Raw genomic sequence first — 124,150 nt, 5'->3', positions numbered from 1 at the left:
TTACAGACGAGCAGGTCTTAAAATCGTTCTCTGGTTTGAAACAAGTTTTCTTAAGATTTTCACTGGAAAATCTTCCAGACTTTAAGGGTTCCTTTTCCGACCGCGAGGTAAGTAGCATCCATTTAATTTTCAGTAACTTTCATCCCCAAGTTGCTTGCAAAGCATGGGGATTGTAATTATATCCAAGAATCCAACTCGCACTGATGAGGAATACCTTTATCCATATTTTATTACCCTACACTACACATTATATATTTTTTTCCTTATAAAGGGTAATAATACGAACATTCAAATAATCCCTTTGGAAAAACTATAAACCATAGGATAACCAACAGAAAAATAACTCATTTTTGCATTGTTTCATTTTGTAACGATATTTAGCTTTACCTACACTTATTTAGGCTTATTTAATAACAATCGATAATTGGTTTCAGGAAAACCTTGTTAATATATTTTAAAGTTTGAAGGCCAATACAGCAAAGAAACACGACATTATACGAACAAAACAATTAATAACATAAGTTAAGTAATCTTGCCTTGTATATAAAACATAAAATAAGCCAAAAAGTGCATTAATTAATTAAAACTGCATTCTAGACGCATTTTCTCTTGGCACTGTGTTTTAAAATGTTTGGAAACACTTTATATGGGCTACTTTCTCAATTTCATAGTGTTTTAGTGTCTACTGCTAATGCAGGCTATGATAGTTACTTGGGAAATTGGTGCATAATGTTACCTCTAGGGAAAAAATTGCTGTAACAGCGAAAATCACACATCGTCAACTTCTGATATTTATTAGCTAGCTTTTTTTTATGGTATAAGCCAGTAAACGAGCAGACGGATCACCTGGTGGTAAGCAATCGCCACCGCCCATGGACACCCGAAACACCAGAGGCGTTACAAATGTGTTGCTGGCCTTTAAGTGGTTAGGAATTTAAGGGTTTTTTGAGGATCGGGGATTGGGAAGATTGGGAAGGGAGGTAATTGGGTCTCCGGTAACCTCACTCACACAACGAAACGCAATGCAACCCAACGTGGTTCCATTCCACATCAAAATTCAAAATTCTTTCTGCCTCGCACAGCAAAACTGTGGAATGAGCTGTCGTCGGTGGTATTTCCGAACCGATACGAAATTCAAACCTTCAAGAAAAGAGCATACTCCTTTTTAAAAAGGCCGGCAACGCACCTGAGATTCCTCTGGTGTTGCGGATGTCCATGGGCGGCGCTGATCGCTTACCATCAGGTGACTCGTTTGCTCGTTTGCCTCCTATTCCATAAAAAAAACATCGGTTTTCAGTGAGGCCCTGGTATCACACCGGTTGATCACGCGCATTCGTGCCGAAGCATGACTCTCCCACACATAGAACCTAGTTTAATATGTAGGGACATATAACTTCATACAAGTTCACATGCACATGACACCCTGACCCGAAACAACGATTTGTGGATCACACAAAGAGTTGCTGCGTGCGGGAAACGAACCCGCTACACGTTGTACGGCAGCCAGTTGCCCAGCCACTGCGCCAACCGTGCAGTCGATCAATTACACTGGATTCTTGACATTCCTTAATGAATGGACAATTGAATAAGTTAAAAAATAACACTCGAAGATCACTTCTCTTTCCATATTGTTATGATTTAAGTGTTAAGTATTATATGTTCATTGTTTGTCAAACATGACTCAGGTGAAACAGGAAAACAGATCGTATACTCAAGGTAAGATCACTTAGGGAAAAACTTGTTCACACGATTTGACCTGACTCGTTCTTTATATGTTGAGAAGCAATTGGATTGTGTACTTACTTATATTAGATCATAATTCTACTTGTAAACAAGAACTTTGTAAATGTTGTTAGTTTCTACGTTTGTAACTCAAAAACGTCTGTACTAAAATTGATGATACTCACATTCTTATATCTTTTTTTTTTTTTTTTGAGGGGGAAAATCATCCAATGACTTTTCTCGCCTTGGGCGACTAGAGGGAGTGTCAGACTTGACTAAAAACCATTCCTTCTCCTGCCTTTCGAGCCGGAGCCCCGGTAAACTAGGTTGTCACATTCTTATATCTAGGTATACTATGTCTCTAGTATGTCCACAGTTGCATGAATTACTTAATGAAATCTTAAAATGCGACAGTTTGTGAGTGTATCTGTATGTCTGTTTTTCAATCACGTCAAAAAGTCTGATGGGATGGAGATGAAATTTGGAACAGGGGTAGATTATGATCTGAAATAACATATAGGATACTTTTTATCCTAAGTGAACGCAGGCGAAGCCGCGAATAGAAGGTAGTAGGGAAATATTGCATAAAAACCAGCCTAACGCCCGAATAAACGCCCTGAAATGTTACGGGACTCAATTTTAAGTTGTACTTAAATATCGTACTGTGGCGACACCTGACAAGTGACAGATGACAGAAGTCGCACATAGACTATCGACGAGTAAATCAACGGATGACGTCATAAAAATAATCTGCATCATACATGTGAAGTTTACATGCGAATAAACATAGAAAATCCCAACGAACAACAGTTGGGCAGAAAGCCCACCAGGTGCCACCAGGCATGATCACCGGAGTCACTAGTCGGAGGATCCTCCTTTTCTTAGAGATCTCTGTAATTTTATAAAGAATTGATAGGGATAGAACTAGTTTTGAGAGCGTTTTAAAATTGAGTAGCGTTTGAGTATTCGGATATAACGTAGATAATCGGTCTATTTCTAATTTTAGCTACTTGCAATGTATGAGTATATGTATGCATACTTTCATGTTTATCAGTCAGTTAACGATAGAAATGAAGCAAACCAGTAGCTTTCTTACTTCGGATTGTTTATTATTACATAATCTAAAACAGGGATGGCGAACCATCACATAACAATGTGCCATTTTTTTTAACTAATGGATATTATGGTGCTTACATGTGCCATCAAAACTATAATTACTTTTTTTAGTAGTTCGTTAAGCAAAATAGGGATGATGATGGGGTATAGAGAATTAAACATCTATTTAGTCCGTCAGTTAGGTAATAAAAATGTTAAACATGTATTTTTTTATTATGTCATATACGATAAACAATACTTAGATAAAACGAACCAAAGTTTAGGAGTGGGAGCAAATACGACATTTCTACACATAAAATGAACCTATAGAAGTGACGTCACGCGGTATTTCAAATCGATATATCTTCGAAAGTATTTGTTTCCGAAAGAAAATAAACAATACGTGTCTAAAATTTTAAAATAATCTACAAAACGGACATTAAAATACCAATTAGCCATCTAACCTACTCATGCTGAAATGAAGTCATAGTTATCTACTTCATTCATTCTGAACTGGAGTCACTTGTGTAACTTAGAATCTCTAATTTTATTTATATCTGAAGATAGTGACAGGCAAAGGAAGGTTTTGTAATCAATGACGTACCCAAAATATTGTGCTGCGTGTCATATGGCACGCGTGCCAATGGTTCGCCAACCCTGACCTAGGATGCCTAGTGATTGATCTACCGTTTTTCCCAAAAACTTGTTTTTGTATATCGAATAGACTACTTCTTTGCAGATGCAGCGGATAGTATTTAAAGACGTAGTTAGTACAGATGTACAGATTATCTAGGTAATCGTCTGATCAAAATGTGAGTTCTTGTTTCAAGTTCTATCCTATAGTGAGATAATTACGTCTTTAAATTTTCGTAAGTAATTTATTCTGTACATCCATACATTAACAGCCTATTAGTGTCCACTGCTGATCAAAGCCTCTTCAAAAATGAAGGAGGTTTGAGCATTAATCACCACGCTTGCTGAATGCGGGTTGGTGATTTCGAACTTATAATTAGAAATTATAAGTCCAGGTTTCCTCACGAAGTTTTCCTTCACCGTTTGTCAGTGGTGCCTAAATAATCTTAGAAAGTACAATATATAAGTAATAACTAGGAAAGAGTCAAATTGGTATTTGCCGTGAAGTGGGAAGAACCAATATGACTTTAGAAAGAGGAGGTTTTAAGAAGCGGGCGTGTTAAACCTCTAGACCACCATAACATGACGACACTTCTTTACATATTATGGAAATAGATTCACCTTATACATGGAACTTAAAACATTGTAACAACTATAAAGATAATTTTCTAAACGCCTACTTTATCGGCCTACTTATCTGGGGGCACGGCAGTGCCCCCGCCAAGTCGAGCAAAAAAAAAGCGGCACGGCCGTACCATCCTTTTCTCGAAGCAATTCGGGCCTTTTTCGACCCCCTGTAATTCGGTTGTGGATAAAGCAAGAAACCTGAATCTTCAGTAACTAATCCGGCATTGTATAAACACGGAATATTTAAAATTTCAGTCAATTTGAACCAGTAGTTTAAGAATGACAACTTGTTAAAGTTTCTAAATTTTGTCACTCACTGACTCACCGATCATCAAAAGTCCAAGGCACTTCTAGCAGACTTAGAAGCTTCATATTTGGAATACATATAGAGTTTAGTGTCTTAATCATGGGAAAACTTAAATATTTTGTAATTTCGGTCCAGTTTTCCAAATACACCAACTGCATCAATAACTTTGTAATCCCATATAAATATATGGGATTACAAAGTTATTTATGCAGTTGGTGGTTGGTGGTTTAAATTTAATTTGAGAAAAACTGTGGCTGAAGCTCAAGAAGTAGTACCGGAAAAGAAAAAGAGGAAGACTACATATAAAAATAAGAAAATATCATAAGACCTTTAACAAAATTCGTTAGAAGTAGATGGTATCAAAAAGAAAGGCTCTACAAAAGGAAGTGAGATCCCATCAAAAACATCCTGTAAAAAACCCAAGTCTCGCAGCCTAGTCTTTCTACCGTCAAAAGTTATGAGATCCATGTAATACCAAGTCGGTTAATCTATTTAGTGTCTACTTGAAGGACCTTCTGTTTTAAGTTATTACATAAGTTATTATCATGCCAATATTAAAAATATTTAACGTTTTAAACAAATAGATCGACTTGGACATCGCATGAAAACAAAATGAATATTACAATATTATATTAGATTCTTTAGTCTCTCGCGCCTCACGCGATTGAAACTCTCGTTCCTGTTGGTCGCTGGCCCGTCGTGCTGTGTAGTGTGATACATACTAATAATCAAATCAAGCGATGTCCAAGTCGATCTATTTGTTTAAAACGTTAAATATTTTTAATATTGGCATGATAATAACTTATGTAATAACTTAAGACAGAAGGTCCTTCAAGTAGACACTAAATAGATTAACCGACTTGGTATTACATGGATCTCATAACTTTTGACGGTAGAAAGACTAGGCTGCGAGACTTGGGTTTTTTACAGGATGTTTTTGATGGGATGCTTACCTTTTCGAGAAATAACCGGTGTGATGTCAGGTTCCCATATTGTATTCTATAATCATACATCTGCAGCTCATGAGAGTTCTCTCCCTCTATATCAGAGCTAAAGAGATCGATCAACCATGTTTCTGTCAAATATGTAGGACATATGTATGTTACGTAATATGTGTGCAGGGAGAATCATTGAGTGACTCCTCCCTTTCTCGGGTGACGCAAGAGGTAGTATCAGACTCTTACTTACTAAAAACCCCTATTTCTACACCTGCTACGAAACGAAGCCCATTTTTTTAAAGGGGGAAATCATCATATGACTTCTCCCGCCTTGGGTGAGGCAAGAAAGAGTGTCAGACTCTTACTGACTAAAACCCCCCATTTCTACTTCTGCTTTGAACCGAAGCCCTATAGTGTAATGTATAGTATTTTAATCGGCACAGATGACAACCGCGGAAAGAGTAATATAATTCAACAAATGCATTCAATAGCTCTGCTGTCATCATGCACTGTTAATCTACCTTATATTCTATACATACTTTTAAATTGACCAGTCACAATTGATATTCTCTCTATGTGGTCATCAACACCATTGAATGCCATTCCGTGACGCTAACCGGCATGCTATGTATGGACCATTGAATTAGGGATGTGAGTGTATTTCGGATCTAGATACGGTTAAAGAAATACTGTAGGTAAGCCTATGTAGACCTAAAATAGAATTATTGTTAGGTATCCGGAGCAGCTCCCATTAGAGGACCCGGTGCTCCTTACAGGTGCTTAGGGTTGCCACCAGGGTGGTTTTAGTGAGGTAAAAATTCCATCCTCCCTAGTCTTTTATCCTTAGAAAGCTAAGTGACTTTGGTAGGTCCCTACATCCCTGATTAAGGGTTTGAAATTACTTATGAGTTTTCCAAATTATTCTTAAGTTTTAAAATGTGAAATACTAATAATTAGATATAGCAATAAACACCTTAAGTAATAACAAATTTTATTCAGATTTCTCCCATAATATGTTGTGACATTTTACCATCGGATTTAGTTACAATTATGGAATTCCATAATACCTACCTATTTGTACTATAATAATACAAGTAGTATGCTCATAACAAATTCCATGAAGGTTTTGTTTCGTCATTGTTACGTGACCTGTCATTGAGTTTGTCATGTCAATCATATCCATTGTATAGGTGCTTTATATCTCTGGAGCTGCGGACTACCTAGCGGGTTACCGGGGCTCCGGCTCGAAAAGCAGAAGTAGGAACAGAGTGGTTTTTAGTCAATAAGAGTCCTGCTTCACCCAAGGTAGGAGACGTCATAGGATGATTTCCCCTTTCCCCCTCAAAAATAAAGGGCTTCGGTTCGAAGCAGAAGTAGAAATAGGGGTTTTTAGTCAGTAAGAGTCTTACACTCCCTATCGCCTCACCCACGCGGAAGTAAAGAGGACGTTGGATAATTTTCCCCTTTTAAAAAGGCATCTAAAGCATACCTATAGGTAGATAATACAACTTGGGTCATGGTCTTGCTTAGTCATACTGTCTTCAAGTCCCGAGTGAACAGGTTGCTCATAAGTAGGCGTGCTGCATCGTCGACCACATAATCGCTTACCACCAGGCAAAATAGTGGCCAAATGCCATCCTATTAAGTATGATAAACTAAAAAAAAAAACTTATTTAATATCTTTTATTAAATAAGTAAGGTAAGAGACATAATAATCTTTCACGTAAAAGCAACTAAACGGATCTGGATAAAGATCGACTTAGATGTAGATTATAGTGCGGTGTTACACAAGACGGGGTATTTTTATTATATGCCATACTTATCAATAAAGTATTTATTCACGTTATTTCTATTTTTAGGTATCATATCACTATGCTCTACACAATTGAAGCCTGTCGGAAAAGGCCGAAAGTATTAAGTAATATTCGTTATTAAAAAATAATATTTTTAGTATCAGTGGTATATAATCTAGTCAGAGTAAGGTCAAGTTTTCTTGTATACTGCTGACACCTTCCTTGAAAATAAGCGTGATGTTATGCCATATAGGAAAAGGTCACCGACAGCGCACCTCGCCTTCTTAGTGACGTAATTCAAATGACAAATACGCCATTTTGTCTTGTTTGACGGTCGCATGGACTCACTAATTTACTACACAACGTTGGCCACAGATGATGTCATTTCAAACAAATACTGCTCTTGGGAGATCTTTGAATACACGCAATTTTTAACTTTAATTAGTAGATGGGAAGGTTTAATTACATTTGTGCTAAGTAGGTTGTTTGAATAGACTTAAATTTATTGGTACTTAGAGATATTGTGTGTTCGTTATTATGTCATAGTGCGAAGCCCTTTTTGCTACAGGCCTAAAGATTTAAGGAAAAAAACAACAGATGTGACGAACACTGGTGATGTCATAGTAAGTTGCTCAAGACGAAGTCTTCTTCTATTGAGATTGTAAAAGATATTTTGATCACGTAGAAACATACTGCACAAGTCAAAAAGTTGGGAAAGGCTTCCTAACATATTATATTATATCTAGAGCTGCGGACTAGCTAGCGGGTTTACCTTGGGCTCCAGCTCGAAAATAAGCGTGATGTAGGCCATATAGGAAAAGGTCACCGACAGCGCACCTTTTTAGTCACTAATTCTACAAATACGCCATTTTGTCTTGTTTGACGGTCGCATGGACTCACTAATTTACTACACAACGTTGGCCACAGATGATGTCATTTCAAACAAATACTGCTCTTGGGAGATCTTTGAATACACGCAATTTTTAACTTTAATTAGTTGATGGGAAGGTTTAATTACATTTGTGCTAAGTAGGTTGTTTGAATAGACTTAAATTTATGGGTACTTAGATATATTGTGTGTTCGTTATTAAGTCATAGTGCGTAGCCCTTTTTGCTACAGGCCTAAAGATTTAAGAAAAAAAAACAACAGATGTGACGAACACTGGTGATGTCATAGTAAGTTGCTCAAGACGAAACGCCCCGAGTCTTCTTCTATTGAGATTGTAAAAGATATTTTGATCACGTAGAAACATACTGCACAAGTCAAAAAGTTGGGAAAGGCTTCCTAACAGGTTAGTATTTTCGACATTACGTTGATTTGAAATATCATGTGACGTCACGATTTACTACATTTTATAGGGTAACGTGATGTAATGACCCCACTCTTAAACTTATCTAAGTTATGACTAAAGTAAAAAAATACGTGTCTAATATTTTTTAATCATCTAGCTTACGGACTAATTACATTTTTAATTTCCATATCCTGTCTATAACCCTATGTCTGAAATCCTGTATCTGGTCATCTTTATCCATAGAAGCTTACATTATATGAAAAGATTCTAGACGCGTGAAATATTTTTGTTTTTGCCTATTTCTATGGGACAAGTATGAATTTATGTAGTTACAAAGGTACATAAGGGTTATATTTTTATAAGATATTTGTATGTATATTTGTCACCACAGTTTTTTAAATACACCACTGGTATTTAAGGAGGCGAGCGACTTCATCGAAACCAATTCGTCACAATTGCAGCGTCATTATATCTAAAACAATTCTTCTCAGTAATTTAATAATAATTACTTTTAAATAATAGGAATTCTACAATAAATAAAAATACTTATGACACAATATGACTAAGTTACCGGTGATTTATTAAATTCCTGTTAATTGTTATTATTGTATTGTTACCAATAATAAAGGTAATTGTGGTCATATTATGGTCAATAGGCGTACTTTCCGTACACAATACGATTGCCTGTGTACAAATTATTAATTGGTTCTATGTTATGGAAATTAATAAACAAACAATTAAATCTTCCCTGTCCCCAATATTCTCTCAATTGCACCTTTGAATCAGGTCTGTGGGATGTGTGGGAGAGCCATGCTTCGTCACGAATGGGCCAGCTCGACCGGAGTGATACCACGACCTCTCAGAAAACCGACGTGAAACTACGCTTGCGTTGTGTGAGTGAGTTTACCAGAGGCTCATTGACCCTACTTCCCAATTTTCCCAATCCTCGGTTCCAAAACCACCCTTAAATTCCTTACTCCCAAAAGGCCCGAAACGCACTTGTAATACGTCTAGTGTTTCGGGTGTCCATGGGCGGTGGCGACTGCTTACCATCAAATAATCCGTCTGCTCGTTTACCAGCTTATACCATAAAAAGGACTATTAGACACAGGTGTTATAAAGAGACATAGCGTTTTTCTTTATAAATTATTTCTATTCATTTAATCAATTCTGTGAGCTGCGGATGACCTAACGGTTGGCCGGGCTCCGTCTCGAAGCAGGAGTAGGAACGGGCTAGCTTTTAGTCAGTAACGCACTCTTGTCTCACTCAAGGCGGGAGAACCTGGAAGATTTAGCCCTCTTAGAAAAAAAGTATTCGTTCTGTAGATAACCTCAATTATGTAGTAAATAATTACATAATATGTCAGTTATTTCTTATACGGTAGTCGTATTAGTGACCATTAGACAGACGAAACATCAGCAACTACTTACTGTTTTGCATAAAACTAGTGCTAGCCAATGTCTATGGCATAATAACTTTTTATAAGCAACTCTCCCACAGATTTATATGTGGCCCAAGAATTATTTATGGTTTTGTTATTCGTTTTTTCCACTTGGGCCCAGACAATGTGACGTCATCACTCGGGACGCGAACTTTGACCTCTTTAAACGCCCCCTTGGGTAAAAATAACAGGATGATTAATTGGCTACCTGATACACGTTCGAGAATGACAGGCGGACATATTTCAGTGTAATAATTAATTGTAAGATTCATTTTCAGAGAATTTTGGTTTCATCGTTAAATAGACTTTTCTGTGGTTTCGGAAATCTATTTCTTACGTACTTTGTGGTCTCTTCAATGGGTTCTTGGGGAGCTGTTGGGAAGGAGGGAATTGGGCGTCCGTACCACTCACGCAGAAACACAATGCAAATTTCACGTTTAGTAGGACTCTCAATGATAGCAGTGTGCTGTACCCGCAGTAGATTCTTTACACATAAATTACACGATTTATACTCCCAGTACTTATGTAAATCATATACAACAATGAACAGTCATTTGTGGAGAACAAAACAAATACATATTTTTAACAAAAGACGTCGATTTAGGACCTACTTATGATTACGAGGCGCGGTCACCTTCATAATCTCTACATCATTTTGTAAAACAATGGAAAGCAAACAAAAGTGATAATACTTGGGTAGATGCACCTTTGATAGATAGATAGATAAAACATTTATTCAGTACAAACAATAACAGACACAAAGAAATTGACAGACACAAAAAAAAATAGAATAAAAAATAAGTGGGTACACAATACAATTTGCCACGATATTATCAACAAAAAAAATGGATATTATAAAATTACATATTAGACGGTAGTACGGTAGGAGCAACACAAAGAAAAAGGAGAAAAAAAAATAACGGCGCGGTTCAGTGTGTCTTAGTTTGCACCGAATGGGAGTCCAGCTCAGCATGTGTCAGGTACAATACCTGACGCTGGTATTCTGCTGGATCCCTGCGATGACGTACGGACGACGACCTTCACCATGCTAAAGCTATGCTTCACCATGAATAGGCCGGTTCGAACCGAGAGATACTACGGTCTCACAGAAAGCTGGCTCACACTGACAATACCTGTGTTGTCTTACAGAAACACTCTTGTAACTCCTCAGGTGTTGCTGTTATAGTCGTTGCTGATCACCAATCATTAGATGATCAATCTTCGTCTAAAAAAGGTAGTTTTGGGGTGCTTTTCCAGCAGAGATGTGCTATTCTACTACGTTTCTGTGGATCCGTTTGGCTTCCACCAGTCATATTCATTGTTACACATAGCTTAGCACTAGTGCTAAGCTAAGCTATGTTTTTATATGGAAAGATGCGTGCTATGGATGGCTTTCCGACTATCGATACATCGCATACTCGAGCTGCGCATCTTCCTCGCACAGCTACATAGTACAGCTTAGTATCAGTGGAAACGGTCACATAGTTTCAGAGCTTAGCTATTATTCTGCATTTAGAGTCTCAGCGCTGACTCTAGACTAATTGGGTTTAACAAGGCTGACCCCAGTTATGCACCTTTCTCACTATTCTCCAGATTAATGACTAACTCTACAATATACTATCGTATACATATTTTTATCAATAACTGGATGTTTATGTGACAAAACAGAAGAATCACCTGATATATACACGGTGTAACAAAAAGGGAGAGTTTACATATTAAGTGCACGGTTTTTAGACAATATAAAAAAACGATACGGGAAGGGTTTTTTTAACTCATGTTTTCATGGAACGAAGTTATGAACTTTTCCAATACATAAAATTCCAGAAACCGAACAGCAAACCTTACGTAGACGAGGCTCTTAAGTCCTACAGGCAGTGGATTGTCACGGACTACTGTTTATTGTATTGTAACAAACTATAAACTTAATACCTCTGAGTCACCAATGACTCCACTACTTACTAGATACTCACTACTATGAAGTTTTTATTGCGTAAGTTCATTTGTTATTGTTCCACAGTTACCTACTAAGTTAAAAGACCGGTTCCAATCACGAGTCACCGTCATTATTTCCAATAACTAGAGAAAAAATATGAGCACATAATATAGCTGTGTTTTTTTTTTTTCGTTTTAACATCTAAAACACTATCCGAAGCTGCGGACTACCTAGCGGGTCACCGGGGCTCCGGCTCGAAAAGCAGGAGTAGGAATGTGGTGATTTTTAGTCAGTAAGTCTGACACTCGCTCTCGCCTCGCCCAAGGCGAGAGACGTCAAAAAGATCTTCTAAACCACTGGACTGATTGTGATGAATTTTAGCACAAAAATATTGTTGTGTGTGTTATGTTGACTAATGAATTTATGATTCGAATCGCAGACAATTTTAGTTAACTTAATTCGGCAAGGTTCATAGGTCCTAATGAGTACCTAATATTTAGGTGCTTTCCTACTACAGAACATGAAATCCTTCTGAATACAATTACAATGCGACATTCTATCAAGTTGTCATCAATATTATAATACTAGTTGAATAAACCATCAGCAACTTCGCTAGCAGTCTTACTGAACATCTTATCTCTTTACTATACGCTACTGTTTACATGTGAACATAAGCTTAAGCCACACGATAAAAGATATCTGACAACTAAAGTTCTGATTACACACACGCGACACACGGTAATCTTACGAATTATGTCGATCGATGTTAGGAATGGACCCCACTTCCTACTTGAGGAAAACGCAACATTGACTTTAACTGCACGGTTGGTGCGGTGTCAAATAGGTAACGTGTAACGGGTTTGATTTCCGCACGAAGCAACTCTTTGTGTGATTCATAAATTTTATTGTTGTTTTGGGTCTGGGTGTCATGTGTATGTGAATTTGTATGTTTGTAAACACACCCACGGCACAGGAGAAAAACCTAGTGTGGGGTAAGGTTTTGAAAAAAAGTACAATCGTCCATTATTACAATTTGCAAGGCTTTTTATGCTTTGAGGTACCCTATGTAGTGTGCATTCTAGTTTTGTGATAGTGATGGTATTTACTTTACAAAGTAACTGACAACGACTCGTTGTGAAGAACTGATGTTTGAGTTAGTAGCATGTTTTTACAGAGCCCTGGTCCACCAGTCATTTAAAAAGTGGCTGATGATCAAGAAAAAACTAAGTTACAGCTGTAATTGAACCAACGACATTAAGATATACAGCACTCAGCAGCTGCAATTCAACTCAACAACTGCGTCAACCCAGCAGCAGTCATACATCTCGGAGCAATAAGATACGATTCCATTTCCAATCGTAGAACACAATAGACTACGTGCTAGGACTGAAGATTTCGAAGCCTGGGTACCAGCTAATGATTTCACAATAAAATTGTGAATCAATGAAATGATATCTTAGACAGTTGGCGAAGTGACTGGACAAACGACTGTTGTGCAGTGTGACCGTGGTGGAATGATCAAGAATGTTGTTTAAAATAAGATGATTAAGTATACATAAGTATCCTACTAGTATTACAAATGAGAAAGTTTGTTTGTTAGTTACTCCTTCGCGTCAAAACCGCTGAAGGGAGAGAGATGGAATTTGGGGCAATGGTAGGTTATGGTCTGGAACGACACATAGCCCACTATTTATCACGCGGGTACGCGGGCGAAGCCGCTGGCCGAAGCTAGCATATGAATTGTATTTATTTCAATTGGTTATGTTTACACACAGGACGAAACACAACACATGTCTATGGTGTTTAAAAACAAGGCAAGAGAAAATAAGAGATTTGCTTACTAGAAACACAGGTAGATACATAGTCAACTTCATTTCACCTATTTTCGACTGACAATGCAAAGTCATAGGTACTCAGACGCACGTCACAACAGGAATAGGAAGGGAGGCGCCTCGGATCCTATCTAAGTGGGTCAATGGCTTGTTTATTAAATTCCACCCTGTTCGACCCCCCCCCCTTCGAAACAAGTCACGACAGGTCATGATACTGGCTACTTCAAACTTGAAATGTCAGATTTTCCAGATACAGGGGGGTATAATTATTGCTGTTTCGATTGTTTTGCTTACTCTACACTTTTCTTTTGTTTTTTTTTTTATAGTTGTGATGGTAAGATTGGTTTTTTCGTGTTCTGTTGTCACAAGGATCAAGATTAGTTTTTTTTATGGTATATGTTGGTAAACGGGAAAAGGGATCACCTGATGGTAAGCAATCGCCGCTGTCCATGGATACTGTACCAGGAACATCCGGCTTTTTGAGAGTTAGGAAGTTTGGACAGTGATGGAATAGTTGTAGTATAGTTTTGTTAAGTGTTATTTTTAATCGACTTCAAAATGAAGGAGTTTCTCAGTTTTACCTGTATGTTTGTACGCGATTGTCTGGCGTTTGGCAGAACCGATTTTGATGTCGTTTTTAGCATAGGCATTAGGCTTAAAAAATATGGAGGCGGTAAAGAAAAGTATCCTGTTTAAAAAAAGAACGCGTTCAAACTGAATTGAGCCGTGATTACACTGATTTTCATATTTGTAGCATATATGTATGTAGGCGCAATGATCAATTTTGATGCCTAATGACATGTTATCGATCACGCACCATATTGCGATCATAAAACTTTAACTCTTTAAAACCAGTTACTATTTGTTTTCCCACACAACTTCAATGAAATGTTGGTTATGTTAGCTCATACAAACAGGCACTAAGTAAATCTTAACCGGAGCAGTATTACCACACTTCCACGATATAACTGTCGAAGTTCCCTCATTCGTTACAAGTTTGTCCATACTTTTATCTGTTTACTTCATGATAACACCCTATTTAATACGTAGGTTTATTCCTTGTTTGGTTAGTATTAGGAGTTTAGAATGTTCCTAAGTACCTAAGACATGTTTATTCAGTATTTGAAGATCGTGAGTAATGTAGTAGTAGCGGTGGTTCTGAATTTGATTTCCAGTATGTTACTTTAAGTGTGGGAAAGTCATGCATGAGTACGAAGGAACCGGCTCGACCGGAGTGATATTACGGCCTCACCGAAAACCGACGTGAAACGTTTGCGTTGTTTGAGTGAGGTTACCAGAGGCCCAATTACCTACCTTCCCAATCTTCTCAAACCCCGATTCCCCAACAACCCTTAAATTCCTAACCCCCAAAAGTCCGGTAATGCAATTGTAAGGTTTTTGATGTTTCTGGTGTCCATAGCAGGCGGCGATTGCTTACCATCAACTGATCCATCGGGTCGTTTAGCAGAATTTATAAAAATATTCTTAAAAGAAAACATTTTTCTTTTTCTTGACGCAAAAATAATAAAAACATGAAGAAAACAAGGGAAATATTAGTTTCATAGTAAAATAAATGTCGCTATAAACTCAGATATAATCTAGGATAACAAAATTGCATACAATTCTCAATCTTATCTTGTTACGTCAGAGTTTAATATCGTGTGCTATGTATAAAGTCAAAGCAAATTTTTGCAAAGTTCTTAATTCATTTTCTTAGCTTTACTTTTTGTGTTTAAACTAGATTTATGAATTGTACTAAATGCGTTATATATTTTGAAAACTTAAACCCTAATTAAAAACTGTTTGTATATTTGCAAAAGTGGAAAGTTTTGTGTTGGCTTAATATTATACATTTACTTGTTATTTATGAGCTTTTGCCCGCAACTGCACCCGCATACAAAATTCATAATAATATGGCTAGTGATTCCGGCGCGGTTACACCCGCTTTGCTCGGCTCCTATAGATCCTAACATGATATTATATAGCCTATAATCTTTCTCGCCAATAATTTGACTATCCAACACAAAAATAGTTATTCAAGTCGGACCAGTAGTTCCGGAGATCAGCAGCGTTCAAATAAACAAACTCTTCTAGCTTCAGCTTTATATAATAAAGTATACGTAACGAAATAAAAAAAGACAAACAAAAGTAGAAATGCAACTTGCCGGTCTCTGGCTATTGTATAGCTCTCATACTCTCTACTCTTAAAGCAGCCGCGAGAAGAATAAGGGTCCAGACAAATTATATAACTTCACAGGTACTAGATAATAATTTAATTGAAATAAATGCTTGATACTAGACAGTAACGATAGTTCTACATACATATAAGGCACGATGATATCTATTTCACTGAGTATAAACTGTCCACGCATACTGATGACAGTATTAGAATTGAAGGTCAGTCATCATACTCAGTACGTCATCAGTTTAGTTCGTTTCGGGGACTGTGGAAGATTACTTAAGTGCTTCTTAGGTGAAGTGACTAAAGTGTCTGAGGAAATATTCGTTTTAGAGTCGGGAATCACACATCTGGAATGTTTTGCCAAATTATGAGGGGCTAATCAAATAAAACAGATAGGTATATTTAGGCCAAATCCTCAGATTGCATCAAATTATATGAGACTGTGATGTGCTATTGTGCAATTTTTTTATGGAATAGGGTGCAAACGAGCGGGTGGTCACCTGATGGTAAGCGATCAGCGACACCCATGGACACCAGCGACACCAGAAGAGTCACAAGTGCGTTGCCGGCCTTATAAAATAAATACGCTCTTTTCTTGAAGGTAGCCGTTAAGAGGAAAGACATTCTTTCTATTCATTAATCATCTAGAATAAAAAATCTGATGACCGAATCGTATCGTACAGGTTAAAATTATTGTAATTGCATTTTAACTTTGATGTGCAAAGAGTTGCTCACTGGTTTCGTTTTATACAAATTTAATCTTGATGAAAGAGACAAAATGCAAATCATATTTGCTTTTGTTTGGGCCTAACTCAATCCAACCTCCCAAACCGTTGCGACTCCTGTAAGCCAGGATCTACAGTAGATATAACCACGAAATAACCATGAAAACACCTGGACACTAAAGTCCGGCCCGTCTTAGGGACATGAATAATGAATTAAATCAGAAGAAATAATTAGAGGAGAAGAAAAACAAAAATCATATTCCTTATTGCATAATAACATTGCAATTTGAAAAGTCCCCCGGGTATTTCCGTTTTTACCCCTATGAGTTTTAAAGTACCTATACTTGAATGATGAATAGCTAAAATATCACAAGATCACTTTCACTAGTACATAAGCTATTCATAATGAAACAGCTATGTACTTGAAGTATATAAGGGGAAAAACTGTCAAGAATCAAGTAGGTACTATAAGGCATTTATTAGCAAAGATCTAAGATGCAAACAATTCTACACCTTATGTCAATAAAAGATGGGTTAAATTACATTATTTCCTGATTACTCCTCACCTACACCGCAGCTCTATGAATCAATGGTGATTTATTATTAAAAAAGTACCAGTTTCTAGGAAAATTGTGAAACCGCACTACTATTGTTTGTTCGTGGTTTAATCCTGCTTACGTATTGTTTACCAGAACTTTACGTTTGTAATGTCCGAATACTCAAACGCTACTCAATTTTAAGACGCTCTCAAATATAGTTCTGTCCCTATCAATTCTTTATAAAATGACAGAGATAGCACGATATTTAAGTACAACTTAAAATTGAGTAGCATTTCAGTATTCGGGCGTAAGGCAGTTGTTCCACCGGCAACGATGAACGAGTAACGAGTAGAGCTAGAACTAGAAACGAGTTAAGCGAGACGTGGCGAGCGAGTGTGTAGTTCTGATATTTGTGTAGCTCGGCTATAAGCGAGTGTGCGAGTGAGGCGGGCGATTACTCGCACTACGATACGCACTGTAGAGAAATGACCACTGGTTGCTCGCTCGGCGTAAGTTTTAATCGCTTTGTCGCCGAGCGAGTGTTATCTTTCATAGCTCTTGTCGCTCAGCGACAAACTAGTAAAGCGAGCACTCGCCGGCAGTGTGAACAGTCAGCGATCAACTATTTGTATATGCATCTCTTTTGTTTACACGGAAAGTATATCTATTGTAGGTACGTTTCTTGAGCGAGAAAATAGCCGATAGTTAGTCGTTCACTCGCCGTTGGTGGGACAACTGCCTAAGTCAGATAGAATATTTATACAGTGTTGACATTCGGCCACCCGCTTTTTGCTGGTTGGTTCATGGTTCTGTTGTTTTCGTATTATGTAGGTTATTTTTTATGACGTGTTATTGTATTTTTAATTTAAAAAATAGGAACTTAATTAATGCACATAATCGTGTTTTTAACTGACTTCAAAAAAAAATGGAGGTTCTCTGTTTGACCTGTATGTACGTATGTTTGTGCGTGATTATCTCGCTTTGCGAGTGGTCGAGCCAATTTTGATGTGTTTTTAGAAAAGCGTTAGTTACACCTACGAGCAGGTTGTAGTGTATTAACCGACTTAAAAAAGAGGAGGTCGTAGTTGGTTTTTTCTCTGAAAATAATTTCTTTCGTTATTTACATCTTTATCAAATAAATACTTCTTTCTTTCTTTCTCGTTCTTTCTAGCTAACAAGAGGAGTACAGATTTAGCCCTCAAATTTGCAACGCCTGAAAAAGGCAGTTAAGATGTACCTAACATTTAAATTAAGACCTGTAATACCTACCTTAACGTGCAAATAAATATTTTGAGTTTGAGTTTGAGTTTGAGATTTAATAATAGGTTTACAAGAAACCTATAAGTATCTAAAATAATGCTTTACTTGATGTTTGCTAACCTTTACCGAGCTACTGAGCTGTTATAAGATTTTCCATATTGAACATACCTAACCTACATAAGTGTGTAAGTAGATAGGTAGGTACCAAGAATCAAAACAAACTTTTCCTCATCTAAAATGACATAGGTATCATTATTATATAGGTACATGTCTGTAATTACCTACATGACGGATATAATAAATTGGCTTCTACCAGCAGCTTCCAGATCATAAGATTATGATTGGTCATTGTAAGATTGTGATTTGGAGCAGAGATAGAGGGTTTGTTTCAAACTTCATCTCGATCTCTTCAGCCGTTTGAAGTGAAGGAGTAACAAATGAACACAAACTTTTGTATTTCTAATATTAGTAGGATGGTGGTGAACACATACATCATAAGGTTCTGTTCTACCTAGATTATCCTTAGGTAGGAATCTACTTACCGGTACTGCATGTACTTTGGTACATTTTTTTGTGGTATGTTTGTGGCCGGTAAACGAGCAGACGGAACACCTGATGGTAAGCAATCGCCGCCGCCCATGGACACTCGTAACACCAGAAGCGTTACAAGTGCGTTGCCGGCCTTTTGAGGGTTAGTAATTTAAGGGTTGTTGGGGAATCGGCGATTGGGAAGATTGAGAAGAGGGTTAATTGGGTCTATGGCCTCTGGTAACCTGCTCACACAGTAAAACACAATGCAAGCGTTGCCGCGGTATTACTCCGGTCGAGCCGACCCATTCCTGTCGAAGCATGTCCTGACACTTAAATGAATAATACTTATATCTACTTTGATACATTAGTATCTAAGTACTCATAAGTATCTAAGTAAGTACTTGCAATTATAGCGATCAGAATGACACAATTAAATGTAACTACACAAACAACTAAAGGCATGACTAATGAAGTCAATGTTATGGCCCTATGTACCCACCTACCCACCCATATATTCATCCCACCTAAGCAAGGTACGATCTACCATGAAGGCCAAATTGTTTCAACTTTCAAAAGTTAGTCTCTACTACTAGCGCCATCTAGTAATCAGTTCTAGTAACTTTCGTATAACGCGTGCATCGGTTCAGCTAAAGTGCCACTACAGTGCCATGTGTTATTTTAGTTCATGTCGCATAACATAGATGGTGTTAAAGTTTAAAACTCTTGCTGAATTTGCTTGAGAAAATAAAGTTATGTATTCTTCTGAAAATAATTATAAAAGTATATGTTTTCAATATACAGAGTACCAGACTGTTGATTGGGAAACGAATCGCCTTGTTTAATAATTACGATTATGACCGACTAGCTTCGGTTAGGGGCTTCGCCCAAAGTCCCGATGGATAAAAAGTAGCCTATAATTTTATTCCAGACCATAATCTACACCTGCTTCAAATTTCACGTCGATTCCTTCAGCCGTTTTAATTGAAGTGATTGAGACACACAAAATTCCGCCTTTTGCATTCATAAGGATCAATGAACTAAACAAAGTAGGTACCTATTATAAATAAAATTAATTAATTGTTATTCTTTTTTTAATGTAAGTAGTTTTAAGGTCTGTCAGTTCTTTGTGCTGTGAAAATGTCAGCACGCGTTTAAATCACACTTGGTTAACGCATTGCTATGGCTCAATGCGTCGTCTAAGTAAATGTCACCACTGCTGTAGGGTGACCATCATAAAACTTAATCCAATTGTTTTGAGCAGCCTTTTGCAATTATTTATGGCTAAGCCAAAATTATTTCTTTCAAATAGACCGGGAAGGCACTTTTGAACGTCAAAGCAAATATTATAATACAAATATTAAAAAATGGCTGTGTCGGTCAGTCTTCTAGGGAGGCTACTATGTAGGTATTTATTTATTGCTAAGGTACATCTTAGAGTTTACATAAAATAAACTATATGTATTAGAAATGTTATAATTTCCATACCGTCTCGAAAAATTCTGCGAAAATTATAGCTCAATGCAACAGCTGTTTTGGACACCCAAAACTTACACATACCTTGTAGCAACATCACGCCTTTTATCCCCGAAGGGGTAGGCAGAGGTGCACATTACGGCACGTAATGTCGCTATACAATGTTGACCCTACTTTTCCCCATTTGTGTCATAAATCCCATGAAATAGAGGGTGAGGAGATTACACATAGGTTATCTGTCCATAATCAGCTCAGATCATGGTGACAATACAGCGTGACATTTCATCAATCCAAACACTTGGTACGGAAATGGTAAGTGTAAAGGACAAGTCTGATTGATCATTTCACTTACTTCCTGCTGTGCAGCCCGAGGCCAGTCATTGTTGGACGAGAAAAGTCAAAAACTAATTACCCATGATAGTGTAACGGTAAATAGTTCATTACTGTGTGTGATAGAGAACTTTACGTGTAAATTAAATTGACTGACTCGAGTTTGTATGGGGAAGTTACCCTTTGCCCGTGCCTTGGAATCATGTTAAGCCAGCAATTCTGCTGTTGTCAGTAAGAGGCTGATACTCCCTCACGTCTCACCCCAGACAAAAGAAGTGTTTGTATGACTTTCCCCCACTAAAAAATATATTCCCAATTGATTTAATCCTCCTGAATTGAGAAAGGCTCAAAATTTTGAAAATAGGACGAAAGTTGGTCAAGACTTAGTGCTAACTCCTGATTAAGAAATAACATTTCTACTGGAGAAAGACTTCTAACTCGAATTAGTTCTAGGTTTATACCTAGTACTTCGAGTCTTTAAAGACTCAAGTATTCAAAACACTAATTATATTAAATACGGTTTTATATTTCAACTAGAGCGATCAAGAGATCTCCCGATCTTTCATTGTTACTTGATATGAAAGTTCACAGTATGCGTTGTGCGGAATTCCGTTTTGTGACCTTTTGGCAATGAGGCGCCATGTTACCTCCCGTCGGCGGCATTCCTTCCATTCCTTTCCATCTTCCAAAATCTAAATAACAAAACAAATACCTAACATAGTTTTCATGTCAAATTCTAATTCAAATTCTTTATTGCTTTCCTTAAAGTTAAGGAGTGGGAGCAAATACGTCATTTTTACGCATAAAATGTACTTATAGGGGCGTCACGCGATATTTAAATAAAAAAATTTAAAAAACTAAAAAACCCGACTGCGTTTCTTTATAATATTAAAATGAAAAAACCCTAAAACAAGAAACTCATCGTAAAATCAGTCGGGACCCATTCTAAATATAAAGACTTTGTGAGGGCACATACGGCTGGCTTTCTAGAATGGGTCCCGACTGCTTAAATTTTACGATGAGTTTCTTGTTTTAGGGTTTTTTCATTTTAATATTATAAAGAAACGCAGTCGGGTTTTTTAGTTTTTTAAATTACCCTTTTTTATTTAATTTTTTTTTAGTTTTATTATTTTTGTATTTTGATATATCTAGTGTCACTCTCACAGTAAATACGAATCTAACGACACCTCTCAATTCAAAATCCATCAAGTCGTTTAGGCTAGCGAGTGAGAAATATTCGAATTTGGCGCCAAAAATCCGCCATTTAGTTTTTTTATTATTTTGATATACCTAGTGTCACTCTCACAGTAAATACGAATCTAACGACACCTCTCAAGTCAAAATCCATCAAGCCGTTTAGGCTAGAGTGTGAGAAATATTCGAATTTGGCGCCAAAAATCCGCCATTTTGTTTTTTTATTATTTTGATATACCCAGTGTCACTCTCACAGTAAATACGAATCTAACGACACCTCTCAAGTCAAAATCCATCAAGCCGTTTAGGCTGTAGAGCGTGCCAAACAATTATACATACATACATACATACATACATACATACATACATACACTCGAAAAACATAACCCTCCTTCTGGCGCAGTCGGGTAAAAAATACGTGTTCAATATTTTAAAATTATCTACAAGACGGAAAATAAAAAATAGTCTTCTACCCTATTACAACGACTCTAAAACCGTATTAGACTAGATATCTCATTCACCCTTTATTGCATATTTTCCTTTCAACCAAAAATGCAGTTATTTCAGTATTCTAGTTACAAAAAATATAGGAAGTGCAACGTCATTGCCTCTCAGGAATGTTCAATGTGGCCCTGAATGTTATAACAGATTTTTGCCAAGCATTGTAGGTATTCTGAGAATAAGTACCCAGTGCCGAATTATAATGTCATGGAGTGAAAGGATTCGGCTAAATGCCTGGAATGTCGGTGTCTAGGTATTGTCTGAATATAATGCTAGATTTACTTAAATATATTTTAGTGCAAGTGAACATGGTGAACCTATGTGGTTTCTATGGAATATTCTAAGTAGAGAACGAGACCAGAGGCACGTTGCGTTCCACCCGCGTCTCTACGATCCGTCAGACCACCACAGATGGTGCCCAGTAGGGCTGATGTCCGATACGGACCCGCGAAAAACCTAAGAGGTTGCCGGGGTTCCAGTTAGTACTGCAGGAGTAGGTTTTATTGGCTCTGTTGCAATTACACGACAAACTAGCGATATTGTAGTGATTAAAATTAAACCTTTTTGTTTACATTTTTTTTGTCAGCAATAAAGCCATGTTAGCTAATCAAATACCGGAGTTGCGGACTACCCAGCAGGTTACCGGGGCTCCGGCTCGAAAAGCAAGCTTCTCCTGCTTTTCGAACGGAGTGATTTTTAGTCAGTAAGAGTCTGACACTCCTTCTCGCCTCACTCAAAGCGGGAGAAGTAATTGGATGATTTTCCCCCTTCAAAAAAAAAACCGATTAGTAACAATAGAGAGATTACGTAAGTGACGTCAATGAATCTGAAGCGACCCGTTCTTGATAGACCGGTCCAACAACTCCTCATTTCATGGAAGTAGTTTCCTGTGTTCTCAACAATAAAATTGCAATTAATACAATTTACACGTCACAGTGACACGCACTCAACTATCACATTGTAGTTATGAAACTAGTTTACTTGTATGGGGTTTTTCTTGATGGGATTTGCGTTGGTCCTGTGTATAAAAAGAAGTCCAAGAAATGATTCTGTGAAGAGATAAAAAAAAATTGGTTAGTCTTCTTTAGAGTTATATTCTATTGTTGTCAACTGTTGATCAGATCAATGGTATAAGTCTAGCCCATTTATACTATACTACTTAATAATATTAGATCGATTTGTGATCAGAAAGGTCGCAAAATTTCTATTTGTTACAAAATTTGATCGACACAAACAAAATGACACGCTAAATAAAAACGTTTTATAAAAACTGTGAACTGTGTAAGTACCTATGTTGCTATATTTATATTTCTTTCCGGACCAGAGAGGAATATTTGCACCTTTCAACTCGATTAGACTAAGGTCATAGGTAAGATTACAATCTTAACATAACCACGAACTGAAACCATATCGCATCGTGACGCTGTTTTGTATTCCAGACCATTTAATTATGCAATTGGTTCGGCCAGTGACAAATGCACTGGGTGCCTTTGCCAAGTCATAGTGTTCCGTCTTAAGATCTCAGCTAAAGGGCCGATCACACCATCAGCTAGCGAGCGACGTGGATATATGTTGGTTAAGCTTTTTCATTTTGACGATTCGACGAGCGTCTTTCAAAGGATTCATTAATGAAGATAAAGTCAATGAAGTATGTTGGATGGAATGTATTCTGAGAATTAAACGCCTCTGTCTTTATTTTATCTCTAGAAGAAAACTCATGGAGCCCCTTAATTTATGAAAGTCATGGAGATTGTCAAGCCTGGCGTTGCTTCGAGTTACTTTCGAACGTCTATAGGCGGCAGCGATTGCTTACCATCGGGTGATCCAAGTGATCGTTTACCGGCTTATACTTTAAAAAACATGGACACGGACATTTTGGAGATCATATTTTGTAAGTAATATCTAATCATTAACGAAAAAAAACTAAGTAACTAAAATTACTGACCCCAATGCAATAAACAGAGCTATAAGGAGCTGTTTCTTTCGCACCTTCATATCTGCGCTAGCAGTGTGCACCAACCCTTTATGAATAACAAATGTAATCTAATATTTATATCAACACGCTAACAAAACTATTTTGATCCGGTAGCCGATTGATCGGAATACGTCCAGGCCTATTGTGCGTGAGCACATTCTTTGTAACATTTCATAGACTAGAGGTGGGGTTCATTAAATAGCCTTCACATGTTACTTGATTTGCGTCCGGCTTATGATTTAGTTTGATTATTATTCTTCTTTTAGATTTTTTTTAAACGTTGCCCCACATAAGGATTTTCTCTTGTGTCGTGAGTGCGTTTACAAACATACAATTTCACATGCACATGACACCCAGACCCGAAACAACAATTTGTGGAGTTGCTCCGTGCGGAAATCGAATCCGCTACACGTTGCACGGCAGCCAGTTGCCCAACCATCGCGCCAACCGTGCAGTCTTACAAATTGTGGTCAAGTAGTGGAACACCCACTGTCACTGTCTAGTGTCCTAGCAAGCGTTTTCAGATTCGTACTACGTTCTATATCAATAAATTAAGAAGGTCCTTACGTAATAGGTTTATCCAAATTCTCAGTAGTGTATCTACATAGGTAGGTACACACAAATATAGTTTGAAAAAAAAATCTAGACGTACTAGTAGACGGAACGTTACGACATGTACCTAACTAAATGGCATTGCTCATTAGGTTATAAATGTTTATTTATTTGTTTAACTTTTTACAACTTTAATTTACAAGGGTGGGCTTGATGCTAATCGCATTCTTGCTAGCCTTTAGATGATGCTATGAGAGTGCAATAAAATGAAAGAGAAAAAAAAACTATAAAGTTCTTGCTCTCAAATTCTCATCACATTCCTTTAATACATACGAAATTGTTCTTACGTAAATATTTAAAAAGCGTGCCAAGTTTTTGTATGTGAAAACCTGAACGAGTATACATTCAGAGTTACTCAATAAGGTAGCAACAGAATTCAGTTCGTGTCACCTTTCGAATCAGGTGTCAGTCGGCAGGTGACCGCGCTAAAATGCCTTGTAATTGTTACTTTATCTTAATCTCAACATTATTTATTGGTTCATTTCACGTGCGGTTTAGGGTTGGCTATTGTTTCTGGTAGGTTCCTATATTTGGAGATCTCGATCGCGAAGTATTCGAGGAAAGCTCTATTAGTTTCTAGCCACATCGAGGCTCATAGTCAGGAGTAGCGTGCATAACGCAGTGATGTCGTTTAGCATATATATGTATAGGCTTTAGTCTGTAGTGTGTAGTGATCTATGAAATAAATTATTGAAGTTACTGTATATTCTTGTATTATTTTTTTAATTCAATGTCTTGGTATATTCAAGTAGTTTTATTGTTCCTTTATTTATATTTTAGGGAAGTTTTATTGTTATTTTATTCTTAAAAAGAAGCGAGGTTATACTTATAGGGAAAAAGAGCGAAGCCAACAAATAATACGATTATACAAAAACTATTGACATCCGACATTTTACTGTCAACGTCAACATGAACACTATCACCTGGCTTAAAATGCTATGTTACAGTTACAACCTCATTTTATTATTCCACATCTATTAAATTAATACTGCAGCAGGACTTTCATCATTATTCATCTACTTTTTGCTCTTGTGCCTTCGGTTCGCTTTTCAACACACTATTTAACCATCACCTAAATGTTAATTAGGTATTATGTTATCGGCTTACTCACGTAACTGTTTGACGTGCTGCTACTGTCACGCTGCGACAATCGCCGCGTCGTGTGTCGCGGAATGCTGCTCATGAATATGAGCCTCTAGCATGGCTCAAAACTAATCGAGTTCCTCGTCAAACAGTTACGTGAGTAAGCCGATAATATAATAATTAATTTAGTATGTTTCACGAAAGTTATAATTAAATCACCTAAATGTTCAATAATATAATATCTAATACTAATTCACGCCATAAAAGCAGCCCTAAATTGCTCCCGTTTACAACAATACAGTCATGAACTCACGACATTTGGTCGACGTTAATTATGACAGATAGTAGCTGCATTCACTGACTATTACTAATTCTGTACTCATTATGTATGGCTACGCATTTTACTTGGATACTCAGAATCTTGTAGGACAAGATGATGACTAAGTCTTCAGCCAATCACTTTACATTTAACAATGAGAACTGGAGGTCGTACTTAGAAAGTTTTTTTTAATGATAGTGTTTTAACTGAACAGTTTTTTGTTATCAGAGTGTTAGAAGGGAAGACGAAGATATCTACTGATGTGTCCAAGTCAAGTTAGATTTCAAGAATCAAATCTGACTTGACTGCACAGTTGGTGCAGTAGCTAGGCTACTGGCTTTTCCATACATACAACGTGCTTTTCCACCAGAGATGTGCTATGTAGCTATGCTACGAACATGTAATAGGTAACTAAGCTGAGAAACTATGTGACCGTTTCCACTGATACTAAGCTATGTCGCTGTGCGAGGAAGATGCGCAGTTCGATCGATATGTGATGTATCGATAGTATGGAAGCCATCCATAGCACGCACCTTTCCATATCAAAAACATAGCTTAGTTGAATCCGCTTCGACTAGCTCTAAGCTATGTGTACCAATGATTATGATTGGTGGAAGCCAAACGCATCCACAGCAACGTAGCATAGCACATCTCTGCTGGAATAGCGCCCTAAGGAATGCTAAACTAATTACTTACATTAATATTCTGCAACTACAAATGCATTGTTAAGTACATGTGTATGTCTTAATTATGTCTGCGTTGAAAGGCATGCGCACTCAATCAAACGCAAATTGCATACAATGAACGTTTTAGCAAACCGGTAGAGAAAATACTATATATATCATCATGCTTTTTATCCCCGGAGGTGTTGGCAGAGGTGCACATTATGACACGTAATGCCATTGTGCAATGTCCACCTACTTTTCACCATTTGTTAGTCCCATGTAATAGGGGGTGAGCCTATTGCCATATACTGGATACAATCCAGACTTAAAAAAGCCCAGTAAAACCGAGAAAAGCCCAGTAATACTTTGCCCAACCCAGAATCCAACCCGAGATCCCTTATCCAGCAGTCACACTTACGACCACTCGGCCAATGAGCTGCCTCATTGGCCGAGTAGTCAGCTGAAAATACTCTTATGTATAATTAATTAATTACGATTTAAATTGGCATACCACTGTGACTGATATTAAAGGTTATAATACTGTTAACAAACAGACATACAGACAATAATAAAATCGTGACTTTAACATTTAATTTTATTCGTTGGTAAACTTCGAAAAGACCGGTCAATGTTAATTAAAGTATTTAATCACTTTTAATTTTATGTAGACTAGTACGGAACTAGTATAATATGATACGATAATATAATTACGCCTAGTATTTATTGTAAATACCTTTCTATATAAAAATCAATTGCCGTTCGTTAGTCACGCTAAAACTCGAGAGCCGACGGACCGATGTAGCAAATGTTGATCTTGAATTATTTGTGGAAGTCCAGAAAAGTATTGAAAGCTGAGAAAAAATTGTTGAGGCGGTACGAAATTTGGCGAGCCAGGTAGTATGTAATAATTATATGGTATTTTATATCCCGAATAACTGCCTAATTAGTTTCCCCGACCCAAAAATCGAAATTAGTATTTACACTTCCACGCTCTACAAATCGGCTCAACAGTCCAGTTCTTTTAATTTATTTTATGTAAATGAAATGACAATACGTTTAGTGGCCGCAGCTATACCGGTAGTGTACATTTAGGTAGTTGTGTACATTCCAAGTGACATAGGCGGGCGAATGTGCGGTGAACGTGCCCCGCCCTCACAATAAAGCTACCGACTTCTATTAAGGCGCAGTTGCTTAAAATTCGCTGCAAACTTAGCCTTTTTTTGAGGTGGGAAAATTATCGAAATTCTTCGTGCTCTGGGTTAGGCGAGAGCGAATGCTCTTACGTACTAAATTTACCCCGTTCCATCTTCTTGCGTTTCTCTGCAGCGTTCTAACCTAACCAGTGATGTTTTTTGATTAATTTTGTTGTGTGAATGGTTAGAAATTCGGCTTTTTGTAAACTTCGTAAATCAATCGCTTACCATCAGGTGAACCGTCTGCAGGAATAGGGATTCCATAAAAAAAACAATGCATAGAACTTTGGCCTTATTGTTTGAGCGTTTTTATTTCTGAGTTTCAGCAAGAAAGTTTATAGTTACAGCGTGTGGAAAACCGAAATCTTCATATCTTCATCATCAGCCGAGAGACGTACACTGTCGAACAAAGTCCCCCTGAGTCCTCTATACATATAGAACGACAAGCAAAATAAAAAAAAAGGTAATTTAAAAAAAAAAATAACCCGACTGTTTACCGACGTTTCTTTATAATATGAAAATTAAAAATAACTCTAAAACAAGAAAGTCGCCGTAAAATTGAAGCAATCGGGACCTATTCTAGAAAGCCAACCGTATTTGCCTTCACTAAGTCTTCATATTTAGAATGGGTAAAGTAGTAAACCCGGGGTTTAGGGTTTTTTTAATTTTCATATTATAAAGAAACGCAGTCGGGAGTTAGGTTGTGGGCGAAGGCAAAAGGGTTTTTAAAAACAATATTTAGATGTGATCCGCTTGAAGAGCAGAGCAAGACTGATCTTTATTAATTCTACATATTACATGAAGACTTATCTAAGTAATAAAGGAATATAAAACTAACAATGGCTTCCTGTTACAAGTACCAGGAAGCGATACGTGATGTAATCATATTGCCTAATTACGTCTAAGTGACAATGGGTGGTCCTTGTGGAGTGACCTTGTTACTGGGACGTAACTCCTCCCCCCTTAAGATGGAGGCGTAACGACGGCTGTGACCGAAGCTGGACTGCTTCAGGATCAGGTTCAGGATCAGCTGTGATTTGCGCCGATCTACGTTGCCACCAGAGTTTGTAGACTGCAACTCCTACTCCGGTGAGGAATACTAGAACATACATGGTGATGGATGGCCAGCTGGGTGTTGCAGGGATGATAATTGCATCTTCTTCAGGGTCGCTGATGTCTTCTGAACGGCGTAGGGCATCTTTCAGGTTGTCCAGGTTTATGCTGTCTAGTTTCAATTTAATGGGGGTTACATTTGGTGTTTGATATGCACGGGGTAGTGGTATGGTTTCCCTAATATTGATGTATTTTTGATGGGTGGATAGGGTTCTATCGCGTATCTGTATTTTGCAACTACTGTCTGTCGTTATTAGGAAAACGCCTTTACTGCGTTGATATTGCACATCCTGGTTACAGATTGTTTTTATTACTTCGTCTTGTTTCATGATTACTATCCAACTATTGTCTTTTATTTGTTGGATTATGTTATTGTCGTACTTTGCTTTGGCATAAGTACAGTTATGCGGTTCTTGGTGTTGGATTAATTGGGCTATGCAATCGTTGGAATGTAGGAGAGTTTTCCATTCGAGGTGTTTGCAAATTACTTCATTGTCTGTTATGGTGTCACAGGGCTCGTGGGGGTATGCGAATTCGTTATTTCCCAAGATGAGGTAAGGGTTCTTTGGTATAAGGATGGTGTCGTTGTTGTTAGGGATGGAGTATAGATGTAGGAGGTTATAGGGTTGTTTGGCAACTATAGGTAGGTCTAGAATGAAGTTCAATGTTTCATTGGTACTATAGGCTTTTACTTTGATAGTTTTTTCCCATAAGTGGATGTTGTTTATGTTTGGGGCGAATGCTAGGTTGTCATTAATTTCGTTTTGTATTTGATTGAGTTCCTCTATAAGGTAAGACGCGTCTAGTATACTGGGGTGCATCTTTTCTAGATGAGAGAATGTTATTGCATTTTCTAGGGTTTCTAATCTATCATAAAGCTGCTGAAGTGAATTTTCTATTTGACTGAAAATAGTTGCTGTTAAGAAGTTTGTTTCGACTTCGTTCCTACTTGTGGTATATCTATCTATTGCCCTGTAAATTTTTATTTGATTGTTTTTAATTACGTTTAAGTTATTTTCATAATCTCTCATGAAGTTTTGCATAATGGAAATGCTTTTATGCTGATTTATTTTATTATTGTTTGATGATGCTTTTAATGATTTTATTTCGTTATCTATTTTCATTGCATCTTCTTGATCTAGGTTACCTGTTATTGATTTTATTATTGAACCTAAGCCGTTTATTAGGCCGCGCTTTTGGCGATAACTTGTTTTAAAACCTAAGGTATCGAATCCTAAATAGAGTAGCTTACTTTCTATGTTATCTATAAGATAATCTATTTGCTTAAATGTAGTGGTTAGATCTAATGAACTATTTTGTTTTAATTTTAGAGTATAATAATTACTACATATATCTACGTATATATCCCTAATTTTAGTAGTGTTGTAGATAACCGCCAGGTGGTAGGTATCTGTCTGGTATTGGGCGTTTGCTTCGGTTAATACCAGAATGCCATTGTGGTTATCTATTGGCTGAACGATTGCTGTTGCTGCGACGAGCTGGAGCATTGCGCAGCAGGCGATGGCGTTCCTGAAACATGTTCCGGGCGCCTTAATAAGCGGAAGTGAACTCTGATTGTTTTGGCGTTCACATGTTTTCCTACGATTTCAGCAATTTGTTCTGGGTGTATGCGTATGATTGTATAGGGTCCTAGATATTTTGGTTCTAGTTTATTGTTTCTTGCTGTCTTTGCTACTTGTTTATATACTACGTCGCCTACTTTAAATTGTGCCGTTTCTTTATTTTTGTTAAATTTTTCTATTACTTGTTGTTTTTCGCTTGTTAATTTGTTGTTTATTAATTGGTGAGTACATTCCATAATTTGTTTATGCTTGGTTGCATATTCTTGGTAGAATTCCTTGGGACAGTGAAGTTCCATAGGATTTCTACTTTCTGTATGTCCGTATAGTAATTCAAACGGAGTGAAGCCTGTTGCGGAATGAATGGTGTTGTTATACGCTATTATTGCGTACTTCATGAGGTTAATTGTTTCGTCTTTGTCTGTTAAACGCTTTATTCTGACGATTTCTGCTAACGTGGAATGTAGTCTTTCTATTGGTGAGTTAGAGTTAGGATTATAGGGTGTTGTGAAGTGTATGTGTATATTATGTAGCGCGCATATATCTGTTATTGTTTCGTTATCGAATTTTGAATCGGAGTCTGTTGTAATTTTTGTAGGTACTCCAATTACTGCGAATATGCTAAGTAAGGCTTCAGCTATGTGGACACTTGTGGAAGCTGCTAGTGGTACTGCCTGGGCGTATTTCGTGAAATTGTCTATGATCGTTAAGAATGTTGTACCTCCACTACTATATAGGTCCATAAACATATGTTCCATTGGTTTATGGGGTGTGTCTGTTAAAGATAAGGGTAGTTTTAGCGGATTTCGTTCGTATTTACTTTTTAAACAACTGTCACATTGATTAATAAATTTTTGGATTGAGGTTAGCATATTAGGCCAGTGGTAGTTTCTGTGAACATGTTTATATGTCTCTTGGATACCTCTGTGTATTGTTTTACCTTCGTGATATTTTCTAATTAATTCTATTTGTTCAGAAGGGTTTTCTATTAATGTAACTCTATTCATGCATCTAACTAATTTTGGTCCGCGATTGCTGAAAATCGTTTTGAAGACTTCACAGAATAATTTGAAGTGTTCTTCGTTGTGGAAGTAACAATGAAAAATTCTATCCGGAATTGTATGCTCTTTTAGGAATTGTATGATTTGTTCCTTTGTATTGTTTATTGGAATCCATACATCTTTTATAATTGTTTTTCCTTTTGATCTATCGTCTACTCTATATGTATTTCCTGGTGTTTTTCTGATGTGAAATTGTTTTAACTGTCTGTCTATTGCATCGTCTATTTTGGGTATACTATCAGTGGTTGTACTTGTGTTTTTTGATTGAGATGATTGTGTTTGTTTTTGTTGTGATATTTCTATGTCGGGCTGTGCTCCGGTGTTATCGGGGGTAATGGGCATATCTAGTAATGTTCTGATATCTATATTTGCTAGGTCTATGTCGTCTGTTGACGTGCTAGGTTGAGGATTATTTGTTTGTGTTTCTACCTCATTATGATGTACTATTTGTACTCTAGATAGAGCGTCTGCGTTTGTATTGGCTTTACCTTTTTTATATTGTACGTCATAATTGTATTCTGCTAATCTTAGACGCCAGCGTGTGAGTTTTGAGTTAGGGTCTATTATGGACATGATCCATGTGAGAGGTCGGTGATCTGTGTAGATGGTGAACTTTTTGCCGTATAGATAAGGACGAAAGTATTTTATTGCCCAGACTATACTTAGTAGTTCTTTTTCTATTGTTGAGTATCGTTGTTCTGTATCTGATAGCGTACGTGAAGCGTATGCGACTGGTTTGTCTGCTCCTATTGTTCCTTGTGAAAGTACTGCGCCTATTGCTACGTCTGATGCGTCTGTAGTAAGTATGAAGGGTTTGTCAAAGTCTGGGTATTGTAAGATAGGTGCATTAATTAGTACTTCTTTGCATTTTTCAAATGCTTGGATGTATTCCGGGGTTAAGTTGATTTTGCTACCCTTTTTTAAGCATTTGGTTAATGGTTTAGTAAGTTTCGCGAAATCTTGTATGAATTTTCTGTAGTATCCTACTAGTCCTAGGAATGATTTTATTTCTTTCTGTGTTTTAGGTATTGGAAATTTTTTTACTGCGGCTATTTTATCTTCATTAGGCTGAAGGCCTTTATCAGTTAAGGTGTGTCCTAGGAATTTCACTTGTTTCTGTAAGAATTCTGATTTATTTAATTGTATTTTTAAGTTGTGAGTTCTGAATCTATCGAAAACTTGTTTACATTTGTCAAGATGCTCTTGCAAAGACGTTGAGTATATTATTACGTCGTCAAGATATGTTAGTACGTTATCTATGCCTCTTAACACTGAGTCCATTAGTCTTTGGAATGTGCTAGGGGCGTTTTTTAGGCCAAACGGCATCCTGAGGAATTCGTAATGTCCTCTATCTATCGTGAATGCCGTTTTTTCTACGTCGTCCGGGTGCATCTCTACTTGGTGATAGCCGGATGCTAAATCTAAGGTGGTAAAGTATTGGGCTCGACCTAGTTTGTCTAATATGTCATCTATATTTGGTAGTGGATATTTATCTTCTATGGTTTTATCATTTAGTTTTCTGTAATCTATTACAAGTCTGTATTTTTGTTCACCTGTTGCATCTAACTTTTTCGGAACTATGTGCACGGGACAGGACCATGGTGAGTTACTTTCTTGAATTATATTCTGTTCTAGGAGTTTGTTTATTTGTTTTTTTATCTCCTCTTTTTGTTTTGGTGCTTGTCTATAGTTACGTACATATATTGGTTTGTTATCTGACAATCTTAGTTGGTGTTTTATCTCATGAGTGAATGTTAGTGGGATTTCCTCACAATGGAATATATCTCTATAGTTATAGCATAGTTTTTTGATTTCGCGGTATTCTTCTTGGTTCATATGGGTCGTTCTAAGTCTTTCTAGGTTTTTTTTCAAGAATTCGTCTATGTTTTTGTTATTTTGTAAGTTTTCGACGCTTGTGTTTTTTTGTTTACTTTTAATACGTTGTAGGTTTAAATGATGGCTGTTTTTGAGTATACGATCGTTTTCCGATGTGTTTATTACTGTTGTTAATACGTTTCCGTTTTTTACCGTTACTAGAGCTGGTGGAAAAATTAGGCCGCTTTTTGTGGTTTTGCCTTGTGAATAGTATTCGCCTTCTTTGTAATTGCATAGCAGGTTAACTACTTGTTCACTTTTAGGTGTTATTTTACTGTAAGATTTTATGTCGTCTCTAATAGGTATTTCGGTTTTGTCAGTGAGCAGTTTCATGTTTTTTATATCTATTTTGCAATTTAACGGGACTAATAAGTCTAATCCTAAAAGTCCTATAAAATCTGAGTCGAAGTTAAAAATAAGAAACTTATGGGTTATCTTTTCTTTGAAAAGTCTTTCAGGTAGTGTGATGTACACCACTTTGTTATGTTTAGATGTTGCGTGTGCTGTTTTTATAAAATGTGTTTCTTTTTTTATTTCGTAATCTAAGTCTGTATTATTTTGTAGTGCTTTTGGGTTAATTAGTGACTGTGAAGCGCCAGTATCTAATAGGAATCTACCGCCTAATTCGTTTATATATATGTATGGTAGTTTACTGTAACTTTTAATGTTATTCATGAATACTATATCTTTAGTTGTTTTAGAAGATCTAGTTGAAAATTTTCGTCACTATCTTCGGATTCGCTATCCTCATTATCCTGCTCTTCTTCTTCATCCTCCTCGTCTTCTTCTTCCATTTCGCTTTGGAAGTGAATTTTCTTTTTGTTTTCGGAGTTTACCTGTGTATTTTTATTTTTGTTCAGGTTCTCCTTGTCTTTTTTAATAAAAGAATTTCCCGATTTATTGTTAAATTTATTTTTGGGTGTTATTTTAGTGGGGTTAGATTTGTTTTGTTGTAATCGTCTAGCTCTGAGGTCTACTTCCTCTTGTTTGGCTAGTATGATTGCCTGATCTAGATTATCTACGTGTTTGATTTTAATTGAAAGGGCTGTTATTGGGTTTAGGTTTTTTAGGAATGTCTCTAGTGCTATTTGCTCGTACTGAGTTTGATTATTCGGTTCAGCTGTGATTAGTGCGGACATTAGTACCCTAATCCTATCACCGAATGCTTCTAAAGACGTGTTGTCTCTTGTCACGTGAGTCAACGCGTGTACTAGTTGTGTTCCTGTCCTAAACTCGCCAAACTTTCTTAACAGCACCTGTTTAATTTCAGTCCAGGTTCTTGCACCTGGGTTTTCGGAAAGTGCTTCAGCAGCTTTCCCTTTTAACTTATTCCTAATAAGACACGAGATGGCTAAATCCTCATTATTGTGGATTAACTCTAATGCATTCTCTACGTTTTCTAAATAAAACGCTAGAGTTCTCCTGTTCCCGTCATATGTGGGTAGGAGTTTTGCGAAAGCAGAATACTCAGTTTCAACTTTCTTTTCTTCAAAGATTATGGATTTATCGTCAACCATATTCTTTCCTTGGGCCATGGTAATCCCTTAGATTGAATGATGGATTGTCGGTAAATCAGCGATAAGATGTGTTATTATGAAACACTGTTAAACTTTTCACCCTAGATACACCTTGGAGTGTTTTTTGGGGTGGGAAAGTGATTAAGGATCTCGGGAATAAACAAATTGTATGCTTACCCCACGAGCATTGCCAATTGGTAGGCTTGAGTCTGCTGTTCTCCCAGCTGCTGCTGCTGCTGCTGCCTTTGTTGTTGCTGCCGCTGCTGTTGCTGCCGCTGCTGCTCAGTGCTGATGCTGGTGTTGCTTTTACCGTTTCGCTCACTGTAGGTTCTTTTTCGCGTTGCGGATACTTGCTTTAATTCGATGTTTAAAGCTTTCTACCGCTTATAACACGACGTACCGACTGCGCCAGTTAGGTTGTGGGCGAAGGCAAAAAGGGTTTTTAAAAACAATATTTAGATGTGATCCGCTTGAAGAGCAGAGCAAGACTGATCTTTATTAATTCTACATATTACATGAAGACTTATCTAAGTAATAAAGGAATATAAAACTAACAATGGCTTCCTGTTACAAGTACCAGGAAGCGATACGTGATGTAATCATATTGCCTAATTACGTCTAAGTGACAATGGGTGGTCCTTGTGGAGTGACCTTGTTACTGGGACGTAACTCGGGTTATTATATTTTTTTTAATTACCTTTTTTATTTTATTTTCTTTTAGTTTTATTATTTTTATATTTTGATATATCTAGTGTCACTTTCACAGTAAATACGAATCAAACGACCCCCATCAAGCTGAAATCCATCGAGTCGTTCAGGTTAGAGAGTGAGCAATATTCGAATTTGGCGCCAAAAATCCGCCATTTTGTTTTTTTATTATTTTGATATACCCAGTGTCACTCTCACAGTAAATACAAATCTAACGACACCTCTCAAGCCAAAATCCATCAAGCCGTTTAGGTTGCAGAGCGTGCCAACAATTATATATACATACATACATACACTCAAAAAAAGTGTCGGATAAATAGAATAAAGTTGAATCTCAATATAAGTAAAATTTTTTTTTCACCGAAGTGCAGCGCCTTAACACCAGCCGGCCGATAATACAGGCGACAACCGTGACATATTGCCGTTACTAAGTTTTATTGAGCTCTTATTATAAACCAATAATAAATTAATTACCATAATCACAGCCGGATACACATTGTCGTGGATACAAGATTAAAGTAATTATTTAAAAAGTTTTATCGCTTACAATGTGACAGGCGCCTGCGTAGCTTTCAATAGTTTTTTGTTATGCATTGAGTTGGTAATAGATAGACTAGGTGGATTAATAGGTGCTTATAGTAAGCTGAGGTTAGTTCTTAGTTCTGTATTGAATCAAGATATTGTTTCTGATAACAATAGTAGATGCAAAATTTTATAAATATATCGCGTAAAACAAAAAGCTTATTTCGTTGAGGTTCCCGGAACCCCACAAACCTGGTGGCAACGTACTTGTAAATACTGGGATGGCTATGGATGATTCTCATTTCCCTCATCATCATATCAACCAAAAGACGTCCACTGCTGAAAAGAGGCCTCCTCCAATGACTTCTTTTTAGATATACCTATGAATAATATAGATATCAATATCGTGCGTATGAGTTATGCATATCATTAATGCTTGGTACTCGATATAAATAACAAGCCTACACTCCTTTTATATATTTAGGTTCCGCGTGGAAATACCTCTATAACAATTTATTACTTGCATTATCTTCGGGTTTTATTGTGTCTCCTCTTATCTGTCACTGCCACATCGATCATATACCTACAATTAGACTTTGACTGCACGGTTGGCGCGGTGGCTGGGCAACTGGCTGCCGTGTAACGTGTAGCGAGATCGATTCCCGCACGGAGCAACTCTTTGTGTAAACCACAAATTGTTGTTTCGGGTCTGGGTGTCATATGCACGTGAAATTGTATGTTTGTAAATGCACCGCACACAGGAGAAAATCCTAATGGGGGCAACGTTTTTAAAAAAAAAGAAAAAAGAAAGAAAATTAGTAATCTATTGTATAAAAATAATTAGGGTTTTCTTTCCTGACGCTATAACTCCAGTAGCCTTAGTACGAATTTGCTTTACGTTGAACAAAAACGAAACGAGAGCGCGTTCGGTGCCCTGATTGGTTGGTTTATTCGAGTCGGCCAGTTACAGCGCCGAACGCGCTATCGTTTATATTACTTTTAACGTAAATCAAACTCATACTAAGGGTACAGTTTGCATTCGTTGGAAAGGTTTCGGGCTCCGTGAGGTTTATAGCAAAGAAAATTTCAGGAAAAATTCAAGGAAAAGCAGGAAAACAGGGAAAATCATTGGTGGCGAAACGGAGTTCGCAGAGTTTGCTAATCTAGTATATTAATAAGTAATTTACTTTATTTTTTGTAGAACACTTTTTTAGTTAATATCTTAATGTACCTAGAATTATGTACGTCACCCGGAAATTGAACGGTAAATGTCACAATCCGGACCAACTTTGAGGGTGCTTTTCCACCAGAGATGTGCTATGTAGCTATGCTACGAAGATGTAATAGCTAAGCTGTGAAACAATGTGACCGTTTTCACTGATACTAAACGAGGAAGATGCGCAGCTCGAGTATGCAACGTATCGATAGTAGAGAAGCCATCCATAGCACGCATCTAAAGTACGCATCCATAGCAAACCTTTTTTCATGTAAATATCATAGTTTAGCTGAGTCTGTTCCCACCGGTGTAAAACTATTTGTGCTAATGAATATGATTGGTGGAAGCCAAACGCATCCACAGCAACGTATCATAGCACATCTCTGGTGGAAAAGCACCCAAAATCCAAATAAGACAGGTCAGGTCCGATTACCGAAATTAAAAAGAAATAATGCAACATCAATAAAAACCGAATATTGAATCCGGATACATAAAAGTCATAATAATGGAATGAGTAATCGATAATATGGAGAGAAAACCCTCATAGACGGAAGTAATGGGATTTCCAGTTACAAATAAGTACACTGTATTAATTATTATTGATGTTAACAATGTCTTTTTTTGTCGTAGAAAAAGTATGGAAAGGCAATTATTAATTTAGTTTTTACTTTATTGCACACATACAAAAAATACGTTTCCATTATAATAGTAATTTGAGTACAATGGGCGGTCTTATCATACACGGCGATTTCTTATAAATAACCTATGGATGGATTTTTTTAATGTTTTGGGAATGGGTAGTGGTTGCATAATAATGCAAAGGAAAAAAAAAAGTGAATAAATAGCAAAGAAACTATATGTATCAAAATTGTTTGGCATTTATCTGAACGTGTAGTGGTTAGACTTACTGCAAATCTATGTACACTTAGGAGTAAAAAAACGGAGCTACTCGTACTAGCGTTTATTGCCATTCTAAAGAACTATCTATAACTTAAAAAAATATATTCGTTTTACAACAATATATTCTTATTTTAAACTGCAATCTCCAATCCGCTTGGCAGGCACAGGCCTGCCAAGCGGATTGGAGATTGCAGTTTTTATGCAGTTATTATTATCATTCAACCTACAGAGGTTGACCCGGAGCTGCGGATTACCTAGCGACTTACCGGGGCTCCAGCTCGAAAAGCAGGAGTAGGAACGGAGTGATTTTTAGTCAGTAAGAGTCTGACACTCCCTCGCCGCGCCCAAGGCGGAAAAAGAAATTGGGTGAAGTCCCCCCTTCAAAAAGAAACGGCGTAGATGTTATGGTAGACTCTCCTAACGTAAAGGAAGCCTATATGTACTTATAGTCCAGCTGTGGGATATGTGACGTCACGGGTTTTTGATATTGGTTTATTACAATACAAAGTTTTACTGCGTTCTTTACGATGCCTTGTTGTAACAAGGCTGTAGTGGTGTCCCACTGAGTGAGTGAGTCAGGTTGTTACTCAACAATTTGAAATGAAAAGAAATGCTTATGTCAAATACAATGAAGGTTGGTTAATGAATCATTTGCTCTTGAAACGTTGCTCAAGTAGGCACTTACTTATTTAAATACAAATTACCGAATCTGACCTAAATGACCAACTACTTTTATGATTGAGACAGTTGTAGTTTTAGGGTGCATTTTTCCACCACAGATGTGCTATATAGCTATGCTAAGAAGACTTAATAGTTAAGCTGTGAAACTATGTGACCCGCTTCCACTGATACTAAGCTGTGTAGCTGTGCAAAGAAGATGCGCAGAAGCAATCCATAGCATGCATCTTCCATATAATAAACATAGCTTAATTGAGGATATACACCAGTGCTTAACATAATATCTTCATACTATTATTTAATGGCAACTCTTACCTTAACCAGAGTTTGTAATGTCAACTATGAAAGGAATGAACCAGCGAAACCTGATACAAATCAAAAACAACGGATTAGTTAAATCGAATTTGTATTCTATATCTATCGAAATAAAGATGAAATTGAGAGTATATCATATATTATGTTTATCACACAAAAAATGCTACTACACGATTTTGCATTCATAAATGCATTCCGACTTATTCAACAATGCAGTACCGACCTCTATATTGACATGTAAATATTTCTATACTTAATCCAGTTATACTGAAATAGATTACATAAATGAATGATTAATTTAATCGCATGTCTTGTACGAGACGCGAACAATGAATTTTATTTAGATGTTGGTTTTTCCAAAGCCGGGCGCTACACTTTACGGATATTATGAGTACAAGAGGACAGTTCGACAGGGCTGACACTGTTCTGTTATTTTAAAATTTTATTTGTAATGTAAGTAAGTTGTAGTTGTGTATGTTTGTAAGTTGTACTTTTTTGCTTATATTATACATTTACATTATTATTGTATATTACTGAAATAATTTTTTACATTTATTATATTACGACAAGATAATAAAATTTTCCAAGAAAAGTGTGGGACGAATGGGCCGGCTCGACCGGAGTGATACCACGGCCTCATAGAAAACCGACGTAATACAATGTAAACAAACGTTGTGTTTCGTTATGGGTGTGCGAGGTATACCCAAGCCCAATAACCCTTTTCCCAATCTTCCTAATCCCTGTTTTTCCAACAACCTTTAAATTCTTATCCCTAAAAGTCCGACAACACATTTGCAACGTCTCTGGTGTTTCAGGTGTCTATAGGCGGTGGCGATTGCTTCTTACCTGGTGATCCGTCTGTTCGTTTACCGGCCTATACCATAAAAAAAGAAAACTTTTATATAAGTTTACAAGTAGGAACACGAATAATTATTAAATTAATTAATAGATTTGTTTCACAAACAATACGAGTTGCCTTTCATAGTTCCATACAGTCATAATAATATCGTATCCTTATTCCATAATTATGCAAATAAACATACAAATATACCATTCATTATCACGATAGTGTAAAGAGCATAATAAGTAATATCAGTATGTGACATAATCTTTACATGAGTGACGCATCTATTTTAAATATTCGTGAATCATTTCATCTATTTCTGATATCTATAAAATTTTGCATAGTGACACTATTTATACCATAGTAGTTGTTGCCCTCGACTTAATTTGTGAATTTTTATTTTTTAATATGCGTTCGAGTTCCACCATTTGACATGGCCTTGGCCCATAAATTGTGTTTTAACAAGATATAAGTAAACATAAAAAATGTATTGTCAAGTGAAACCAATAGCTGGAGAACGAATCCAAGAAAACAGTATTTTTGGGTATGTAAATTTTCTATATCCTTAAAGACAAAAAACTGTATCAATTTTACATTATACATTATATTTATAAGTCTGTTAATATATGTTAATATGTGTGGTTAAGTGAGAAAGAACTATTCATTTAAGTAATTTATATTTTTTACAAAAAGGAAAAAAAGCTTGTTTCACTTTGTGACCTTTAATCAGTGGAATTCGAAGTATTTTTATTACATACCTACTAAAAGTAAATCTCAAATAACAAAAAAAAAAAACATTTTATCTTGCATTTTCTTTAAAGAAAGAAACATTTCCCCGCACTAGGATTGTCTCCTGTGTAGTGATTGTGTTTACAAACATACAAATACACATGACACCCATATTTTGCAAAACGTGAACTGTGTGACAACCCTAATGAAACGCCAAAGGATTCAAATGAAATGAATTGGCGTGGCTAAGTTCATTACACGGTCTACTTTTTCTTTTCCTGTCTATACAAACAATCACTGCATCTGTGGCTAAAATTAAACATCAACCTTCTTTTTTTCAGCAATTTCGACTTCTTATCACATCCAGCCATGATTCGGCACGAATGGGCCGGCTCGACCGGAGTGATACCACGGCCTCAGAGAAAACCGACGTGAAGCCACGCTAGCGTTGAGTGAGTGAGGTTACCGGGGTTATTATATCCTTCGTCATAGAAAACTAACTTGGTGCAAATTGCTAGATCAAAAGGTTTTTTTAGAGCCTTGGGTCCTGAAAAGGCAGGTGTAAATGACGATTATTAATAGCTATCAAAATAAATCTGTTTGAGAGAACTTAAATGACTAACTACTCTCAAAACCAAATTTTGAGCTGTAATCCTACTTCACTTTATCCAACAGGTATTCAGTTTTAACCGTAGTTCAAGTAACATTACCTATTTAAGATGGCTTTCAAATACCTATCTAGCTTATTTTTATTTTACACTATCCGCCATACTCAGAGTCATTTAATGTTTACTTAACCCAGTCCTTAGCAATAATTATTTTCGTAATACTATTATATTCGTCGTTACTGAGGAATAGTTTATGTAATAATTAAATATGTCTGAGTACGGAAGTTACACACAAATCACTCTATACACAGTAAAACACCTAAAAGCTTCATTAAAATCAACAGTAAAAGCAAACCAAACTACATCATTTAAATAAAAAATTGTTGCTTAAAAAAACAATTTGACATTACCATTTTGCTCAAACATGTGAAGTAGCCAGCAGGCCTTTAGTTATTACTATAAACGATTCACCGTTTATACAAATGTCAGAGAATGCCAGAAGGCTTACATGGTATGTCACAATTCTGAAATTGCGATTAAATTTCGTTTAAACTTATTGCTATCCCGCTCTGATAATGCAAAATCTGCCAATCCGTAATTCTTTAAAAGCTTGACATATAAAAAACATAGCTTAGCAGAGTCCGTTTCCACCAGTGCTAAGCTATGTGTACCAATGAATATGATTGGTGGTAACCAAATGTACGTAGCATAGCACATTTCAGATAGAAAAGCTCCATTATTCAAAAAATCATGTACCTATTGTTCTGAAGTGGAAACCACGCCTCATATACTAGGCTTATACAGCGTAGGATGTACTCAAGCTTGGTGACGATATTCCCAAAGTGACCGGTAGTAAATGGCTACGAAAGCTGAATACTAAGCTTCATTGCACAATATTGGAGGAGCATATAAGGAGACATGGGACGACCGAGGATCATGGCAAGTCATGTAGGTAAGTTAACTTATCTCAGAAAATAGCATTCCATACAATACTGGCACTGTTAAAAATTGTGTTAGAAATTATTTTAGACTCAGTGAGAAAAATATTTATTTTTTTACACTATGGGACTTCGGCATTAAACCTCACCATTTACAATTAACAATTATACCATAAACATGCACGGAAACTCAATTAGCTCACTTTAGCAATATAACAACGCATCCAAGTATGTTTTAAACACACTAATGATTCATAATCTTCTTCTTAATGGGAAGATTTATATCTATTTGAGGGTTTATTCAATATTCTACGTGTGCTACCGAATATAGCATAGAAGTCTATAAAATGTATACCTATTTTAATTCTTAATAACAGCTTCCATTAGATACTTTTAGTATACCAGATAATATATCCAATGTACTTTTGTAGTCTGATCCGATTTCTTTTCTTCATTTAGCAATATTTCAACATCAAGTTCAACTAGTTTCGAGTCACAGAAGGACTCTTCGTAATGAGCAGTGTGCGCAGACGCGGCGACGTCGCGCAGCCCACTGTTTTTTTTTTTGTTAAGTTAATACAAATTAGATACAACATTCTTACGTAACCTGTTTCATTACTTTTTGGTTGATAAGCAAAAAGCGTCATTGCATCCTCTTGGTTACGATAAGCCAGATTCTTATCTACAACATCAAAAGCTTTGACGTATTTCTTGACTAATATGGTTCTATTCTAGTGGGGGTTACCAGTATCCTTAACAAACCGCACGATTCCTAAAAAACAGGGACATTTCACGACAGAAATTCCATATCCTATTACAAATGGATCGCGACTAATCACAAATCCCAACCGGAACATGAATACATCATCGGAAGTCAAACGCTGATCTATTCCACTGACCAGTGTCACTGCAGACAGAGGTCTTGAAGTAAAAGGAAAGGAGGTTCGATCAGTGCCCGCGAGATCGCCCGCGCAACCGCACGCTTGACGTCCGCGCCATCTTGCACAACGCCCGCCAAAACTTACACTTTTCAAAGTGCGTTCTGTATTTGAAAAATCGAACGTGACAGTTGTTTATTAGTGGACTTGTTTTTTTTTTAGTTTTTTTTTACGTGACCACCAAGGAGGCTTTGGACAATCAAGGTAATGCTTATCAAATTGGATTATCAGCTAACTTCAACTTTGTATAAGCACCTACTTACTTAGTATTTTTATTTCGTAATGCCTTCTATGAATAAATTGTATTGTCACTGTTTTAACGCGTGTTCGACCCATAATTTAATGTAATTTAATATCTGTTTACAAACACAGCATACTATATACAGTTCTTGTCTGTCAATGACTTGAAGTGTGTCCTAAAACAAGAAGAAACCTGTCAACATTTTTGAGCATTTTTGGACTTTATAACGCGTGTGTTAAAGTGGAAATTTGGACGAATCTTACTCGATTGGTTTCATAATTATCGATACTGTTACTTAATACAAATAATGGTTATATGGATAGCATTAAAATTAATGCACTTTTTTGTGTATACCAGTCTTATTACATGTGTGAAAAATGTCCTAAGAGGGCTTAAAAATAGCGTTCTTCCATTCGGGCAATCGCGTACAAAAGTTCATGGGTACGATTGGCTAATATAATTATCATTACGAACCTACGGACTTAATGAACCGTTCATTATTATTTGAGTTCGTGTAATGATTATTTTAAGCATTTTATTTTTAGTCCGGCCTGGGCCATAGCTTAATTGGAACAACCTTGAATCTGTCGCCAATATTTACGCAAACGCTTCGTCTCTTCGATTGGGTTAAAATGTTAACTAATGACATAACGCAACTTATTGGATAATATTAAATACTAATAAATGGAAAAAAGTTTTTATGCAAACTTTTTTATGCTTTTTTTTCTACTAAAATGAGAATGCTAGAATTTCGTAGTGGGTACTTATGTACCTATTACATTTTTTATGTGTTACATGGTCAGAAAGTGAATATGTTTACATTTTTGTTAGGTAATTTTACTTTTTTCATCATGCTTTCGGTCACATGGTTTCTCCAATATGCAATGCAATTTGGAAATTTTGTTAACTCAGAAGGTAATTTAATTTTGTTAATGTGGGTAAGTGGATTATGCTTTGGTTTAAGGATTTTAAAGTTCATTTTAGCATGTTTTTGAATAAATAAAACAGTACATAGGTACAAAACTGTTTTAAAATAACCTTTTGTCAATGAAATTTCGTAATATCGGATCAGTTACCTATAGTAATTGCAACAGATTAAGCACGTGGCGTGGATCCTGGGTTCGACATTTTATCACATGACTTATAGATAGATTAAACTATGGACAGCAAAATCCTGGCATAAAGATCCAGATGTCATTTTTTGGAACTACCTATATGCAACTTTAAATAAATATTATAACTTAAAAAAAAACCAATAAAAACATAAAATGCTGCCTCATCGGCCGAATGGTCGCAAGTGCGAGTGCCAGGCATGAGGTGTCGGTTTTGATTCCCGGGTTAGACAAAGTATTACTAGGTTTCAATATTTCGAAATATTCTGAGTAGTAACACGGAATCTGGAACTGTGCTCTATATGTATATGGCAATAAGATTAGCTCACCCCCTATTACATGGGACTTATGTCATAAATTGCGAAAAGTGGGTGTACAATGTAGATTGTACAGTGGCATTAATTACGTTCCATAATGTGCACCTCAGCTCACCCCATCGGGGATAAAAAGCACGACGATATCTATGTACGTATGTTACACAAAACCTATTCTTAAAACCTTAAACCATGTACTAATTAGTGCAATGTCAATACACCGCGCGCCGGTACAACAAAAAAAAAATATTTCCTTTAAAATTTCTACGAACACAGAACGTCATATCACAAGGCCTTTACACGAAGCCGGAATAAATAAAAATGTATTATTTATCTCATTATTGATGCATGTATACCTTACTTACTCATTAAAACACGTTTTAATTGCTTACGGACTTTCGATTTGAGGTCGTTGATAAGAAAAAATAATAAGGACAATGGCTGGTCGAACTCAGACAACTAGTTCCGTAGAAGAATCAAAAATGTTTACTATGTACTTATATCGGAACTGACTATGCCATACACATAATTATGTATAATTAAGGCGAAGTACTTAGTACTCGACTAAGGGAGAGGCCTTTGTTCAGCAGTGGACGTCTCTCGGCTGATGATGATGATGAAGACGAAATATGCTAAGGGGTTTACTTCTTCCGGAGCTGCGGACTACCTAGCGGGTTTACCGGGGCTCCGGCTCGACAAGCAGGATTAGGAACAGGGTGGTTTTTAGTCAGTAAGAGTCTGACACTCCCTCTCACCTCGCCCAGGGCGGCAGAAGTCATTGGATAAAAAGGGGGGGTTTAGTTCTCATGAAATCGATGCAAAAATAGTTTTTGTGCGTGTCAGTAGCATTCTTCAGTTATAACCTCGTAACTTAAATAAAGTCAATTTAAATAATTAATTTACTTAGCCAAATATTTTTTTTTTTTCATTTTATGAACAATGCCTTTCTTTGTGAATTCCTTCTTCAATTGGTAGCTTTCCTTAGGTTAGTTAAAAGTTTCGTTTTTTTTTTGCACACAAGAGTTTAAGTAATGTGGATAAATATCAGCACGAATTCAAGATAAGACCTTAGTAGACAGCTAAGTAACTAATGGTAACTGCAAGAGTAGAGGAGTCCGCGTTTCTTGATAGGTATAACCTGAGTGAGCCCGAGCATGCTCCAGCGAAGGCCGCATTTTATACTTTTATTACTTCTCATCAGGTCTTTTATTACTTCTCATCAGGAAAGTAGCGGAAGGTAGCGGCCAAACGTCGACCCATCAAACGTAAAAAAGCATTTCCTTTGTGATGTATTTTTTTAAGGGGGGATAATTATCCAATGACTTCTCTCGCTCGTTTTTGGTGTATGGAACCCTAAACAATGTGTATTATTTCCGTGTTGATACAAAAACAGCAACGAACGTGTCACATAGGCTATATAATATGTTTGTATGTTGGCTCACTACTCACAAGTAGGCAGTCAAGTCAAAATAGCCTGTGGCAATATTATATTATGGTGATTAGATACGAAATAATTGTGATTAAATCTTGCGTGTAATTGTAATTATCGTTATTATTGATTTAAGAGATAATATGGCGGTGTAATGCCATTTTTATTAGTTTATATTTGCATATTTATTAGAATGGTTTATTTCAACAGTTTTTGCTTTCCAGAACTGGATTTTATTATGACATTATTAAAAAGAAAACGGCAACATTAGATAATATATTATTACTTAGGTTCAATAATAATTGAGAAGAGAAGAGCTCAGTAGCAGTACAACAAACGCCGCGTCGTGTGTCGCGGAATGCTACTCATAAAATTAAATATGAGCTTCTAGCATGGCTTGAAACTAATCGAGTTAATCGTCAAATAATTATGTTAATAAGCTGAAAAACATATCTAATAATTCAATGAGAATATCGAAAGTACAAATTGATGCGAAAAGTAGTTTATTGTCCAGACTAAATCACAATAAACATTGAAATAACTGAATAGGGATGATGACGGGGTATGAAAATTAAAAATCTAATTAGTCCGTCAGTTAGGTAATGAAAAAATATTAGACACGTATTTTTTTATTTTGTCATATAAGAAAACAATACTTAGATAACACGAATCAAAGTTTAGGAGTGGGAGCTAACTACGTCACTATAGAGTATAAAACGTACTCTAAAGTGACGTCACGCGATATTTCAAATCGATATATCTTCGAAAGTATTTGTTTCCGTAAGAGAATAAAAAATACGTGTCTAATATTTTACAATAATCTACAAGACGGACATTAAAATAAAAATTAGTCATCTACCCTATTGATTAGGCATATTTTTGCAATGCATTGCATAGTCAAAATAAACACCTTTACATAGTAATGACATCGACATAATATGACCTTGTCATAAAAGTACTATCTATAATTAAAGCCTAACTTCAAAACGAGTGGAATTGTTATACGCTCATTAATAAAAACCATTAACAATGATGCAACGTTGATTGATGGAATCGGGCCAAGTCGGATCCCAGCCTCTTTGCTGCATGAGCATTAACTCTGCTAAGTAGCCCATTCACTTGAGTCAAGTAAGAAATAATGGGAAAACATAATTGTGCTTTAGGTAATGCCCTATAACTGAACTATTAGATGTAATTTTTCCATATATCTGTATGTATGTATTAGCGATGTCGCGAATATTCATACATTTTTTAATATTCGCAATTTTTTTATGTGAAGATTATTTTTTTACTTGCTGTCTTCATTTTTCAAAGTAAATTAATATCCCTAAAACTTTCTCCTGAGTCTAAAAAATATTATGCTCAAAACCGCATCAAAATCGGTTCAGTCAAACGGGTGACAATCACGCACAATTAATATACATACTTAAATACAGGTCAAACTAAGAACCTCCTTTTTTGAAGTCGGTTAAAAAGGAAGTAACGTATAAAATAGGTAGCACTTCATACAATGCAAATATATGTAAATTGTTCGATATTATTATGACATGTAATAAAACTGATAAGTACCTACAAATAGCCTGACTGCTGACTTATTCTGGAAATGGAAGGTTAACAGCGACAAATATCTCTTTTATTGAATATCAGATCATTATCGAAGAGTCGAAATGATGTTGATATGAAATCTCTTGAAAGATATTTTTGTTTATTGAAAATGTAAATGTGATGTGTAGCTTCCTGATTCATGTTGAGCCTTTTCAAAAGATAAAGTAAAGATACGAAAGGGCTTTTCTCTTCCTGGTTTAGTTCAAAATTAAGTTGATTTCGGCGCTAAGTTTGGTAAATTAAAAACAAGTTAATAGGAGGTCAATCCAGGAGCGAAGTGTTGTGGAATGTTGCAGTATTTATATCAATAAGACCATTGAATTATTTTAAAAAGATCAATAGGATACCTACTAAATATATTTTAACGTCTTCATAAATATAATGAAGTATGTCACTTTTTGCCTTTCCATAGTGTCTAGATCAAATAGATACGAATGATTTGATTATTTTCCCCGTACATACTAAAGATACTAGAGACTTCAAAGCAGTTTCACTCGTTCTGCACGGCTCCTATTGATCAAAACGTGATGTTTTATAGAAATGGACTATCCAAAATAATTATTCAAATCAGACCACTAGTTCAGGACATTAAGGCGTTCAAACCAACAAACAAATAAACTCTTCAGCTTTATATAATAAAAAAAATATTCTTTCAATCTTCCAATACGAGTAGTCTCAGACCATACGTTTTTAAATCACTTACATAAGACGTAAAGGCTCAGGACAGATTTCACATTAAAGTTGAACGAACGACGACGACCAACCTTGGCCTTTCTATGTTTTATGAAAGGGAGGTCCATGAAAGACAAACGTAACTTTATTTAAAAGTCAGGAGATTACCACGAATGTCATGATGTGTTTCTGTATTACACATCTGAATAAATAATGTTATGTTGCCATAGCATTTAGTACTCACATAATCTGTGTAGGGTATGAACATTAAAAATGTATTTAATCCATCGGTTAGGTAATGCAAAAATATTGGACATGTGTTTTTTTGTCTTTTAATATAACAATACTTAGATAAAACGCATCAAAGTTTAGAAGTTGGAGCAAATACGTCATTTCTATGCATAAAATATAACTAGAAGTGACGTCACGCGAAATTTCAAATCCTCAGCAATGCTTCAAATATAAATTTTTTTGCCTTAAAAGTAAGGCATGCATATTAATGTGTAGGTAACAAGATGTAAGTATAAGTCAAACAGTCTTACACATAGATTCGATTTTAGGAGTGACCAGCGAGGGATTGTTGCTCTTTTACCAAACTACCAAAACCTTATTCCGAGTTCTTCCAACCAAGAACGCTAAAACTATATCAATATTGATTTATTACTAAACACTTTTAAATGTCCTACTTAAACAAGACTCTCGAAAATATTTAAAGTTCAGATCTCATAAAATATTAAAATCGAAGCTGTGCGTAGGTAGACATTTTAATTTATCGATACCTTGTGTTTAAATATACCTATTATCTTCTAAATCTATGAAAAAACTATTTTGTGATTTATCTAGATTATAAAGAGGTTTGGTATTAAAAACGAGGATGTTTTTTGATTGTATCCTTATTTAAAGGCTTGCTTGTTTCTCTCGAGATATCGAAATAACGAATGATAAACTTTAGTTTCAATTATTGAGTCAAACAGGGAGTTGTTCTAGCGGTTTACCGGAGCTCCGGCTCGAAAGGCAGGAGTAGGAACGGGGTGGTTTTTAGTCAGTAAGAGTTTGACCCTCCCTTTTGCCTCGCCTACGGCGAGAGAAGACATTGGATGATTATCACCTCTTAAAAAAAAGAGTCTGACACTCCCTCTCGCCTCGTCCAAGGCGGGAGAAGTCATTGGAAAATTTTCCCCTGAAAAAAAAACCAGGTAGGTATCATTTTTTTTAATAGGTACTTTAAATCAGCTGTTTCAGTATTTTCTATATAATTCATTAACAATGTCTCATACAGGTCCAAATAATACCAGAATTGTGGCAAGAAGCTAAATCAGCCAGTCCTTTCAAAGAAAAGCAGTCTTCCGAACCAAAAATTACAATCAAGATCTCGCGTTCATCGATTGCACTTAAAACATCAATGAGATTAAAACTAAGGTCACAAATAAACAACCTTTTCACGCTGATCTTAAAATACATTTTTTGTTGTATCCTTCACGGCTACAAGTACCTACCTACGTTAAGTACTACCATCTTCAACTTGCTAAGTATTGACTTAAATGTCAGTGTTAACTGTCAACATGTCAATGGGTTAGTTAATTTACCTTAATAATAACTACGTACTAAATATCTCATATAATTTTATCTGTACATAAAATCCCAGTTATTCCACAGTACCTACTGTTCTTAAAAAAAACAAACTCTTCACATTCTCCACGTCTTTTTTTCTGAACTCTTTGTATCCGCTTTCTACCACCACAGTTTCAACTATGTGTAATTTTATTATCTGACAAAAATTCCTTTGATGAACCATAAGACGTCCACTGCTGAACATAGGCCTCCCCCAATGACTTCCAGATAGGTCGGTCTGAAAACCGACAGGCGCTGGGGCAGAAAGGTACTTGAGTGAAGACCGCGTACTGCCAAGCGTAACTTAGAACCTACAAGGCCTATCTGGAACCGCATACTAGCAAACGCAGCGTAGAACGTTTACGTCGAGCCGCTGAACGCAGGATAAAAGATCAATCCGCATAAATATTTAAGGAACAAGATTACTAAACAAAAGAATACGAATTTGCAATATAATAATATGCAAGTCACCAGTGGGCTATGTGTGGTTAGCAGAGTTCATCGAAAACGACTACATTACAATCATTAAGAATAGAGCAAAAGCTAACAAATCCGATCTAGTCTACACTAGACAACCTATTTGTATCCTAAACTATATAAAATCATATGTTTGTGCTAATTCTAATTCGGTAACAATCTGCGACCTTGCTGCTGTAATTCGAACAGACCATTGGAATGCAAGTGACCCTGAATGTGTATCAGTCAGAGAGTCAGATCATTTTTTTCTGATCAGTACCTACTGGCGTTTCGGCGACAGTATTTGCAATTCATGCTTCACATAGGTACTCACGTTGTTGGTAATTGGAAAAAGATATGTACATACATACGACACTACCTCACCAGTTGATTTTATCTTTTTCTTCTTGAGTCTCATATGGTTTTTGATTTTCATTTTCTCAGTGGTGAAAGTATAGTTCAGTAGTAGAGGTATCAAATATCACGGTCTCAGCATTACTATTATTATGGTCTTCTTCCTATTTGTTTTGCATAGATCCCTTGATTCGATCATCTTAAGCATCATCAACTTGTGTGCCAACAGTTGCTTAATTAACCAGACCTTTTTGTCCCAAAGTTCTTTTTTACTTATCTTTATGTCACCATATTTTTGTTTCGTAATTGTCTGATCGAACTGCAAACTTGAGTCATTTTTTTATAAAATCATAAATGTGTAAGTGCAATTATAAATATTAGTTCTTTCTTTCTATATTCGTGTGATCTTATTCTACATGTGCTTACAACTAGCCTGTACTGTTTTAGATTGCGTATAATTATACACTAATTATGCACTGAGAATCGTGTCCAGATGTAAAACTAAGTACTGTCGTATTACTTACAACTAACTCTGGCGAACTGTAAGTTCAGGTACTGTCAATGTACCTTTCCGCCCTTCATCAAATAACACGCAGAATACCATATCGTGCAGTACGTCCATCACGTCCGATCAGCCACACTCCAAGGCAAATTCGCCACACTGCTTCCTTCTATTGTTTTATAGTACCTACACCTCGCATAGTAGCCAAACACCCACATATAACCAGTCCTGCCAGGAAGTGGCCCATATTTTATTAATCTGTAACGATTTGCGTCGTTGTTCAATCGTTTTGTACGTTCTTTATTGTCACATTTATTATGAATAGATTATAATTAATTGTTTATTGGCCATTCGTCTGTTAGCTGTTACGGATGTTGACCTTCGTTGTAATTTGATTTTCTCGGCAAAAAGTATGAATAACTTTTTTTTTGAAAGGTGTTGGTTATAGCCGCTTTGTATGGAAGCACGTCGTATTGCATTTACTCTTCTTTCTTTATTATTTAAGTTGTTTTTGTGTTTAAATGTTATGTATTTTCTGTGTATTAATATTTTTTGTATTGAAAAGCTAGGTGTGTCTTCGGTTTTATTCAAAATGATTTCTTACAAGATTCAGTTTTCATCTATAATAGCACTTCTGATACACTCACTCTTTCTTACGATTTCTCATTAGTACTTTCTTTATTATTGCTTTCAAATTTAAGGTGTCTGTCTACCCCATGGGGGACAGGCGTGAAGTTATGTATGTGTTATGTTATGCTTTTACATGATAGACTTAGCTCAAGATGTCTTGACAATTTCACTCCATCACTAACAAAGCATGCGTGCAATATGCATTTTCAATAGTAATATTGTTAGAGTAATAATAAATAATAATTCAACTGTGATCTCATCTAATATTCTGGGGTCCAATGCCGCCTCTCATCAATGTCAACGAGGCACTATTTTTTTTTATATATCATTATAAAGCAATTAGGCACTAAGTGTGTTAACTGAATGCCTATTTACATAGACTATGTAATTTGAGGCGATAAAATACATATAAATAGCTAATTATGTTTACTTTGGCTCGTGGATTACTCTGTGTATTCAGTTTGTATGAGTTAGAGAGGAATCTTCATAAAATTGACAGAAGACCAGGAAATACAATACATAATCTTAAGGATTATCATACTATTAAATAGGGGTGATGACGGGGTATGAAAATTAAAAATCTTATTGGTTCGTCAGTTAGGTATTGGAAAAATATTAGACTCGTATTTTTTTGCTTTGTCATATGACATAACAATACCTAGTTAAAAAAAAGTTTAGGAGAGGGAGCAAAATCGACATTTCTACGTATAAAACGTACTTAGAAGTGACGTCACGCGATATCGAAAGCGTTTGTTTCCGTAAGAAAAATATACGTGTCCTCTCTCTTTTACATTAAAAAAAGCATATAAAGTATACTTAGTGCTCGATAACTCTGCAATTACTGAACAGAAGCCGATGAAAGAAATGAATAATATAGACAAAACGTATCTTACCTAGATGATAAACTTTATAATAAGTACTTAAAACAGGTACAAAAAACTTAGCTACCAATAAATCCAGGTTACAATACTGCAGCATTACACACAGTTATATAACAGCTTTATAACAAAACATTAATTAGTACGATTGTAGAATGTTTCCCATATTACGCAGATGTGTTTCCCACGGTGCCTGTGCCTGCGCAGGCGTGATCTAGATGCTCTTCGGCGATAGCAGTTAGTGTCAAACGTGCTTAGGTCACGCCAAATTTGTAGTGAGGTACTTGTAATGTAAGTGAACTTCAAAATTCGCGAAGTAACTACTTTTGGTATTGAAAAATGTCAAGTACTATTTTGTCACGATGTTGTTCAGTGATGTTTCTGTTGTTGTTTGTCGTGTGTTCTGTTTTTTCGATTTGTTTTTTGTACCTTTGGTGTCTTTAATTTATCGACTTCAAAAATATGTGTTTGTGCGTTATATCTCGTGTTTATCTGAATTGATTTTGATGATGTTTTCAGTATAGTATTTTTCAGACTTAAGAGAAGGGTTCAGGTATATTATGTTATATTACCGGACTTAAAGTATGTACAAAAACAGATTTTATAATTTAACGGTCATATAACAAATTTTGCTTAACGCACGTCTCAAATAACGATATGTTTGCTACCATAAAAGAAACGACGAGATAATAAAATGCAGTAGATATTTACTTTTGACCACCATCTCGCCTGGTGGTAAGTGATAATGCGGCTTACGACGGAGCATGTCCACCCATAAGCAACCTATTCACTCTGGCCCTAAAGACACCCAGATTATACCCATCAGGAAACATAGACAGCAAAGAATTCTACTCCCTAGCAGTTCGCACAAGGAAACTTGAAGCTTCGTGCGAGTGGGTGGGATATCTAACCCAGGTATCTAGCAATCCGCCGTGGGATCTGGAGGCGAAAGTGCTCGCGGACGTATATAGGTTACGTGCGGAGGCGCATCGCCGGGGCGAAACTCCGCTGCCGCGTCAGATCAGTGCGTGGCGGGATGAGCTCCGGCGGGATCTCATGGCGGAATGGAAGCAACGACTGTATAACCGAGGGCTGGGCTCGCTGTTATAGCAGCGGTTCCCCTCTTTGAGGAGTGGCTAGATGGCGTCACGGCGTCCTCACCTACCGCCTGCGCAGGTGCTTACCGGACACGGAAGTTTCGGTAGGTACCTGTTTCGGATTCGGCGGGATAAACGCCCGGGTGTCAAATTGCGTGGATCACCCGGAGGACACGGTGGAGCATACAGTAGCGGTGTGCCCTGCATGGGCTGAGCACCGCCGTGTCCTCAGGGATGTGATCAGCGACGGTGACCTCTCGCGTCACGATTTGGTTCAGGCCATGGTGCGGAGCGAGGGGGAATGGGACGCCGTCTCCTCCTTCTGCGAAGCATTGTTGTATGCTAGCTAAGGAAGGCGGACGCGTGAGGGAACGATCCTCCTCAGCCCCACCGCCGCAGAAGACACTCCGGGCGTCGGGGATCGCGTGACGATCTCCGGCCACCGAATGCGGGTCTGTAGACGGCGAGCAAGTGTAGCTCGCCGCCCGACTGGAACCAGACCCGTGCGTACGGCGCGTCGCGTTCCGCGCCTCAAATACGCAGACCACCACAGATGGGGCCCAGTTGGGTTGATGCCTGATCCGGAGCTGCGGACAACGTAACAGGTTACCGGGGCTCTGGCTCAAAGCAAGAGAAGGAACTTGAAGCGAAGCGCTTCCCGTGCCCAAGTGGGTGGGATATCTAACCCAGGTATCTAGCAAACAGTAGACAAAGCTCAAACTTTTTAACTACCGACTTTATTACACATAGAAACTTAACTGCAGCACCCATTCAATTAGGAGCTAACTAATTTGCCGCTTGACAGTCGTTCAATCACTCTACTACATAAAATAATTTATACGAACCAGCCAAGGTTTGTTACTTTGTTCCCTTACTTTACATTTTCTCAAACACACGTGTTACGGTGCCAAGGTTCCGTCGACAACTTTTAAGATTATGGTCAAGATCTGAACTAGATTTAGAAACTGATCGAATTACATAAAATTATGGGCGAATATTGCGTAGGTACTTACGTAGGCAATGCAATTTGTTTTAAGCGTTGCCCCACACTAGGATTTTTTCCGTGTCGTGGGTGCGTTTACAAACATACAAGTTCACATACACATGACACTCAGACTCGAGACAATAATTTGTGGATAATACAAAGATTTGCTATGTGCGGGAATAGAACCCGCTACAAGTTGCACGGTAGTCGTTTACCAGGCACCGCATTAAGCGTGCAATCTGTAGAGTTTACTCTAGTCATTAACGTAGAATTGTACAGGTTTGTTGATGAGGTAATGGTTTCTCTAGCATGTTTTATGTAACATTAGAAATAGCAAGAAGTATGTGATTTAAGAGTCCCGGTGTGACTTGAAACTAATCGGACATCTTTAAATAGTTTACGCGAGTAAGCTGTAAATAATCCTTCAAAAGAGAATTAGTTTCTTCTCTCATTATTTGATTTGTCATTGTGTATGTCTGTTACAAAGAAATATTGGTACCTACATTGTTCCTCTTATTTCGTCTATAAATACTACATCGTAATGCAATTGTTGTTAGTAATTGATAGGTATATAAGATTGTAAAACGAGTTTGTTTTACCTAGACAATGAGTAAGTAATAGCATTAAATTATATAGGTAGGTACAATGAGTCATAAAAAACAAGTAGGTAGATAAACAATAATTTCTAAGTAAATAATCATTTCTAGACCCTAGACTGAAATACGTACATGCAACATAAAATAAAGTATAATTTTATTATATCTTTCGTGAGACATACTAAATTAATTATTATGTTATCGGCTTACTCACGTAACTGTTTGACGAGGAACTCGACTAGTTTCAAGCTATGCTAGAAGCTTATATTCATGAGCAGCATTCCGCGACACACGACGTAGCGATTGTCGAGTTCCTCGTCAAACAGTTACGTGAATAAGCTGATGACATAATAATTAACAAAATAAAGTAGACTAATCAAGAACTGAACTTTATCGAAGGCCTTACTAAAGTCAGAGAAGAGGTTGAGAGTTTTACAAAAAAATATTTATCAAACTGATGACCTAAGATAGCACCGAGATCTACAGATGATAATTAAATATTAAATGTAGATCAACAGATGCGCATTTCAATTAAAATATTCAAAAATATGTAACTAGATTACTAGCATAAAAACATTTAGATTGATTTATACTTAATATTTGTAAATTCGCTTCGATCAACATCGTTTCTGACATTTAATTGATTTCGTTATTCACTTAAGTATCGATTAGATCTGAACATTAAGCGAAACCATTAAGATTGAATAGTTTTCTCACGTTTTTGTACCTATTTAGAAATCTTTTTATTGAGAGACAGCTTTTGGAATCAGTGTTACGATTTGTTCATTAATTAATACGTGAGTAGAGTTACCACTGTCTTTGATTCCTACAGACAGATCTTTTTTCTTCAGTTTATGTCTATAGTTCTGTATCAGAACATCATCGTCATCAGCATTATCATATCAGCCACAAAAAGTCTGTTACAATCATAATCTACCGAATGAAGTCCAAATCGGTCAGTTGGAAGTGACCTGTTAGGCTATTCTTTAATTGTCAAATTGAACGAACATTTTAAGTGATCGATCGAGATTATTTTCATAACCAATGCCATGGTAGACCGCGATTGAGCTCATTTCAAATGTTACGAATTGACGATTACAGAATAATTTACTCGTAGCTATATACAGAAGCTCACAGTGACCAAATTCAACTTCATACTTTCAAAAATGTTAAGATGAAATTAATCATAGATACCGTCTAGACTTCTAACACAATAAATCTTAAAAAACGTAGTCGGCATGTAGGTACATGACTGTAATAAATGAGAGATAAAAATAGTCTATAATTTATTCATAGTATGTATAAAATTTGGTTTAATTTTTACAAATTATACCACCCTTTCATAATAAATCACTTTAGATAAATAGGAATCAGCAATATCTTCGTATTTTATTTACTCTTTTATTTCAGTTTTGCTTTATGTTACACAAATGGACAATACTGCACCTGTTTCAAGTTCAAATCCACCTTCATCTCATTATCTGCCACGACCACACACAGAATCAGTATCAAAAACGTTTTACTGAACATTATTATGAGACACAATAAATAAAATGTTAACTTTATTAGCCAAATTTGCAATTCTGTAATGATTTGAGTCATCTACCTCGCCTTATACGTTCGATATTATAGCAACATTCTTTTGTACTGACGGTGCATGGCTTTTATTATAATAAAATACGGAACTATTATTGGTCTTTTGAATTCGATTCTCAGCTGTAGTCACGTCTGAATACATTGCTATAATTATTATAGTAATATCACTCACTATTTGCCTTCCAATACAGAAAGAGAATTCTTTCAAAAAGCTTTAAGAGATTCTCTTTCTAGACTTTCTAGAGTAAAAAGTTAGGAATTCCTAAAACTATACCCTAACCCCCACTATAATCACCCCAATGATCACCATCAGCTCTCAATGTGACCATCTCCAGGGAGACCTACTCATCACTTGAACTTGAATGCTGAATGACTGCATGCACATCATTACCTACTTTATCGTCTATTTCCTTAACTTGAATAAGACAACACGAATTTAACTCTTTATAAACATGGACAGATTCCAAATCCATAATTATGATACGACAATCTCAAGCTCTAAATCTGTCAATAACTTCAATATTTGCTTACCATCCGTCAATTAAATTTGATTAAAAGCAAACAATGGTGGACGCAAAGGAATCCATTGTTGTTAAACATAAATTTGCAGTAAACTGTATATCATTATAAATGTTCTATTTAGTCCCTCCAAATGTTAAGTGAAGGGACGACTAATCCCTAAATCACTAATGTCCTTAGCATTGCGTTATTTTGCTACCACAAAATATACATAATTTCCAATAGGATAAGGTTGATTGTTGGTTTTAATTGCGATCGGTGCAAAGTCAATAAAATTTGTGATTTAATGGTATTTGTTCATCTGTTGTTGTAATAAATTATATAAACATTTAATGTATGACAATCATTCAGAGTTACAAAATGAATATTGAACACAAAATACTGAAGAAATAAATTTAGTTAAAGAACGGCAAAATTAAAAGTACCTTTAACCGACGAGCATGCATGAAATTAATGATGACTGTTGATGAAACGAAAATGGTGCATACCTCTTATAAGAATCGTAGCAACTGGCGTTCCATAGTCTCTGACTACGCCCATGCTAGACAGCTATGAAGTTATGTATTAATATATATTTAGTTCTCTCCCCATTTTTTGTATTAGGTACCAAGGACATCAACAACACGTCTCTCTCTTTTATATAGATTAACCATATCTTCTCATCTACAACTAACCAACATCGTAATAGGTCTTTAAAGGTCTTTTCAAGATAATGCTAATTCTTAGAATCCAAGAAACGTTTCAAGTATAACAAAGCCTAGTAAAGTTACTTCTAAATTTATCCGATCATGAGCAATTATAAATTGTTGCATGATCTCGAAATGTTTGGGTTTCCCCAGTTTCAATTCGAAAATCGTCTCCATCAGACAGAATCACGATTCGCCTTTCAAATCGATGACATTTGTAAAGTGGCAAGGATATCACGAATATAGGGGGAAATCCAGTCGTAAAATATAACGACAATGCACGATATATGGTACAGTTTCGCCATACAAATCGACGGTTTTATGTCTGTCCAATTAGTCAGAAAACAGATTATGCCTACCAACTCTTTATTTGTTTGATCGTGTTAAAAGGAGTTGGATTTAAGTTCAGGGGATTTTATTTATAAATGTCTCATAAAGTTTTCGCAAGTGTTCGCAAGTTGTGAGAAAGGGAAAGAAAATAATTACTGAAAAGTTTGAAATCTAAGAGACTTTATTTGTTAAGCTTTGTTCAAGTTTTGATGAAATTAAGTACTTAGACAATTACTCAATATTATATCTACTAGACTATTAACCGTCATTTTACATATATATTTATGTATAAACAAACAACAGCTACGGAGTAAAATAAATATAGCAATAACAAAAACATTTTTTGTTTCAGATAAACAGTGGACGGTGGAAGAGTTACGGCAGTGAATTATGTCAGTGTGTTGTTTCTACAATGACCAGATAACAGTGTTACCGATCAAATCGTTCACGTGATGCCAACACGTTAGTTACGACCGGGACTGTTGGCTTAGTGAGTTGACATTTCGCGTCAATGCCGCGTGTGTAGGCAATGGCTTTGACAAATTTCACGCTCACGGGCGTCGGCGCGGCAACGCCGGCGTTCGTATCCACCACCGCATCAACACCCCTGCGAGTCGGACTCGACGACTTATTATATTCACCTGATGAGTACCAACAAGACGTCCCAGCACAGCCATCAGAAAATGAACCATTCATTCCACCAAATCAGCGTCGGCCAAAAGTCAGAAAACGGGCCGGCACTGCCTACCTACCACCTGCCAATCAGTATATGCATTACCAGAATGAGGCTCAACAAAATCCTTACGCAGCACCCCTGCATACCCAAGTATATCCACAAAACTCAAGACTAAACGTGCAGATAGAAAATCAGCGCGTAAAAGAAGTGAATACACCATATGACGTATCAGGGCAATATGATAACACAGGGCAGTATGTCCATGATCCTACGGGTGACTATGATTATGAGCAGAAAAGAATGAATCAGCGCCCGTCTGGGCAACCGTACAACCCTGGGTACGCGGATGCGCCATATCCACCGGCAATGAAGCCAAACCCCCCATCTAGTCGGAGGTTCGATGAAAATTCGAATCAAAATGTGAATAACTTCAATTTTAACAGGCCGCTTAGTAGTACGCCAGCCCCAACTAGGCCGCCCAGTAATCAGGGTAGCAAGACTGGTGGTAGTGAGACTGGACAAAATCCTCCGGAGAGACCGCGAGGGTTTACTAAAGTGGAAACTGGTGGTTCAGGTGGCAAGACACAGCTACATGCAGTTCTTGATTACGATGACGAGGATTACTATGATGATCCTGATCCAGGTAAGACAAATTTATTTTTAACTAATTTTAATTTCTGCCAGATCTTTAAAGGAAACTTTGAAACTAGAAATCTCATCGTAAGTAGAGCTTTGATTAAAGACGTATTGGTATTGTCCAAACTTAATTTTCTCATTGTTCATCTGCTATTAAACTTTGAGAAAATTAACATAAATGTACTTGTAATCTACATAACTCAACCTTCATTTCGGTTGAATCCTTAACCTTGATTCAACTCTAGCTTTTGTTTAATCGACGATGTCGGAAATCCTTGCGGTTCTATATTGTCAACAAGCAATTGTCAAACAAATAAATGTCCGTTTGTTGAAGACCGCTTCTTTTGCCACCTTCATGTTTGTCAGCAATCATTTAATCAAGAATAGGCTTGGAATAAAATGCAAATTTTGTTTGAAAAATCGAGACATTACAATCTTGACCTTCGTAAAATTAGTCTACTGCTATGTCTGTTGTTGTAGTTTTGAGTATCAAACATTGTATAGGTTATAGTTCAAAATGTCTATACGAGTAGTATCCCATTTATTTAATATTTTCCATTGGTCATGCATGAATGAAATCATAATTTCTATAGATCATAGGAACACATAGGATTAATGTAATTGATAATAATGCCTCGTTGGTCGAGTGGTCGCAAGTGCGACTGCTGAACAAGGGGTCTCGGGTTCGATTCCCGGGTCGGGCAAAGTATTACTGGGCTTTTTTCGGATTTTCGAAAAATTTCTCAGTGGTAGCACGGAGTCTGGAATTGTGTCCAGGATATGGCAATAGGCTCACCCCCTATTACATGGGACTTTAACACAAAATGGTGAAAAGTGGGTGTACATTGTATAGCGGCATTACGTGCCGTAATGTGCACCTCTGCCTACCCCTTCGGGGATAAAAGGCGTGACGTATAATAATGCCCACAGTTTAAGTAGTGCTGAAAATCACAACCACGGTTTAAATTCCAAATCAGATAATGAAATTATCATCTACTTTTAAGTTCCGAAATAATTATCTAACAATGGCAAAATTAGGTAGTAATCTGAATAGAAAAGTATCGTAATACACAATTGATAATATTATTCATGTAACTAACAAAAGGTTACCCATTCCAACGAAGCCTATGACAGCAGTAGACAACGTTGACCAATCCAATACACACTTATCTACACATCTACAATTGTCTGACAAGTATGTATGTATAGGTCGAAGTAATTGGAGTATCTACGTACTAGCTAACACGTTTCACTTATCTAAGTCAAAGACCTTCGATCGTTTAACCGGTCCCCAATGCCATGCATACAATGGACAGGCGACTGCAGTACAATGCTTACCATTGTCGGCTTCAGGCTATTTCATTTCCTTATTATCAAGTGAATGTGGTTGTTTAACAATCTATTTACAAGTATTTATTTGTTTGATTGGTTTAATGTTAGAAGATTTTGCAGTTTCTTTAGATTTATTTCTTTTCTACTTCTTGTTCTTGAATGAAACGTCAGGCCTTTTATCCCCGAAAGGGTCTGCAGAGGTGCACATTACGACACGTAATGCCGCTATACAATGTACACCCACTTTTCACTATTTGTGTCATAAGTCCCATGTAATAGGGGGTGAGCCTATTACCATATACTGGGTACAATTCCAGGCTCCTTAACCTCACGTTTTCCTTTATCGGTTTTCATTGGTGTTTACGTAATATTAGAAAGTACACAAAACTTGGAAAACGTCACTTAGGTACTCGCCGTTGGTAGATTTTGAACCCACACCCTCAAGCATATGAACCACCATGGGAACTTAATGAAAAACTGCTTAGCTGTTTTATAACGTAAATTATTTAGCTATAATAATGCTTCATTATCGACATGGAGTCTATTATAAAAATTGAGCCTACCTTTTAAGTCTTTCAACGACAAGTTTCCATAAAAGCTACGTAAAATGGATCATAATATTACCCATTTTCGTAGAAAACGTGATCTGATGTAATACGAGCAATAAAGATAATCTTAGTTTACGATACATTACAATGTCAAGGTAATCAAACAATAAGATTACTGAATAGCACAAAACTATTACGTATGAGATTTTGATATTTAGTTTTATCGCTATAGATATGTAAAGAAAACCTAATTAAGAATATTGAAAATCTAAATATATTTATCTCAAAGGTGACTGACTGACTCACTGACTGATTGACATAGTGGTCTATCAACACGCACAGCCCAAACCACTAGACGGATCGGGCAGATAGATGTTATGACGTTTTTGAGGGGGCGGGAATCATCTAATGACTTCTCTCGACTTGGGCTAGGCGAGTTCACCCCGTTCCTGCTCCTGCTTTTCGAGCCGGAGTCTCGGTAAATCCGCTGGGTAGTTCACTAGTAGTGGACTAAGATTTAAATTATATACATACAGTAGAAGCTCCTTATTCGCGCTTCCTTCATTCGCGGTTTCACTATTCGCGGATTGAAAAAATGCGATCCAATTCCTGTATTCGCGGTCTAAGATTTCTTTATTCGCGGATCGAATCGAAATATCGGTGCATAACCTAAAAAAATAAATTCGCTATCCTTTGTCAACGCGTCAGTAGAAGGATAAAAAAATAAAATAAACCTTATTAGAACTACGTCTACATTGTGACTTCTGCCTAAACCTAGTGTGACCTAAACCTGATAATAATAATATTATCATCAGGCAATCTGTATGATCAGAAAGTTCAATTAAACATTTTTTTATCTACTATTTGCTTCTTGATTTCGTCATCTAGGAACGTATCCCCTATAACCCCATACAAATTACCATTCCATATTCACGGTTTCTGTATTCGCGGCATATTTACGGAACGCATACCCCGCGAATAAAGAGCTTCTACTGTACTTAATTATCCAATAGCTCTTTTCGTATTAACGCCGTATTAGTAAGAATACTGGATCACATAACATACATCAATATATAAGTTAAATAAAACAAAAAAAAATGATTAATGCAAAATGAATATAATAAAAGGTCATGGTTATGTTATGGTTACACATATACACATTTAAATTATGCAAAAGCAGAATAACTTACTTCTATTCAAGTTATAAGTTAATAATACATTAAATAAGATCTTATACTAATAAGATTAGATACATTATTTCACTTGCAGTATTTTCTCTTGATGGTTAGAGCGCCGTCAGTCATTTGTTTAAAGCCAGCACCAGTTGTTTGTTCACTATTATACATTGTGTAGCACTAAAATTTTATAAAATTTTGTCCGCACCACACAATGGCAATTACTGATGCTGTCTAGCGCCGGCATAAAACAAGATGACTAAGGGTGCTTTTCTTCCAGAGATGTGCTATGCTACGTTGCTGTGGATGCGTTTGATTTCCACCAATCATTATTCTTTGGTACACATAGCTTAGCACTGGTGGAAACAGACTCAGCTAAGCTATGTTTTTTATATGGAAAGATGCTTGCTATCGATGTGTGCTATGAATGGCTTCACTACTATCAATGCATCGCATACTCGAGCTACGCATCTTCCTTGCTCAGTTACTTTGCGGCGCAACATCTTCATAGCACATCTTACTCGCACATCTACATAGCTTAGTATCGGTGAAAACGGTCACATAGTTTCACAACGTATCTACTACATCTTCGTAGCATAGCTACATAGCACATATCTGGCGGAAAAGCACCCTTCAGCTCTTAGAACATCTTTCTCACCAGCGTCCATCTTCCCATTCGGGAGCGGTCTCGGTGATGTCAAAGTTCGTTGCATTCGGGTTGCCCACGAGGTGTGAGGGCGCCCTAAATATACGCTTATTGTTGACCACGTAGTGTGCACCAGTCGACGCATCGATGAACTCCCAAGGGTGTGTCAAGTACGATTCTACGTCGTAGGAAGCGCCTGGCCCCAACCGCTGGTAGAATACTTTCTTTCCCTCAAAGTTCCGCCACCACACGTTCACCTCATGTGGTGTACGATTTGTGAAGCGTAGCAGCACTTTGTGATCTCCGTTTAATGATTTAACGAGGACATTCACCCCGTTGTCATTTTTTTCGTATACAAATTCCTCGTGTACCCCATCACAACTCGGCATTGTTGTTATCACGCAGAAAATTCAGTATTAATTAATTTTAATTGAAAAAGCAGAGTGTGCTTCAAAATTCACGAGAATGGCGAGAACTGTCAATGTACAGTTACAGTCTGAAGAACACTGGGCAGTACTAGAGGGTCGCTGATACGTAGTCCATTTTATAGCAAAAAAAAACAACGAAACGCAACCGTTTCAACCGCTTGGCTATTTCTAGAAACGGTTATCGTTACAATTGGTTTAGGTATGTTTATCTATTTAGGTTAAAAAAAATATGTATAGGAGTATCTATGACCTTGACTATGACCTTATCTTAGATAAGGTATACCTAAGTACTTATAGTACTTCATTACGTGTGGTTTATGTTTAGATAGTGTATCAAGTACAGGAAACCACATAACCAGAAATTGATAAGTAATTGTATCTATCACAGTTTGCACTCGCTTCAAAACAATTAGGTATTTATCCCAAAATATAATAATATAATATGGAAGGAAGTGCCTTAAATACTTAAATCCTCAATTTAACCGAAAAAAGACTTCATTTTGTAAGACTTCATGTAATAACTCCAGTTCTTGAAATCACGCGTGATATTTATGCTAGCACGGCAATTTTGTTTGACTTATTCCTTTCACTTTTTATTTTCCTTAAGATATTACAAGGAAAATGTTGATAAAGATCGTATAATTTACACACTAAAGAAGTAGGCTGAGAAGTTTTCTTGTTTACATTATTTTGTATACAACGTGTAACAAAATACCTATATACATCAAGAAGCCCTGATGATTACAGGTTGAATAGAACCTCTACACAAAGTTTCAGCTTAAAATATGTTTAAAAAAAATTAGTACCAAATACTTGGTATCGTATAGTTCTTGATTTCAAATCATACAAATGTGTCAAAACACTACATTTCTTCTGTCAATCCGATCGCCTAGTATACCGGTCTACCTAATTTTGATTCGCGCGGCGGCACGATCGGAAAAATTCATAACTTGGTACCACGAAAATATGAGTTTGAAAAACCCTTCCTGTATCGTTTGTTATGTTGTCTAGAAGCCGTGCACTTGATATGTATACCCCCTTTTTGTTACACGTTGTCTATAGGTAAATAAGTTCCATCCTAAAAAGTTTTTTTTTTTTTAATACATATAAGACGTTACCCCACACTAGGATTTTCTCCTGTGTACATACTTAACACCCAGACCCGAAACAACAATTTGTGGATCACACAATGGGGCACCAAGTCCTCTTACTAGACCTAGTAGGTCTAGTAACAACAGGCATTGCAGCATAGGTGCTGCAATGCCTGTTGCGGCACATCCCTAGAGAATCCATCTATGTCCTATTTTAAGTGCTTGTAGCTTTAATAAATAAATACAATTTTATTATAAAGCTCAGAGCTTCGTGATTCTTATCAGCACCATATTCTTATTTAATCCTCGGCAGACTAGAGCTAGAATAAAAAACCAGACGCCAAACCCTCGTTCATAATATTACTTAAAATAGAATTACATCATCTGCAGCTGGTATTTTCATTAACAGTCTATAAAGACTTTGTTCTCGTTACTTTCAAAAGTATTCTGGTATAGGTCAAGCGCCTATTAATCAAAATTATTATTTGTTATGAATATTTGCCATATTGACTGCCTCGTTGGCCGAGTTGTCGCTAGTGGGACTGCCAGGCAAGGGGTTTCGAGTTCGATTCCCGGATCGGGCAAAAGTATTACTGAGTTATTTTCGGTTTTACGAAAATTTCTCAGTAGTAGCACGAAGTCTGGAATTGTGCCCAGTATATGGCAATAGGCTCACTCTCTATTACATGGGACTCATGACACAAATGGTGAAACCCCTACGGGGATAAAAGGCGTGACGTTGTATGACTTGTGAATATTTGAATATTATTATGCATCGTTTATCACATCTGACATAGTTCCATCAAAACAATGAAAAAAGTGTAACTTAACTAGTTACGTCTTTATTTCAAGATCATAATAAAAATACGGCCCTGAGGAATTTCCAAGTTCAACAACAATAGTATAATTCGCTCTGTGTATCAGTTAAACACTGAGATATAATCTCTATATTAAATACAAAGAGAACTCTTGAAACCAATCTTAATGTCAATGCAATGAAGTCTCAATAATTATTTAATTTCAATCTATACAACTCCAATTGTAGCTATTAAAATAGCATTTAGAGTTACTAAATATAAAGCCAAATTCAAAACCATTTAGTTCATACAATATCCACTTAATACGGATGCAATGGGCGCTAGTGTTACAACTCAAGGGAACGAATTTTTACAATTAAATATCCATCGATCGGAATTGGATAAAAGAGTAACTAGTGCACTCAGAGACATTTAATGATTACTTAAACTATTCCTTAGTAACGATTTTGTATATAAAACAATTGCTAAAGACTCAGTTAAGTAACTATTTAATTTAAATGATTCTGAGTACGTCGGTAAGCCCCCTGATTTAAATGCTCTTACAACGATTGCTACTTAAAATCTCTCTTTATAATCTTCCAGCAAAATTAATATCAGTTTCCATGTTATTATAAAACTCTTCCAAAAAATACTCGTTAAAAAATATCAACTCATTCATTAAAAACATATTCCACGGTCCCACTTAATCACGTCAGCGACGTTACGTGATGATCGAAACCGATGTAATATCTGGATTAAAATATTTTATAATGTTACCTAACTTTGAAGAACATTTCCGTATGTCGGCTATACATATTATATGTTGGACGTACGCAGACAAGTCTGCGGTAGACGTAAGAGTAACATACAAAACTCTGAATCGACCTTGGTTTCACTTTCGAACTTGTAACATCATCTCAAGAGGTCGGAGCACTCGGCTCATCGGAATTAAGCGAATAACCTCACTTCTCAATGTTCACGTTATATTTCACACGCGGAACTGCGCTTGCGACTTACTTATAGTTATAAAGTTTACAAACAGTATTTTTTGATATTCTATTTTGACAGAACGTGCCTATGTATTAAAACAATCGATGGCATTAGATATGGACTAGGTATGATGTCATCTGTATCTAAATGATATTTTATAATGTCGATTTATTTGTTTTATGGTTATAAAAGGTAATAAAGAGGTAGGTATTAATGGTCTATGTCATGTGTTTTATAGATCGTGTGATTCAATATGTCAAACTGCCGTACTCAGAGTCATTTAATGGTTCCTTAACCTAGTCCTTAGCAATTGTTTTCGTTACTAAGGAATAGTTTAAGTAATCATTAAATGCGGCAGTAAGTATTTGTTGTTATTATAGGAATAGTAAGGTAAATTCATTTCTATGTTTGGTTAAAATGCTTTGAAATAGGTACATTATGTTTTTAGCACCGATTCATTGACATTGTTTATGTAAGTGTATGGTTTCGCGTGTCGTAATGAAGAGTAGCGTCTCGTAACCCACTAGAGGGGCGCGTGAATGGCAACATTTTCGTACAGTAACATGCATGATTTACTGTTTTGTTCTTCAAACATTTTGTACGAAAACACTACAAGTAAACACGTTATTTTATCCCAGTAACATATGTGGCCTTTGCGTTAAACAACAGCTAGTTATTAGGGACGTGAAAAACTCTTTGTGTAACAGTTTCTGATACCGGTTTTTGGAATTATGACATCTCTAAATTGTTGTGAGTACTTTTAAGATTTTTGTATGTATTAATGTTTTTTTTTTGTGTGTGTTTATTCCACCATTTTGTTTAGAATGCTTTGGGTGTGTTGGAAAGATTTAGTGGGATCATTTACGCATTGTATATCAATGGCTTTTTGCCATATTTTGAGCTCTGTAGTAACTGTAGTAGCCTCATTGACTATCATTGGACATTTCGCAATAGTTGAATCTCCTCTTCCCTCAAAAAAGCAACTGCTACATACATGTGTGTTCTTTATCTCTCCTCTGGTCTTACGGGTGTCCGTAAACAACCCTTGTCAATTCCATTAGGTGTTCCATCTGCTCGTTTAACCCCTATCTCAGAAAAAAGTTTATAATATATGAACCTAGTTAAAGGCAAGCTTTGAATAAAACTCATTGGTGACTTACATTTCATACTGAAACAATGCAAGCTCGTAAAACAGACTTCACAAAAGCAACACCAAATAATACTTTATCAGTACCAATTGTACCCACCTAATTTACAGCAAATAAATCAGTGTTACACCTAGACATTGCCAAAGGCTAGCCCACTGACTGTGAGCTATGACTCGTCCATTTTATCTCGACCAAAAGTCTACTACCAGTTAACGAAAATTAAACGCATAAATAATCCAGGCAGCCCTTTCAAATACCGACCTTACGTTTGTATCAGCAGGTCAAGCTACACCTTTCTGTCAGTACCATTTATTACATTTTCAACTTTACAGTTTTGTTATAAAGTCGAAACTTCAATGAAAAAAAATGGTAGATTAGAGCATATTGATCTGCTGGTGACTGCTATGTACCAGTGCTGGACCAGTTTCTTTGTGCCCTGACTTTGTATTGAATATTGAATTAAGTCTAGCTATGAGTAATACTATTTTATGTGATAAGAGTTTTTATCAGGTGTTGGAGTGGGTTTGGCTCAGTTGCACGGTTGCACTATTTTGCGGGGAAGCAAATAAATTAAATTACCGACACACCTACATTAATTCTTCAATTCATATCAATTTTATATAAATTACGGTTTGATTATTTGACAAAACGCAGGAACAAATTATGAATACTGAAAAAATAGATATAGCAGACGATAATCTGGTGGGGCGCGATCGGCGTCACCCATGGACATTCGCAGCACTATAGAATATAAAAATTATTCTATTATTAAACCGTTGACTGCCAACAGAAAACTGTTGAAGGTAAATTCTCACCTAAACTTAGTTACCCATGACACATAAGACGTTTAACTTGTTAAAAAAAATCACGTTACGTTAAAACCATTAAATAAAACCATTCATTTTAAAATGTACTTTAGGTTTGAATGCACTACAAATTCACAAACAAATGAATAATAAAAAAACTGTAAGGCTACTTTTCCACCAGAGACATGCTATGCTACGTTGCTGTGGATGCATTTGGCTTCCACCAATCATATTCATTGGAACACATAGTTTAGCACTGGTGGAAACGGACTCTGCTTAGCTATATTTTTTATCTGGAAAGATGCGTGCTATGGATGCGTGCTGTAGATGCGTGCTAATGATGTATGCTATGGGTGGCTACCCTACTATCAATAGATCGCATACTCGACCTGCATCCTTCTCGCATTGCTACACAGTTCAGTAATCGGTGGAAACGATCACATAGTTTCACAGCTTAGCTATTACATCTTCGTTGCATAGCTACATATCCATAGCACACCTGTGTTGCAAAAGCACCCTTATAATCCGTTTCGTCATCGACGAATGTTCCATATATAAACATGACTTATTTCCTAGCATTTAGACATACGGAACTAATAAATCACACGTATATACAAATAGATATATTATTTAATTCATTTATTATCGGTTGATGACCTAATTTGTTAACAAAAAGTTCAGGCACTATCAAACCTATCTTATTATTTAAACGTTAAACAATCTTCTGTGCTTAGGCATTTAATTTAAATTGACTAGAATGACACACATTTATAACAAGCTGACCCGGCGAACTTTGTAGCGTCATAAAATCAATAGACGCTTCGTCAACTTCTACTAAATGCATGGAAATGTCTTTTTTATATTCGTGAATTGAGGCAGGCAGACAAAGGCACACATTAAAGGTACGCGTCTACAGGTCCACATCGTACGCATCGCACGCAACGGATTTTAATTTATCTTGTATAAAAACTCATACTCATAATTGTGTCCACTGATCCGCATCGTACGGACCGCATCATCAGCAATGCCTACATGCGATGCGTACTGATGACGCCATACGGAATGCGTACGATGCGGGCCTGTGGAAGCTTACCTTTATTAATTTGCAATGTAGGTAATACCCATTTTTCAATAAATCAAATTCCATGCTATTACTGACAAAATAAACTGGGAATCCGAAAAACTCCGATATGCCTGCGCTCCACCGGCCCCACACAGGAGCCCTCCTACTTGGCAAATGCAATTGTGACGACTCAACCATTAAAACAGTCAAAAGTGGCAAACTAGCAAACAGAGCGGTGTTACTTCTATACAGCATAGGTACAATAGGTACTCACAATGCATCTTTAACTGTTCCTCCAAAAGCGTGATATTACAATTTATTATGAAACGAGCAGTTGTCTGACTGACATGAGTTATGTGAACCACTTCTATCATTTCCGATCGTGCGTTAGCAATCTTTTAAATGTAAATTTGTATACGTTTGGAAATTATATGACATTGAGAGTCGGATCGTTAACTGAAGCAAGGTTAATATGTCTACGATTGATTCGAACCTCGATATCTATTCGGAAATTGTAATTTTCCATTAGAGAGTTTTGTCATACCAGCAAACGCAATACAGGATGTCCACCCACAAGGTGGACACTTGATGTAGGTTGCTTCTGTCAGATATATTTTTGCATGAAGACTATCAAGACATCTAAGACATCTGTTGCCTTGGGTGAAGCTAAAGGGAGTGTCAGTCTCTTATTGACTAAAAATCACCCCATTCCTACATCTGCTTTGAGCTGGAACCCCGGTAACCCATTAGGTAGTCCGCAGCTCTGGACCAACCGTGGATCTGGAAGTCATTGGGGAGGTTCAGATCATTGGTAGATGCGTGGATGTCTTGTGGCTGATATGATGATAATGATGACAGAAAATTGCTAAAGATTGTGTGCCTCGCTCTAAGCAAACTTAAGACCTCATATTCAACTAATCAATCTTAAATTAATATTACGCAATCTCGAATTCAAGTTCCTAATTGATCGATCATTAGGAAGAAAAACGTAAGTCGGAAGTTATTTGATAGGTTGTTATATTTTTTTTTATTTGTAGCCGTTGTTGTGTCTAGTATTAAAATAGCCCTTCTTATGCTCAAGTTCAATACGAAGGTCATATCACATTATTGCATATAATTTTATATGTTATGAATGTTATGATAATTCTGTGTTGCGTGACATTTGTCTGTAACGATAGTTTGTTTGTGATTTGGTTGATGAAATACCTAATACGTAGTATATTTGTAGCTATTTTTCATCTACCATTAAATATTGAATTTGGAACTGAGTTTGAATTAGCTTTGTTTTCCACTAAAGGCATAAGGTCTAGTCTGATTTCTTCTGATTGGTCTTATTCATCTAATTTGAATTTTGAACTCTCGGTTTCAAAAATAACTTTTCAAGGAAGTAAATTTGACCTCAGATAGACATTGATAATTTTAATTATAGGTAACTTGTCAACGAAAATCTCAATAAATTAATTGGGCATAATTAAATTGAAACGTGAGCGGAACCACAAACGGCGGTTAGTGCAGCGACAGTCACGACAGCGCACGCGCACACAATAAATAAGTTCAATGGTACTAAACATTCTAATGTCCTGTTCGGTTCTTTGTTCTCTACCGATGGATTGTTTGGTGTTACTGTAAATTGGTACTGCATATCCAATGAGTTATCAAACACTCGATTAATGAAATCTAGTATTTTGATTGCTAGAAAATGAAATTGTTAACCATGTTGTTCTTACCTCAAGCTACAAATAAAATTAGTCTAACAAAATTGTCTTACTCCACTTACCTTATGCTGCTTGAAGTGAGTTTTAATGTCTTCATTATCCTGCCTCTTACAAGGAACTTATATACACGTTAAAGTAGTCTAGGTGACATACATTTCAAGTTTTCAACACACGATAAGACCGCCTATTAAAATTTAGGACGATTCTTAATTTCCATCAATATCAGAGTGTACACTGAAGTCCTTTATCACATTCAGTGCTACCGACTCGCCCAGAAAGTCCATGTAACAGATTTCTATTGGCAGTCAAAGACTTAAATAAACTTAGCATTAGTTACAGACCATAATTACCTGATAGATGATAATGAAGACGATAAGTAATAATTATAATAAGATTATGTAAAAGGTGAGGACAATACTCCACATAGTAAAAGCAACTCAGTTAATAAGACAGAAGCAGTTTTAAATATTTTTTTAAGTTAAATTTACGATCCGCGAAATTCATATTAGACCAGTTCATTGTACGGGATTGACATTGAAGATAATTAATATAAATAATAATTATTTACATATATATATTCCAAGTGTTTTATTTACTTACTTTTATTTAAAGTTATTCTACATTTTTAGTGCATTTAGTAGGTAATTGGTAACATTTGACATGCGTACAAGCTCGTTAAATTTTATTTGATTAACACTTACAACGATGCACGTTTCAGAAATATTCTTGTTAACCTCTTTAAATAAACTTAGTTGCAGTTATTGGGAACATGATTTCAACCTATGATCTTCCAATTAGTAGTGTCTATTTATTTATTACACATAAGTTCACGCTATGATTTACTTGTTAAAAGAGATTACCACAATCCGTAATTAAAATTCCTGTGAACACAAAAGTATTGTTTCGACTTCTCAAAGGCATTTGACAATGTTGACCATCAAACCTTTGTCCATAAACTGCATTATTATTACATTTATGCGATACCGGTAAACAGGTTTGCACCGTATCTAGTTTACAAGTCGTGAGTAAACTGTAGTCGTTAATGGGAATGAATTTAAGAAATATGTATTCTGATTTGAGTACATTGATTGAATTGAGAATAAACTGCTTAATTAACCTAATGTATGCAATAGTAGCAGTTGTGAATAGATTAGTATGACCAAATCGAGATACGTAGAGGAAATTAAAATTAGAAGCGATTTTATTTCTTCAAACCTTTGAGAAATATAGCCTTTATCATGGAGTTCCACAGGGCTTTATTCTTGGACCTATAGAATTTTATGCAAGTTGACAATAATTTATGTAATCAATAGATTTAGTTAAATAATGGTTCGATTTAGACTTTTTTGAATAACCGACTACTAATATGTATAAATAATTCAACGTATCAATCGTGCTTAGTAACGACTGATGATTAAAAACGGAAAGCTTATTTATTTTAATCTCATACATAAGTAGTAGCGATGGGTTTACATAATTGCGTGGTCTTGCGGTTTTAAAGAAAGTTTGATCATTACCTAAATGCAAGATCTTACTGCGTCACGTATGACAAATTTAATAAGGAAGAAGTTACGTATACTTTGGTAAAATATGCAATGCACCTGTCATTTATCTGAGGCTGAACTTACACGATTATTTGTCTTTTGTCATTACAAAACAAGCCTATTATTTATGATTAAACTTAATCACAGACTTCCTACCTCCGGTGACTATATTGTCAAAGAAAAAGAGCGAATTAAAATCCCAACTTCTAAACCCACATACACTTGTAGACAATTTCTTCATCCGTGTCTTGGTACGTTGTATTGTCTACGTGACTTCAAATAATGTCATGATGCACAGGAGTTCTACAAGCTACCTAACAACACTTACTCATATCCACTAGGCCATTGAAGCATGGCCTTAACTTGTGGAAGATTAGTCGTTTCGTAACATGACCTGGATCTGGTGACGCACCTCCGAGACAGCGAGTGATGAAATTATGTTGTTTTACAACTAATAGTATGCGCATGAACATCGATGTGTTGGCGTTTCTCGAACGATGCGATTCAAATTGCTCTATAATTTCTTAATTTCTCATTTCGACTTTGTAATTGCATGTCATAATTTGATGTCTACATTTTTGTTGATGTCGATTGTGTGAGTGCATTTCGGATGATATTTTGAGTGTAAGAAACACAATTTTGGTTTTGTAAAGTATTTTCAAATACTGTATACCTACAGTATAAAGAGATACCTCTCTTTCTTTGTTTATGCAAATATTGTAAATTACAAGACCTAAGATTAGTAGACTCAGTGCCCCTTTATAGGTGCTGAGGTGGCCAACGTGTTGGTTTAGTGAAAATCCTACACTCCCCAGTTTTTATTCCCAGAAAGCTAGGCGTCCTTTAAAGGTTTCGCCCTGTCATCAAAAAAAAAAGGTATTTACAGGACCTAAATGAGGTTTTGTGTCAGAGTTCTGGAGATTTCAGAAGAGTTCTGATGGAAATAGACGAAAATTTAAATAATTCTCACTCACCCGTCATCTAAACGTCCAAACTCAACTTTAATTAAAACTGTAATCACACTCTAATTACAATGTTCTTTAAGTTCATTTTCATCATATTCCTCATTGTGTTTTCCAGATTCGGGTCAGCCATCAGTAACGCCTCTTCAGGGTCCAATCCTCCTCCGCAACGGGTCTGTTCCAGTGGTGCCCCTGACATCATACCGGACGATCAACAATGGTTCCTTCTACCAAATACCTGTAAGAATTTCTTTCTTCATTCTTATATCTGCTTTTTTAATGTTAACTGTATGTAATGTAGGAAAACTAAAAAATCATCGGTTTATTCACGTACATTAATGGAGAAAAGATCAACGTCGCGTCGTTGACGTTGCGCAGCGTACAGTCGCGTTGCCGCGTCTGCGCTCGCTGCTCACGATGAAGAGTTCCCCTGTGACTCGAAGCTTGTAGAGCTTTTCTCCATAAATGTACGTGAATAAACCATAATTTTTAGTAACCAGTTTAAAATTTAGCGTATATTCATCATCATCAAATATGGCGAAAATAAATTTAATCTTATGGCTAAATTTTACTAGGCTACTATGAGCATTTACCGTAAGGACTCGTAGAAATAGGTGTATATAAAACTCCACTCATAAACTAATACAAAAATAATAATAAATCAATCTGTTCGCTCTTTAAAATTTTATGAAAATCTACAATAAGTAAATAGTTTGCACAGTGCGTTCACACAAAGGAGTAATTACCGCGTATTTTATGGCATACGCAAATAGATATTAAAGGTGATTACACACAACACTGCACGATTGAAAAACATAGCTTATAAACGTTAGACATGCAAACTTCCTTTTTTTATGCTATCGTGATCTAATACAAATATCAAGTAGACTGGATAACACAAGCGATCAAATCACATTATGGTGTTTTCCAAAGGTCTTGAGTTTAAGTTTTTTTTAGAACTTTATGCCTGGTCCAAGGATCTAATCTTAAAACTAATGCTAATCCACCGCGCTTGTGACGACAAGACTAATAAGGTAGAAAAAATGAAATTTTTCATTAATTTTCGAGCTCATAGTTAGTACATGTGCAACCGCCCTAAGAACAAAGCAACGTCTTTGAATGATTTGAGCAAATGAAAATTGTCATAGCTGGGTTAAACAAACTTGCATTATTTGAGTTAAGACAAAACAAATGATTGTTTGTCGCGTTTCTGAAGGCTTGAGTTAAACAAAATATTGCCTAATGCATAATGTACTGGAGTGGGCGAGGATTTGTACCTAACGGTATATTTAAACGACGTAGGAGGTATGTTTCCTGGGTTTTCATTTACGTTTAATGTCCACTTTAATTGTATTTAAGCGTACTTAACTATATTTGGTTCTTTTTAATTCGAATTCTTGTAGTTTGGTCACTCGTCTTCCTATAAAATAGACAAATCGATAGTATCTATCTACTTTAATTGCTTTAACTTTACGTTATCAGCTTACTCACGTAACTGTTTGACGAGTAACTGGAGAAGGAGGAGCGTTGTGTGTCGCGGAATGCTGCTCATGAATATGAGCCTCTAGCATGGCTTGAATTGCCTGATCCTGAGCTGCGGACTACCTAGCGGGTTTATCGGGGATCCGGCTCGAAGGGCAGAAGTAGGGACGGGGTGGTTTTTAGTCAGTAAGAGTCTGACACTCCCTCCCGCCGCACCCAAGGCGGGAGAAGTCATTGGTTGATTTTACCGCCTCAAAAAAAAAGCATGGCTTCAAAGTAGTCGAGTTTCTCGTCAAACAGTTACGTGGGTAAGCCGATAACATAATAATTAATTTAGTATGTCTCACGAAAGTTATAATAAAATTACCTATCTACTTAGCTATAGATAACTTATTTGTATATACTTATAGGTAGGTTAAGATCAATAAGCACCTTCTTAAGCCAGTCATGACCTACATAATTATCGATGAAATCACAACTATGTGTATCGATAAAAACAAAGGCAAACTGCAAATACCGAACTACATAGTAATCCTTTATTGATTGAGACAACATTGTCAAGTAATTCTAAAGCGCAATACACACTGAGCCCGCCGGGCCGCCGACTAAGCCCGGCGACACAACCCGGCGGCCTGTATGAAAAGAATCATGTCGGCAACATGCGTCTGCGCGTGTTACCCGCCGACATGTTGGCGGCTTGGTTACGCCTGCGCTCAGTTGTGACGTCGTCAACCTGTAGTGACGTGCTTGTGATTTTTTACGACATGGAGTGGGACGACGAAAAATGTCTTACGTTAATTAATTTTTATCGCGAGAAGGAGGTATTGTGGAATCCAAAACACCCAAATCATAGAAGTCGACCAAAGCGCTAATGTACTCTCATCTCAAGCCGCCGACACGACATGTTGCCGACCAAATTTTCCAACTTGTAATAAGTGAAGTCGCCAACTATACCGCCGATATAAAGTTAACGACATATGTCGGCGGCCCGGCGGACTCAATGTGTATTGCGCTTAATTACTTACATACATACATTTCAGAAATATCAACCTTAGTTGGAAACAGACGGAATGGCGACGATGATTGTATTTTTAGTTCTTTTTTAATAATTCTGAATAAATGAATGTGTATGAGGTATAGTTGCAAAATGTATGAATAATGGAGATGTTTCTGTCATTCTGAGTCTAGAAAAACCTTGGCTCTAGGATGTGATGCATTGTTTTGATTTGCATGTTTTTTTAAATCGTTTGAAAGATGAAAGTCTTTTGACCAAATTGAAGAATTCGTGGCAATCCACTGTGGAATTAAGGGTTATCATAATAGGGGTTTACCATAATGCCTACACACGGCAGACGGTTTGGAGAAATTGGAGATCGCAATTTAAAAGGACCGATATTGCAGTTACCCGGTCTCTGTCAAATGTGCAGTCAGATCTGCCGCCAGCACACAGATTATAAATACAGACCGACAAAAACTTAAAAGGGAGCTTAAACATATTTTGAACCAACTTAAAAAAGAGGTTCTCTGCTTGACCTGTATGTATGTTTGTGTACAATCAAAGCGCGTTTACCTGAACAAAATCGTTCGGTTCAGGTTGCGGTTTTCAGCATAGTACTTTTCAGTCCTAGGATAAGGTTAAGGATACCTATTACCTGACTTAAAAAATAGAGGCCATTAAAAAAAGTTTGATATCTCCAAAATCTTACCTACTTAGGGCAAAAGTTTTGGTCTGACGGTCTCATGCTGCTAACCACAAGATGGTCCACTTACCTACTGATTTCACCAAGGGCGTATCTTATGCAATCTATGGCCTCTCCTGTGTTCAAGTGAATGCGCGAGTACCTGTATTTCGTAATGTCTCCAGACCGATATTTATCACGACAGTCAAGAACCAGATTTTTTTTTTCTTTCCTGTAATAAATCTTGTTAGCCCATGTAAAACTATGCCCCCATAATTAGAAGGTCCGACAGAAGATTAGTGACTTTAGAAGCAAGGGTAGGTAGGGAAGCACTATTAGAGTTCCTTTCCACTAGAGATATGCTATGCTACGTTGCTGTGTGCACATAGCAGAGTACTGGTGGACACGGACTCAGCTAAGCTGTTTTTCTTATGGAAATATGCGTGCTATGGATGGCTTCCCTACCATCGATACATCTTCGTAGCGTAGCTACATAGTACATCTCTGGGGGAAAATACTCTTAGGCTTACACAACTTTTTACTAGTTTGATATCACTTTAACTTAGTTTATATTATAAGAAGCCAAAAGCATTTTAGTCTGAAACAACAACATTTTAAACTCGTTGGATGGTCAGTATCTAAATGCAAACAACAAGTTTTAAACCATTTTACACTTCACTAAGAGCATTAAGATTAGTAAATACTCAGTACTTACTTTTGCTTTCATCAAATAACTCGAAATGTTACCAAAAACGTTTCATCAAACACTACAGACATTTAGTTTGTATTTGTATGGTATTGTGATATCGTTTACTAAACAAAGTATGCGGCTACGTAATGTAAAGGTGCTAATTGCATGTAGAAACACCGTCACAAGAGCAAAGTCAACACCCGAAGTGTGGTACAGTAATGCTTTGCAAAATACACGGCACTTTGATCCTAATGGACTAATCACGATGCTCATAACCGATTCTAGTGTATGCAGCTGAAATAGTGAAGCTTTCTGTCCATTTTCTACGTTTGCAAATCAATGTAAATAGAACGATGATTAGTGGTTAGTTAAATACTTCAGACTAAAAAAACCAACGGTTTTGTCTTTATTCGGTATTCTTTGGATTTTTTATTTCCCTTCTTCTATTACCGAAAACATTTAGATAAGAGCTTAGTACGAGTTTGTTTGACGTTTAACGAGATCGAAACGAAAGCGCGTGCGGTCCTATTGGTTGATTCATTCGAGCCGGCAAATCAGGGCGCTGCATTAACTTCACCGAGTGAAGTGACTATCGTTTACTTTTTCTTCTCCTCTAATAATATCTTTTGATTTATTTCATTGCGGGATCCAACACAGTCATTCATGTTCCTAGGACGCGCCGGATTTCAGTGTTCCAGTGTTTTCATGGTTGTATCTACTGTAGATCCTGGCTTACAGGAGTTGCAGCGGTATGGGAAGCAGTGGCGGATTTGTCCCAAAAAAAAACAGCGCTGAACGCGGTTTCATTTCTTAAGCAAACTCATACTAAGGGTACAGATAATAATAAACAGTACAGTCATCATTTTTATGATCTGAATGGCACCACATAAAAACTCCATAAATCTCCACTTTTGAGGTAAACCAATAAACAAATAAAAAACCTAGACTCAATATAAAGAGGATAATCCGCACTATATTTCCGATAATGCCATTATTTATACAGTGTCTTATTAAAATTGTAGTAGCGTAGGCTTAGTGGAAGCGTCCGATATTTCGATCTAAGTCTACCTACATGAGTCACAGGCGTGGGCCTTTGTCGCAGCGATAAAATATAAATCGTGACGGATTTATATGATACACTATATGCCGCCACAATTATGGGCAACCTTATTTGACTAACATTAAGAGCTTAGAGCGTTCACCTTTCCTTAAAACAATTGTCTTATCTCGCAATAAAAAATACGTGGTGCACGCAAATCACGTGCATTCTCAATTTAGTTTTTCTTGTAAGTAGTTGGAACGTTTTTTTTTTTTTTTTTTTTTGAGTAGGTAAAATTACGGAGTAAACTTTTAATGAGATGTTTGGATTGGAGTTCTTAGAAAATTCCTTGCTAATAGTACCTACCTATTTTAACCGAATTCCCAAAAGGGAGGGGTTACGGCGACTTACCGACTTTTAAACTAGCAGTGGGTAGACTGAGTAGACACAGTCTGAACAAGGAAAAATAGCTTTTATTGTTTTTAGTTTAAAGTTTTCAGTTTTAGGGAAGTCGAATTTAACATAATTTTATTTTTATTGAACTTGTGATGTACCGGTCAGTTCCATTTTCTTATGCGGTAAAAATCTGCTAACAGCCTTTGATTGACATAATATATACCTAGGTATAATCAACGCTAACAGCATAACAGTACATTTCGGCGCGCAGCTATTGTTATGGAAATTTATTCACAAGACGAGATACATAAGTGCAAAACAAAATTACTTAATAGTACTGGCGGCACATAAGTTTATCTGTCGGTGGCGCCACTCGCGATTTGTGGACCGACATTGATACTAGCTTCGTAGGCGTTGTCGATGGCGATTATTTAGTGGCAAAATCAAAATGCAAAAGCTTGCTACACCTTCGTCATACCGACAACGTATGTATGTAATTGTATAAAATTTTCTGTGTTTCAAGTAAACTGCGTGAGTCACATCAAAATGTCATTGGTAAACGTGCATTGAATGGACGAGACGTGCAAGACAATTGTATTCCTGTCAATATGGCGAACGGATCGCCGCGTGCATTCAAAATGTCCACTTAAATGTAAAGTGTCGCATTAAAATAATGTGTTAACCGCGTAATTAAGGGAATAAACCATTAAGTCTTTTACGCAAAAACTAAGCTGTATTTACCTAGTGCTTATAAGCGTAAATACTTAATTAGGAACGTAATTTTACGTTAATTAAGTATCTCCAACCATGTTGTAGACAAACGACCTTCTTTTACATATCCATAGTTACGAAACATACCAATTTATTACTATTTACCAAGCTTATTGCCTAGTTGATTAAAAAAAATAAAGAAATAAATATTATTTATTTATTATAACTTTATTGATTAAGTAGTTTATAACGAACTAACTGAACGCTTAATTGCTGATTAAATAGGAAGTTGTTTTAATAAAATTTATATGCAGATTATGTGCAAACCAAAACAGGCCAACGATTATCAAATATCAATAAATTAAGAAAAACAAACGTGACCTGAATTTTTGCAAGGGATAATGTTGCAGGTGTCAACTAGATGGCGCCAAAGTTGAATAAAAAAACTTAAACAATTGAATCGTTTTGTTTCGTTTCAACACATGTAACTCAAGTGAATGAAAATAAGACTTAATTTTGCACCTACCTACTTAGGTAATATGGCAGAATTTTGATGTTATCTATTTATTTATTTTATACTTTATTGCACACATACATAAAACACATATTGTAGTAGTACTTACCTAATTTTTTTTAAGTCAGACGAGTTTATGTAATTCAAAAAAAGAACAACCATTATTTGAATGCCGCCAATTCGAATTAAACCTGAATACAACAGACTAAAAATAAGCTTTACAGATCACAATACTTAGAAGAAAAAAATGCTCGCAATGTCTATAAATCAAATGCCATGTAACATGACAAATCGATTACCCGTACCTATTTGCTACCGAGAATAAACTATGTATTTTAATTTTAAATTAATACTGCACTAATAACTCACTGACTTACACGGCGAGAAACATCATCCAATACATCTTACGATATTTATTAAGTAACACTCTTGTAGTACTTACCTCATATTGCAAAAAAATAATTAGCGGTTTTTTGGATTACTCTGTTTTGACCTTTGTGTGGTTGTAAAGACATTAGAATTTAAATGATACATCTGGGAATATTTCTTACAATTAAACAAGTCTATAAAGTATTTTTCGTAACATCGTAAACCTTCGCGGTTTAAGCCGGCATACGTATCTAACAATTGGTAATGAATCAGTTTACAGCTGTTTTAAAATGAACTATAATGTCTATTAATCATTTGGAAACTTGAGGCGCCATCGCCATTACATGGGCGCCGCGGTTCTCTTATATTTTTTGCTTGTAAAGTATGTAAATTTATTTCATTCCATGCAAGGTTATTGACATAGTTGCGTCTAAAATATGCTGGATAACTTTAGAATTGCTAAATAACGAGCGCTTGCTAAATTAATGGCACGATCCAGTTTCCCATTTATATTGCGTAATCTAAATTCGCTATAAATCACTGCAATAAATATGCATACAACATTTTTTTATTATTTAAATATGATAAAGTAGTATATTCTTGCACGAGAAATTCAATATTCTGAGCGGGTAGCTACGTGTTTTGTGTCGCTAGCTATTTTGAATCTCAATGAGTATTTTATGTCAGTCACATTTTATGCAAAAACTAGAATAACAATAGGGAATTGCAAAATTAAATATTTTTTTTAGTTTGTAAGGACTTTAAGGTTTATATTTGTTTAAAATTAAATATCGAAGTGGCGGAAGACGGGGACTTTTTATATGTAAGTAGGTAGACGTATCACCGGACGGATCTTGAGAACATGATCCAGTGTGGTAAGGTCGAGTATGGTTTAAACGTGATTTTTTTCTGCTTATTGTTTTTATTTGGAATCCGTTCAGTTAATTAGTACACTCTGCAGTAGCAGGACGTATTAATTAAAACGTTAATCTGATACCGGACATGGATTTGTTCTGCTTGAGCGTGAGTTTTGTTTTATTTGTATAGTCTGTTCTAAGGCAGGGAATACCCATTTTTTTGTATTTTTTCTAATGTGCGTATTAATTTTATTGTTACTACTACAGTAAACGATTTTTTCTGTGTTATGTATGTGAGGGTAGATAAGTAAATAATTGGCAAACCCTCTTATTTAACGGACTCTTATTTTACACTATGTTCACGGGATGTTTATAATGATGACGATAAGGAAATAAATAGTAGGTATGTAATTTAAACAGTTATGAATAGGTATGTGTTTATCTATGTAACATGTTTATTTTTTAGTAAGTAAAATAGATTACGTAGTTGCCGACTTCCTTCATTCTTAAAACTGAAAGTGCCATTGTTTCAAGAGATATTTTTTTAATCAACACAAAACATTTCGGTTGTTGTTGAAAATTAAAAAGTAACGATGTTTATACTCCTATAACTAACAACACGATACGTATACCTATTTCAAAACTAATAAAATTTCATACGAGAAGACATTATTTCATTTGGTATCTCGTCTTGTGTGTAGAAGGAAGTTTTTAGAGTTAAATTTTTGCCTACTTTATTTAGTTATAAGTACGTATTTAATATGTTTCGATGCCACAGTAATAATACTATGGAAAAACCAAGTTCTTGTGTAAGTTATTTCTTTATTTTTAATTGTGATTGTGATGTGAAATTTTGTAGACTTGTATGTGTGCATTGGACGGGATATTAATACTTAATTTTATTGTGATTTTAGCGGGTTTACTGGGGCTACGGCTTGATAAGCAGGAGTAGGAACGGGGTGGTTTTTAGTTAGAGTCTGACACTCCCTCTTGCCTCGCCTAAGGCGAGAAAAGAAATTGGATGATTTTCCCCCCTTAAAAAAAGCGTTTATGGCGGAGTTTGAATAACACAAATAAATATAATTTTCGTGAAACATACTAAATTAATGCTTAAGTATGTTATCGGCTTACTCGCGTAACTGGTTGACGAGGAACTCGACAAGTTGCTCATGAATATGAGCCTCAAGCATGGCTTGAAGCTAGTTGAGTTCCTCGTCAAACAGTTACGTGGGTAAGCCGGTCACATAATAAATTTGTTTTGTACCTAAACATGCATAATTTGAATCAACAATTTTTTGTTTCAACTCACTGATATTCGCTGCGGATGTTTTCCTACATATTATAATTACTTCTAATTAACTTTTCAATCATTTTTAACATAAGAGAATCTAACTTGAAGCCTTCTTTAAAACTAAGTGCAACCAAGCAGTGGTTGGCAGTGCTTGCAAACAAACAACGAACCAGTTAATACATATTTTTTTCTATAAAATAAACCTACGTTTTAATTGTTCCATCGTACTATGTATTTAATTATTTAATTAGTGTCATATAAATTAATTCCAGATACTATGGACTGCGCTGTCGTTAGCGTTGGGCTACGAACTCCAAGGCCAGATCATCCGAGGGGTTCCGTGCGTGAAGCGTAACTTCCAGTTGTATTGTCCAACAGCTGGTAACACCTATCCATTGTACGTATTCATCATTATTTACCTATGTATGTAATATGTTTGATTTAAGTTTTGAAGTGACTAGCAAACCCGGCGAACTCCGTTTCGCCACTAATAATTTTCCCTTGTTTTCCTGCTTTTCTCTTGATTGTTGTTTATGAATTTTCTTTGCTATAAACCTCACGGAGCCCGAGGCTTTTCCAACGAATGTAAAACCGTGAAAATCAGTTCGTGAGTTCTAGAGTTATTGCGCCAGGAAGGAAAACCCGACTTATTTTTATATTATAGATTATTGTTGAAAATCCATAATGAAAGTTTTCATTTCATAAATATTTTCTGAACATTAGGTATGGGGGCACAGCAGTATCTTTGCCCTAGCCAAATACCTACTATAATTTTTTCTAAGCGAGTATGGACTAGTTCACAGATGTCTTGTAACTGTGCTACACGCCTTTTCACAGCTTTCTTATGTGTTTTTTTTTTTATATCTATTAAACAGTGTATAAAATGCACTAAACATGCTTTGAAATGTGTTTCACAAAACGAGAGATAGACGAACATACAAAACTAATTGATTTTGACCAGGCCAAGAAGATTAATTTACCATTTTTATGTTACAGAGATAAAATCGAGAACTTCATAGACGAGAACAAAGCTTTAATAAAGCGGATGTACGGTTCGTTTACGACGCCGGCCGGGAATCGGGTGAGACGGGCGCCTGGGGTGCCTGACATGCACGATGCTACTGGTGACTCCTACTTCAGACATGCTCGACAAGCCAGCAATACACGGCTGCCTGATGCGCAAGCCGTCAATAACACTGGCAGGTTAGTTTTCCTTTAACATTTCAAATGCCGTTTTGGATTAACTTGGCGCATTTTTTTTTTTTTTATTTTGTTGATGATGAAGTGATAGGTGTAATGTCAAATTATGGTAAACTTAGGTTGGCCCATATTGCCAATGATTTTAAAGAAAAAAATGCTGCATGTGGAAAGAAATTCTATAAAGAACATATTAAAAATTAAAATTAACATGTTGAAACAAATCACCAATTTTTGCATATCATCATATTTTCAGGGACACATTTTTGTAAGCATTTACCTGAGTCAATCGTTTTAAATAAAACAAATGTTATCTCCGATTTCAGAGTGGACGCCTGCGAGAGCAAGACAGAGATAATGACGCCATATTGGGCATTAAATTCTGCGAGAAAGTTGCGCGCAATCGTCAACACTATGCATTTTGAACAAGCGATACATCAGGAAACGTGCAGGTAAGCTGTGATGCATCCAAATGCAGTTTGCTTACGTAAACTGAACTTTAATAATTCGTTTTTAAATGCTAAAGTGTTCTGCTATCAACACTTACATTGGAACTGAGCCAAGCGACAAGAATTTTAAATTGGGTTGCCGTAACTGCCATGTTACATGAAAGATTGATCAAGTTACCCTATACAAGGCATATGCAACACCAGGGTTTATTTAGTTAATAACGAACCTTTATAAGGGGTCTCATCAAGCTAATACTAAGAGGGAAAAAGAAATGGCGTTATGATTTATAACGCTATTTTATTATTTCTTCTTCTTATAACTGGAATCACGTTAAACGCCATGGGGGACACCAGGTGACCGACGTTAGCGGAGGATTTGCCTTCAACAGTTTTCAATTGGCAGTTAAAGACTTAATAAAAAAATGCGTGACACTTTTCGGGGAGCGCGGTACGTTACAAACCACGTCCTTCACTATTTTCCAAAAACGTTGCCAATTGTCCAAATTTTAATATGCCACTTTCTGATCACTTATAACCTTCTCCTCTTTGTACTTCCTTCATGAACTGTCTAAACGGGTATATGTCGCTTACGTTATCAACCTGAGATTATTCCACCTCACTTTTCCTAACGAAAAATGTCTTAGGGAACTGTGAAGGAAAATTTTGCTTTTTGGGTGGTCACTTGCATGAACGGTGTAGAGTAAGCATGATGATCCTGAATTGGAATTTGCGAAGTAACCAGGATGTTAAAAAAATATTTTGGAACTTCTTTAGTTGATTAATCCTCTCCCTTATCTTTTCCAGTAAAACAACAACAGCAAGGTGTACACGTGACTGCGGATGTGAGCAAAAGTACAAATGGCACAGGCTCCTCGCGTATGATCCCAACGACGACTGTGCAGGCATATTCATGGATTGGTTCTTATTCCCTTCTTGTTGTGTGTGCAGATGTAATCCTTGATACCTACACCGAAATATCATACCTATCACGTTTATTATAAGGTCTTAAATTCAAGCCTTTACATCATACATTCAGCCTGCTAAGTGCGCAATTTAATGTATATACCTACATAGTATGCTTCATGGAACAATTTACTTAGATCCACGTTGATATTAAGGTGGAAAAAGGTTCCTAATTTTGGCACCGTAATGAGTACAGCTTAAATACTTTAGCAATTGTTTCATTAAGAGTCAAGAATAAAAACATAGAATTATCATTTATGAACGATCGTATTCTAAACTTAGTTATAAGGAATACGAGAAATGTCTTCTGTATTATATTTTCTTGTTCCTGTGACAAACCAATTTGCTTCAGCGCAACTCCCCTACTTTTCCTGCCCATTCTTTTTATTATAGCCAAATTTTCGTCGACTGAGGTTTTCTTTCCATACCAACTCACAATAATAAAATTCATAAAGGATTTTTTTTCTAAAAATGTGATGGCAAATGTCCTTGACATACTTAAATACTAAATCTATTTTTGGCTTAATTAAATTATACCGTGAATTTGACAATGAATTAAAATTTAAAATATGCCTTGTGATATACATCTTAAGGCATACTTTCTACTACATTCTACTACATCTTTCAGAATTGTATTTTATAATATCATTGCAGGAAAATAATGTAATATTTTTGCAATGACTTGGCTAATTAATATTTGTACAGTCAAATTCAGATGTCAATCCTTCAACTTTTACACCTAATTAGGAAATCACAATATTACAATTTGTTTAATATAAGTCGCAACATTTTTGTAAATTCGTCATTAAATTTAGTATTTCACATTGTTTTTGATTGTACCTGTATTATAAAACTTAATTATAATTTAAATTTAGTTTCAAATATGAAATGGAACACTGCCATTGTTTAGCATAATAAGTTCTTCATCTATTTAAAATGCATAAAAATAATTGATTTTCTTCTAAATGTTCGATAATATTGGTTTTGCAATTCTTAAATATAAGGTGTAGATTTTAAGACGTAGTATTGGTAAGAGCCTACTTAATACCTTTATTTTAAAGACAACTACTAATATATGTTATAATTAGGATAATTACTTGTATTTATATTGTCATGTGTTAAACGTAAGTACAGAGACGGTTTTCCAACATAAAATAATTCATAGTCGATCTCTATTTTGTAGCAAAACTTGTATTGAAATCATAAATATTTTGATATGTCAACATCGTTGGAAAGCAGCCTAAGATACTCAAATAAAATAATGATAAACAAACAAAAACTTTATCTACATTTTGAATAATAAAAGTGCAATGGAATTTTATATTTGGTTTCCATGATATTTAGCTTATTTTTACGATTCCTTTTATTTAATCTCGCATCACATCAACAGCCAGCCTGCAGTGGCCTCCCTTCTCGCAAGGAGAAGGTTTGAGCAGTAATCACCACGCTTATTCAATGCGGGATGGCGATTTCAACCTTACAATCATACATTGCCCAGGTTTCTTCACGATGTTTTCCTTCACCGTTAGTCTGTGGTATCTAATTATCTTAGTACATATAACTCGGCAAAAACACGTTGGTAGGTACTTTGCCGTTGGTATATTTCGAACCCTCACTCATGCATAAGAAGCAGGAATCTTAAATCTTTGGGCCACCATGACGTCTAGTCGCATTTCGCAAGAAATACCTCTACAGTCAAACAAGATTTACCTGGGGGCACGGGAGTGAAGATGAGCCAAGACAGGCTAAGCTACTGACAGAATATTCAATAGTTTTAATCTACATAACTTTTGTTTAGCTGATATTTTTTGCAACAAGTTAACAGTTGAATATTTTATGTACTTGATGAAAAACATAATAATATATTATTATAGCTGGCTTTTATTAGGTAAATCATAGTACTACAATTATTTAACATTGTCGGTGAGCATAAAAAACCAAAAAATATAATGTTCAACATACAATTTATTATTCTATCTTCAACATAAAATAGGACTGTATATACATAATATATTTCTACTTATAAATATATATAGCTATCAATATGTAGATTCATTCAAGGGTCCGCCTTCTCTTTGTTTTTTAGTTGTTCAAATTCTTTGAACACTTTTTCACTAAGCTTGTCGCCTTCATCGTCAATTTGTTCAACAGCTACCACTTCTGGGATGTAGAATTGCATCATGTTTTGTACCTGTAATGGAAAAGTAAGTATTCATTACTAATAACTTAACAGTTAAAGAAAATATGGTACAAATGGTCTGTACTCTTAGTACGAGTTTGCTTTACGTTTAACGAAAACGAAACGAAAGCGCGTTCGGCGCTCTGATTGGCCGGCGCGAATTAACCAACCAATCAGAGCCGGACGCGCTCTGTTTTCGATCTCGTACTAAGGGTAATGAACTAGAGATAAAAAAGAATATAAGTTAAAAAAAATATGGCGTGGAATACATATTTCAATGATTACAAACCTTTTAACATTTAACTTATTTTGAAATAATATTTTCATAAGTATCCATTCTTTATTTATGTTTGGCAATGACTAAATTTATGAAATAAAAAAGTTCACAGTAAACAACACTAAATTCGAAAAAACAAAAAAAAACAGCACATCATGCTTTACAAAATTGTATACAATTAAACAGATTTTCAACTTCAATGTCTTGGAACAAAGTCTAAAATACATTGATGTTATCACAGCTGCACCTAAATATTTCAGAAAAGTATTACAAACAACTAGGTAAATACTCACTCCATTCTTCAGAGTGACGATCGAACTGGGACATGAAGAACAGGACCCTTGCATTTTGAGCCTTACTATACCATCTTTAAAGTCCACAAATAGAACATCACCACCATCCTCCTGTACTGTAGGCCTGATACGAGTGTCTAGAAGCTCCTTTATCATTTGAACTATCTCATCGTCATCTTCATTTATTTCTGGAAAGTAAAAAAAATATTCAAAGCCTATTTCAATAATATGACTGGATAGCCATATACTTAAGAAAATATTGGTTATAACTCTCCCTTGATGAATCTAAATATTATTTAGTGATTTGAACCAACTTGATGTGATATTGAATCAGTAAAACTAAATATGCTATCAAATCCTTACGTGTATCTCCTGAAGGTTTAGCATCAATAATTACAGGTAAACCGCTGGCAAAGAAGTCCATAATGGTTGCAAAAATGTCTGGCTTCAGAATCCTCCAATCAACATCATCATCTTTTTTCGTTACAGTAATGAATTCAGGACCGAAAAACACTGACTTCACTCCATCAATGCGGAATATCATTTTTGCTGAAAATTTTAAACATTTTTATTATAATCTTTACACTTAATAGGAGTTTTCTTTACGTAGTTTACTTAGTAGGAGTTTAGATAGAATAAACCAACCAATCAAAGCGCAAAAACATGCTCTCGTTTCGATTACTTTAAAAATACTAAGGGAACTAGCTGCATTTTCAATATAGTTAGCTGCAAACAAGTAGTTAATACTTCTCTATGATTATTTTGTGTTCTAGATAGTTAGTTTATTTAATCAATCAATTTTGGGAACAAATTAAGGATAACTATGTAAAGAAACACCATAAATATGGTTGAATAAATATAAAATAATTAAATCAGTATACCTAAAGGACTACATTGAGCATCTCCGATGTTAGGAAAATCCATAGTTTGTCCAGATTCCAGCACTTTGACACCAGGTAAGAATTTCAAACTATTTGGATTGGGAGTATCCTGTGTCTGAATGAACATGGTCCGGCAGACGCAGTTGTTGAGTAAAGGAACCTTTTTGTTGACATTTCTTTGGATCCCTTGGGATATTCCGCTAAAGTGCTTGATGCCATTTAGACTGAAATTAGAAATTATTATGGTGTAATATATAGATTTATGTACCTCTACCTATAGATATTAGTGACGTGTACATAAGGGTTCATGGGTTATCTTAAAGACGGAAAGAAAATAAACGACTATTTACACTACCGCTCAAAAGTATTTGGCCACCTGCACTTTCGTCATAATCACCAACAATACTTGATTTAAAAAACCAGTTTATGTTTGTATTTGACTGTAAAATACTTAATTACATTAAAATTTGGTGAACCGCTTATTATTATTTGCAAACTCTGGCCATACTACCAAGTTAGTGATATTGTCGGAATTTCTTCGAAATTTCTATTGAGTATAATTTTCGTTTAAGTTGTTTTTTTCACAAACTAATAATTCAAAAACGTGGAATAACTATTAGAAATTGTATTACCTACGCTAATTGATGTCATTTGACTAGAAAACACGCTCTTTACGTCAACATTTAAAGTCTAGTAAAATTTCTTTGTCATTCGCTGCTAAGTTTGTTTTTTTTTGTAAGAAAATGGGTAAAACTAAGGAACATTCCGAACAGACTAGAGGTATAATTATCGGCCTTCATAAATCCGGTAAAAGTAATCGTGAGATTTCAAGATTACAGAAGATTCCGAGACAAACTGTGGACTACATTGTTAAAAAATTCGCATCTGAAGGAACAATTTGCAACAGTATTTATCCCGGTAGACCAAGAGTCACCACTTCGAGTGAAGATTTGAACATTGTTATCAAAAGCAAACGTAATAGACGTTTAACTGCACCAGAAATAGCAGCACAATTTAACTTAGGACGTGATAAACCAGTGAGTGTATCCACGATTAAAAGACGACTTCTTGACGCAGGGCTTAAAGGATGTGTAGCGGTCTCAAAACCACTTCTTAAAGCTATTAATAAAAAGAAGAGACTTAATTGGGCTAGAGAACACAAGAATTGGACAGCAGCAGATTGGGAGAAGGTTCTCTGGACGGATGAATCGAAATTCGATATTTTTGGATCCAAGCGAAGAGTTTTCGTACGCCGGCAGTCTAACGAAAGAGTGATTGACGCTTGTACTGTGGCTTCAGTTAAACACGGCGGAGGGTCTGTGATGGTTTGGGGCTGTTTTGGTGGCTCCGCCGTTGGGGATCTTGTGCGGATACAAGGAATATTAAAAAAAGAAGGTTACAAAAGCATTTTAGAAAATAGTGCTGTACCTTCAGGAATTCGTTTAATTGGTCCGGGATTTGTATTTCAGCAGGATAATGATCCTAAGCACACGTCTAAACTCTGTGCAGAGTTTTTAAAAGGACAGGAACAACAAAATGTCTTGAAACTCATGACATGGCCTCCGCAGTCTCCAGATCTCAATCCTATCGAGCTTTTGTGGGATCAGTTAGATAGACAAGTGCGGAAATGTTGTCCTACATCTCAGGAAGACCTATGGAGGAAGTTGCAAGAGGAATGGCAGAAGATAACCAAGACAACACTGGAGAAACTAATAGCGAGGATGCCTAAGCTTTGTGAAGCCGTAATTAAAAACAAAGGTAGACATATAGATGAGTCTAAAATTTAAGAAAAATATTATGTTTTATGCCTAAAATAATCTAAATAAATAGTTAAAAATATTACTAAGCAGTTTCATTTATTCAAACTTTCATAAGATGTATTTTACAGGGTGGCTAAATACTTTTGAGCGGTAGTGTAGATGTTGAATTTGGAATTATTTATTTTTTATTTGGAAATTAAGTATGCAAATAAATCTTTATCATTACGGAAGCCAACAATACCAGTGGATATGTACATAAGCACAAATATTTATGGAATTATTTGCCGCATATCTATGAATGTTTATTGATAGACAAATTATTTTTACCTTAGCGAAGTCGCTGCGCAAAATCTTGTGCATTGACTACCAACTCTATTAATACGAATTAAACTTCTCAACATGATTGTGTATTTACTATGATTTGTTCACAAATTTAGAGCGTCTTAATTATTTTAAAGACGACGAAACATAGCAAACAATTTTATTAGTAAAAACGTAAGTCGTGCAATGTTTGTATATATTTGACATTGACAGTGACAGGCAATGACGTTGATTGAGTAAGCAGATAAAGCTTAGTTTACATGGCGGTAACTTTGATCTGTCCGTTTCATGCTGTTACCTGGGTATGCTTTTGCTTTTTTAAAGTTCGCCATACCAGTGGTGTAGTGTGTCTTGGCGGGGCCCCGTATAAAAAATTGTTTGGTTGCCTCCATTTTCTCTGTTTTTCTTTGGGGGGAAAATTATTTATTTACTTTTCCTACCCTGTCGCTCAAGCCTCAAAGAGGGGACTTACCAATGCTATAACAGTGAGCCTATATTCGGAATTTTTCTAAAGTTGCTGCGAGAAAAACGAAGGAATTGATTATTATTTGGACTTTTGTAATTTATGAATTGGGAAGTTTTTATTATTGCTTATGCACGTCGGGGCCCCTGTGGACCGGGAGCCCTGTATAATTGATACGGCAGATACGGCGCTAGCTACGCTTCTGGCCAAAACATAATATGCTCCATAATCCTAAACTCTTTATTAGAATCATCATGAAATCAATATTGGAAAAGAATATTGATAAAGAAATATATTTCACCTTACACTCTGTTCGGATTTGGTACTAGAAACTTTTGCAATCGCGAATAAAATATTTGTTTGCCACTGCACAGTGTATAGTGTACGCCATGCACATAATGTTTGTTAATTTATAGTCTGTGGCAGCATAGTGGCTATTTTGTGTATCTGTGGCAAAAGGATATTGTTTTATCTTTGACATTTTAAAATTAAAAAATTAAAATATTCTGCCAAATTCTACATGCTGAAAGGGTAGATTGTGAAAGCGTTCGTTTCTTGCAAGTTTTTAATATTAATAAAAGAAAACAGTAAGAAAAATAAGTAATAAGGTGAGATAACTTATCATATTCTTTCATGAGTAGGTCATATCAAGTTTCATGTTGATTTGTTAAGTTGAAATACCTATTGTTTTCTTTAATCCAGAAGTTGTTTAGGTAGGCATTTATTGTATACCTACTTTTGTAGAAAGCATTATAGCATTAGGCGTCTATAATTTATATTTCTTTCCGTTCTTTACTTTTTTTACGCAATAAATGATTTTATTTTATTGATTTATCTGTAGGTACCCATTTATTAACTGGTAGGTATTTGCGATTTTTATTTTCGTGTTGTTTCGGGCTGATTGTGGTTTAATTGACTTTGTCGTCTTTTATTAATCGTAAGTAAATACATTTAGTTGCTGATCAGACATGTCTCGACTTCTTTCCCAACATTTCCCGCTCGTCTGGTTGCCAGTGGTAGACAGAACAAAGTTATTTCTCAGAAATTACAAGACACTTGTAATTTCAGCTTATATTAATTAATAAGTTTACTAAATTACTTCGTATTCCCCATCAGCCTGTTTTCGTCCACTGCTGGACATAGGCGTCTTCTATAACAAGCCACTGAGTTCGATCCTTTATCTCTTTGCGTTTAGTCTGCCCGCGACTCCGCCCGCGATCCCGTGGGCTAAAAAGTAATCCATGTGTTGTCCTAGACCATAGGCTTCTTATGTTTCAAATTTCATTCCATTCCTCCTGTCGTTTTGACGTAATTACACATAAACATAAACTCATAAACTTTCGCATTTATAATATTAGTAGGATGTAAGATCCTCGCATACTACCTACTGGTATCATAACTTATTCTTAACATAATAAGGTTGGATTTTGCTCTGATTGGTAATTTAAATTCAATTATAGTGCTTATTTTGATGTAAGTCACTAGAAATGTACCAACATGCTCATGTTTCTACAAAATGCTGACATACATAACTTATTACAACTTAGCAGTAATGGTCTTGGTAGCCAATGCAACATTGTATTATTAAAGTGATAAAATCTTGTTGAATTTATATAAGATAGAGTAGCTACTACCTATGTTTTGTTATATGTAAAAGCTACAGCGACTTTCAAAAGTGTATCTTCTGCTTTTCTCATAAAGTAAAGTTATCTTAGCAGCTATTACGATCCAACTAAATTAGACTTTATTCTAGTTCACAGTTCAACATGTCGGATCAAATGAGGGGCCGCGGCCGTGGCCTGGCCTTGCTACAGGCTCTGAAGAAGACTCAGGCAAGCTCATCATGCGATGATGCTTCCACTAGTACTACAGATCCTAGTACAGCTCCAAGTGTAGTTAGCGAGTCTGCTTCTACTGTAAGTATCAATTTCTAGGTTTTACTTCACACAAATTACATTGAGAACTTAATACTTGTTGTTTAAATGTGTACTGTATTTTCACACATTTAAGTTTTATTTTGGCTTGTTTCACAATCTTTTACCATTGTTTACTTACTGTTGATTTCTTACTAGAGCTAATATACTACTACATTATTATACTTTTATTGTCAACAATGTAGTGTGTACATGGTACAAAAATCTAAATTAATTCTGTGTTTCATTTTAAAATGTGTTACCAAAGGATTTCAAAGTGTATGTATACCTACCTAAATCATTGATTTTTTTAAACTTTATAGGCCATGTCATCTGCCTCATTGCCTATGGGCACCTCAATTGGTGGTAGAGGCAAGATTGCAGCTATGCTACTTGCCAAGGCTAATGCAAACAAACCAGGAGGTAAGTTACTTCTTAAACACCATTCTATATTCTATAATTTTAATACGAAATCCACATTTTGTTAAATTACAAATTGAGTTTTGATCTATCCAGCTAAGTCATAAGGGATCACCAGTACAATACAAATGTATTTGGTTTGGACTCTGTCATATATTGCTTATTGGTCTCCATAAATAACGCATAAGAATATACAGCTACAGCAACAGATTGCAGTAAAATTTATGATATCTTTTTACAGTCCCACAATTTGTTCCGGCAAGTGACGTTAGTCCAACACCAGCAAAGGGCGTAGGCAGAGGACTCAAGCTGTTACAGTCTCTGTAAGTATCTATAGAAACCATAATTTTATTAAAAATACAAAAAAGAGTACATAAAACTTAGAAAACTGACTGCCTTGTTGGCCGAGTGGTTGCAAGTGTGACTGCTGGGCAAGGGGTCTCGGGTTCGATTTCCGGGTTGGGCGAAGTACTACTGGGCTTTTTTCGGTTGTTCGAAAATTTCTCAGTGGTAGCACGGAGTCTAGAAATGTGCTTGGTATATGGCAATAGGCTCACCACCTATTACATGGGACTTACAACATAAATTGTAAAATGTGGGTGTACATTGGCATTATGTGCCATAATGTGCACCTCTGCCTATCCATTCGGGGATTAAAGGCGTGACGTTATAAAAAAAAACTTAGAAAACTATGTTAACTTTTTCCCACAGACAAGCTGCGAAGGCTGCAGGCGCTGCCGCTGTTCCCGGCCCTTCTGGTGAAGGCAGCTCAAGGTCTGGAGTATCACAGATCACAGAAAAAATGTCTAAAACATCCATTACCAGACCACCTGATAACACTACTCGGGCTAAAAAAGTTTTCGTAAGTACAGTTCTTTAATTAATTCATTAGTAGGGCAAAGGGTTTTAGGTATATGCCAATAAGCTCATTCCCTATTACATTGGACTTATAACACAAATGGTGAAAAGTGGGTGTAGTTACACTGTATAGCGGCATTACGTGTCGTAATGTGCTCCTCTGCCTACCCCTGCAGGGATTAAAGGCTTGACGTTGTGCTGAGGGTTTTAGGTGAAATCTAGCTTGGATATTCTTAAAGTTTTTCGGTGCTCGAAATTACTGCAGTGATCTAATTTGTGTCCGCACACACGGATCTGGATCTGGTTGGGCGGCGAGCTACCCCTACTCGCCGTCCGCAGACCCGCACTTACGGTGGCCGGAGATCGTCCCGAGTGTCTCTCGCGATGGCTGGGGCGTGAGGAGGTTAGTTCGCTCACGCGTCCCGCCTCCTCCTTAGCTAGCATGACTGATATGAGTATGTACTTCTTTACAGCGCGAAGTAAAAGAAACACCGCCAGTTGTGAAGAAGGGTGTGACTGGCATGCCAGTAGATGTGACAGCAAATTACATCTACTTGCAATTCGAAGAAAACAGCGTATATGAGTATGATGTCAGGTTCGACCCAGAGCAGGACTATATGAATTTACGCTATAAACTTCTCGGTGGTAAGTTTTTTTGATGTTTTATGAAATTGAACTTTATTTTGTTTTAAAATGAGTTTGTTTTTGACTGTTACATAGACGTCTAGAAGATTGGACCTGAGGAACATATATTTTTAAATACTCTAGTGTGACGTTAGCGTTAATTCGAATTTCGCCATTATATTAAAACAATTAAGGTAAGAATCGTATAAATTTTAGAAGATCGGTGGAGTCCTGTAATCAAAAATCAAACTGATACTTTCTATTATTCATTCTCTCATTGAAACAAACAATTAAACGTTATAATTATTTATCATCTTTGTTACAGAACACCATAAGTACTTCCCAAACAAGACGTTTGATGGTACCACCCTGTATGTGCCACATAAGCTGCCTGAAGAAGCTCTCCACTTGATCTCCACTAATCCTTATGACAGCAGCAAAGTTAGGATTACAGTAAGTATAATGTCATAAGCAGAGAGATATAATGATTACTTAACAATTTTGTCCCAATAACAATTACTAACAACTTGGTTAAGTAATCTTTAAATGGCTCAGAGTACGGCAGTTAGTATTTTATGATGTTTTACACTTACGCAAATGTGTTTTACATACCTATTGAGAGCTTTACTGACTTGTAAACAATAATTTAGGTGTTTGCTCAAGCTAAACCCAAATAATGAGATGTAAATTGATTGTAACAATGACATGTAAATTGATTAGAGTATTGTTTTAGAGCCATTTGCGATTTTTTACTTAGTTAAAAATGTACCAAGTGCTGCAAAGTAAACCACATAAGTTGACTTGCAAGTCACATCAATTTTGATGGAAGTTTACATGCTCCAGAGCATTATCCTCAGGATCTTGCTTTCATCCAAATTTTATTTGCTAAAGATTGGTTTAAACTTTATTCAACGAATTTCTAAACCCAAATAACTATTTCTTACAGATAATATTCCGCAGAACACGTCGCCTGAGTGAAATGATACATATCTACAACGTAATATTTAGGAATATTATGAACGACCTGCAGCTAGTCAGGATCGGTCGAGAACACTTCAATGACCGAGCTGGTATTCCGATACCTCAGCATAGATTGGAAATTTGGCCTGGGTATGTTAAAACTTATTGTTATATCAACTTGTATTTTACACGACGACCTGCGTGGGCGATCTAGACGCGAAGGCGATAAGGTGTGGCGCGATGCAAAAACAACTAACTGTCAAAATCTATTGACGTGATCAACCGCTCTTAATATGCGGTGAAGCGCGATTTGTGGCTTCATAATTGACATTATATTTTCGTGGGAACTGGATGCGGTGCCGTCACGTTTTTGTTTATAATGTCGGAAACAGAAACAAAATAAAACGATTCACATACACATAGGACATAGCCGCCGCGTCACACCGCATCGCGTTGAATTCGCGTGTCACTGTACCGCTTCGCGTTCGCTTCTAGATCGCTCACGCAAGACGCTAGGACGTCGCACAAGACTCATTGTAACGATAAAGCAGAATGTAAATAATGTAGTAAGTAGCGCTATGTGTTATTTTACTCGATGCGGGAATCCTTGTGACACGTTTGTTGCATAGCAGCTAATCTTCACTAGATATACTTGTATTAAAAATATAATATTGTTATTTTATGTTTTATGTTGCACTCCTGCTGCATGAGCATTTAATTGCGGGCGGGAGAGCGGTGCTGCACGCCGCATGTTAAAAAATACATGTATAAACGGAATTAAAACTAAAAATCTTAGTGTATTGTTAGTATAGCTTGGATTTCCCCAAAGTAACGCCGACTCTATTCTAAATATTGTTATTGCCTAACAAAGGTATGATTGCTTTTCTTTTTAGTTACGTGACAGCAGTGAGCGAATACGAAGGAGGTTTGATGTTGACTTTGGACTCCACACACAAAGTAATCCGGACTCAAACAGTACTATCATACATTAAGGAGACTGTCCAATCAGAGGGAACGGGATGGAAGAAGGCTCTCGCTGAGAGGCTGGTCGGCTGTTCAGTTATGACTACGTACAATAAGAAAATGTATAGGTAAGGACTATTTTATTTATCTATTTATTTAGTGTCATCAACATAAGTATATAAATACAGTAATATTGCACAAGGAAAATAAAAGAAACTTAAAACAATCATTAAGCTTATCTATATTTATAAAATTACTAGAATTTTGTTCTATGTCATGACGCAGCCAGACATAGGACCATGCAAAGATTTGTTCCTCTTAAAAATTTAATTTGCGACACGTTACGCAGCAACTTAACCTCGCAATCAAGACTCTGCTATAATTATTAATTTAAATTTTCGAAAAATAGACAAATAAGAAAATGCTCCATAATAATGTTTCAACAATGCAACAGCTTTGCGAAAAATTATTGTAAGCCACGATATATGTATTGCTATTGCTGAATATAATGCAACCATTACATTCAGCAATAGATATAACAACCCCAAATGTCTTTTAGATTGGTTTGTGTATTATATTCCAGTACATAATTTTATTCTTTTTACAGGGTAGACAGTATTGACGACGAGAAGACGCCAAGATCAACGTTTGAGAAGCTTGAAAATGGTGTACCGGTGAAGATAAGTTACGTCGATTATTACAAGAAACAATACGGTATTGAAATCAAGGACTGGGATCAACCATTGTTAATATCCAGGTGAGTAAACAAATAGTTACATTGTTTCCTGTGTTTACTCGTACGAAGGGTATAGTTTTGGTATTATAAAGTTAATTATGCTCATAATTATGATTTCCTAGCATGAGTTACCTTGTCAATGCAGGAGAAGGAACGAGGTTGTTTTTAGTCAGTAAGCATCTGGCACTCCTTCTCACCTCACCCAAGGCGGGAGAATTAGAGACGATTTCCTCCGTCAAAAAACACACCTTTCGATTTAACTTTACTGTTAAAACGGCAAAGTAACTAAATCAAATTTATATTTTTCAGGGATTCAAAACTTTTGCCTGGCACAGAAGGTAAAACAGACTTCATGATATGTTTGATCCCCGAATTGTGCCAGTTAACTGGCCTTACGGATGATCAACGAAGCAATTTTAAATTGATGAAGGATGTGGCTTGCCATACCAAGATAACACCGAACCAACGTCACGCAGCGTTTAAAAAGGTACTTTATTTTTATAGCTGTAAAGTTGGTTTTTGCTTGAGGATTACATTATTATGTTTTGTTTTTGTGGTTATTTTATGTTATGTTAGATAAATTGGGCAGTTTTCACAAATAAATGTATTGTAAATATGTATTAATAAAATATAGTTGTCCGACTGTATTTTGACACGGTGAGAAACAGCCTATGTTACTTCTTAAAAATTAAAAGATCATTTTTTTAAATAAAATAAAATAAACAATTTATTAATACAAATAATTAAATCTTCCACAGTACATAGAAACAGTGATGAAAAACGAAACTGCGAAGCGTAGACTATCCGGTTGGGGTCTGAGCATAGCTCCGGAGACTATCAACATAACTGCAAGGACGCTGCAACCGGAGACTTTATTCTTCGGTAACAATGTCCGAGTGCCAGGCAGACCCAATGCGGAGTGGAACGGGGAGGTCACTAAGAACCATGTGATGCAAGCGGTCGATATTTATAAATGGGCTCTCTTGTACACGGATAGGGACAAGAGAGTTGTTGCTGTAAGTTTATTAATTACTCTTCTTTTTAAATTACTTACAAATAAATAAACGTAATTAGAATGTCATTATTTTTTTTTTATATGGGAATGAAGAATACATATTATTCCATATACTGGACGATTCCATATTCCAGATTTGTCTTCTTATACATTTTTTATCTATGAAGTTTCGAATTTGACTGCAAAAGGATAGAAGCACTACATACTGCTAACGATGACGATAGATTTTTAACCTTATTCTATTGAAATAAAGTTGAAAATATGCTCAGAACTGTTCAGAATCTGTTTCTTAACATTTTGTAGTCTGTTAACAAACATTTCACACTAATCTTGGCTTAACTATAGATTCATTAAATCTTCTATAACCTTTGAAAATTCACAGGACTTTGTGGACACATTGAAGCGATCCTGTCGCCCAATGGGTATAAATGTCAGTGACCCCGAAATGTTTCGCCTACCGAACGACCGCACGGATGCCTACGTCAGCGCGTTGAAGAAACTCATTGTTCCTGACTTGCAGATTGTGGTAGTTATCTGCCCAACCGCTAGGGATGATAGATATGGAGTTATCAAGAAGATATGCTGTGCTGATAACCCTGTGCCGTCGCAGGTAAATATTTACGATATTATATATTTATGTAGGATATTTGGTCACTACGTTTATTTATAATGTGAAGTTGATATGTCTCAATGCTGGACAAAAGTTGCGTAGCAAAGTTTATCTTACTTAGAGGTCTCCTTTTAATGATCGATTTCCGAATTTCTTTAAAGACGTCTGTGATTTTACGTGTTTTTGTGTAAATAAGTGCCAATTTTCCAATTACGGCTTCGCCCAAGGTGTATTAATGTATTTAGGTAGGATAGGTCTCGGTTTTATTATATAATATGAAATAAAGGCTTGCTGAAAAAGCAAATTGTTATGTTTATTCAATTTAAACAAAAATATCGTTTCACTTTATAACATAAGTAAAAAAATACATACTTTTTTCCCTTTTCCAGGTGATAAACGCCCGTACACTGATGAACGCGAATAAAATTCGTGCGATAACTCAGAAGATTCTTCTTCAAATGAACTGTAAGCTGGGCGGTACTCTTTGGAACATCAATATACCATTCAAGTCAGCCATGGTCATTGGTATCGATTCCTATCACGATGTTTCGCGGAAGAAGCAGAGCGTTTGTGGTAAGATTTTTTCACTTTTTTCTGGGTTTAAAGTTTTGAGTATATTTAGTCATTGAGTATGTTACATTTACATTTATTTTTATAATTACTTACATAAATATAAAAATGCCTTTGCTTTCGGAGATAAAAATGGAGTGGAGTGATGTTATGTTATGTTATGGATTTTTATATTCTTATTGTAACCTTTAGTTGATCCAAGGCGGGAGAAGTCATTGGATGATCATGACATTGATCAAGTTAGACGCAGCCTGTAGACCTTTGCACACCTGACGTGCTTGTGTACCGAAACAGACGCGATGCAAACGCGCGTGTGTAGCGATACAGACGCGCGTTTGTTTCGATACACACGCGCCGGTGCCGCACATTTTTATCGATACAAACGACAACAAAATGCTCTTCAGGAGAAAAATAATAATAAAAGAGTTAAAAAATGTGGTGTGCATAAGCCCTTAGTAGACGAAGTGTATTGACAAACAAAAATGACACTACGGTCTAAAAACAAAATAGTTTTGAATGAATTCTCATTCATTCTTCTAAATTCTCTATTTTTTCTTTCCAGCTTTTGTCGCATCATACAATCAATCAATGACGCATTGGTACTCAAAGGTGGTGTTCCAAGGGCGCGGCCAGGAGATAGCTGACCATCTCAGAGACTGCTTCGTACAGGCCATCAGGGTGTATCTCAGTGTAAATGGTAATTTACCTGATAGGATTATTATATACAGGTACTTATTGTTTTATTTTATTTTTTTCTTATAAAAGTATCTTAAATAATCAGAAAAGTAGACCTGCAAACTTCCATAGTAAAGTTGGCTTCGAGAGACAATATTTTTTCCATTGTCTAGTGGTGACGGCAGATTCAGACAAAAATTAAATACCGTGGATTTTCAAGGACTAATATTAGTATTCAAACCTACGTAACTCTGAAGATGCCAAATATTTTACTTAGTAGTCAAGAAATCTTCCTAACATTTGATCCCGCCCTAATGCCAGATGATTTTAAAACTTACAGAATGTTGATTTAAATGCCAGATTGAGTTTTAATGATTTTAAAACTTACATAATGTTTATTTATTTTCCTTAGCTGTATCAGGGATCAGTTTTCAAAGAAAAAATACGAATTCAATTGAACTTCAAAATATATATTTTTATGGACTAGCTTTTGCCTGCGGTTTGTGGCTTCTTTCTGCACTCCCTTTCTCCTATGTAATTGAAATATTACATATGGGTATAATATTATTTCTTCAGAGACGGTGTAGGCGACGGTGAGCTACAGGTGATCAAAGACTTCGAAATTCCACAAATGCAGATCTCTCTGTCTTCGTTCGAAGGCAGGACTGTACCAGCGATCACTTATATAGTCGTACAGAAACGTATCAACACGAGGATATTTTTGAAGACACCAGATGGACTGGAAAATCCTAACCCAGGAACTATTGTGGACCATGATATTACTAGACGTGATTGGTAAGTTTATTTATTTATACTTATACCTGCCTTTTTTGTATAAAGCTGAAAAGAGATAAGTTTGTTTGTTTGAACGTTTCAACAAATCTCTGAAATTACTGGTTCGGTTGAGAAATGATTTTAGTGTTGGATAGTACATTTATCGAGGACAGTTATAGGCTATAAAACCACACGCAACGGCCAATAGGAGCTGTGGGGAGCAGGTGAAACCGCGCGGGAGTTGTTAGTTATCTATATTTTTGTGTGTGTGATAGTAGAGACGCATTTGTCTCCGTATTTATTTCCATGGGTGTAATATGAGTTGACTTAGGTACAGCACATTTCATAGAGATTGGGCAGAGACATTCTCTGAAGAAACTGAACCTTTAAAAGCGTAATATCCCTACCAAGACTGGAGATTAGGGCAAACAATGTCGCCAGTATGATAACAAGATATTCAAGCTGTATTTGTATTAGGATGACATTAGGATTGAACTCAATAATAAATTCTATAGTGTGACTACAGGGATTATTGCCTATTTAAGGTAAGCGTCCACAGACCCGCATCGTACGCATCACATGCATCCCATATGACGTCATCGATACGCATCGCATGTAGGCGTTGCCGATGACGCGGTACGTACGATGCTGATCAGGACGCATGGGCAGGACGCAGTTGTATGTGTGTCTATACAAGACAAACTAAAATCCTTTGCGTGGGATGCGTACTATGCGGGTCTGTGGATGCTTACCGTTAAAATCACCTTTTACAATAAAAACCTCACAATACTTTGTCAATTCCAGGTACGACTTCTTAATAGTATCGCAGAAGGTAAACCAAGGTACAGTGACCCCAACACATTACGTAGTTGTCCACGACGATAGTGACATGACGCCGGATCAGTGCCAAAGACTGACGTACAAATTATGCCACCTTTACTACAACTGGCCTGGTACAGTCCGAGTGCCAGCCCCGTGCCAGTACGCCCATAAACTGGCATCTTTAATTGGCAGTAGCGTACATCAAGAGCCTGCTGAGTCGTTAGCCAACAAATTGTACTTCTTGTAAAAAGTATTAGTACTAAAAAGTACATAATATGTTTAATTGTGATTCTTTGTGTAATGTGCGCGGTATTTTTTTGTTTGTTTGGCATCCAAAAGCCAATAAAGAATGGCAGATTATAGTATTTTTACTTATTAGGGAATGTAAAACATTTGTTATCTAAATTGTCGGTCTAATCTAATTATAGACTAACTTTTGTTACTTACCTTACTCAGAGTCGTTAATATGGTTACTTAACCGAGTTCTTAGCAATTGTTTTCAGAACAAAATCGTTACTAAGGAATAGTTTAAGTAACCATTAAATGTCTCTGAGTATAGTTTTTGATCAATTATGTACCTAAAAGGTACCTTTTTTTTCGTACTTTTCGTGTTCAATATCATTTTACGTTACTTCATCAAACTATCGAATTTCGTCTCTTCATTTAGATCTACATTTTAATTTTAATTTAACCCACCGTTTGCAATTTTCTCCCACCTTTTAAATTTTAAGTTAATTTTGAATCAAATGGCTGATTGAGTTAGATTATATGACAAAGTCAATTCAGTGATTGGGTTTTAAATATAAAATGTGATTTGTTTGATCTAATTATTATAAGTATTTGGGATGATTTTACTTTTATTTTTATAATTTTCACTGCAAAGGTTAACTAGTTCTATAAATTAATTCTTTGAGGTTATCAATTTATTCTATTTTTTTTTCTAAGTTTAAAAATACCGCGCATATTGCAAGCCCACTAGTTTAAAATCGGAGCCATTCTTTTTTTAGTACCTAAAATTAAGTACATATAGATTTTAAGAATTCATTTGTCTACTCTCGTCATAGGTCTAGAATCTCGACTGTTTTGTCAGTATATTTTTTTAAACGTTCTTTTGTGCTTAACTTGTTCGGACTTTGATATTAAGTGATTTTGGGACAAACGAATCGAGTGATGCTATGTGTGATTTTGATGAGTAAAGGAGTTTAAAACGCCAGTCTTTATGTAAAACTTAACGTGTGTGTATACATGTCTGTTGTAGTCATACAATTCCTTTGCGTTGAGAAAGTAAATTAAGATGTTCGAGGTGTGACCGCTTTTTTCATTTGGATTTCTTTGACGTGTGCCAATACAAATTGTATGTAACACGCTGCAGTGTACTTAAAATTATATTTACCTATCAGGAGGGTAGGGAGGCCTTTGTCCTGCAGTGGGATGACCTCGGCTGAAAAAAAAAAGCTGTTGGTACTGGATTTAAGTATCACGTTGGTAAAAGCTCCCGCTTCTGAATTGGGTGTTAGAGTTGCCAGTGGGTGACCTTAAAGAAGACTGTTGTACAGTGGTCACGTGCCATCCTACATAGCGAGGCTCAAGGACCCAGGTCTTTCTAAGTATTTGCGGTAGTGTAACAGATGTACCGTAAGGACTTCGGCGTTGGTCTATTGAGAGGACAGTGGCCCATATAGATGTGAATTTTGGCCACCGGGGAGGTTTTAGTGAGGTGATAATTCCAAATTGTTACAAAAAAGCTAGGTGCGTTTTTAATTGATCAAAAAGAGTTTATCGAGCTGCTTATGGGCTTGAGTGCTCTATGGTTGGCCGCATCATCGCTTATCACTGGGCTACATAGTGGCCTATAACCCACGAATACGAAATTATGTTGAATATCTAAAAAAATCTTAACGCAAATGGATACGGTGCTCAAAATGTATCTCAGCTCACGTCGCATTTAATTTAATAAGCGATATAGGTACTTATTTAGACTTAGTTTTGTACTTAGTGCTTTTATAAAAATGCTAAGTTAAGCTTCCATTTTGGTATTATTTCCAAACGAATTAATTACTTTCTTTAAGACTTGATTCTACTAATTCTTTGCGTGATTTGAAATAATCACTGACTAATCAAGTCGTCGAGTATGCTCGACTAATTTCAAGCTGCAACGGGACTCATAATCATGAGCGTCTCACAGCTAACTGGTTTCTCGAGCATTTTGATTTGTTCAAATTATTAGTAGAATCGACATCTTCGCATAATTGACTATGTACAGTACAATTTGTAATAAGTTTGTATTAAGCGTAGTATTAAAAACAATTGGGTACGTTCCTTAGTCAAAAATAATTTGTTAAAAAATCCCCGATTCCCCAACAACCCTTAAATTCCTTATAATCTCCAAAAGGCCGGCAACGTTTTTGATAGTTCAAAATTAGAATTGATTGTGACTGGTTGGAAAGTACCCAATTGTTTAATATTTGTGTGATTCTTACATATTATTTTGATGTGCCAGTATGTTATAGTTAAACATCTTGTCTGAGATTATAAACGTTTTATAAAGTTTGCAAATGGTGTGTCTATAAGAAAATGTATGTTAACATTTAAGTACCTACATTAAGAATTTTCTATGGAAATGCTAGTATGATAGTGTTATATAGGAAGCATATCCATAATAGTGAATAGAAACAGATAGAAATTATTTCTTACCAAAGAAAAAGAGTATAGTCATTTGTTTTGTGACGGAGTACATCTGTAGACGCTCTCTGTCCCATACGTTAAACAGATTTTCAACCTTATAATTTCACTGTTAAGTCGAAAATCCTCTGATGAGATGCACACGTAATTTGATTTACACTTAGGATTATTACTTCTTAAGCTTTTCTTCATGTTCATGCATCTAGTCATATGCAGTTAAGACCACCTTTGCTTTTTAATACTTATTCCTTTATCCCAATTACTTTTGGGCTCGTCACTAAGTCTCAACCAGTTACCCTTAGTACGAGTTTGCTTTACGATGAACGAAAACGAAACGAGAGCGCGTTCGGCGATCTGATTGGCCAGTGTGAAGGAAAAAACCAATCAGCGCTGAACGCATCTCTTTTCGTTGTCAACAAACTGGTATTAAGCCCTCTGATTCGAAGAAATGTACTAATATTTCTAATTTTGGATCAAATCACCAATTTCCTTGCTAGGCTCGGTTAGAGTGATATCACGAACTCACAGAAAACTTAGTGATATTTTGTAAATTACCTTTCCTATAAGGAGGTCTAATATTGACTTTTATGTGCTCACTACACATTATAAAGTACCTTTTAAAGGTTACCACAATTTAATCTATTTTCGATTTTGTGAAAATTGGGTCTAGAATAAAATAATACATAAGAATGTCTACCATTTACTGGAGCTCCGGCTCAAAGTAGGAGATAGAACGGGGTGGATTTTAGTCAGTAAGAGTCTGACACTTCCTCCCGCCTCACCCAAGGCAGGAGAAGTCATTGGATGATTTTCCGCTCTCAAAAAAAAAAAAAAAAATGTCTACGATATTTTGTAGACTACATATGTTAGTATTTTAATATGTATTAGATATTCGTATCACTTATAAGTGTGTGGCACAAATTTTTGATACTATACATGCCTATTGGACTGATAGGGTATACAAAAAATGTTTTGACTGTGTATCTGGATTTAGTTTGTAGGCGGCTTGGCTAAAGGGGAGGAAGGAGTATCGATTATAGTCTGTCAATCTGATCTGAATGTCAACCAACCTACTTTTTATCCCACGGGAACGCGAACGAAGCCGCTGGCAGAAGGTAGTCAAGAAATAATTGTATCAAGGAAAAACGCTAGTGGCTCCGTCTCTTTGTTCCCAAGTGTCCAAGACTTACTATACAATACATATAGAGATGTGATGTATACATAAAAAATGTACTTTGTACTTTTGTACAGCGAACTCCACTAAATAATACATTTTGTATAGATACAGTCAAACCATTCCAATTGAACAAATAAAAACATTTTTGAAAGTACCTATTACCATAACACGCCCAAATTGACAAATGTTAGTTCTGTAAGCCAAAATGAACAGTAGCGACAAACTGTAAAATATATTGTAACAGTTCAACCATATGCGTCCTTCTTGACGTGGGAAACTGTCTTGAATACCGAAAGAAATATACTCAAGAATAACGCAATTGTAACTCCTTTTTTGTTGCGGACGTCCACGGGTGGCGCTGTGATCGCTTTTAATCAGGTGATCCGTCTGCTCGTTTGCCGCCTATCCCAAAAAGTAGAATAAGAAATGGTTTACATTTCTTGCCATTACAGTATAATTAGTATTTTATAAGTGGAAACAATAATTATGACTTTAGTAAAAATGGCAGCCAAAGATGCGTATTACATGGATAAGTAATTTGTAAAATTAGTTTTAATTCCTCAGTAATATTTTCTTTTCAGAACCAACTATAGGCAATCTTTTGGCATTATTATTTTTCTGTAATTTTTCATTTAACTGATTTAGAATTTTTTATTTAAATCGCATGTAACTTGTATTCTAAAATACAAGAAGACTAACTGCCGATCTTATGCAAAATCTCAGGATCGATTGTGATTTTTTTATTAGTACTGTTCGAAATCGAAATTCTATTTAGTACTTTAGTTCTTAAATTTAGTTTTTAATTCTAAGTTTATTATTGGCGGCGCTAGTGAGGTGAAAAGTAAAATTTCGCAATCAGGCTCATTGAGAGGACAATTGGCTTGAATATGCAAATAATCACTTTTGTACTGCGGGAGAGCCATTCTTCGGCATCGATAGTCAGGCTCGACTGGAGTGATGTCCAGGACCTCACATGAAACAGACCTGCGTTGAACACTACAGTGAAATATCACATGAGTCCAAAAAGCCGGCAACGCACTACTCTGGTGTTACGGGAGTCCGTGGAAGGTGCTGATTCTTACCATCAGGCTATGCGTCTGCTCTGTTGCCACCATTTCTATAAAAATATTGTTCACAAGACTTAACACAACACTAGCGCCTCTAGCGGTGTAAAAACACCTCATTTCAGTGTGATCTGTTTGGCTACCTCGAAATGACTCAAATATTCGTAAGTTTTTGTTGTTATTTACTTTTATATTTTATTATAAATTTCCATTTCATTCGTTTAGATTAGGCCATATTAAAATTATCATTGAACTTTATCTTTAATTTTAAAGATTAAGTTGTAAGTTACTGATTCAACATTCCTTGTATTAAGTTCTAGCTTAAGTTACTTTAAAATAAATCGAATATTGACTTCTAAACTGTATTTTATATTTTTTTCTTATTTTGTGATTGAACTCATTATTGATTATGAACAGATACGCTCCAAAATCCTTTTTACTGTGTTGTTAGAAAAAGAAAAAACTGCAACTATGCTCTCAGATGTACACAGCTGTAACTTCAACAACTTTTACCATACAATATTTTACCATAACTGCTCGAAGCCTCGAAGCAGGCGTTGGATCAGGGTGGTTTTTAGTCAGTAAGAGTTACATTCCTTCATGCTTCAACCAAGGTAGGAGGAGTCATTTGATTGTGAATTAATGTTGATCACTGAAAATGTTCTGTCATTCTAATGACATTTTATTTACATAACATTTTAATGTGAAAATGTTCTGTCATTAGAATGACAGAAAATTTTCACATCAGTGAAAACTACAGTGAATGTCTACAACTACTAGTGACTGTCTACAGTCTGACCATTCTTTACACGTAATAAAGCTAGTTTGATAATACTATATGTCGTACCTAATTAAGAATTAATAGGTAATGTACGTGAATGATTGTAAGATTGATAAATAAGCAGTAAGTTTGTAATAACCGTGATTAAGTACGTACGTATACGCACACCTTAAAATGTAAGGGTTGTCAGAATATTTTTGTATGTGGTCGATTGCGATTTGAAAGTTAGTATGTATCTATTAGAGATTTTTTATGAGGAGATATTGTCTTATTTGAAATAAAACTTTAGTACAAAATTCTTCTATTAGTCTTTTATTTTATAATCCTTTCTACACATAACGATGTTTTTCCTTTTCCAGAGATGTGCTATGTAGCTATGCTACGAAGATGAAATAGCTAAGCTGTACCTATATAATACTATGTGACTGTTTCGATCGATACTAAGCTATGTAGCTGTACAATTAAGATGCGCCGCCACAAAGTAGCTGTGCGAGGAAGATGCGCTGCTCGAGTATGCGATGTATCGATAGTAGGGAAGCCATCTATAGCATGCATCTATAACACGCATCCTTCCATATAAAAAACACCTTAGCTATGTCAGTTTCCACCAGTGCAATGCTATGTGTACCAATGTATGTGATCGGTAGAATCCAAACGCATCCGCAATAATGTAGCATAGCACATCTCTCGTGGAAAAGCCCTCTTTTGATGCCCGAAGACACTGGTAATTATTACAATAACTGGTAAAAAGTATGTAATAATGATACAATTATAGGAAGAATGACAAAGGAGAATGATATTATAATAATAAGGTGTCAAACTCGAGACCCCTGTTTTGTTTTACTTTGTTGAGGAAATAAGACTTATTGCTATAACCTTTTTGTAAGGAATGTAGTTTTATCAATAGCTAGCTTTGCTCGCGACTGCGTTCGCATATTAATAACATCATACAGAATATAGATATTTTGACTTATCACATAGAAAAACAAGATAGAGAATCCCGGGATTTTAAAGTCTTGTTCCCATTGCTGTGAAACTTAAAGATTAATCGTAAAAGCAGTCAACATCCTTTCTCGAGTCTTAAAATTTAAAACAGTTCCCTAGTGAGTACAGTACCCTTAGTATGGGTTTGTTTTACGTTGAATGAAAACGAAACGAGATCGCGTTCGGCTCTCTGATTGGCTGGCATGAATTAATCAATCAATAAGTGCGCCGAACGCGGTATCGTTGAACGTAAAACAAACTAGTACTAAGCCCTTAGGAAAGTCTAGTAAGCATGTGTGATGTGGGCCTGAAATGGAAAGGGCTCATTTAAGAAATTAACTTCTGATGGACATTAACAATGTTTATATCTATGTGGTTTGGTTAGCTTAGGTCTGGTTTTCAAACTAATCCTTATGAAAATCTTGTAATATCTAAAAATCTAATGATCGATGATAATGATCATTATCATGTAAACACTCAACTTACCTTAATGAGACTTGTCTATCCGTATACATTATAAGCTCAAAATCTATTAATTTTTGTCCTACATTACCTATGGCTTAATTTCGTAGGTATTAGGCCTTCTCACAAGCAAGCGCCAGGCGTAATAACAAAAATCAAACAGATATTTGCACTAAATAGGTTATCTATCTGTTCCAGTATATGGCAATAAGTTCACCCCTTATTACATGGGGCAAGTATTGAAGTAGTGGCATTAAGTGCCGTAATGTGCGGATGCACCTCTAACTACTCTTTCCGAGATAAAAGGCGTGACGTTGCGATTTGCACCAAAATAACAAATTTCTAATTTCACATCCCTCATTATTGAAAATGGTCTAATCGTTTCCGAAATATTTCGCCCTAATTAGCCGCAATGGAGTCTTGCCCTCCGGCACCGCTTGACAGGAGACGCCGAATGCACGCGCTCTAGACAGATGTGAATTAGACAACTTAATACCATGTTACTTTGTTTTCCAATTCTCTTAATGGTTAACAAACATTCTTCCACATACATCGACGCTTTTGTAAGCTATGGGCAAAATCTTTCTCTTGAAAATACGGCAATGTATTTCAAAACGTTCGAATGTGTGTAAAGGTTTCCCCAATGCGGCCACTCGCGAATATTTCAACTGTTGCAATTTGTGATTGGCGGAATTCTTCAGTTAATTTCCGAGTATAAAATTATTGGCAATTTAGATGATTTTAGATAATCGTTACATTTACCTATTATAGTATCCATAGTGAACTGACACAAAGATTAGGGGGCTGGCCGATTATTCGAAAATGCCAAAGATTTTCGCAGAAATTTCGCCAAAAAGTTTAAGATTCCTAATTTGTATGAAAATTACGGAGTAGTCTTAGACAAAATACATAAAATAAAACCTCAAAAACTATGATGTGGAGGTGCAAGTTACCTCGTTATAATTTAGGCTCAATAAACAAAATTATTCACTAAATAATGATTGAATGTCGTGTCGGATAATTTCTAAATGTCGAGTCATGTTCATACAGCGTCGGGTAGGGCGAGTAAAGCATAGTGTTACATCGATAACATACTTCTAGCAGCTAAGATGTGGGCTGACGTAATGTATGTCGGTCTCCACCTCAGAACAATCTGAAATACCGACGGCGTGTGTGGGAGTGCTTCGTTTAACGAAAGAGCGGCAGTCCATCAGGACAAAGCGAGACAGCGCTATACAGAGTGAGCAGCACAGCACAATACGCTGCCCGTGGGAAATGCACAGTAGTGGTCAGATCAGAGTGCGCGCGCGCCGGCCCAGTGCACGTATTATTGTATTGGAATCTCCTCTACTCACAACAGCTTATGAGATTATACACGAAGAATGGACAACGATTTTATATCGTTGACACAAGATTCAATTTTGTATCATCACATTTTTTAACTTGTGATAATATTTTCGTATCGAAAGTTATATAGGTAGTTCCGTCGGGTACCTATAATGCGATGAATTTTTTTTAGCGATCGATTGAGGTTTCTGCGGCGGGCTTTCGGTCGGGATGCAAATGTGTTTACGGAGTTTGTCGGCACACGCCTATAATAAAAGAAATACATGCTTTAATAAACACGTTTTCATGAAGCTGCAGGTAATGAGCAGATTTACTTGAGTGCCCGGCAGTTTTGTAATCATATCTGATGTCCGTGTTGAGCTCAATTAATTAAGTTATTTTCTTTCTAAGAAATGACGAGTCTTCGAAACCGTTTATTGTTTCCAAATATTTGATTAAAGATTTGAATAAATCTTTTAATCAAAGTGTAGACAGAGGCCTACCCATCGTGATTGACGTCAAAACTTTCTAATAAAAAATTGATATATTTGTCCAACATCTGCCTACACAAAAGACTAACGAACTAACGCAAAATGTGATTTTTATATTTCAATTTACAGTCGTAAAGTTAATAATACAATCGAAGATTTCCCCGCCCATCACTATCAATCAGAATCGGCCGTAATTCGAATTTTACACCTACGCAAGCAGTAAAACAAAAAGTATAATAGAACATAAAGATCTCTGTGTTCCTTAGTTGAGGGCGAAATCGTAAATACAATCAATTATTTATTGTGTGATTAAGAATTCTGAATAAATAAGGGTGATTTTTGTTTGGCTTGTGTATTGGTGGTTCTTTAATGTGCTAGTGCGGGACAATAGTGCTTGAAACAGGGGTGGGTTGGCCATCGATACATATCTTAATTAGGCCTCACAAGGCGATCATCGATTATTTTTTTCTTGTATCCGGCCGATTCCGGCCCGTCTGGCCGTGACTAATATTTGAAGAGACGGATGGAAACACTAATTTCTTATTTTGTACGTGTGACTTTCTGGGTCAAATGTAATTTAATGATTATAGGAATGTTTAGATTTGATTGAGTCCTTTTTTCATTGAATATTTAATGAAAAGGATTGTTTTGTGTCTCTATCATTTTATTTGTATCTGTAAGAGATGCAGTATCTTTGTTACACGTATTTCATGATGTTTTACAAACTTTTGCACCCCTATAATTACAATTAATTATCGACCTTCATCTTTACAACCACGTGTACCTACACAAACGGATGAACAGAAACACATTCAGTAGTACTTTCCTACTACAATTTCAATTAATGCAATGCAAATAGAAGCTGCATTCTCTTGGACCTACCTTCTTATCTCGTCGGGATAAGGTTTACAATCGCATTTATATTCCTGAATGTTAACCAGGGCAGTTAGAGTAATAAAATAGTAAAAACGTGAGAATCCCTGCAGAGAGCGTGGCGTTGTATGCTTCTGCGAATGTCTCGTTTTGCATAGTTATTTGATGTTTATATCGATTGGAATAAAAGCTGATATGCTTACTGACTGCCTCGCCTGCTTATGAAATGTAATTATTAGGTTTTATTATGCTTAGGAACAATTCAGTGGGAATGTTCGTATTAATTCGATTGAAAGAAGAGGGTGATTGTAGCAAAGATGGATGGATTTGGCTACAATATAAAAGGAGACTACAGTTTATATTTGTGATCACCTCTCTTCATCTTCTGATGTTTTGATGTTTAATGTTCTGCTGATTTTTCTTTTCCCAATGGTATTGTATAAGCCGACTACGGACTCCAGGCCCCAAAAGAGAGCTAGGCAAACTGATAATGCTAAGATTATGATGATGAATTGATGATATATCAAAAATGATGACTTGTATGCACTCAGAGACATGTAATGATTACTTAAACTATTCCATAATAACAATCGCTAAGGACTAGGTTAAGTAATCATTAAATGAACTCTGAGCACGGTCAACGTCTGTTTTACAATAAGTAACTATTTATTTTTGTTAGCTTTACTAATACACATTTCAAACACATTTCCTAACATACATTTATTAAAAAACTTACTCCAAAACAAGCCCTTAACAACACAAATACAAATAACTTAAAATTTAAAAACAAAAATGTATCAGTAAAATCGCTCATCAATCTAAGCAAAGTGTCTCATAAGTACAGCTTATAGTCCGCCAAGTTTCAGAGCGGTAATGCCTGGTCGGTTGGTCGACTGGTCGTGTTTCAGTGCGACGTAGCCTCAGGCCTTTTGCCGTGGGAACAAGTAAAGCCTCTTTGGAAATTTACTCCTGTGAGCATTCTCCCTTTAATCCGAATTTAGTACCGTTATTAATGTATTCGTTTGGTGTTGGGATATTTGTGTTTTTTTAATTCATATGTTTATCTAACTAGCTTTGTTAAATTTGAAGGATTTACGGATTTACGGAGGACGATTGTATTGAAGATTTGAGGTGATTTACTGTTTAAGAGGTCGTTAACGCATTTGATGAAAACTGGAAAATGAGTAACAGCTGTACTCAAAGTAAATTAATGATTACTTAAAGTATTCCTTACTTACGGTTTTGTTCGGAAAACAATTGTTAAGGATTGGGTTAAGTAACTATTAAATGACTCTAATTATGAATGTGGCGGTAGATGTTTTATTTTTACTAAGTCTTTAATACAAAAATTTCTTCTTGAGAAAGGGATAGATTAATCCTTAGATTTATTACTTCAAAATATATTTTTCTTAGACGAAGCAAACCGTGATGTAATTTTAGGACATCAAAGAAATAAATACCCGATTCCCCAACAACCCTTAAATTCCTAACCCCCAAAAGGCCGGCAACGCACTTTTAACGCCTCTGATGTTTCGGGTGTCCATGGGCGGCTATTGCTTACCATCAGGTTATCCGTCTGCTCATTTACCGGCTTATACAAAAAAAAAAAACAACCGAGACGACACTTATAAAATTGTATAAGTTTTAACATACTTGATTGAATTGACAAGACAATATAATTTAGACTGAAATGTATTCAAAGCCTAGCGATTAATTTTATTTATCTTCCTTCCATCAGCAGCTATGTTTAGAACAGAGGAAGAAATGACGACATCGTTACAAAATGACACGAAAATCTTAATTTCATCAAATCAATCAGTCAATGAATAGAAATAATGTACTAATTTATATGCAAACTGCCGATTATAATAAACTGGACAAATAACCAAATGAATTTCGATGTCCAATCAAACGGTGTTGACAGTTTCGGATTTTATTTGCAAAATGTGTTTAAAAAAAAACTTTAGAACAATCTTATAGATGGATATTTCTCAATCAAAGACGTTTGATTGTGTGTGATTTCTTAAAAAATATCGTTTTATGCTTATTTAGAGACTAAACTTGAGTTTTTATATCGAAATACCTACTAGGTATTATGACACATTGTTTGTTTGATTCGTCTTTGAATAAATATAATGTTAAATAGATTATGAAAGACAGCAGATTTACGAAAGAAGTATACAGAGTGGATATGAAAGGGATCATCTCTAGAGGGCACCCCAGACAGACATAAATATCAACACGATTGGCGATATATTAAAAAAGGACCAAATTAAAATTACCAACGAACATGCAAGAAAAGACTGAGACTGTTGATGAAACGAAAGAAGTATGTAAGGTTCGTAGCAATAGGAGTTCCATTGTCTCTGTCTGCCCCCATGGGAGACAGGCGTGAGGTTATGTATGTATGTATAGATTATGATAGGTTTTATTTGGTGCTATATTTTATATGTTAAATATTATCTATATGTGCTTTACCATTGTTCTACTCATAACGATATATTCTACAAAAAACAATGACTTAAGTAACATAACTATGTTATTGTGTTAGTTTTCCTTTTGGCGGGGAAAAACATGTACGGGGAAATACAGGCGCGATAGGTAGGAAAAAAGCATTCAAGGACCTGTTTGATTATATTATTAAAAATGTTTGTTTGCATAGAAACTAATCTCTTCAATTTTATAATCTCTATACATACATATATAATCTATTACTGTTCGTTAGTCTCGCTAAAACTCGAGAACGGCTGCACTGATTTGGCTAAGTTTGGTCTTGAATTATTTGTGGAAGTCCAGGGCAGGTTTAGGTTTAGTTTAGTTTTGAGGCGATAGAAAGTTTGCCAAGTCAGGTAGTAACTAACATTATGTATAAAAAATAAATTTAAGAGCCTCATTTTCGCCAACAACTGCTCAGTAGTTTGCTCATGCTTAGTTGTACCCAAGTTAAATGCTTATACCTATAAGTGTATAATAAACAATTTATAAAAATCCTTTTAAACCTATCTTTACAATTTAAGTTATTCAATATAAATACTCATATTATAGTTACACAGGTATAGTAAAATATATCAGTAATAACTAAGTTTTGTTATACCTACATAGATAAATTATGGCTACATGAACACCTGTTCAACACGAATGAGATGTCGTTAAGATGCTTAATTTTAATCCTAAAATATAATAATATATATTTTTATTTGTCTTTTATAATATTTCTGGTTTATTTTATTCAGATGATGACAGTAGAATGGTTATTTTTGTGTGAGAATGGATATAACGTCAAATAAGTTACAAAATCAAAAAATCTAAATAAAAATCATTTATAAGCCTGAATAAGCCTCCTTCTCACATGGAGAAGGTTTAAGCAACACGACATTTCGACACATTTCTTCAGCTAGCATTACTACTAATATGAATGCTGAAAGAATGTGGCGATAACTAAGTACCTACGTGCTTAATCATCACTTTTCAGCCTCATGAGAACTTAATACCTAATCACCATTCCTAAATGTTGAATCACACCCACTTATTGAAAAAACCCAAATAAATGTAGGCTCAAATTGTCAAACAACTTTTGAAAAGGTGATAGGTATACTTAAACAAGGTTTTGTAGGTGTTTTAGAACATAAGAAGCGTTGTTGAACACTTAATAAATCTATATTTGGAGAAGGTGAGAATCTGCATTCATTTAAAAAAGTTTGCACCTCTCAATGTCCAGTCGTCAGCAGATCAAACTAAACTGTCTGAAAAAAATATTTTGAGACAAATGCAACTTTGTACTTTTGTGTGAAGGTTGAATATCTATTGCAGAAATTCCACAGAATGGGGTAGGTTGACGTGCTTTTGTCCATCTTTCGAAAATGTTTAATTTGATAGGGACATTGTGCGTGTTATATTTCACAGGTAGGTTATTGATATAATTTGGTCATATTTATTAAATGTGGGATGGTTAAATTTTACGATTTATTTATTAAAGAATTGATTTAATGCAATATTATTGATGAGGATTATTCAGAGCATATTTTTAATGAGTTTTAATTCTTAGTTTTTCTTTTCAGATATGTTTCACTATTTCAGAAATTTGAAACATTTTAATGCATTCTCATTTAGTTGTAGGATTCCAGTCGCTTGCAATTATTAGAAAAATATAGAAAATGATTTTATCTGTACAAGTAACTTATTTACTTTACTGGCCAGTCTAGTTTTTGTATCCGTGCAAACATCCCAACTTTTACCTCAAAGAGACCGTTCCCATAGTGCAAGACAGTTTTCTCATATCAGTGAAAACCCTGTTGTCACGGATATGACGTCGTACCGCACAGGAAGTCTTTGTTTGGCGCCGACAAAGTTTCCACACACACACACACATGACGACAAACAAGTAACCAAAATACGAACATAATAAGTATTCCGAGAACAACGCGGAAAACCGATAGGGTGCATTTATAGCCTTTACTTAAAGTAACACCAAATTACAATTTGCTGTTCAAAATTCGCAACGCTATACCAAAGTAAACTTTATGACTTAAGATTTAAGAGTGTTAATGTTTTGTGCAGGGGTTTACGAGCTGCGATTTTTTACTGCCAAAATGTTATTGTCGCTCATCGTTGGTGGTGACACTTGGCAAATAATGTCGCAAGTCGCAGCGACCACCGACATAAGCCGGAGTCGGAACTTTTGTGGCCAACTCGATGGGAGGCCGTTGACTTGTTAAGACGAATTAATTGTTAATTTTTTGCCAAACTCTGTCCGTATTTTGTAGATCAATTATATTGAATGTTTTGGCGTTAATGATGGATGTTTCAGTTTGTTTAAGTGATAGTTCTTTTGTATTGACCGTTACTTCAAAGTAAATTGGCGCTGTATTGCGACCTGGTGGTCACTGCAGAGGAGCGGGATTTTTGAGCGACAATATTCGGCATGGACAGCCGATTTTGAGCTTTATCGTGTAGGGTTAACATTTATATCAATTGCTAAAAGAATTATAATGTCATTTACGACGGAAATTACTTCAGCAATACGTCGTAATTATGAGATTATATCATGAGGGGTTATTAGTCTCCAGACTCACGTGTTTCCAATGATTGTATACATATAAATTTTATAGCATTGGCATTAGAATCCCTAGTATTTAAACACGTACTATTTTTATAAACGCAACAAGAAACCAGGACACCAGCGAACAAGCTAAAAATCATCACAGCCCCGATAAATCCCGAACGACACACGAACGATGATTCATAACGCTACAATCACTAGTCACCACATTACATGACACAAGCCAGCGCTTATTTATACCCCTTTATCGATGACGTCCGTATAAAGGCAGCCGCTCAAATAATAGGGGGACAGCCAGGCTTTGTACGGAACATGTTCAACCATTCATACGATGAGTAAAGAAGAGTAATGTCTCGCAATAGTCATAATTTTAGTACACAGCACAATGTAACGCCGGCTTGGACTGTAATTGGGTTTTTTTTGGTCGGCGGCCTGTTTCTTCGCGTTTTGGGGAGTGTCTGGACGATGACAGATGTACTAGAGGTACTTGGCTTGTAGTTACCGACTTGTGATTCTGTGTGCCGACCTCCAATTGAACTTGAGTTAAAGGTTTCACCTGTATTTTCTGACAGGGTCCAGATTTTGACGTCTGTTCTACATGTACCCCTTAGTATGAGTTTGCTACGTTTAAAGTAATCAAAATGACAGCGCGTTCAGCGTTCTGATTAGTTGGTTTACTCGATCCAACCAATTTGGAGCGCCGAACGCGCTCACGTTTCGATTACTTTAAACGTAAAGGAAACTTGTACTTGTGTTTAAAAATGATTTGTCACTGTGAAAAGATTGAGCTGTGTGCAGTATCCATATACCCAAGTAATAAAATATCAATTGGTGGTTCCAACTAATCTGTTATCTTTTCAGAATTCTTTAGGTGATTCACAGATTGTTCATCCAAATCTGGGTGTGGAGATTAAAGAAAACGAACCCACCGCGAGTCCACATGAAAGGAAAAAATTCTAGCGTGAGCTAATTCAAATCATTGAAATGGTTTTTAACCCTTCGTATGTTTGGAACGTGGATCCACGCGAGACACAATGCTTTTTCTATTGTTGTCTTATATACGGCATACCTACAAGAGGTTAAACCCTTAAACAGATAGCTAAAGCAGGAGCTGGATCCTAATAACAATATGCACTTTGAATTAAATACATTGTAATATTTGTAACCTATTTCTCTACATATAAAGCCTCGTACCCGTCACAGCGTACACTTAAATGTCAATCGTAGTGAACGGATGACATTTGCTGCAACTACAACAGTTACATATCAGTTTTTTTTTTTTAAAGTTCAACTAACTAGCTTGTTATAAAGTCAGCCTAATATTCTATTCATCAGTAGATTTGCTAACTGGAGATATATTTTTGACCCATTTCATATGGAGCTTACGTTAGACAAGGTGTGTTTAACATGAGTTGTGGACTACCTAGCGGGTTACCGGGGCTCCGGCTCGAAAAGCAGGAACGGGGTGGTTTTTAATCAGCAAGAGCTTGACACTCCCTCTCGCCTTGCCCAAGCTGGGAGAAGTCATTGGATGAATTTCCCCCATTCTGAAGTACTAGCAAAAATGTCATTCGATTTTAGAGTTCTTTTAATAACACATACGATTATCTATTCTAAACTGCACGACAAAAACAGAGCAGTCCAAAATTTTTTACCCAACAATTTATTCTAGTGAATTAAAGCTTTTTTTTTAATAACGCAAAACTTGTCGATTCTTGTATCGATTCATGCAAAAAAAGAATACTATGGCCTTGTCCTTACCCTGGTCCAATGTTATGACTTATTTGTCTCGCCTGTTCAGATTTATCGATATTCGAAGAATAAAATCGACAAAAATCTGCATAATACATTCATTAAATAACATGTAAATTGATTTTTTGGCTCGGCCGCCGGTTCTTGTGACGAAATAGAAACATATGGACAATAAAATAATAAGGAAGGAAATAAGATATGAAAAACTTTGTTGGAAATGTCATTTGTATAATGATTTGTGTGGACAAGGTGTGGATAGATGTTGGGGGCTTGTTGATTGCTAATGTCGATGCTCGGTTCTGTCAGTTTTTGTAAACGTTGAATTTGATTTGAGTTGACGAGCAAGCATGAAAATACCGATGACTGTTGATGAAGCGAAATAACAGGCGTGAGGTTACCACATACACACATGGCTTAAATACGGTGTTATCTTATGGGAAATAGCACAGATGCGCCGACATTATTCACCATACAGAAAAAACTTATCAGGATTATAGTAAACATCGAAGATACTGATAGTTGCAAACCGCATTTCAAAGAACTAAAAATTCTTACACTACCCTGCCTATATATCTTTGAAATGTGTAAATTTGTACGTAACCACCCAGAATTCTACAATAAAAGACAAGAAATACAAAATAAAATTTCTCTGAGACACAAAAATAGATTAAACCTACCTACATCTAGACTAAAAATGCATTCCTCTAGTACCTATGTTATGTCAATAAAATTATACAATAAATTACCAGAAAAAATAAAGAATATAAGTAAATACAGTAGCTTCATAAATAAACTAAAAATATTTCTATTGAATAAAGTATATTACAACATAAATGAATATTTATCTGACAAACTATAAATAAATAAATATTATAAATTGTAAGATAACAATGAACCTAGTACAATAAGTGCATTTTTTTTCTTCTCTATCGTATTATATAATATAATATGCACTTTGTGAACATCCTAGACAATTGTTACGGGTAGTCAGAATTAAGTACCTAGTATATTTTAAGATCTCATTAATTATAAAAAGTTATGTGTTCCTAAACTAACCGTAAGATAAATAATAATTGTTTTATATAATGTTATGTTTAGTTTTAAGCCTTAGTTTGTATCTTTAAAATTGCTGTGCCCAAACAGGGTCCACGATTTGTTACTTTTATCTGTAAGACTAAAACATCTATGTACATACAATTGTGGAAAGCAAATAAATGAATATGAATATGAATATGAATATGAACATATATGATAAAAAAAATTTGGAAAGGATAGTCCTTTTACTGGATTTTTGTAAATGTTTCATCGACCGTCGTATTTGATAAACTTTTTATGAAATGAGAAGAAGTAAGGTTACGTGTAAGGGATCACTGTAGCCCATGGACTTCTTCATTACCAGAGGTGTTACAAGTGCATTGTTGGCCTTTAGTAAGGAATTTTTCCCTCGTAACTGCCCTCACCCAGTTTTCTGGGACATCATGGTATCTTTTCCAGCCAATCCAGGTGAATTTTGCAGAAGCATAGAGCTAAGTCTTGACCAACAAACCATTAGATAGATATCCAAACAGTTATATTACAAGACCCGAATAAAGAATTCGTTCTCACACATCATTCACGAATCATAAATAAAGGCAAATTGATGCACACCATATACGGTACCCTGCCATGACACATAGAAGTAGGTATCTATAAAGCTATGACAATAAAAGTGTTTAAACAACGATTGTCGACTGCACCCATAAGATAATACGTCACCTGAACAATGTCTCATTTTATTTGCTTTAGTGAAACAAATAGCTAAAAGAATTTTATCTAAATTGTGACATTTTTATATAAGTAAGGTAGGTACTAAATGATAAATCGGTGTAAACACTTAAAACATACCTAAATGTCTTGTTTTAATTCCGTAAAAGATTGTGGTGAAAGAAATGTTATTTTTAAGAGAGGTTTTGCTACAATGCCTACTCTTGGCTGGCAGTTTGAGGATCGTAGATAGTAGATAGGATGCTGAAAATTTAGAGGATGCTATACAGTCCCTTGGTAAATGATTGCAGTTTTAAGACATACTTGAGTCAATGTTAGTAGTTTGCTCGGTTCCTACGCATATAATATACTGGCTACACGCATGAGACTAGCATGTCACCTCCAACTCTTTTTACTAAAACAAAATACTACGTTTTATATCACTTTGTATGTTCACACATAAATTCCAAATCTTATTACAAAACAGAACAAAAACAGCAAACCAAATTAGATCACCCATAAAGAACCTAATAACAAGCTAATTAACGAAATAACATTAATTTCGAAGTTCACTAATTATGAGAACGATTCAGTGTAAATATTTTGTGAAAAAAGAAAAAAATAAACGTGTGGAACATTTTAGACGGTAAGGTGACCGTCATTGTCTTATTGGGCGTCATAAATTATGCCATCATTGGCTATATTAGCATTTTATTGTCGCATACAGAATGGTCGGTCGATCGTAATTTAATCTCAGACCGCGAAATTGAATTATTTATTATAGTGATCAGATTGTAAAAAGCAATTGGGGAGGACAATGCACACAGATTATTATGGTACATAATTATTGTTATTGGGCCCAAAATGTTTAATAAAAATCGCTGTATAATAACAATTATTATGCTAATTCTTATGAATTGGCGGTTTTATTCGCTTCTTTGTGCGGTTTCGTGTAAAAATTGAGACATTATTTATTATAAGGGATAATACTATAATTGTTTTATTAAGCGGCTCTGGTAGTTTGCAAATGAGATGAATTGATGATTGAATTTTGATTGATTAGCATCATCCTTTTTAACAGACTTCAAAAAAAGGCGAGATTATCTCGCGTTTGACTGAACTGATTTTGATGCGGATTTCAGTATAGTATTTGAGCAGGTTTTAGGCATATTACAATGAAAAAATAAACATTTATTTCTACTTAGCATTTTAACTTTTCAATGTTTTTACAGCTGATTTCAATGCTGGTTTCTTTCTTGACTTACCATTTAATTACGTACTCTTTCCTTTTACATTTACGTCACGAATACATTCAAATATCAAGGAAAATAAAAGCCTGCCACAACAGCAACATAATTTACACGAAGCCAACCCGCATAAATTAAATTTTAATATAATTATAACGAGAAATGCAACTGCATTCTATGGATTAATTCCTTTGCACAAAGACCTTCGAAAATGAGTTTATCAAAATATCAAAAGCCATAAAAATACCAATGTTTTAATAAAAAAATAAAGTCTTATTATTATCGAGATTAAAAAATTAACAAGAATTATAATTTAAGTCTGAGACTCGACTACCTGCAATGTGGACAGTGGAATCCGGTGGCAGATTGCAGATCAGAAATTGTTAATCATTCGCAAACCTCATATCGAATACCGCACATTTTAATCGATTTCCCGCGAACACGAAACGATACGGCGATCAATAATATTTTATTATTGTTTTAGTTTTGTCAACTGTGTCGTTATTATTTTTGAGAAATATCGAATAATGCTTTTTGGGATTTTTGTTGAGTGAATCGTGATTTTTAGTATGGTTTTTTAAACTTTATGGTTTCCCAATCTCAATTTCTCAGTAGCAGCACGGAGTCTGGAAATGGGCCCGGTATATGGCAATAAGCTCACCACCTATTACATGGGTCTTCCAACATAAATTGTGAAAAGAGGATGTATATTGTACAGTGCCATAATGTGCACATCTCCCTACCCCTTCGTAGATAAAAGGCAAGACGATTTTTTAAACTTACTAATTACCAAAATATGCCAATGTTTTCCTGTAACTATGACTGTAATGACTAATGAAACTAGGT

At 35.9% G+C, this 124,150-nt stretch overlaps 3 protein-coding genes across 5 annotated transcripts; 2 read left to right on the top strand and 1 right to left on the bottom strand.

The window, feature by feature from the left end:
- Positions 1 to 43,736: 43,736 nt before the first annotated feature.
- Positions 43,737 to 87,870, top strand: LOC118272064 (protein spaetzle 3). The gene is made up of 7 exons (XM_050693624.1): positions 43,737 to 43,945; positions 59,707 to 60,673; positions 75,030 to 75,151; positions 84,213 to 84,337; positions 84,937 to 85,143; positions 85,464 to 85,589; positions 86,391 to 87,870. The coding sequence occupies exons 2-7, from the start codon at positions 59,884 to 59,886 to the stop codon at positions 86,545 to 86,547; spliced, it is 1,527 nt and encodes a 508-aa protein (XP_050549581.1). The 5' UTR covers positions 43,737 to 43,945; positions 59,707 to 59,883; the 3' UTR covers positions 86,548 to 87,870.
- Positions 87,871 to 88,494: 624 nt separating this feature from the next.
- Positions 88,495 to 92,481, bottom strand: LOC126910678 (NFU1 iron-sulfur cluster scaffold homolog, mitochondrial-like). The gene is made up of 5 exons (XM_050693625.1): positions 92,267 to 92,481; positions 90,180 to 90,403; positions 89,662 to 89,847; positions 89,299 to 89,486; positions 88,495 to 88,740 (listed from the first exon to the last, which is right to left on the bottom strand). The coding sequence occupies exons 1-5, from the start codon at positions 92,338 to 92,340 to the stop codon at positions 88,606 to 88,608; spliced, it is 807 nt and encodes a 268-aa protein (XP_050549582.1). The 5' UTR covers positions 92,341 to 92,481; the 3' UTR covers positions 88,495 to 88,605.
- Positions 92,482 to 93,184: 703 nt separating this feature from the next.
- Positions 93,185 to 109,669, top strand: LOC126910677 (piwi-like protein Ago3). 3 transcript variants are annotated; one of them, XM_050693597.1, is made up of 17 exons: positions 93,185 to 93,331; positions 94,477 to 94,639; positions 94,960 to 95,059; positions 95,298 to 95,379; positions 95,768 to 95,918; positions 96,388 to 96,559; positions 96,864 to 96,991; positions 97,485 to 97,648; positions 98,392 to 98,589; positions 99,069 to 99,218; positions 99,507 to 99,684; positions 99,956 to 100,213; positions 100,595 to 100,822; positions 101,212 to 101,395; positions 101,955 to 102,120; positions 102,644 to 102,862; positions 103,646 to 109,669. In XM_050693597.1, exons 2-17 carry the CDS (start codon positions 94,490 to 94,492, stop codon positions 103,908 to 103,910), a joined length of 2,793 nt encoding a protein of 930 aa, XP_050549554.1. In that variant the 5' UTR covers positions 93,185 to 93,331; positions 94,477 to 94,489; the 3' UTR covers positions 103,911 to 109,669. The 3 variants fall into 3 exon arrangements, with proteins under 3 accessions (XP_050549554.1, XP_050549555.1, XP_050549556.1); XM_050693598.1 differs by lacking the exon at positions 93,185 to 93,331 and adding an exon at positions 93,470 to 93,582; XM_050693599.1 differs by lacking the exon at positions 93,185 to 93,331 and adding an exon at positions 93,638 to 93,660.
- The last annotated feature ends 14,481 nt before the right edge of the window (positions 109,670 to 124,150 follow it).

This window comes from Spodoptera frugiperda, chromosome 5, assembly GCF_023101765.2.
Source record: "Spodoptera frugiperda isolate SF20-4 chromosome 5, AGI-APGP_CSIRO_Sfru_2.0, whole genome shotgun sequence".
In the NCBI taxonomy this organism is placed as follows: Eukaryota; Metazoa; Arthropoda; class Insecta; order Lepidoptera; family Noctuidae; genus Spodoptera; species Spodoptera frugiperda.
Note: the sequence above shows the minus strand (reverse complement) of the source record. Positions and strands in the feature narration are given on the sequence as shown.

Coding starts and splice junctions, on each gene's coding strand:
- LOC118272064 (XM_050693624.1), top strand. CDS start 59,884: ATGGCTTTGACAAATTTCACGCTCACGGGCGTCGGCGCGGCAACGCCG. Junction 75,152..84,212: donor GTTCCTTCTACCAAATACCT/GTAAGAATTTCT, acceptor AATTAATTCCAG/ATACTATGGACTGCGCTGTC. Junction 85,590..86,390: donor ATACATCAGGAAACGTGCAG/GTAAGCTGTGAT, acceptor TATCTTTTCCAG/TAAAACAACAACAGCAAGGT.
- LOC126910677 (XM_050693597.1), top strand. CDS start 94,490: ATGTCGGATCAAATGAGGGGCCGCGGCCGTGGCCTGGCCTTGCTACAG. Junction 96,560..96,863: donor ACGCTATAAACTTCTCGGTG/GTAAGTTTTTTT, acceptor TCTTTGTTACAG/AACACCATAAGTACTTCCCA. Junction 102,121..102,643: donor GATAGGATTATTATATACAG/GTACTTATTGTT, acceptor TTATTTCTTCAG/AGACGGTGTAGGCGACGGTG.
- LOC126910678 (XM_050693625.1), bottom strand. CDS start 92,340: ATGTTGAGAAGTTTAATTCGTATTAATAGAGTTGGTAGTCAATGCACA. Junction 89,848..90,179: donor TGCTCAATGTAGTCCTTTAG/GTATACTGATTT, acceptor TAAAATTTTCAG/CAAAAATGATATTCCGCATT. Junction 89,487..89,661: donor TAAACCTTCAGGAGATACAC/GTAAGGATTTGA, acceptor TTTACTTTCCAG/AAATAAATGAAGATGACGAT.